Here is a 144,179-nt window from a genome sequence, read left to right as displayed (position 1 = left end):
TCATTGGTGAGTAGCTCGAGTACTCGATTTAACTCATCGATGTTTTTGGGATTGTAATTATACTCCTCGATTGGCCTTAATACATAACTCATTTTGAATTGTAGTTATATGTTAAGCCAACATCCCGAGTTCCTATAAAGAACACGCAATTATATAACATAATGTTGTATAATATAATAATAATAATAATAATATATACAGGTATAATATTTAAACAACATTTAATGCTTTATGTATAAGTAATACTAAGCATAATAATAAGCCAAAACCAACATAAAGTGCAACATGTATTATTTTTATACTATATACATATACATATCTGCATATATACATATGAATCATTTACATATTACACACAAGCATTTTTATAAAATTTTATTTAATTTTTAGCATATTTATTTTAATTTATTTTATTTTTAATTTATTTTATTTTATTTATTAAGTATATAGTATTATTATTATTATTTATTATTTATTTATGTATTTATTATATTTTTATATATTTTTATAGATACTATTTTATTTGATAAAACATATTGTATATAAGTTATATTTATTTATATAATTATTACTTACTTTTTAAAATTATTTTTAAAGCTTTAATCCCAACCGGATTCACACATAAAAGTGAATCGGATTCACTGTCGGGTCGAACCGGTCGACCGGTTCACTCGGCAGTGACCAAAGTCTATAAAAATCAAAATTTTGCTTGAGATTTCCTGCTCCAACACCCATTCGGTCTTCTTCTTCCCTTGTTTTTCTTCTAAGTCACAAGGCTCTAAAGGGAAGGTTCTAAGGGGCTTTTCAAGGCTAGGAAAGAGGTCCTAACTCAAGATTTCATACTCCTAACCTAATGTAAGTACTCTAATCCTATTTCTTCTCTTTCTTTTACTTCTTCTTTGGATTTAGGTTAGGTTTTTTATTGTTCTTGGCACATTCTTGAATGGATATGGTCCTATGGTTCTTCTTTTGTATTTTTCTCCTCTCTTGCTCATCTTAGTACAATGGATTCCTCTATTACATGTTTTTACTCATTTTTTTTCCATTTCTACATGTTCATTATGCAAACATTCACTGTGCACAGTAATGTGTACAACAAGTGTTTGTATAAATGCCCCTATGGTAGTTTTTGACTTTTTCCTGACTCTCTTTATTGTTTTTAAGAACCTTAGTGTATGTGTAACTATTCTAAGGTATTTTCCTCCTAAATGTCCTATTTTCCATTGGTATTTCACAACCATTAATTTTCCTATAAAAACTGAGTTTATGCCTATAAAGTGTTTATTTAAATGTTTGTATGAAATTTTTAACCTAAAATTGCTTGTTTATTTAGTCTAATCTATTCCATTATATTTGCTTAGGCTTATAATGAGTTTTTAACATATAAACATGCATACAATATACCATATATACATATATATTTTTATACTTGGTTGTACCACTCATTTTCGAATTTTGCCTATGCACTTTGTTGCATTTTATTAACAGTGTTCACATATAGGCTGTTGTCCTATACGTAAGCACACATTGAGTAAAATTTTCTTTTATTTTGTTACTTACCATCTATTATACATCGCTTGTAGCCTTTAATCACCAATGGCAGCAGCCCGAGGGAGAGGTAGAGGTGGTAGGGAAAGAGGAAGAGGGGCAATCAATCTAGATGAAGAGTTTGAGCTTCTCTTCTTCAGGAATGTCCAAGAAGAAATACGCTATGGGGAGCATTTTATGGAGAGAAACATTGAGATAGAGCGAGGAGTGGTCCTCGATGATCTATGGGCCTTCAAGGTCCGAGAGAGGTTTAAGGCAATAGGGTGGCTGCCTATGATTCAGCCAGAGCACTATTGTTACCCTAGGCTCATCCGGTTGTTCTACAATAACCTAACTTACAGGCACGAGGGTAATGATTTCTACATCACGAGCTATGTGAAGGGGAGGGAGATCTCCTTCAACACAGGGCAGCTGGCCCAGATTCTAGGGATTTCTAACAAGGGAGAGTGGAGGTACTGTCCTCCCAGGACCGAGACTACAGAGTTCTTGGCATGGACAGAGATTCGATAGTTATTCTCCATGCTCACCAACGGAGTATCTTATGATAGGGTGCTCTTCAAGTTACACTTCATCCCATCAGCACATGTATTGTCCAAGATCTGCGGCGACTGTGTAGCTCCTAAGTCAGGCCACCGCACCGAGTTGTTTTCGATGCAGATCATTACTACTTACAGCCTGTACTGTGCCTATGGGATCTGTCTACCCTACCTGATTATACGCACTATGGCCTATTTGCACGATCACCCGAGGTCGGGGAACCTCCTATACTGTCGACTCCTCACCAGGGTATTCAAGAGCTTCAGTGTGCCATTGCTCGATGAGGAACATGCAACAAAGAAGGTCTTGAACGTGAACAGGGTAACTTTAATAAAGATGCACATCCTGATGCCAGTCTTCTCTCCAGACCTAGGCCATCCAGACTGTACTGAGATGGGCCAGCCTGCAGTTGAGGAGGAGCTACCGGTGTTTGAGGAGGACTTAGGTGAGGATGATGATCAAGCAGAGATGCCTATTAATCACCCCACATTGCCACAGTCTACAGCACCATTTAGGCATCCAGGTGCTTCTTCTTCCTCTACAACTCCAGAGTACACTGGTGATGGCATCACCTGGGCACAGCTGTTTAGTAGATTGGATAGCTTAGAGAGAGCAGTGCACCAGGGCTTTTCTCAGTTGAGTCAGAGAGTGAGCGCAGTGGAGACCCAACTTACAGAGTGGAGGTCTCACTTTCATGGATAGGGTCCACCACCGCAGTGATCACCTGATGTTTCTAGTCCTTTTTAGTTAGTCTTTTACCATGTATTTTCTTTTCTTGTTTTTCCTTGTAAGGGCTATGACCCCCAACTTACAACAGCATGCTAACCTATGCAACCAAATCAGCCTTAGTGCTGAAATTTTGTAAAGACTTGAATATATATATATATAGAAATTCTTATCTTTACTTTTACAGTCTTCAATCAAGTTCTTTTTACTTAGTGTCTTTTAATTAAAGTTTTTATTTGACCCTAGACTGGACTCACCTTCAGATCAATGAGTCCAAGAGTTGTCGTATCATGAACTTGACTGCGAATAGAACTAGAGCATGAATGCTTTGATACCACTTAAATGTCACACCTCGGCCTGGTTTATGAGGGCCAAGTACGACTGGATGTGTCTCACATCCAACCAACCCACCAGTATCGCAAGTGTTGTACTCTATTCGTAATCTCAGTCACAAATATAGAATTTAAATGCAGCGGAAGCAATTAAATATAAGAATAAGGCAGTAAATAAAGAAGATCAAGTAATAATAGCAGTATATATATTAAGTGAAACTGAGTTACATGGTAAGTTCACTAAGGTAACCCAAAAATCCAAAAAGACTTATATACAATAGTCTATACAAAAGTGTTTATACAAAAAGAGAAAAGGAAAGAGGTAGCCTGTCAGCTAGGCGACTCAGGAGAAGGCACAGTCATCGTAAGAACACGAAGCATCGTGCTCCACCAAGAGAGGAGTATCAACCCCGAGAGCTGAAGGAGTGTCCTGAGTAGAGGAGACTCCCACAGAAGTACCAGAAGCAGTAATAGACATATCATCTGAAAAATAAAGTTAACCACGGGGGTGAGCTCTACTGAGCCCAGTAAGGAAAACACACAAGCAAGTGCAAATAGTCCATGATGAATGACCTCGATCTAAGAATGCATCTAACAGCAATACTAAGTCTCATGAGGTATAAGTGCTACTGTAGCAGCATACTAACCTCGATCCCAGAAACACATAACCAGACGTCGGTCACCCGATCAAAAGCATTCTACTACGGTGAAGACACGCCAGTTCTAGCATGAACCATCAGACCCTAGTAGACCCCCAAAGACTAACCCTACTGTTGTTCCCACAGCGAAGTAGATCGCTAACATGGGGACAGTGAATGGCATCCCGGTATTACCCTTCGGACCTACCATGGGTTGTCCAACACCTCAACCCCTGTTGGTAAGGGTCGTAGCACTAAGTTCATGATAATCCTAACCATATGCATACTAACATGATGGCATATGAATCAACATAAGATAATACAGTAATTCTATCCAACAACATCATCATCGTAATAACTTCTAAGAAATCAAGTAATAAATGCAAATGCAATATAGAAATGCAGCCTAATAACATGCACATCTAATGCAAAGAAGGAGAAAGCTATAAAACTACATGTTCAGAGTATTATTATGATGCATGGTATGGCAAGCTTTAACAAATAAAAATTAATAGAACAACACACCGAAATTAAGGTCAAAACCCCCTTACCTGAAGCTGTAGACTAGACTAAGTCAGTTACCCTCCAAAGATCCCAGCAACACAGACAAGATCCAGGGTATACAGCCCAAACACAGTCCTAAAACATTAGAAAACATCAAGTATTAGGGTCAGGAGGCAGTCAAGGGTCTAACCAAGGGTCCAGGGGCATTTTTGTCCAAAATCACTGAACCGGATTCAGAGGGTAGGTGAACTGGTCGACCGATTCAAACCCTAGTTCTGCATCCGATTCAAAATGTAGATTTGGGGGTTTTATTCCTAATGCATGGATCTTCACATGCATAGGTCCAATTTTATGATTCCAACCTATTCTAAGGTGGGTCATGTCAATTAGGGGTCCAATTTCATAATCTAAGTTCCAATTTGAGATTTTTAGCATATAGACCCAAATTGATTGCTTTAGGTTTTAACATTAGGTCAATAGAACCTGAAATTAGGTTCATTAGGGGGAACAGCCTATGGTTTCAGGTGTAATTGAACAGCAATTGACCCAAAATAGTCCCTAACATGCTGAATTTTCATTATCAAAGCTTGGTTTTAAGGCTTTAATGGCAGCCAATAGCTTAGGCTGAGTTAAGACTGAAATTAGAGAAGAAATTAGATGGGAGCAGCAAGGATTTGAGACCTACCTATGTACAACAGCAGGGATAGAAGATGCAGCCTTGCTTTTATGCTCCAAGGTCTCTAATGGAGGTTCCCAAGTTTCCAATTCAGATCCAAGGTAAGTTCCTCTTTTCCCTTCTTCTTCCTCTCTTTTCTCTATTTTCTTCTCCAAGCTCAAGTCTGAATTCGGTTCTCTTAGTTTAGGAATGAATGAATAGTGAAACTAGTTATATATATATAGTGGTTTAACTAGGGTATGTTTGGTTTAGTAAAACTAAAATCAGTTTTTAAAAACTACCTCTTAAATCTATTTTTTACTAGAATTTTGTACCTATTAGTTAATTCTAATTGTATAATGATGTCATTTGACATCAGGGGTAATCTTGGTTCAGGTAACTGTTAGAAATAGGATTCCCCACTGGAGATGTGGGTCCCACAGCTGTAAATTAACCAAAATACCCCTATAATTCTAATTGGTCGTACAATACTTTATAAAATACAAGTAACTCATACTTACAATGGGTTTTAGTTGATGGAGAGATTCTGCATACTATCCAGGCAGCAGATAAAAAACAGATAACTTAGGTGCGGGGTTCCATCAGGGTCCTCTGACTCCAGAAGGGCAAGGGGGAAGAATCCTTGGAATCCTCCATAAGCGTGTCGCGTGTCGCGTGATTCATTTGTATCCTCAACCGATGCAATCCATAGCATCGAAACCACCATAGACTCAGAGCTGGAACCTGAAATCACACAAGTTCCAAAAATTTAAATTTGTTGCAGTTTTCACATCGATTATGTAAATCAACTCACCTATACCGTATTTGCCAATCATAAGCTTTAGGTAGAGTTCCAATAAGGTGTGCCTACATAAGATTAGAGCACATACAATAAGTGTTTTATACAATTTGATGTGATTTATTAGATCATATACCATGTCCTTAGGGCAACAGCCCTTTTAAAAACTCAATTTAGGGGTCTACCGGTTGACCTCCAAGGTCTGTTGGTCAGCCTCTCAAGTCTGCCGTTCGACCTCCATATCAGTCGACAAAAATAAAATATATTTTTGTTCATCAGACCCTATTCTGTTGGGTTTCAGCTGGAGATTTTATTCCCTCTTATTCATGCATGAAAGTACACACACAAACATGTTTATTTTGCTCTTTACAGAACCTTGAAAATTTTTTTAAGAGTCTATACGAATATCCCTTCAAACCACTTACCTTAAGAATTCTAATTCTTTCAATTTCCTTTCTCTTTCTCTGTTTTCTTCTTTCAACTTCTGAACCAGCAATATCATTCCCTATTCAATTGAGTCAAAACACCCACTCAGTTACCTAATTAAGGAATTAACTAAACATATGCATGTACTTAGTATGATATGCCCCACCTCCCCGGGGGTAGCGGCACAACAGGGAGTACCCTCTTCGTTTGACTTCACTTCAAACATGATGCATGATGCAGTTAGTACACAAAAGGGGTTAGCCACATGTTATCAATCAATAATGCAGAAGGAAGAATATTCTTGCATTTAATCCCCAGTGCACCACTGTGAGGATCCGTTCCCAAAACTGCACTCGCGTTCCCTCTTGGGGGCTTGGTTCGGATGGGGTCGGGTTATGCTCCTCGGTTGGAGAGAGAAGGAATACCTCTTCTCGTAGGTTATGATTTATCGAGGGATGGGGGTCATATAATCTAGTGAAATGGAGTCACCACCTAGGATTAGAGCCTAGGACCCATTGGTGTAGCCCTGTGAAGGGCTATAGGACTTTGTTTGGCTTTGTTAGAGATTCGGAGTAAGTGGTCAGGTTATGAGAGTGGGAAGGTGTTAGGCACCCACCTCGCTCGGTAAAATCGATCTTTCTACTAGATGCTGGTTTTCGAATATTCTTCCTTCATAAAATGTCCTATTTCCACATGTACAGCTAAAATGATGCACAAACTGCTTAATTAAATTAACTATTATACACTACACGGGCATAATTTAAAAGTCTACATTGTTTCGAAATTGAAATGCGATGACAGGACTAAATACATGTATGCGTTAAACCAATGCAATTATATGGGACGAATCACGTCCCCCAACTCAGGTGGAGGCAAAAGACTAGCTATGCCTTTTTTCAGACAAAGTAACGGTGTCGAAAAGTAATTACTTGGATATCAGGCAGAATAACGGCGTCAAAAAATATTTGGAGAGTAATCACCCAGATATCGGGCAGCATAACGGCATACGGATGTTGGGTACTGAGACCTTAGATAGAATAACGACGTCAAAAGGCTTCAAAAACTAGGCTTCTTCAAATATTGGACAGAGTAATAGCGCACGGGTGTCAGGTACTGGGACCTCAGACAGAATAACGACGTCAAAAATTGCTTCAGAAACTATGAATTAGGACGTCGGGCAGGGTGACTAGGCCATGGGAGGCTTCGGGGTTTTGGGCAAAAATGGGTCAGGAAAGGCGGGTCTGGAAGACCTGGATTCCAGACAGAGGGGCGAGGCTCAAAAGCTCAAAATCGGATAGGGCAGGGCCCCGAAACAAAGAAAAAAGGGAAAAAACTGAAAACTGGAGCTCTAGGGGTCCCCCCTCTCCTTAACTTGAGACCTGTTGAAATGAGGGGGGTATTTATAGGCAAAATTTTTATATGGCAGCGCCGCGGTGAAATTGGCGGCACCGGCGGAAATTAAAATTTTTCACTTTGGGTACCCGACAGCGCCGTGGTTGGGCATTGTGCTGCCGCTGCCAGGCGTTGTGCTGTCGCTGCCACGCACGGTGCCATGATCGTGCGCGATGCCGCCAGGTCAGGGCTTCAGCCGAGGGCTTCGTGTAGGGTCATTCTGAGGATGCGAGGGGATCACGGATGGAAACGAGGTTGAACAGGGGGTCTGAGTCACTCCAAAGGGAAAAAGTATTTAAAGGGCATTGCCAATCTTTCGCATCCGGTGGTCATTGTTGGGGGGTGGCAAAATCCAGCATCTACAGCTTGCCCCTCTTTGGCCGAGAGCTGTGCCAATAGCCGAAGGGCAAAGACAAAAGACCGCTTAATTTTGTCACCAGGAGCATGCATCACCGCCACTTTGCTCATAGGTGGCAGAGTTGAACGATTAAAACCACGTCGAAGTAAACCATTTGACAAATCTTTTGAGCAATTACTACCATTGCTTTGCTCATAGGCGATAGTGTTCCCTCGGCAAACTTTTTAGTGAGTCTCCTAGGGTCGAGTAACTACTCCATTACTTTACTCAAAGGTAATAAAGGTCCCTTAGTAAACCTTTCGGTAAAGTTCCTCGGGTTGAGCAACTACTATCACCACTTTGCTCATAGGTGACGACGTTTCGAACGATAGAACCTAATTCGGCAAACTGTCCAATGAAATCTTTTATTTTGAACGATAAAACCTATCTCAGCAAACCGTTCAATGAAATCTTTTATTTTGAACGATAAAACCTATCTCGGCAGACCTTCCAATGAAATCTTTTGTTTTGAATGGTAAAACCTATCTCGACAAACCATCTGATGAAAACTCTTGTTTTGAATGATAAAACCTATCTCGGCAAACCTTTCGGAAGCAACTGGTGCTCAACCAGTAAATTCAGAGGATCGAGTGTCAATGAGAGATCGAAGATCTGATGGCAGCGGATGATCAACAGATCGCATGACAGCGGATAATCACAAATTCAAATGGCAACGGGCGATCCAGGGATCGGGTGGTAATAGGTGATCAACACATCAAATGGCAACGGGTGATCCGAGGATCGGATGACAATGGGTGATCGATAGATCAAATGACAATGGGCGTTCCAAGGATCGGATGACAATGGGTGATCGACAGATCAAGTGGCAATAGGCGATTCAAAGATCAAATGGTAGCAAACGATCAACAGATCAAATGGCAACAGGCAATTCAAAGATCAAATGGTAACAGACGATCAACAGATCAAACGACAACGGGCGATCTGAGGATCGGATGACAATGAGTGATCAATAGATCAAATGGTAATAGGTGACCAACAGATCAAATGGTAACAGGTGATAAAAAAGTCAAATGGCAATGGGCGATCCAGGGATCAGATGACAATAGGTGATCAAAAGATCAAATGGTAACACGTGATCAAAAAGTCAAATGGCAACAGGTGATCCAGGGATCGAATGACAATGGGTGATCAACAGATCAAATGGTAACAGGTGATCAAAGGATCGGATGATGATGGGTGATCAACAGATGAAATGGGGTAATGGTATTGATGACACTCCATTGAATTCTATTTTATGAGTAACGCTCAGTAGGAAACCTGACCTTGAGCAACACTAGGCTGGGATTTGACTGAATTCCCCTTGGAAATGTACAATGAGACGGTATCGTGACCGAATTTTAAAATGTGCAACGATGAGACGGCATCGCGACCGAATTTTGAAATGTGTAATGATGAGACGGCACCACGATCAATTTTTAAAATGTTTGATGATGAGACGGCATCGTGATCAAATTTTGAAATGTGTGACGATGAGACGGCATCGGAACCGAATTTTGAAATGTGTGACGATGAGATGGCATCCCGATCGAATTTTGAAATGTGTAACAATGAGACAGCATCGTGACCAAATTTTAAAATGTGTAACGATGAGATGACATCGTGGCCAAATTTTGAAATGTGTAACGACGAGACGGTATCGCAACCGGATTTTAAAATGGTGTAACGATGAGACGGCATCGCGATCGGATTTTGAAATGGTGTAATGATAAGACGGCATCGCGATTGAATTTTGAACTGGTGTAACGATGAGACGGCATCGCAACCAAAATTTAAATGTGTAACGATGAGACGGCATCATGACTGGATTATGAAATGGTGCAACGATGAGACGGCATCGCGACCGAATTTTGAAATGGTCTTACGATGAGACGGCATCGTGACCGAATTTTGAAATGGTGTAACGATGAGACGGCATCGCGACTCAATTTTAAAATGTGTAACGATGAGACGGCATTGCGACTGAATTTTAAAATGTGTGACGATGAGACGGCATCGCGATCAAATTTTAAAATGTGTAACGATGAGACGGCATCGCGACCGAATTTTGAAATGTGTAACAATGAGATAGCATCGCGACCGAATTTTAAAATGTGTGACGATGAGACAGCATCGCGATCGAATTTTAAAATGTGTAATGATGAGACGGCATCGCGACCAAATTTTAAAATGTGTGACGATGAGACAGCATCGCGATCGAACTTTAAAATGTGTAACAATGAGATGACATCGCGACCGAATTTTGAAATGTATAACGATGAGACGGCATTGTAATCGAATTTTGAGATGAAATGTAAGATGAGATGGCATCGCGACCAATTTTGGCAAAACACGCAATGAGATGGCACCGCGACAAGTTTTTTGAAAAACGTACGATGAGCTGGCATCGCTACCAGTTTTTTGAAAAACATACGAGGAGATGGCATCACGATCGAATTTTGAAATGGGTAACGATGAGACGACATCGTGACCGAATTTTGAAATGGTGTAACAATGAGACAGCATCGCTATTGAATTTTGAAATGGTGTAACGATGAGACGGCATCGCGACCAAATTTTGAAATGGGTAATGATGAGACGGCATCGCAACTGAATTTGAAATGTACGATGAGATGGCATCGTGATCATTTTTTGAAAATGTACGATGAGACAGCATCATGACCGATTTTTGGAAATGTGATTATGTGACGGCATCGTAACCGAAAAGATGGGGTCACTAAGCCATATGCAAGTATAGCAGGGATTGGAAAACCATAGGAGATTGGACTATACACAAGCATAACGATGATCGGAGGACTATACGTGAGTATAGCGGAGATAAAGAGACCACGGGAGGTCGATCTATACGCAAGTATAGAGGAAATGAAGAGACCACGGGAGGTTGGACTATACGTGAGCATAGCGGAGATCAGGAGACCACGGGAGGTCAGTCTATACACGAGTATAGCGGAAATTAGGAGACCACAGGAGGTCGGACTACACGCGAGTATAGCGAGGATCAGAAAAGTCAATGATTAACTTGTACACGAGTACAAGGCGATCAAATTTTTAGGGCAGTCAAATTATACACGAGTATAGTGGGTTTAATGAATGATCAGGCTATACATAGAGATTAATAGAATCAAGTAGCACAATCAATTTGTATGCGAGTACGGTTGAGACCAGAAGATTCACATGTGATTATACCATGCACGAGTAGTGGGATTGAAATGATCAAGTTATGCACAAGTATAGTAGGGATCAATAGGATCAAATTGCACAAGAGTGCAGAATTTTTAAAGATCATTGATGAATCCAGCAGTGGTCGAATAATCAAATTGCTCGCGAATGCATAAGAGATCGAAGGTTTGGTGAAGCCATACGTGTGTGTGGTAGGAGCCAAACGATATGAGATCAGGTTGTATGTGAGTGCAACAAAAATCAATGTTTAGACAACATGTGACAATGCAATCCTTATGCATGATGAAATTTATTTATTTATTTATTTATTTTTGGTAAATCATGATGAAATTTTTTATTTTTATGCAAAGAGATGAAATAATCAATTTTATGCAAATATTTATAATGCAAACATGGGCAAATGAAAAATCATACACAATCATAAATGCTTACCAAATATCCTTCATTTCTGTACTACACAACACATTTTCTTCACAAATGGTTAGTGTATAAATGTTATGGTAGCACCAAAAACCTAGGTAGAGACAAATATTTTCCATGGTTGTGATTCACCTCTTTTTTTTTTTTCTTTTTTAAAACATTTTATTTGCAAAAGTATTTCATTTTGAAATCCTATTGCACAATTCCACGTAGGCATATTATTCCCGTCCCTGTTACTCGCATAGGCTAGTCAAACATTGAGCGGCCAAGGTCGAATGGGTAGAATTTTGCCCCAGTGAGTCAAAATGGATATGACCATGATGGGTGGATAGGTCATTCTTCCCTTCCTCATAGGTAACATTGTCTTTCTTTTCCGTGTGGTCATCGAGGTTCTTCAATGATTAGGAATTGATCTCCATGGACAGGATGCCCCTATTATTTCGGATGCTCTTTCCTAGTAGACTGCCCAGGGAAATAAACTTTCTTCCTCATGCCCCATCATCTCGGATAGAGATTACCCGAGTGATAACTTGATTCCTCTTCTGGTATTCCCCTGGTCACCTTGCTGGTTAAAAGGATGAGTATACTGTTGTTGACGCTTCGATCTTTAGGATTTTATAAACCATAAATTCCCTTGATCTAGGTAGACAAGCTGTCTTTTTTTTTTCTTTTTTTCTTTTTTTTATCTATCATTGGGTCGCATCAAAGAGAGAGATACTGACGAATGAGGGAATAGAGTGGAAATATGGAGAGTAGAAGAGATAAGAAGCAAATGGATGAACGAAGGATTGTATATGTGGGAGGACCAAACTTGGTTGTTCTTTTTATCAAGTTGCCTACGTACCCTAAGTCGGGATCAGGTCGAATGTAGTTCAGGACAAAGATGTCCCAACATCAAAACCTTGATAATTAAGTTCCATCATAGCCGGGTGAGCTCCAAGCTGTGGATGAGAGTCTCATCATCATTTAGCCTGAGAGGACTTTACTAGGTTGTAATGGGGCTTAGGACTGGGTTCCAAAGGATGGTAAAGGCCCAAATGTGCCCCTAGGGTCCAACCATGACCTGACACTTCTGCTCCCAAAATTCTAACGGGAATCTGGTAATTGAATTCTTTTTTTTTTGGGGTGGGGGATTTTGACAATTTTTCTTTCCAGAAGTGTAATCGAGAAATTAGACAATCCTTCTCAATTTAACTGAGGGTTTTACCCTTGAAGATTGACTGACAATTTTGACAATATTGTCTCCGAAGGAAAAGTGGCAATTTTTGCCCCATGGTCTAATTGCTCCCAATTGTTTGCAAGATCTTGAGCCAATGCATCCCCTCTCTTTTTCTTTTGAACTCTCATTTTTTTTTAACTCTTTCATCATTTATTTATTTTTTATTTCCTTTTTTTTTGTTTAACTCTTTCATCATTTTTTTTTTTGCTCTCTTTTTTTTTGAATTCTCATTTTTTTTTAGATTGGCCCAACTTTGGTTGTGGAGATGGAGCTACTCTTTTTTTTTTTTTTTTTTCCTTCGGAAACGTATTGCCCTTGTGACATTTTTCTTCAACACGGAGACTCCTTCCGGTTGGACCCTAGAAGCTAGTGGAATATTTGATAAGCAGGAGGATATATGGATAATGGGGTGTAAGTGGGCCAAGAAGAGTTTTTTTTTTTTTTTTTTTAAGAAAAGGTTAAGGCACAACTGGGGGACTAGTGGGTTTTGCTGTCTTAGGATTTATCTGGGATAACTAGCGGCCATAGGGGACCTCCTTTAACAGGCTTTATGAGATGAAATATTCATCTAAGCTTTCGGCTCGTTTGAAGGAGATCAGATGTATGGAAAGCTCAAGACTTTTGACCAATCAAGACTTTGACATTGGGGAATAGGGTAATGATTTATTTTTTTTACTAATAGTTAGGAGATCATCCTAAATTGTCATTCGAATGAAAGTAAAAAGAAAGATATTGGATAGATGGATAGGAAAACATGTTCATTGACAGCTAATGGACAATACACCATGGATGAGATTATAGAAGGAAATTTGACTGAATGAAAAGACCTAAAGACCTAAGGGACGCGGACCCAATGATGTCTCCAATACGATCCTGTCTACACAAGAGAGAAGTACTGTCACTACTTTGTCACAGGACTGTGCAGTTTGTACCATCAAAAGTGTCCTTCTAACCAGGGCTAGGTACTGGATCCATTTTAAGTCGGCCAGCGAGACTGATGCTCATCAAGTTAATGACCGTAGTTTAACGCCTTTGGGCAACAGTGATATCCTCAATCAATGTCCCCCCTCCCTCGTTTAAACATTCTTGTTTCTAGTAGGTCTTGGATAGCATGCCCGAGTGCAATGCATTCATCAGTAGGGTGCCCCTTTTGGGTGTGATAGTCACAATAGTGACCCGGGTCATACCAAGAAGGTGGAGGACCTCTGACCTATCGTGGTCGGACCGTGCCCAAAAGCCCTAATTTCTTCAATGCGGTGTATGCCATAGACCTAGTCATGCCCAAATCAATGAACTCACGCTGACTTGAATTTACCATGTTCATCTCCGGGTTTTGGTTCTAATTTTGCATCATGTGATTGTCCTGGCTGTTTGCATCTCTGAACAATTTGTCTTCAATGCGCTTTCCTGTGGCTATGAGCGCTTCGAAAGCTATGAGGTGTTGACAGTAGATACAATCATGATATTCTCCATACAAATCCTCCAAGATCATCTCCACCTGTTCTGCTTCCTTCAGGCGGAACCATATCTTTGCGGCCTTCTTTCTAAACCTCATGATGAAATTGGCGAACCCTTCATTCGGCCCTTGCCTTAGTGTCTCCAACTCTCATCGTGCGATATCCAATTCAGTGTTGTAAGAATATTGCTTTGTAAATGCCTTCACAACTGCCGATCAAGTTTAAGTTTGAGTCTGGTCCAACTGGGTGAGCCACATCAGAGCTGATCCAGCTAATGAGTAAAGGAAGGCCTGACCCATCTGGTATTCTGTGAGTTTCCATGACTTGGCCACAGTGATGAAGACTTTTAAGTGGGCTTTGGGGTCTCCAGTTCCATCGAACTTATCTAGCTTCCATTTGAAATCTTCGGGTATTCTTCCTGTCGAAAAGAAGACCAAATCATCTTCTGGCTTCATAACTGTTTTACCTTTCACGGTGATCTCCAGTTTCTCGACCTTTTCCCTCATTTGCTTTTCCCTTTCAGTCTCAGGTGGATTATGTAGGGTGTTGACAACCACAACCTCCTCTTCTTCTATCATGACTTTAGGCTGCACCCTAGGTACCATCAGTATCACCCTAGGTTCTCCGAGGCTTTGTGCATTATCTCATCTGAATTGGCCATGCATCACCTGTACCATCTGCATGACCAACTGTTTCATCTCTATCATTTCTTTTTGCATGCTGACCATTTCCTGATTCAGTACTTCAATTGACGGGCCAACATTTGACGGATCCATGGTGCCCACACTGGGTGATGACCTTACTAGACTCTGCCTGAGTGGAGGAATGGAAGTACTTAAGACCTCTGGGGATCAAATTGGACCAACTCGGGTTAGCCCATTATCATGACGGGCCCACACGAGTAACAGGAATATTTCTTATCATGGATTGTGCTTGACAAAACTTATTTTAGGACTTGAGAAGATTTTTTTTATGATTTTATATTTTATATTATTTTTATTTGTACTAGAAGATATACACAAACAATTATATACAAACAAGGTTAGTCAGTGCAACAATTGGCCTTTGACCTCTTGGTTCCATCTTATTTAGGTAATTAATGGTGTAATTACGCTGACACCCAGGATTAATCAGGGAAGACCCTTATAATCTCAAAATTGATGTAGTGACACAAAAAATCCTTCGTTGTTCAATGGTTTAGGTCAAATTGGAATCATTACACAGCAGAAAACAAAACGGCCTAATTGAGAATCTCTCGACGGTTTATCCTTTGCTAATACGGGATGCCTCGTATCGTGGGACAATCAAAGCTCTATCATTGACATACCATACTGGATAACGTATCATTCTCCGAGGGACAATCGAGACAACATTTTTTTTTCCGATACACCAGTCCAGACGGATATGTCATTTTTTATGAGGGACTATAGAGGGACGGATAGAGCCCCTTCTTACGACAGGCAATCCATATTAAGAAAGGTAGAGCACTGAGAATCTCGCTTTTAGCTCCACTATGTTAGTTTGTGGGGTATCCTAATCATATATGGTCTAATTTTCTACATGATGCATGCAATGGGTAGACTGATAGGACAAAACAAGCTTACCCTTGACAGAATCGATATACCTATCGCTCGTGGTCACAAATTGTAGGTACATGGTTCTTTTAATATACTTGGGGAATAGGTCACGCGATCTCAGAGTAATCAAGCTAGTGCCCTTTTTGGGTAACGAAGTACCCCACGGCACACTAGTGAATACCCTCGCCGGTGATTCTAGACCCGTACAGTAAATATAAAGTGTTGTGGCTTCGCCACGAATTAACCATGACTATACATGGGGTCCAACAACTAACCACGAGGCTGTGTGTTTCCATGATGTGAGTGTGCATGATAGTGGTGCAGGAAGCCGCTATCATCCAATCTCAGAGTACTTAGTATGATATGCCCCACCTCCCCAGGGGTAGAGGCACAACAGGGAGTACCCTCGTCATTTGACTTCACTTCGAACACGATGCATGATGTAGTTAGTATACAAAAGGGGTTAGCCAAACATGTTATTAATCAATAATGCAGAAGGAAGAATATTCTTGCGTTCAATCCCCATTGGAGTCGCCACTATGAGGATCCGTTCCCTGAACTACGCCCGCGTTCCCTCTTAGGGGCTTGGTTCGGATGGGGTTAGGTTATGATCCTCGATTGGAGAGAAAAGGAATGCGTCTTCTCGAAGGTTATGATTTATCGGGGGATGGGGGTCATACAATCAAGTGAAATGGAGTTGCCACCTAGGATTAGGGCCTAGGACCCATTGGTGTAGCCCTATGAAGGGCTACAAGACTCCATTTGGTCTGGTCAGAGATTCGGACTAAGTGGGAAGGTGTTAGCCACCCACCTCGCCTGGTAAAACTGGTCTTTCTACTAGATGCTGGTTTTTGAATATTCTTCCTTCATAAAATGTCCTATTTCCACATGTATAGCTAAAATGATGCACAAACTACTTATTTAAATTAACTACTGTCACTACACGGGCATAATTTAAAAGTCTACATTGTTACGGAATTGAAATGCGATGAAAGGACTAATACCTGTATGCGTTAAACCAATGCAATTATACGGGACGAATCATGTCCCCCAGCTCAGGTGGAGACAAAAGACTAGCTTTGTCCTTCGTTGGACAAAGTAACGGTGTCGGAAAGTAAGTACCTGGATATCAGGCAGAATAACGGCGTCAGAAAATATTTGGAGAGTAATCACCCGGATGTCAGGCAGTGTAACGGCGTACGAATGTTGGGTACTAAGACCTTGGAAAGAATAATGGCGTTAAAAGGCTTCAGAAATTAGGCTTCTTCAAATATCGGGCAGAGTAACGGTGCACGGGTGTCGGGTACTGGGACCTCAGATAGAATAACGGCGTCGAAAAGTGCTTCAGAAACTAGGAATTAGGACGTCGGATAGGGTCACTAGGCCATGGGAGGCTTCGGGGGTTTGGGCGAAAACGGGTTAGGAAAGGCGGGTCCGGAGGAGCCGAACTCCAGACAGAGGGACGAGGCTCGAAAGCTCAAAATTAGACAGGGGCAAGGCCCTAAAACTAGGAAAAAAGGGGAAAAATTGAAAACTGGAGCTCTGTGGGTCCCCCCCTCCTCAACTTGAGATTTGTTGAAATGAGGGGTGGGGGTATTTATAGGCAAAATTTCCGTCGAGCGGTGCCGCATCGAAACCGGCGCCACTGTCGAAAATAAAAAAATTTCATTTTGGGTACCCGGCGGCGCTGCAGGTCGGGGTGAGGTGCCGCAGCCGTGCGATGCTGTCGGGTCAAGGCTTCAAGCGAGGGCGTCGTGTAGGGTCATTCCAGGGATGCGAGGGGACCACGGATTGAAACAAGGTGGAACAGGGGGTGTCCGAGTCACTCCGAAGGGAAAGAGTATTTATAGGTCATTGCCAGTCTTTCGCGTCCAGTTGTCGTCATCGCTCGGGGGTGGCAAAATCCAGCATCTACAGTATGTAATAACTCTAATCTCCCCTCTGTTCAAGGCAAATTGCCTCTTCTACTGCGCGAGATCTCACCGAGGATTGTCATCATTAGTTTTCTGATATCTCCCATTGTTGATACTGCAAATGACACATTCGGGTAAGCTCCTGAACAATTCTTTCATTTTATTTGCTATTAGCTTAATCCATGATCCCCACCCTCAATAGTTTTCCTGAAATGTCTCAGCAATTTGTGATTCCCATTCTTGGTAATATCTCTGATAGGTTTCCTATTTTGTTTCATGGCCTGCAATCCCTATCCCCTTGAATATCTTTGTTGTGTTCACTTTCTGGTGGTGATGTCATGAGATCTCCATTTTTAAGTCCTTGATTTTTGTTGTTACCTTCAAGAAGCATGATCCCAATCCCCTTTTGAAACCCCCATTAACTACTGTATTTGTTGAGTTATCTTCACTGAAGATCATCCTCAATATGAATGCTACGTTTAAAGGTTACTTACCGATCACCGATCACCGATCACCGATCATGAGAGATATGGGTAAGGTAGTCCAATTCAAATTTTAGGGATACCATTCACAATACAGTATTCCCATTCGGACGATTCAGACTTCTCAAACTTAATGTATATGATGTTTTACTTTTTCCAAAACTGAGGTCATAAGTATTTTGATCATCAAAACTTGATCACTATATTACAAATAATCCTTCATGGTTCTAATAAGAGAACTCCAAACATCCCACATGATGTAAATGTGATATCCCTAAACTTCACTTGGACTTTGGCACGTTCCCGGATTATCTAATAACCCTAGAACTGATGATTGGTTTCCACTGTGGATCTAATTCCCGATTGAATGATGTGAAATTTCATTATGAATTAAATGATAAGTGTTGTCTCCTTTAAAAATATACATGGATAAAAAAGGGATAAATATGTGCCTATTAGATAAATTCATACAACCCTATTCGGATCTCTATGGGCCTAATCCAACCATTTCGGACTCAACTTGGAAATTTGCACATTCTAGAACCTTCGTGGACCCATTATTCCTCATCCTATACCATGAGTCCATACAGTCTTTGTTCTCCTGCCATGGGCCCAAATTTATCTCATTCTGATCCGTTACAAACCATTGAAGTTCTCAACCTAGTTTTGGCCCATTCCATCGTTTAGTCCTAACATAGCTATTATACTTTGGAGGGTATATGACACCTAAGGTCTCTGATGTTTCAAGCAATTACAGCTAAGACTCCTAACGTGATATTATATTTGGGATACCTAAACCAAGATAACACTGACATGAATAATTAAGTTTTTTCATTTCCATTTTGACCTTTATATATTAAATCAAACCTACCTTCTCTTTTAACCTCTCACACACAAAATCTCCATCTGTCTCCCACGAGTCCGAATCAGGTTCGCGTGCGTGAACCTAAGTAAGAATTCTCGTACGCTCTTAATGTGACACGTGTATTCACTTTACAGAAGCTCCAACCACCCTTAACTCTTTTGTGAACCTTTTAATGAATAAAAAATGTTTAAACTTCTTACATTAAATGAGACTTCTCAAGTTAAATCAGAGGTAAAAGGCTCTTTTGTTTCAGTTTGTTTGCTGACTTTTGTTTTTTATTTGTTTTTTTATATTTCACTGACACATCTTCCTCACCAGTTGTTCTCTTCCATGGTTCTAAGTATCGGGGTGTATATGAGCGATACATATCGGTTTTGCTAATCATCGATACTGATACCGTATCGGTAGCATGGTACAAACACGTGCTACAAACAGGGGGTGAAATGGTCAAAAGACTCATTATTTATGAAGATTTAGGGGTAATTTTATCCTATCTAAGCCAATACTGTATCGATTTTGTAGGTTACAAATACGCGTTTCGATACCGTGTCCTAAAACCATGTCTCTTCTCTTCTCTGGTTCTATCCTTGCTCAATCTTAGAAGAATATGGGTTAAACATTTAGAGCTGATTCCGATCCAACCGGTTCTAAGCTATTTTATGGTGATAATTTAATCGGTTCAAGAATCAAGAATCGGTCCAATTTTAAGATGGATTCAAAGAAAATGACTAGGAATTGGCCGATTTTCGGATCCAATTCTGATTCACGTAATAATGATTAGGAAAGGTGGAAATCGAGATCAGTATCAATTGATTTCGATTCGAATCGATTGATTCACCGATCGATTTCCGATTTTGAAAACCATGCTCCTCGCCTCAAGACCCTACACAACATATGTTAACTGTTTCAGCATTAGTTAACTGAGTACTATTCTTGGAGGCATACAAGAATAATCGACTATTTCTCTCCCCCATATTAAATGTTTCAGCAATCACCATTTATCAACTTAAATCATTAGATTCCATGAGGAAAAAAGAACCATTATTCCATGGAAAAAAAAAACATTCATCATAGAGGTGTCAATTGCTAAAGAAGCATTGTAACATTAGTTATGTATTTTTGTGTAAATGAAAAAGATTACTCGTTACAAACTTAAAGATATTATCCTCCAGTCAATGTCAAAATAAAAATTACCACATCCTTCTCCTCTAGATTTGTATCAAGCTAACCACTTAACTCCTAATCACACTCATTAACAAGGATTAGAACACCATCAAACCCACTTCACTTTTTCAAACCTGAATCAACCTAAATTGAAGAATGTTGTTGTTCTTTATGATGATCCAACGGAATCTCCAAGGCCTACAAAGAATTTATAAATTATTTTGTTAATATCAACAATAACCCATAACCGGAGAATGAACGAGAGTGTGAGAGAATGTACCTAGTGAAATTGAAAATAAAGCTGGTCCATAACTCATCATTTGAGAAACATAACCTGTTGATTCCTATTAAAAACTTAATATCAACAATAATACATGCATCAAGACTAATATGATGTAAATCAATAAATTATATTAGGTCTTACCTTGGTAAGGTCAAAATAAGTGCCTTGAGGGGAACCAATAGATGAGGTTGAATGCTGAAATTGTATAGAAGCAATAGAAGGCAACTGATATGACACCGACTCCGAATGACTTGTCGCCTGAATAGATTCTTGTGTGCTCTCATCCAAATTTTTGTTATGTTGTCCTGTGATAAAATGAAAATGTGCATTTGTAAAATAACTACATTAAAACTTAAAAAAATTATAATTATGGTATATCTACTTTGAATACCTTTTTTAGCCCGAGTATTATGCAAACTTTGTGACATCTTTTTCCTTTTCTTCTCCACAATGCTCACCATTTTTCCACCTGGTTCACCATCATCTTTTTTTTGAATTCCACTTACTCGTTGAGACATTACATTACCTTGGACTAAGACACTTGTTTGAGGCTTTGGTTATGTTTATTCTTTCAAAACTTTTTCCACTTTCTCATGCAACTCTCTCAAACCTTCTATCACAATTAAGGTACCCTTCTCACTATTGGCAGCTTTGATTGCTAGGCTAACACTTTGGTGGCACATATTACCATAACGAGAACCTGTGATTGCCTTCTTATTATATTGTATCAACCTTCATAATTGTTGTTTACAAGTCCAATTTTAGCAGTTTTTGTTCATCTCTTCAAAATATATTGGGCAAGGAGTGTATGGATCTTCCTTTCATTAAGTACTTTTAGTGCATGTTGGCATAGAATGCTCATGAACTCAAATTTTTTACAACTGCATACGATTGTATTATTGGAGGAGTTATATAGAACTGATCTTTCACTTTTTTTTCCAAACTCCAGAAACTTTGTACATGCAAACTGATTCTACCTCCTCTGAAATGGTACAATCATAAGCAATCCACCTTTTATATTCTTCTTCAAAGTTAACATACATGTTCCTTGTATATTCTTTGTCTGCTTCCTTCAACATTGGCGCATCAGCCCATGATACAGGGAAAGTTTGATTGGAGTTGAAATCTTCAGTCAACTCATCTAAGCGTCGTTGTTCCAATGCTTTCTCATATCTCTTAAGAAGTCGTATAATAGTGTATTTTCTTTTCAAATATCTCTTATGAAAGCTATTGGTACTTTCACTTCGTAGAGTTGTTGCCATGTTTGCACAAAAGGATTCCCTTTAATATACTAGAGCCCATTTCTCTCGAATATTAATTAAATTCAATAACCATTTATTTTCTTCACGTTTGAACTCTTTGAGCGACTTATTCCAAGCTGAAACAAATTCCTCTTCAATTTCAAGGCCATATATGACATTCTTGAACCTTTTCTTGAAGTGCTTTATATAAGCAACAATAAGGTTTTACCAGCATTAAGGTATATATGCCACAAACAAAGGCGATGATATGTTGTGGCATTACAATAGCGATGACTTCCCCTATGGCAGCATGTTGGTCTGTAAAGATTGTCTTTGGTGGTCGCTCAGACATAGCTTTTAAAAACGTTTGAAATAACTAAATATACGATTCTGTTGTTTCATCTAAAAGCAATGCAACACCAAAAAAAAAAAAAAAACAGTTTGTTATGATGGTTTACACCGACAAATGGTGCAAATGGATGACCAAACTTATTTGTCTTATACGTTGTATCAAAACAAAAAACATCACTGAAGCAAATGTAATGTTGAACTGACCTTGCATCCACCCCAAAAAAAATTCATCATCTTAGCTTCTTGGTCAACTTTCATACTATGATAGAACATTGGATTTTCTAAATGCTTATTTTCCAAGTGCTCCAATGCAGCTTAAATATCTCCATCTTTAAGCTCCCTAGTACGCTTTGTACGTAAATGATTTTTGTAGTCAAACTTTTGTAAGCCCAAGATTTTCATACCCTCCAGCTTCTTCACATAAGCAATCGTATCCTTCTGTAGGTGGTATCCCTGAATTATCCATTGTGGCAATTTTAATACCTTGTGCAGGTTCTGCGACCCTTTGTGACCTAAGCAAAAATGCCTTTTCCTTTGGTACAAGAGGATGATTGTGCTCACATTCAAATTTAGTAACCAACCATGCATATCTCATCCTTTGTTAGTGTTACCACCATTAGCGCTTGACAACCAGTTCTTGTAATTGGATGACTCTTTCTCACATTATGGGTACGATTAACCACTTGTCGGTGACCTTCATTTGAGCATACAAATGTTTTTTGACGTACAATACCTTTCCGTGTCCTCTCAATTTTCTGTTTTTGGATGCTAAAGCCCATTTTCCTCGCATACAAATTATGAAAATCATATGCTTGGTTGGTAGAGTCAAACTCCTTGCCAATTGAAGGAATCTTATTTTTCTTTGCATCCTCATTTTCCCCTTTTCCCTTTGCATTTTGTTCAATGCTTTCTTAGATGTTTGTTTCCACTTCAAGACTCACATCAAAAAGTACTAATTGTTGCTCATTTAAATACATAGAATCACTAATATTGCACTCTTCATCTGAACTACTTTCACTACTAGTCTCCATAGTAATATCAAATGCCATTGTAAAGATTGTTAGAAATAGGGATTTATAAGCAATAGAAAATGCCATGATTATAATATATAGCCATATACAACTTCAATGATTACTCAATTCATCTTCCTATAATAAACAGTAGAAAATATTACCAATGAATGTAACATATGGCTATACTCAAAAAAGCAATCAATTGAAGTAATGCATTTCACAAATTTTACACAAATCTACTACCACTTTATTCTTGCAATATTATGGAAATGCCATTGTAAGATCCTATCATTACATTGCCCAATATCTGCACAATAATACATAACAACAATAATGTGAAGACTTGATTCAATGGTGTTCTGTCAATTATCCTAAGCACCCACCATTTTGTAATGAGCATCCCTCACCAGGAGGGACTCGACTACAAGTTCCAAAGATAGCACATTGGCCATGCCCTTTGAAAAAGGCAGCTTAAGAGCAGGGTTTTAAACCAAGGATCGGCAAGGGCCGAATCTGATTCAATTTTATCTCACCCCCATTACTCCCCTATTCCCAGCCCCATCTCTCTCCTCCATCATCCTCTGTTCCAACCCCCATCTCCCACCTCTCATCCCTTGTTCCCGCTTTATCTTAATTCCAGAATTTTTTTTTTTTGCAAAATGTTCATCTTAATAAGTGCTTACACCTGTTAAAGCACTAAAGAGCGGAGTTTTTTAGTGACAACTGCTTATGTAAGGTTATTAAGCTCTAGTAATGCCAAATACCACCTTGAAGATTGTTCAAGCCATCCATTTGAGATGACTTTTTAGATTATTTTTCTTTGAACAAAAGAAGAGAACATTCAAACAATCCTCTTTTTGTTTTCTTCTGCTCCTTTTCCGTTTTCTTCCCAAGTCTTGGTGACATGATATAACATAGACTTTCTACAGAACTTTGGTTTCAATAAAATTGAAACTTCCATCATGGTTTTAGTATGAAGCAACCATCTTCTCTTCCTTCATTTTTCTTGAGAAAATATCACACCAAAGACTGGAACAATGGGCATAAACAATGTATTAATGACATTGGCAAAGAGTGAAAGACACCTCAAAATTAAACCCATTGCCAACAACAAAAACTATCCATCCCACAACAGTCCAAACTAAGATTGAATACCAGATCGAACTGAGAGAGGGGTGAATCAGTTCCCTTAATTTTTATGTCTTCTGCAAACCACACAGTTGCTTACAGTCTCACCTCGCACCATCATAATGTGGCCAGGTCTACCAAGACTATAAACCCACTCTGCAAAGCAGGGATTAATCTCCAACAAATAACAGTAGACAAAGAGACACGATGTACATGGTTCACCTCACAGTATGTGAAGGCTACGTCCATGGAGCAATACCCCCCGGGGTTTTGTATATGCCCAATACTCAACACCAATACAATTAGCCGTCCCAACGGCCAGGATACCCCTTACCCTGCTTCAATCTCTCACCTCAGTGAGGGCAAGGACTTCAATCCCCAATACAAAATGGCCTCAACCTTACAATCAATCAACCCAATAATCAGATTTCAATTACAAACCCAACCCATAACAGATTACAATCTAGGTTCTGGCCAATACATTAAAAAACAAAGAGATAAACCTAGAACACAGAGACAATGGTTTGTGAACACGTTTACCTTCTCAAAGGCAAACTCCCAACTCTAAATGAATGTTGTGAGATCTTCAACAGGACATATCAAGCACTCAAATCCATCGCTAACAACCAAACCGATGTTTTCTGACAATTTCCTTTGTGCCTATGCTCTCGAATCACGCCGAAATGGTAGAAGACGACTTCTCCTTGATTTCCTTCTTCTCTAGGGCTCCAGAGATGCGTTTTCAGTCCTCCCAAGAGAATATATATATAATTCCAAGAGATACCCTTAGGACCAATAAGAAAGAAGTAAGAAAATGCAAGACCAAAAATTTACCTTGGGGGCTACCGCCCTCGAACCCCCACGCCTATAGCGAGGATACACCCTATTGACCAACTGAATACTGCCTCCACAACCATATGCTAATGGCCGCCACTGCCAAACCCTTGTTGCCAACAATGACAACACTTGTAAGAGCACTGACAAAGATCATCATATAAGATAACCCTCCTCCAATTTTCTTCATCTCTCCCTTTAGGCTCCACCATTCCCCACTAGCAACAAGTCCCAACACACATGTTTGCAGCTATTGTCGTGTATATTGCAGTTCCAGTGTCACAAAAAAAAAAAAATACTTCCTTTTTTCAGAATTTTCTCAAATGAAAGTTAATTTATAGTATTTGGGAGAATGGGGCAGATGAGGCGTATCAAAATCTGATCTTAGGAGGAAAGGCCCACAGCCTTGTCTAAATTAGCAGCTACTTCTTCTATTCAGGAAAATAGGGAGGTTGAGATGGATAATCATGGAGAGGGGTTAAAACCATGGTTGATGAAGAATCTAAGTATAGGTATCACTCCAAAGCTCCGACCGAGGACGCGGTCGAGGTGTTAGAAAAAATGAACTTGAATTGGGATGAATTGGACAAATCAGAGATGGGGAAAGATGGTGAAATTAAATTCCAAATTGCAAGTGCAAGCAGGCCTTTTCTCTTTTCCCTTTAATTTTCACTTCACCCTCCCTAATTGTGAAACTCTACCATCCCCTTTCCTCCTCATAGCAAGAGATATATCAGATTTCTTTTCCCTGATGGCGTTGACGGAGGAAGAAGATTTTGCAAGGAAGATGAAAGGTGGGAGATGGGGGCGGGACATGGAAGTGATGGGGATGAGAGGTGGGAGATGTAGAGGGAACAAGTGATGAGAGGTGGTAGATGGGGGCAGGAACAGGAGATGACAGAGGTGATATGAAAATAAGAGAATCTTTTTGGGTCTTAGGCCCTTCACCTAGGTGACAACTCCCCTCTTTTGTATTGATGGGCCCCCTTTTTGATATTAGGATGGTCTGTCAGTACGGTGTACCTATTGCTGCGTATGACCACGCATGCATCTATTCCCCAAAGGTAAATAGTGGCCCCTCTCCGGTCAGCCATGTCCCTTACAACTATAAGGGGGCAAATACTGACTTTAGGAGAGTGTCAAGTGGCATGTCTTAGCCTATACATATACATATTGGAAAATACAACATCAAGTTCGAAAGTACACTCTCCTACAAATGCAAGTTCATCTAAAAACTAGACAAGTTATTTTTCTCATTAAGTACATTGGTCTTATTTTTTATAACAACCTCTACATTGGAAATAGGAATTTAGAAAGAAAGTGGAGTGGAAGACAATAGATATGAAAAAACTTTGAAATGCATTCACTAATTTGACTCCCTATCTTTTCTCTTACGCCAATGGCTAAGGGAGACCCCTTCTTTATAGTGCCCGAAGGACGCTTATAGCTACAAGATATTTCTTAGATATTTGCACTCTTCTAAGATATTTCTACACCATTCTTTGAGATACTTCTACACACTTCTTCAAGACTCCCCTAGAATTTAGAGTTCTCCACAACTTTTGTAGACAGTTACAACCATTCACTAATCACAAACTAAATTGACGATATATCACACGCAAAAATTGGACGATCGAGCTGAAAATGGTGGCCACCAAAACATTCCCCCCTTTTTGTGGACCCACAGAGATTTCCGCAGATCCGCAAATCTTCATTTGCATCCGTGAATCATTGCTTTATCCCTACCTCCCATTTTGGTACCCTATAAATAAGATATCCCTCCCACTCCTCAAGACATCCCATGAGCACCCAAGAAACCCCTTCCCCAAGGTGAGATATCACTTCATCTCAGAGTTCTTTAATTTTTGGATTCTGATCCTTCTCACAGGCAGTCCTTTGGTGCCCTGAACCCCTGGAGAAGGTCTAAAATCCAAGGGAATCTCAGAAAAACCCAGTGAGACAGGAAATTCACCTAGGCGTTAGAGTCTTTTAGAGAGAGAAGTGATTAATCCCCTCCCCAGAGCCAGGAGCCAACCAAAACTTTGTGTTTGGAGTGAAGGGTCCCTCCTTTCAACCCTCATCAAGGATGGACCTCAGGTATAGCCTCCTTCCTCTAGTCAATCTAACACAATTTAGATCAACATAGTGGCATGGGGTAGTGTAAATTAGAATAATATAATTGATATTCATGTGTGGGGGTAACATGTAGTTATCTTTTGATGCAGTAGTGTAAACTATTCAATCAGATGTCGCCATGCACGTGGGTCTAGGACTTAAATAACCAGGGCAAATGTTCAAACTTTAACATCTAGTAGAAAAACCAGTTCTGTTGGACGGAGTGGTTGCCTATTACTTCCCCTCCTCCATAACCTGACTCTTATTTGAATCTCTTACCAGACCATTGAAATTGAATTCAACTTGGCTCCTTCCCCTGACCAGGGTTTGAGCCTCCTCTTTATGGGTCCTAGGTCCTTATCCTAGGTAGCGACACCTCCATCATGTATATCTCAATCCCTTCTCGTCGTCACATGCCATAATTTTTTTGATCAGGGTACTTACACTAATTTATAAGGGTAAAATTGAAAATAAACAACAAGTTGAATAACCAAGTTGAACTTAATCTAGTTTAAGTATCCCAAAAAACAATTTATGAAACATTAGATACCTAAGTTACAATTTATCAAAACGTTAGATACCCTAGATGTCATTTACCTTTTATTTAAATACAACACAATTTTTTTTTTGGTGAAACCAAATACAACACAATTGAATGCTATTAAAATGACATTTGATATGGTGCACCATCCTGTCAAACCAAACTAAAGTAGTGGATTTACATCTATTTTTGTTGGCCTTGGTCATTATTTGTACTTTTATTTAAGGGAAAATCTTGTTGTAACCAAGGTTGGTTACAACAAGATTGTAACCTAACTTTTTTGGCCCTTGTCTTATTCCCAAAATTTATTTAGTCATGATTAAAAAAAAAAAGGTTTTTAAAATAAATTGAAAGTGACTTATCATTATGTTATTTTTAAAACTTGTCATTATCCATGTGAAATGACAATATTATTCCTACATTAAATAACCTTTGAGAATAAGATAGGGGCCAAAAAAGTAAGATTATAATTTTATTTTTTTGGGTAGAATGGTTATAACCTTTTAGGGAAAAAGTTCTCTGGGAGTGTGGCCTATGCCAGCACTCCCATGAGTCTATCTCTCTCCTCCCCATGTGAAAAGACATCTCTACCCCCTTGTTTTGAGGAGGAGAGAGATAGACACAAGGAAGTGCTGGCGTAGGCCACACTCCCGGACAGAGAACTACTTCCCAACCTTTTAATTCACCTACTTGGTGACAACAAGATGCACCACCCTTTATTTAATATACATGTTCAATTAAAAAACATGGATGACTGTACTCTTAATATGTGCGTGAGGAAGTGGTGTATTAACCCATAGGTTAGCCAAAATAGATGATGAGAAGCTTACAAATAATTGTATAATTGACATTAATTTTTGGAATGACCACAATGTTTTGCATGAAGAAAAGTATACGGATTGGAATTAATAATGACATAAGAGTCTAGTCGAATGCCATCACTAGTAGAGAGGAGCTTCTTTTAGACTAAGGGACTTTAATCTTTAATTCTTTTCGAGTTTTAGTTTAATTTCAGTGTTATTTAAAAATAAAGTATAGAAAGTTTTCTTCCATCCGTAGAGTATTGTTCACCCACAATCCTAGGGTTCACATATCCTTATAGGGTTTTAGCATGTTCCCAAAAGACCCTCTCAATGCGCTTTCCTGTTCTCTCCCGCCCCATTGTGAATAGGGTCCCATTCAATGTGGGTGGAGAAAAATTGATCAAAAAAAATTTAGGAAAAAAGGACTCTATTTGGGAGTGTAGCTCCTGCACCTAGACACATTATGGTGTGAAATGATCACCCCACCTCATGAAAGGCAGAATCCCACCCTATTAATGCTTTCTCGCGCACTCCCATTGGCCCTCACGTTGGCGTAGATGCCATGCTCTCAGACATAAAACTCTTCCCAAAAAATTTAATATAAAAAAGGGTTCTCTGCTAGCACCTCTATGTCTATCTCTCCTGTTCACATGAAATGACCTGGCTGTCCTTTAATGTACGTTAGTATCTTGTTGCACTTCATTGGATTCCTTGTACCAGTTGCTCAAGAAACTTTCCATAAAAAAAATGTACAAGAGTTCTTTTTGGTAGAAGAAACAGAGAGTTGAAACTTGCATTTTTTGTGATTCTAAGGGAGAATGAATGGCACCTGGTCGCGCTTGCACCCCTGACATAGGGGTGCCAAAATGACCGCCGCACCCCTGGTCATTTTTGGGTTCCAGGGAGGTGCAGCGGTCATTTTGCGTGCACTGTGTCAGGCCGTAGAGGCGACATCCACTGGACGACCAGGTGGCGTTCTCTTTAACTCATTGTACATACGGGTGTTGTTCCTTATCCCCACCCCCAAAAAAAAAGAGGGTGTGGTTCCGTTTGGACGGTCTGGATCTGTGGCGTTTCCGGCGAAAGATGCCCGGGCAAGTGGCAACCGTCAAAGACTATATAGAATGCCGGACGGGGCATCTTAAATGAAGTCTCATTCAGAAAGAAGCGCTAAAATTTGACTTCTTTAGAATCAAATGCTTCTTCGGTGGTTCCGGGAAAAATTCGAACTTCCAAAGATAATGCGGTAGGAAAATATTCGATTGTGAAAACCTCAAATCTATTGTTTGGCAGCTCTCCATAATCAATACATTATCAATCAATCATCTCCTTTTTTTTTTGCTTTCTTCTCTCTGCGTAGTTGGAAGTGCCAGAAGACGAAGAACTCATGAGTTCCCAGTTTTCGAGACCTCCGATCTTCTCCAATAAATCTTCTTCAAATAAACTTCCATCTCTTCCTGCGCTTTTCCCTGCATCATTTTTGCATTGTTGGCGTTTTTCCTGCCGGATTTCGTGCCGAACTATGTCTTGTTCTTCTGAGGACATTCCTCCAGTACTACAAACAGTGAAAATCTCATATTCAGAGCTCAAAGTGCGTTTAGTTTTCCTCTATCTTCTTCCATCAATTTCTATTCTCTCTTTTGATCACCTGAACTTATGTGACTACTGTTTCTGTCCGAATTCGGTGGAAATAGGACAAGAATGCAGATTTGTCAACGAAGATTGAGGATGGCTTTGGACCCAATGGGTTGGGGATACTATCTGTTTCACAAGTATGAACTGAATTCTTCATGAACATCATGTGCTTCTTTGTTGAATATAGAAACCTGTAAATTATTAATTATGCCTCCTACAATTATAAGCCGACTAAATTTTGGATATTTTTAATATATAGTTTCGTGTCTTTGTTGGAATTTGAATTGAGTAAGTATTATCTAATGCAAGCCACCTCCCTTACATTTTCGAATTGAATTCATCATTGATGATCCAGATGTTTCTTGCTTCTTTTTCTCTAAAGCCGGCACCATTGGAAGCCTTGGGTGATTTTCTATTTTTATACTTGAAGGTGCTTGAATCAAAATCATAATTAGACTCTTGGAGGCGACATACAATTTTTTGGTGGCTGTCCACTGATCAATCCGTTCCATTGAAACTATTAAAATTCCTCATGGATAATGACAGAGTAGCCTGTGTATGGGAGAAAATATATGGAAGATGTGAACCCGTTTACTGGCCTAGCATGTAAAGAGAGAATACTAAATATGAATTGGTGTTGGATTTAAAAAAAATTATCTGGGTTTCTTGTGTCTCTCTCTCTCCCTTCCGATGTAAATGACAGATGTCAATGTATCAATGAGTAGCCTGATAAACATCTGCAACAATTTTTTCCTCTAGGATTTGTGCTGATATTGTCAGATATTATTTGATTGAGCTATGGCATGTAAAGATTTAATTGGGGTAGCTTGGATGTTTTTCTCTTCCAGCTAGGATTCCGTGCTTTATGATTGATGTATCCAGTTTTATTTTGTTGTTTTTTGATGCACAGCCTTTTGTATACCTTGTGTAGGTCATGGAAGTTATGATCTTATTTCAGTTATATTCAGTTCTCTGATACATATTGATTTAATGAAATCACAACCTTTGTCATTGCTGACTAAAAAAGAGAAAGTCTTTGATTCAAGCTTTAGAATTTTGGATGTTGTTTAGATGGTATACAATGCCTCATGGTTTAGTTATTCGCAAAGAATTCCTGGATATGCCTGTTTGCCATTTCTTCATTTATTTCACAGTGCTACTTTTCTTATTTAGGTTCCTGGCTTTACTTCATTGCGTAAAAATCTCCTGAATCTTTCACCAAGGTAACATGGAATGCTAGATTTGACACGTGTTTCTAAGGGTATGTTGATACAGAAGCACAAGGGAAAGAGGCTAACATCGTGGTCCTTCTCATTCACCAGGTTAGCAAGACTTACTGAAGAGGTGAAGAAGGAACTTGAAGATCCTGATAGCAGGTAATGCAAATGCTCTTCATTTATTTTCTACTTAAAACCATGATTATTTCAGCCTTGCTGTCTTATTTATTAATCTTTTTGATAAAAATAGAAACCAGCTTACTCAAACAACAGATCAGAAAATCCCAAAAAGGGTGACCTTAAAATAATGCAAAAGGCCTATTGCTGTACAAATACAGAGCCACCATTATTCAGAAAAAAAAAATATTTCCATCCCAATCATGTAACATAAAAGCCATACCTAACTCTTCACATTTATTGCTGAAACACAAAAAACAATCTTTAATTTTCGAGGCAACTTTATATGCAGGTTTGAAGTGGTTTTCAAAATATCTGCTGGTTCATTCCTTCTTATGACAATACCAGAAACAAAGAACCAGTACCTGCACAGAGAGAGAGAGAGAGAGAGAGAACAACCAAAGTAGCCCACAACTTGAGGGATTGTGAGCAGTACCCTAAACCGTGAACTACATCTATTATATATATTTAGATAAGATAAGAACAGGCCAGGTTTGTGTCTAATTACACATAAAATTCTCTAATAGAAAGCAACAGTACAAAAACATCCCTATAACCTTTGGTATAACTTCTTAACACTCGCCCTTAAGCTGAGGCATAAATATCACCCATGCCTAGCTTGACACATCCATGAAGAAAGACATTCTGGAACAAGGCTTTGGTAAACAAATCACCAAGCTGATCCGTAGACTTAACAAAGGGATTAGTGATAAACTTCCGCATCACAATGTCGTGCACAAAATGTCAGTCAACCTCAATATGTTTGGTTCACTCATGAAAGACCAGATTACTAGCAGTGCAGATAGCAACTTGATTATTACAAGACATATCCATAGGCTTGTTAACCGAAAAAACCAAGTTCTTGAACAAGAGATTTCAACCACATCGATTGAGCTGCAGTGTGTGCCATGGTCCTGTACTCAGCCTCTGGACTAGATTGAGACACTATAGTCTGTTTTTTACTCCCCCATGTAACAAGATTACCACAAACAAACGTATAGGACCCAATAATCCATCTCCGATCACCATCAGCACCAGCCTAGTCTGCATTAGAATAACCAACAATATCAATATGACTATGATGTCCATAAATATGTTCTTTCCATGGAGCACCCTTAAGATACTTCAGGATTCGTCATGCTGCCTCCCAATGAGCCTGTTTAGGCTTCTCCATAAACTAATAGATAACACCAACAACAAATAACATGTCTGGTCTGGTAACAATAAGTTATGTAAGTAATGCAGATTCATCACCAAATAGGGCTTGTTTGCTTAGGAATAAGTCTAGGGTTGAGTTATATACATGTTGGGCCTTTGATCCCATGGGTTTTCTATGTAAGAGGCCACTTTTATGGGCCTAAAATGTGGGTAATTAGGTTGCATAAGGGATTCTTTACATAGTTTTATTTTTATGTAATTAGTGGTCATGTGATCATAATTAGTGGACATGTGATCACTTAAGTGATCATGTAACTTGGTTAATTGGTCATGTGACTCTATAAGTTGGGATGGATTAGGACTCCATAAGTCCAGCCATGTTTTGAGTTTATTTCCTTTGTTATTTCACTTTCCTAGTCAGTTTAGGTTATCCAATAAGTTAAGGATTGGGTTAGCCTTTCCTTTTTAGTGTAGGAGTCTATTTTTGTGTCTTTTATATAAGGTTATAAGGGAGGAAGTATTGGATACGAATTTTGATTAATGAAAAGATTTTTGCTGCTCTTCTTCTCCATTGAGGATTTTTGTCTTGTGTTTGATCAAGGCTGGTGGGATTGGTGTTTTATCCAATCGACATCTTGCGGTGTGAAATCCGGGTGGTTCGTTCGAGCTCTCTTTGTTCTTTTGAAGTCCTACTTTCAAGTAGGCATGTAAACGGATCGGATTCGGCTTGGATACGGATCAGGTGTGATCGGATCCAGATATTCCCTGGCCAAATATGAATACCTCTAAACGGATTCGGATGTTGATCGAATTCGGATTTTCGATCATCCGTTTACATCTCTGCCTTGTGTAACCCGGACCTTCCTCTCCGTAGCGGATACAATTCACTCTCAATCCATATCTCTTAGATCATGATTCTCTTTTCCTTATATTCTAGAACCTGTTGAATCTTAAAAAACCCTCAAGATCATTATTTACTTAATTTTTTATTATTAAGTATTCGGATTTTTTTCCGGACGGTTTTGTATCGGAGTATTAGGATTTTTTTCCGGATATCTCTAAACGAATACGGATTTTCGGTTATCCATTTAAATCCCTACTTTCAAGTTTTGATTTTTATTCAAGTTTTACAATCAAGCAAGCTGCTGCCAAGGAAATTCTGCAACTATAGTAAGTTTGAATCATCCCCAACCCCTACCAATCTTCTTCTAACCTTCCACACACCCAAACCCTAAGATTCCCCCTTTTGTTTTCAATTTTCCCAATTCCTAAATTCTGCCAAAGACCAAACCAGCCAACCAAATCACACAAAACTTTGACCGAATTCTCCTCTCATACTAAAGAAAACTCGATCCAAGTTTGGTCCTCTTCTGACCATCCTAACCCTTGAAATCAGCAATTTCCCTCTTTTCAAAAACCCAGAACCTAACCCTAAAACTTGCTGCCGAATCTGGTTAGCTATCCTAGACCCATTAGAACTTAACAGGACCGACACTTATCGACTCTCCTACCTCAACTTGACATAACCCACACATCAAACCCTAACTTTAATTTGACACTTTTGCCTATTTTTTGATCTAGTCGAACTACCATTCAAGTCAGATCTTGGTTGTCTGGCTTCTAGTTGGTCTCTTACCAATCTAGAACTACATTAGTAAGTTTACCAACCAATCATCTGGACTGATGTTTGCCCATAAATTCCTTATCATCACAAGTTCCAAGTTTTTTATTAGGATCATAGAAGTATCAAAGGGCTTGCAACATAATATGCCAGTCTCAGACAAATATCAATTACAAACTTCTTCTAAGATAAAGTGACACATATCCTATACATATTGTAGTGTCAAAAAAAAAAAGGGGCGATTCTTTTCTTTAACATTGCCCAGAAGGAAGGAATTAACGATGTTGGTCTAGAATAGGAGCCCAATGTTAAGCATCATTCTGTAGCTATGTAACAGGTCGGGATGGCTGAAGAGAGGGTTGGTGTTTCTGTCGTTCAAGGTGTGCTAGGTGATGTTGATGAGGAGGTTGGTGATAACCGGGAAGCTGTGGATCGTGGACCACATCTTGGTAGGTTGCATGAGGAGGGATTGGTTCGTGAGGATGAGGTGATCGGAGAGGAGATTGATCTGAGGATTGCTGCTAGAGTTTCTTCTACGGCGGCTAAGGGGTCTAAAAAATCCTATGCTGGAGCGGTTGGAGTTCTTCGTGGCCTGATATCGATGATCTCCTTGAGCCGATTCAGGCAGGGAGTATTACAAGAATTGTTATTCCCCAGCAGGTTTATGAGGAGAATAGGCTAAAATTTCGTTTGGCCCTTGTCGGACGAGTTAATTTTTGCCTGGTGTCACTGGATATGTTGCGGAAGGAGGCGAGAGAGCTCTGGAATTTGAAACAAGGTGTGATCATGCACCCATTGGGCAAAGGGTACGTGATTTTCCAGTTTGCTATAGGGGGAGATATGGCGAAGGTGTGGAGGCGAAGTCCAATTCGTTTTAAGGGGCAGACCATCAGATTTTAGCGATGGAAACCTGACTTTAATATTCATGAGAAGCAAGCTGTGCCCAAGCTTGTATGGGTGAGGTTCGCAGATTTGCCACTGGAATATTGACATGAAAGCGTTTTACTTTCCATGGCCAAGGCTGTGGGCAGACCTGTCACTCTGGATCGGCATACTCAACAAGGCTTGCTTGGTCATTTTGCTCGTGTGTTAGTTGAGATTGATGCAAGTGAGACTATCTCTAGAGTAGATGAAATTCAGGTGGAGGGTCGTGAGCCTGGTTCTACAAAGGAGTTTTGTTTCAGACAGCCAGTCATCTACGAGGATGGTATGGCAAAGTGCGGCTATTGTGGTAGGGTTGGTCACCAAGTACTTCATTGCCGTCTGAAGAAGAAGGATGATCATCGTCAACAGGATGTAGACAATGCGGTGGAAGTCCCAGGAGCCAACTACGTTGAGGAAGATGGAGTTGACCAGGCCCGGTCTCGTTCTCGAGTGCATAAGTCGAGACTCAACTCGGATGGATTGGTTTCCAATTCCAGAAGCGAGGATCCAAAAAATCTTTTAAATATGCCAGCTAGACGTGAGTTGGTTGGTTTTTCCAATTCTTTAGGCACTATTAGGGGAAAGGAGAGTGATGAGGGCATTTTAGAAGGGAGAAGTAATCGTGCTCAATCTCTATCCTCTCCTATTGTGCCAGCTGGTCATGAGGAGGAGGTAGTTTCCTTAAATCAAGGTGTTCAGAGAAATCTTGTCTCTTCTGGTGGTGTTATTGATGGAAGGAGGAGCAGTGATCCATCTCAATCTTTTCCTATTGAGCAATTTGCGCATGAAGAGGGGCTTTGTTTGGCTGATGCTTTACTTAGCGTAGCAGGAAACTTTATTGAAGGTGGGTCGGTTTCTAATGATGGAGAGGATCTTGTTGCTGGTTCCAATCAGGTTACGGGTGAGGAGAAGTCGGGTTCTTTTGTTGCTGGATCGGGTATGGAATTGGACCATTCAGGATCTGGAGCGTTGGATGATGATGAATTGAATGTGCATAATTCCCACTTTTAAGATGGGGCTATCGTTTTAAATATGCCTAATGAGGTGGAATCAATTCAAAGATTGTGTTCTCATGGGTCGGGTTATGACCAATCTAATCAAGATGAGGTGCAAGGCGGGTGGACTCAGGTGTTGGGTTGTAAAAATCGTGATGGACGTAGGAATGCTCTTCGAGGTGGTCGTGTGGGTTCCCATATGGCAACTTCAATTATTGGCAGAATTCGAAGTCAAAGGAATGCAAATCTTGGTGTTAAGGCGGTGGACGCGACGGTAGAAAAACATCAGGTTGAAAGGGAGTTAGGAGTAGGATTGCAAAATATTTCATCTCCCTTTTCGCCAGAGGAGGAGGCTCTTTTGGCCCGTGTTGCTCTTGATCGACTGGGTTTTTATGCTGAGCTCCCCTGACGATCGAATAGGATGAGGACCCCCTCAGTGCGCCTCACAGATCCCCCATAGCCTTGTTTTATTATTTCTTTTGAGTGAACGAGTGGCTTGTTGCCCTTGCCAATATGTTTTAGGACTAAGTCCCCCTTTAGTCTGTCTTTAGGCTTGTTTGCCTCCTTTTTAATTTTCAATAAATTTTAATTTAAAAAAAAAAAAAAAAGTGACACATATCCTGTTATGAATAACCTCAATTCTAAGAAAATACTGGAGAACCCCTAAGTCTTTCATCTAAAAATGTTGCTGTAAATAGGCTTTGACCCCTTCCTGACTACAAAAAAGTAGAGAGTGATCATACTAGCACTACATGAACCCATAACTTCTTGAAAAATCTCATTGAAATTAGGGTTTTTCAAGAAACTGCAGAAAATCGATCTTGTTGAAGTACTGTTCATGTGAACAGTGATTTGGTTGATATGTGTATCTTATATTTTCCTAGTCCTAGTTGGAGTCCTAGTTTCTAATTATGTCAAGTCCTAATTCTACTGTGATTTGTTAGTCTTAGTTTCAGTTTGAGTTGTTAGTTCTAGTTCTAGTTTTATTTCATGGTTCTTTTCCTATTGTAACTTGGAATCCTATCATGATAAGGAATTCCTAATCTGATTAGGAGTTCCCCTTTCTATTGTAATTTGAGATTATAAATACAAGCATTATGAGGGAGACTGAAAAATTTAATAGTTCTCTCCTCTTCCTCATCTTCTTCTCTTTCTCTCTTCTTCCTCCATTCTCGGTTCTGGTTTTCTTAATCTATACTCTGTTACATGGTATCAGAGCATCACCTTTAGACTGGAAGTGATCTGCGATTCTGGTTTGTGGGTCTTCTAAAGCCTTTTCTTTTCAAGGGGTGCAGCACCCACTGCTGCATATTGCTATGGATTAAACCCTAGATGGAGTTTTCAAGTGAAAACTAGGGTTTCTACTAATACTATCTACCTGAGTTCTTAGATCGATTGGAGATCCTTAAGTTGAAGCTGCCTTTGTTGAAGACTTCTTCTACATATAATACTGACCCAAATCTGTGGATCCTCTCTACTATTGAAGACTGCAGATTCAACTTAATTTTTTCTCTCTACTACTTCCTGCAGTAACCCATTGAGGGTTTTCATATCGGGTGCTATTTTATCTCCAATTGATCCATTAATCTGGGAAATCTGATTTCTCTTACAGATTCACCCTGCAGTTCATCTTCTCTATTGTTTCCTTTTGGGTTTTCAAACCCTATTTAGTGCTGCTACTTCTGGGTTTTCAAACCCTAATCAGAACTTAAGTAAGAGCTGTTTGTGTTTACTGCTACTGCTACTACTGGTTGGAATATTACTGTTGTTTTTTTTTGGGTTTCTCTGTTAAACCTAATCAGGTTCTGTTCAAGAGCCGATTACTTTGCTGCTGCTATTACTTTTTGGACTTGATGGCTGATCCTAAACCACCAATGGACAATGTCCAAGTACAGATTACCACCATTAAACTATCTGGAGTTTCAAATTATTTATTATGGGCCCAGGTAGTACAAGCTTACATACATGCCAAGGGCAAACTGAAATATATTACAGATGATCCTCCTAATCGTGATCCGAAGGATCCTACCACATTTACAGCTCATTAGGAGTGGATGCGTGAAAATTCTATTATAAAGATATGGCTTTGGAATAGTATTGAACCTGCTATTGCTTCCAATGTGATGTTTCACACTCTTGCTAAGGATGTCTGGAATGACTTGCGTGAAAGCTTCTGTCATGAAAGGAATATCTCCCATATGTATGATCTATATGAGAAACTTTTTACCTTCCAACAAGGAGATAAAACCTTGAATGAGTATTTTGCCAGTTATAAGGACATGGTTGAAAAACTGCAGATACACCAACCCTTGACTACTAATTTGGATTAGTTAAAGCAACAAAGAGCTGTGTTCCATGTTGCAAAATTCTTGTTGGGCTACATCCTGACTACCAGTCTATGAAGAGTCAGTTACTTACAGGAAAGAAGGTTCTTTCTCTCAATGAAGTTTTTTCTCGTCTCAACCGTCTGGCTAATTCCTCCAAGCCTGACAATATTCCCAAGGACAAAAGCATTTGTTGCTAATCGTGGACTGGGACGTGGTCGTTGCCAATTTAGAGGCCGTGGCCGTGGCTCTGGCTCCGGTGGACGAGGTACAGGACCTCAATATATTGACAAATCTGCCCCGCCACTGCACTCACTGTGGCAAACCAAATCATACTATGGATACTTGTTGGGCCAAGCATGGAAAACCTGAGTGGGCGAATGAACTAGCCAATGCTGCCACCACTGACACTGCTAATGAGAAACCACTAGTGACATGAACTAGAGTCCAACTACTTCATCTGTGTCTCGTGATGATTACAACCAACTAGTCAAACGCCTCCAACACCTTGAAGCTGCATCTGCCTCCACCTCTACTGCCACTCTAGCTTATAAAGGTAATGCTGCATTTTTCCCTTCTTCTACTTCATGGCTTATCGATTCAGGTGCTTCATGTCACATGACTGGTAAGTCAAGTTTATTTTCTACCATAAATTCCGTTCAACCAATTCCAATGTTATCCTTGCTGATGGATCCTCTACTAAGATAACTGGCCATAGAACTATTGCTCCAACATCTTCTATGACCTTCTCTCTTGTTCTTCATGTTCCTAAATTACCTTTAAACCTTGTATCTGTTAGTCAACTTACTAAGTCCCTTAACTGTTCTGTAACTTTCGATCCTTCTTATCGTGTTTTTCAAGACCTTCAGACAAGGAAGAAGATTGGTGGAGGGCTTGAGCGTGATAGACTGTATTACTTGGATGGCACCGGACCTCCCACTGCTGCGACATCTACTACCATACCATCCCCCATGCAATGGCATCTCCGGCTTGGTCATCCATCCTTACCTAAACTCCAATTAATGGTCCCTAGTTGCAAGTCCACATCTCACCTTGAATGTGAGACTTGTGAACTAGGCAAACATCATCGTGCCTCTTTTCCTTGCCACACTTTACCTAGAAGTTCTTCATTATTTTCTGTAGTTCATTCTGATATTTGGGGTCCGTGTAGAGTTTGTAATAGGTTAGAGTTTTCTTATTTTGTTAGTTTCGTGGATGATTATTCTCGCTCCACTTGGGTTTATTTGTTAAAAGACCGGACTCAATTTCTTACTGTATTTAAAAATTTTTATCACGAAATAAAGACTCAATTTGCTACATCCATTCGAGTTTTTCGTTCAGATAATGCTTTGGAGTACACTCAAACTGAGATTTCTGATTTTTGCGTCACCCATGGTATTATTTACCAAACTAGTTGCTCGTACACTCCACAACAAAATGGGGTGGTCGAACGCAAAAATCGGCACTTACTCGACGTTGCCCGATCTATTATGATTCACATGAATGTCCCCAAACGTTTTTGGTGTGATGCCATTCTTAATGCCTGTTATCTTATTAATCGTATGCCATCCTCTTTTTTACAAAATAAAATTCAGTTTTCTATTCTTCATCCTGATAGTCCTTTGTTTTCTTCTCCACCACGTGTTTTTGATTGTGTGTTTTGTTCACGTTCTTCATCCCGCCATTGATAAACTATCTCCTCGTTCTATTAAATGTCTTTTTCTTGGTTATTCTCGTACCCAAAAAGGGTATAAATGTTTTGATCCCATTTCCAACAAATAGTTTATTAGTGCAAATGTCACATTTTTTGAAAATACTCCCTATTTTTCTTCTACTGTATCATCCACTATGAACAATGAAGATTCTCCAGGTCCACCCATACCCTTTATTGGGTCGTGTAGTATATTGAACTTGTTCCTCGCTACACGGCTGGCCTAGAAGAGGTAAGCCTAGTCCTATAGCCTATGCTAAGGTGGGGCGAGCTAGCAACACCAATAGCAGCGTATACGCAGGCGAAAGGGCAGCACCATGAAACCATCCATATAGCGGCATCTAGGCACCGTCAGCAGCCGGGCAGCACTAGCACCAGAAACTCACTCGCTTTCTTTCTTGATTACCAAGCGCTTTCTAACTTAGCCTTTATTAGATTAGTTACTAAGACCACCGTTGATCGTAGACCCTTAAGAGTTTTGGTTTGATTGTTGGATGCTTCTGATCAATAGAACAAGAAGAGGAGTCAGCCAAAAAGAAACACCACCAAAAGTAACGACCACCAAGATACGCATAGTGATTCGATCTTTTGATCACCCATTTTTGGAAATCCTTTTTTGGGGGCTTCTGCCTTACACACGGAAGATTGGATTGCCTGAATCACGAGTCTTATATACTGTGTTACGATCACCTCACTATTCATTCACCAATTCAGGTCTATCACCGTCGTCGACGTTGACCACCGCCCTTACCTTCCACCACTACATCTATACCAGCCACCACTATTCCGCAACCTGTACCGCTCCTGCTCCATTACCCACAACACCTACTATTCCGGTCTTGCCAAGTGATACAGGGGACGCCGATCAACCAGAAATTCAATCTGATTCTGGTGCTGAAGGCTCCATCGACTTACCTATTGCTGTTCGTAAAGGTACTCGCTTTTGCACCCAAAAATCCTTAACTGTTTATCCTGTTGAGCACTATGTTTCTATTTCTCATCTTCCTTCCCATTATTACCCACTTGCTTCTGCATTGTCTACTAAATATATCCCTCACACCCACCATGAGGCATTCTCTTACCCTGGTTGGGAAGCTGCCATGGACACAGTGATGGATGCATTGTTATCTCGTAATACCTGGACTCTGGTTTCATTACTTGCTGGGAATGATCTTGTTAAGTGTCGGTGGGTGTATACTATTAAATACAACCCAGATGGGTCTGTTGAGCGGCTGAAGGCCCGCTTAGTTGCTAAAGGCTATACTTAAACATATGGTGTGGATTACTTTGAGACTTTTTCTCTTGTTGCTCGTCTGAACTCTGTTCAGATCCTTATTTCTTTGGCTGTTAATTTTGATTGGCCCTTATATTAAATGGATATAAAAAATGCTTTTCTCTATGGTGATCTTCAAGAGGAGGTTTATATGGAGTAACCTCCCGGGTATGTTGCTCAGGGGGAGTCTACCAAAGTCTGCAAGCTTTGTAAGGCAATTTATAGGTTGAAACAATCTCCAAGAGCATGGTTTGATAAGTTCAGCTCCATTGTTACTCAGGTAGGATTCTCACAGTGTTATTCTGACCACTCTGTTTTTTTGCGCCTTCAAAATTCAAAAGTGGTGGTGATGGTAGTTTATGTGGATGACATTATTATATCTGGTAATGATGCTTCTGGTATTGCCCAAATTAAAGCATAGCTTCATCAACACTTTCAGATGAAGGACTTGGGAATTCTCAAGTATTTTCTTGGTATTGAGGTTTTGCGAAGCAATAAAGGTATTAGCCTATCTCAAAGGAAATATGTTCTTGACCTTCTGACTGACACTGGAATGCTTGCTTCCAAACCAGCAGATACTCCCATGGATCCCCATCAGAAACTTGGGTCCGTTGAGGGTGGGGATTTTTCAAATGTTCATCGATATAGAAGATTAGTTGGCAAACTCATTTACCTTATAGTCACTCGTCCGGATATATCCTTTGCTGTTGGGGTTATTAGTCAATTTATGCAGTGTCCAAAGAAAATTCATTGGGATGCTACTTGCCGTGTATTGCGCTATCTGAAGAGTGCTCCTGATAAAGGTCTTATTTATCGACCTAATCGGAATGCTAATCTGGCTGGGTTTTCTGATGCTGATTGGGCAGATGCTGATGGTGATATGCGTTCTACTACTGGCTTTTGTACCTTCGTGGGTGGTAATTTGGTCACATGGAAAAGCAAGAAACAAACAACTGTTGCTCGATCAAGTGCTGGAGCTGAATATCGAGCAATGGCACATACTACAACTGAATTGATGTGGGTAAAATCCTTGCTCCAAGAATTAGGATTTCCCATCACTCAGCTTATGCAAATGTTTTGTGATAATCAAGCCGCCATCTATATTGTAAGTAATCTTGTATTTTATGAAAGGACCAAGCACATTGAGGTTGATTATTACTTTGTTCGGGATGCTGTTATGAAGAAGTTAATTGCTACTCCGTTTGTCTCTACTACCAAGAAAAACTTGGTGATATGTTTACAAAGGCTCTATTTGGACCTGCTTTTCGTCGAAGTTGTACCAAGCTGGGTCTAGGTGATTTGTACACTCCAGCTTGAGGGGGAGTATTGAAGTACTGTTCACGTGACACTGTTCACGTGAACAGTGATTTAGTTGATATGTGTATCTTCTATTTTCCTAGTCCTAGTTGGAGTCCTGTTTCTAATTATGTCAAGTCCTAATTCTACTGTGAGTTGTTAGTCTTAGTTTCAGTTTGAGTTGTTAGTTCTAGTTCTAGTTTTATTTCATGGTTCTTTTCCTATTGTAACTTGGCATCCAATCATGATTAGGAATTCCTAATCTGATTAGGAGTTCCCCTTTCTATTGTAATTTGAGATTATAAATACAAGCCTTATGAGGGAGACTGAAAATTTAGCAGTTCTCTCCTCTTCCTCATCTTCTTCTCTTTCTCTCTTCTTCCTCCATTGTCGGTTCTGGTTTTCTTCATCTATACTCTGTTACAGATCTAAAGATCAAGAACACATTATTCAATCTTCCATATAGATATCAAAGCAACATATGCAGGGTGTAGGAGTAGATCAGACCAGCATCAAAATTGAAGAACCAACAGCCGCAAGAGAGATCTTCCATGCACAAATATAATCCAAACGCCTCTTGCACAGAGAAGAGAAAAAAGGGCCTATATCCAAACACCTCTTGCGCAAAGGGAAAAAAAGGGGCCACAGGGTAAGAGGTAATCAACAACAAAATTTCAGAATCAGGCCATGCAAGTTTGGGATCTTATGAAGTTCTTACTCGTCTTTCTTGTGCATTTGACATCATCAAGACGAGTAGCGTCTAGAGCTTAAGTGAGGATCATCCTTCTTGGAGGAAACAAAAAAGAAAAAGAGATTCTTAGGACTATCTGACTTCATCAAACAAATGAGGAGTTGTTTGTTGGGAGCTTAATCTCCATTGCAAGAAAGTCGGTAAACCATGGGTCTTATTCCTATCCTCAATATATTATTCGATTTGTTTGCCTTGAAGATCAAATTTTCACCTTCTATTTGTTGGATTGTATGGGCCAGAATATCGTGGGGGTATTCTGGACTTTTTACTTCTTTTATTTTGTGTACAGCCATGTCGGCTATGTTAGGGACAATTATGTCCATGTATTTTTTACTCTTTATTATAAATACATAGCTTGGGGTCTGTCTTAGACTATCCAAGCATTCAGCTCTAATTCTGATCCTGTTAACATGGCATCAGAGCAGGTTTCGAATTAGAGTCTTTCCTCTCTTCTATTCTTAGCTTCTTCTTTCTCTTCTCTCTCTCGATCTTCCTCTCCTCTCCTCTCTTTTCTTCTTTGGCTCTCTATTCTCACAATAGGGCAGCACTGATGAGGTGATCAATAGATTCAGCTGCTGCCCTCCATCACCTCATTCAATGCTACATAATTCTGCTCGATAGGACCCAACACCCTGGCTGTGATATTTGAAGCTTCAATTTTTTGGATTGATTCCATCTCAACTACAAGGAACCAATCTCCCTTATTGAAGATCAAGAACTGCAGCAGGATTTTTTTGGGAATCACTTCCTATCTCAAACCATATTGAAGACCTCCTTAGATCGATTTTTTTTCCAAAAACAGGATTTTTTTCAAAACCCTGACAAATAGCGATCTTGGAGATGCTGATTTCTTTTGTTGCTGATATTTGGAGGAATGATCCAGCCCTTCAGGAACCACACTCGAGCCAAGTTTCAGCCCCCATCCAGTGTTTTTTTTTGAGACTTTTCTTCCTACATTGATCTCACCACAATCAGGTTTTCTCAAAACCTTGACAAAAATCGATCTCTGGGATTTACATGTTTGTTGCTGCTGATTTTTGGAGACACATTTGATTATCTTTCAAAGAGTCTCTCCTCTTTCTGGAGATTATATTGGAGTATTTAGTGGGTTTCTCATCACCACAGCCCCTCTCTACGATTTGGGCTTCTCTGCTGCAATTATGGGTGACTCTGCTACTTCCACTGCTACTTCTAATCACGATGGCCAAGGCAAAACAGAATGTCCCAATTTTCCTCCTAATCCCATCAAACTGGATGGCTCAAACTACTTGCTGTGGTCTCGGTCTACCTCCTTTGCCATTGCTGGCCGTGGCCTTATTGGCCATATTGATGGCACCAGTGTTATGCCGACTAAACCTGGTCCTCTTCAAACTAGGTGGCTTGCCAACAATGGGGTTCTCATGTCATACCTGATTAGTTCTATGACTTCAGGCCTTGCCAATGGGTTCTTCTCCTTGATACAACTTTTCAGATTTGGTCGGCTTGCAAGGAAACATACGGGCAGCTTGGCAATGATGCCCAAATTTCTAAACTCAGGAAGAAGGTCCTTCATACTACTCAGGGAGAATTATCAGTCTCTAAATACTATACTACTCTGCGCAGCCTCTGGCAACAATTGGACCACTTTTCTGATTTCCACCCTACTACAGCTGCTGACATTGCTGCCTATAAGAAACATGTGGACAAGATCAGGGTCTATGACTTCTTGGCAGGGTTGAATGTGGAGTATGACCAGATTTGTGTTCGAGTGTTGGGCCATTCTCCTTTTCCCACACTTGAACAGTCCTATGCCTTGGTCTCCTCTGAAGAAAACCGTAGGGCTGCTATGTTACACCCTCCTATTACTGAAAGATCAGCCCTACAGACTGCTGCCCTGACTCCTACTGCACCTATTGGAAATCTCTCTCTTGGTAATTCTACTACAAGAACTGTGCACTGTCACAAACCTTACCACACCAAAGACAAATGTTGGAAACTTTTTGGGAAACCAGCTGACTTTGAAGCAAAACGGGCTGCCAAGAAGAAGACAAAAAACAAGGCCAATCACTCTGAATCTGTTGCTACAGCCCCAGCTACTGACATTGGTCTATCTCAGGATGATCTACAGGCATTCCTACGTGTGCGAAGGTCTTCCGCTGCTGCTGCCTCTACTACATCCGCTACTGCCAATTTTTCTGCTCCTTCAGGTTCAAACTTTGCCCGATCAGGTATTTCATTCGGTGGTCATTGTGTTTCAGTAGCTTCCCATCCTTGGATCATAGATTCTGGAGCTACAGATCACATGGCTGGTTCCTGTAGCCTTTTCCATCACTATTCTCCCACTTTTGGGAAAGACAAAGTCAAGGTAGCTGATGGTTCCCTTTGCTCCATCTCTGGAAAAGGAATCATCAACTGCACTTCCTCTTTTACTCTGTCTTCCGTTCTGCACATTCCTAATTTTTTTACTAACCTCCTTTCCATTAGTAGTCTTACTCATGATCTTAATTGCAAAGTAATTTTTTTTTCCTTCCCACTGTGTTTTTCAGGATCTGGTGATAGAGAAGACGATTGGATGTGGTAAATTGCAAGGTGGATTGTACTTGCTTGATGATGGTCGTCTTTCTCCACCAATGGCACCTCCTCCACTCCACCAGAACTCCTTTGTCTCTTCGGAACTTTACTAATGGTACTCTAGATTAGGTCACCCCCCATTAGGCACGTTATCTTCTTTATTTCTTGATTTAGTCAAAGGTTGTGATAAACCTGATTTCTTTTGTGAGGCTTGTTTTCTAGCCAAACAGACACGGTCAACTTATTCTTTATCAAATAAAAGGAGTTCTTCTTGTTTTCAATTGGTGCATTCTGATGTTTGGGGCCCTAGTCGTAAAACTTCTGTTTCTGGTCATCGTTGGTTTGTTTCTTTTATTGACTGTCACTCTAGGAACATGTGGGGTATATTTTTTGCGCACAAAAAATAAGGTTTTTTCATGTTTTCAACATTTTCATAAAATGGTCCAAACTCAGTTCCAGACTACTCTCAAAATTTTGAGAAGTGATAATGGAACCGAGTATACAGAATCTCAATTTCAAAAATACTTGGATGATCATGGCATTATTCACCAAACTAGTTGTGTCGATACCCCAGCCTAGAATGGTGTGGCTGAAAGGAAAAACCGCCACTAATTAGAAGTGGCCAGAGCTTTGATGTTTGCTCGACATGTTCCCTCTCGATATTGGGGGGATGCTGTTCTCACTGCAGCCTATCTCATTAATAGGTTGCCTTCTCGGGTTCTTGAATCCTGTAGTCCGGCTGAAGTTTTAATTGGGAGTTCCTCCTTTGTGGTTCCCCCCAAAGTGTTTGGCTGTGTGTGTTATGCTAGAGATACAAAATCTCTGGGCAAACTTGAACCTTGAGGGTTAAGATGTATATTTTTGGGTTATTCTCCAACCCAGAAAGGTTATAAGTGTTACCATCCCCTTTCCCGTCGTACTTTGGTCAGTATGGATGTTATTTTTCATGAAACCCTTTCAAATTATTCTTCACCACCTTTTCAGGGGGAGAGTTCTAGTGAAGATGTGTTGTCCTTTGAGGTTCCTCCTCTTTTATCTCCTGTGGGTGCTGTCCAACCCCCTTTGACTGCTGTCCAGCCTACCTTGGCTTCTGCCCAGCCTCCCGTGGCTGCTGTCCAGCCCCCTTTGACTGCTGCCCAGCCTCCCTTAGCTGCTGCCCAGCCTCCTTTGGCTGCTGTCCCTTAATCCGAGGGGAATCCTTTACAGGGGGAGACCATGGAAATTAGTAGTGGTGATGTACCCAAGGTTTAAAGTATTGGTATCGGGTATCGTATCAGTCGGGCGATTTTAAGAGACGTATCGTATCATATTGTCACACCTTGACCCGGTTTACAAGGGCCAAGTGTGACTGGATGTGTCTCACATCCAACCAACCCACCAGGATCGCAAGTGCTGTACTCTATTCACAATCTCATTCACAAATACAGAATTTAAATGCAGCGGAAGCAATTAAATATAAGAATAAGGCAGTAAATAAAGAAGATCTAGTGATAACAACAGTATATATATATTAAGTGAAACTGAGTTACATGGTAAGTTCTCAAAGGTAACTCAAGAACCCAAAAGACTTATATACAATAGTCTATACAAAAGTGTTTATACAAAAAGAGAAAGGAAAGAGGTTGCTTGCCAGCCAGGCGGCTCAGGAGAAGGCACAATCGTCGCAAGAGCACGAAGCATCGTGCTCCACCAAGAGAGGAGTATCAACCCCGAGAGTTGAAGGAGCTTCCTGAGTAGAGGAGACTCCCACAGAAACACCAGAAGCAGTAGTAGATATATCATCTAAAAAATAAGGTTAACCATGGGGGTGAGCTCCACTGAGCCCAGTAAGGGAAACATACAAGCAAATGTAAATAGTCCATGATGAATGACCTAGGTCTAAGAATGCATCTAACAGCAATACTAAGTCTCATGAGGTATAAGTGCTACTGTAGTAGCATACTAGCCTCGGTCCCAGAATATCATAACCAGCCGTCGGTCACCCGAGCGAAAATATTCTACTACAGTGAAGACCCGCCAGTTCCGGCATGAACCATCGGACCCTAGCAGACCCCCAAAGACTGACCCTACTGTTGTTCCCACAGCGGAGCGGATCGCTAACATGGGGACAGTGAATGGCATCCTGGTATTACCCTTCGGACCTACCACTGGTTATCCAACACCTCAACCTCTGTTGGTAAGGGTCGTAGCACTGGGTTCATGATAAATCCTAACCATATGCATACTAACATGATGGCATATGAATCAACATAAGATAATACAGTAATTCTGTCCAACAACATCATCATCGTAATAACTTTCAAGAAATCAAGTAATAAATGCAAATGCAATATGGAAATGCAGCCTAATAACATGCACATCTAATGCAAAGAAGAAGAAAGCTATAAAACTACATGTTCAGAACATTATTATGATGCATGGTATGACAGGATTTAACAAATAGAAATTAATAGAATAAACTTACCGAAATTAAGGTCAAAATCCCTTACCTGGCGATGACAGACTAGTCTAGGGTGGTGTAACTTCAGTAACTAGGCAAGAACAGTGAAGAATAGGCCAAAAGTAGTCCTAAAACAATGACAAACATCAAGTAATAGGGTCAGGAGGCAGTCTGAGGTCTAATCAAGGGTTAAGGGGCATTTCTGTCAAAAAATATTGGATCGGATTCATCAGTGCTGCCCTATTGTGCTCTGATCTTCACATGCAGGCCACCAATTTCAATTTTTACACTGTTCTAAGGTGGGTCAACCTGGGATTGTGATTTAATTATAAACATTGCAATTAATTTGAGGGTTTAAAGAGATTAACCCCAAATTTCTAACTTAGGGTTCAGCTGCAATTTGATGGACAACAAGAAATTAGCAGCCAATTTCAGGTTTTAGACCCATTCTAAGGTGGGTCATGCCTCTTTGATGATTTAATTTCAAAAGTCAAGTCCAATTTGGGGGTTTAACCAATAAACCCCAAATTGGCAATTCTAGGGTTGATAAATTGGTCAATTAAAACCAGAAGTTGGATTCCTATGGGGCAGGTTCAGGTCACAGCCATATCTGAACCGAAATTTGGTTCAAAACAGGGTTTGCATATGCTGAAATTGGTTTAATAAACCTAAATTTCTAAGCTTTGATGGCTGATTAGGGCTTAGGGCATAATTAAAGCTGAGAATTGGAGGAAAAGAAGATGGGAAGAGTTCAGATTAGGGCTAACCTGTGTATAATCTTTGAATTCAGTTATAGACAGCACAATTGTGTGCAGCAAGATGACTAAACTGCAGCCAAAATCCCAAATTCAGGTGGAGAACAAAGCCTTACAGTAAGGCCTCTTTCTTCCTTCTTCTATTTTCTTCTCCAAAGTTCTAAGGCTGGAACGATTTTCCTCTTATGTCTTTCTTATTTGTGAATTGTGAATAGTGTAATGACTTAGTTATATATAGATAGTGGTTTAGTTAAGTGTTGTTTGTTTTTAAAAAGTAAAATCTGTTTTGTAAATTGGTTTCTTAAAACTAATTATGGTATATATGTAGGTAGTGGTTAAGTTAGGGGCTGTTTGTTTTAAAAAGTAAAAATCTGTTTTTTAGAAATTAATTCCTAAATCTGATTTTTAATAGAATTTCATACCTAATAGCTTATTCTAATTATATAATGATGTCATATGACATTAGGGGTAATCCGGGTACGAGTAATTGTTGGAAATAGGATTCCCCATTGGGGATGTGGGTCCCACAGAGGCAAATTACTAAACTACCCCTATTAACTCTAATTGGTCAGTACGATACACTAAAAAATACAAATAAATCACACTTACAATGGTTTTAATTGAGGGAGAGGTTCTGCATGCTATCCAGGTAGCAGATCAGGCACAGGTAGCTCAGATGCGGGGTTCCATCAAGGTCCTCTGACTCCAGAAGTGCAAGTTGGGAAGAATCCTTGGAATCCTCCATAGGTGTGTCGAGTGATTCATCTGTATCCTCGACCGATGCAGCCCATAGCATCGAAGCAACCATAGACTCAGAGCTGGAACTTGAAATCACACAAGTTCCCAAAAAAAATTTAAATTTTTTGCGGTTTTCACACTCCACCGTGCTTATTAGAATTTTGTCCTCGAAATTGACGTACCTGGGAGACCGAAGAGATAAGGGTATCTCTCTTTCATCAAGTCTTCTCTTTCCCAAGATGCTTCAGTAGCAGAGTGGTTACTCCACCTGACTTTAACAAAAGAGATGGTTCAATTCCTCAGGTTATGCTCCTTCACATCAACAATCTCTTCTGGCACCTCTTCATAGGTCAGATCAGCAATAAGCTCAGCTGGTTACTGAGGTAGCAGATGTGATGAGTTAGGGATGTATTGTCTCAACATAGAGACATGGAATACATCGTGTACACCGGTAAGATATGGGGGTAGTGCCAGCTGATAGGCCATTGCACCAACTCTGGCTACAATCTCATATGGGCCGATGTATCGAGGACTCAACTTCCCTCTCTTTCCAAATCTCACAACACCTTTGATTGGAGACACCTTCAGGAATGCCTTCTCACTAACTCTGAACTGAATGTGCTGCCTTCTTCTATCTGCATAGTTCTTCTGTCTGGACTGTGCAGCCTTGATCTTCTCTCTTATCAAATCAACCTTCTCACAAGTCCTCTGGATCAATTCAGGGCCCAATGTACGTCGCTCTCCAACTTCATCCCAATACAATGGAGTACGACATGTCTTGCCATACAGGGCCTTGAATGGAGTCATATCAATAGATGCATGGTAGCTATTATTATAAGCAAACTCAATCAGGGATAAATGTTCATCCCAGTTGCCAGTCATCTCAAGCACACAAGCCCTGAGCATATCTTTTAAAGCCTGGATTGTCCTTTTTGTCTGTCCATCCGTCTCAGGATGATGTGTTGTACTATGGTTCAACTCAGTACCCATAGCTCGCTGTGGACTCTTCCAGAACCTAGAAGTAAATCTGGGATCTCTGTCAGACACAATGTTCACTGGTATTCCATGTACCTGATAAATTGGTCAATTAAAACCAGACATTGGATTCCTATGGGGCAGGTTCAGGTCACAGCCATATCTGAACCGAAATTTGGTTCAAAACAGGGTTTGCATATGCTGAAATTGGTTTAATAAACCTAAATTTCTAAGCTTTAATGTCTGATTAGGGCTTTGGGCATAATTAGAGCTGAGAATTGGAGGAAAAGAAGATGGGAAGAGTTCAGGTTAGGGCTTACCGGTGTATAATCTCTGAATTCAGTTATAGACAGCACAATTGTGTGCAGCAAGATGACTAAACTGCAGCCAAAATCCCAAATTCAGGTGGAGAACAAAGCCTTTCGGTAAGGCCTCTTTCTTCCCTTGTTCTTCTTCTCTTTTCTTCCTTCTATTTTCTTCTCCAAAGTTCTAAGGCTGGAACGATTTTCCTCTTATGTCTTCCTTATTTGTGAATTGTGAATAGTGTAATGACTTAGTTACATATAGATAGTGGTTTAGTTAAGTGTTGTTTGTTTTTAAAAAGTAAAATCTGTTTTGTAAATTGGTTTCTTAAAACTAATTATGGTATATATGTCGGTAGTGGTTAAGTTAGGGGCTGTTTGTTTAAAAATAAAAAATCTGTTTTTTAGAGATTAATTCCTAAATCTGATTTTTAATAGAATTTTGTACCTAATAGCTTATTCTAATTATATAATGATGTCATATGACATCAGGGGTAATCCGGGTATAGGCAATTGTTGAAAATAGGATTCCCCATTGGGGATGTGGGTCCCACAGAGGTAAATTACTAAACTACCCCTATTAACTCTAATTGGTCAGTACGATACACTAAAAAATACAAATAAATCATACTTGCAATGGTTTTAATTGAGGGAGAGGTTCTGCATGCTATCCGGGTAGCAGATCTGGCACAGCTAGCTCAGGTGCGGGGTTCCATCAGGGTCCTTTGATTCCAGAAGGGCAAGTTGGGAAGAATCCCTGGAATCCTCCATAGGTGTGTCAAGTGATTCATCTGTATCCTCGACCGATGCAGCCCATAGCATCGAAGCAACCATAGACTCAGAGCTGGAACCTGAAATCACACAAGTTCTAAAAAAAAATTTAAATTTGTTGCGGTTTTCACACATATCGTATCAGAGATAAGTATCGATCGGTGCAGAAACGCATGAAAATGATCAAAATATACATGGAAATACATTTTTGGACACAAAAAACAATATAAACAAGTAATATATGTCATATATCATGCATATACACTAAGAATTGTGAATAATGTATAACCAGACAAGTGCGTCACTTCTAAATTGTTATAAGAGATGAGATTTTTTACATGTAGTCACTCTATTGCCATGAAGAATGTCGGGGTGGATCAAACTCATGTCTATAAGGGTCTTCAAGAATAAGAGCAACTAGGATGATGTTGTGTACTGACCGAACATAAGCACAATACTGACCCTTAAGGAAGCCATTTTCAGTTTTGGGTGAAAAATGGTGGATTTGAGTTCAAATCTTTGCAAATGTATACAAAGCATGCATCTAATAGTTAGTTGAACCTATTCTCCTTGAATCATAGCAAAAAAAAAAAAAAAAAGAGCTAAAATGCAAGATTTGAAGCAAAAGGTCAAGTTTTTTGAAAAAAACCTACCTTTTCCCTTTCAAGTGTTAAGTATGTCTTGTATTCCGAGGATTCAAGTATGATGTGGATCCAACCCGACCCGACATATTTTGTAGCGTGACTCGAAGGGAGAAAAAGTTGAGATTTAGTTCGTGACGCGGACGTAGCAAGCGAACAAAGTTATTACTGGTTCGTGTTTGGTGTAAAATATGAAAAAAGGCATGTGTACCGATACATACCGATACATACTGATACATTTAAAAAAATAAAAAAAAATTGAAAACAATACATATCGGCTGTATCGATCCGTATCGACCGTATCGTATCGTATCGACATGTATCGGTCGATACATATCGATATAGTCGATACATTGTTTTTAAAAAAAAATAGATACGTATCGGTATGTATCGTATCGACACCGACCGATACCGAGACGTATCGACCGATACGGTACGATACGTACTGATACTTTAAACCCTGGTTGTACTTATTCAGGGGGAGTTGACTCCAGTCCAAAGAACCAATGGTGAATTCCAGAAGAGAATAGACAACTCCAAAATTATCATCTATCAAAAAGGATGTTCCAAAAAAGGGCAGCTTCAATCCACTGTAGCACCAATACCCATCCAGTTGCCGACTCAAGATCTAGATCCTTCTCCTCCTGGTAAGACCTCTTCTTTCGACCTACCTATTGCTCATCGCAAAGGTACTAGGATTTGTACTCAGCATCCCATATCTCGGTTTGTTTCTTATAGTTCTCTTTCTCTTTCCTTTCGTGCTTTTGTATCCTCTCTTTCTTCTGTTTCCATTCCTAAAAATTGGCAGGAAGCATCTACAGATGGAAAGTGGAAGGCAGCAATGTTGGAAGAAATGAGAGCATTGATACAAAATAATACGTGGGATCTTGTGGGTCTTCCTTTAGGGATAAAGCCAGTAGGATGTAAATGGGTGTTTGTGGTCAAACAGAAGGCAAATTGAACAGTGGATCGATACATGACACGTCTGGTTGCAAAGGGCTTTACTTAGACATATGGAGTTGACTACCAGGAGACCTTCGCACCAGTAGCAAAACTCAGAGTATTGTTGTCTTGTGCAGTGAATCTTGGATGGGATCTTCAGCCGTTGGATGTGAAGAATGCCTTCCTCCATAGAGAACTAGAGGAAGAGGTGTTTGTGGACATTCCACTGGGTTTCTCTGATGGTACTACCAAGGGCAAGGTTTGTAAATTGAAGCGTGCTCTCTATGGGTTGAAGCAGTCACCTAGAGCTTGGTTCGGTAGATTTCACAAGGCTATGGTTTCTGTGGGATACAAACAAAGCAATGCTGATCATTCCTTGTTCATCAAACGAGTTGGTGATAAGGTAACCATCCTCATAGTCTATGCTGATGATATTGTAGTGACTGGAAATGATGGTGATGAGATCAACAAATTGAAGCTCTTCCTTGGCCGTGAGTTTGAAATAAAGGATCTGGGAACTCTAAATATTTTCTAGGGATAGAGGTTGCTCGATCTTCAAAGGGCATCTTTCTTTCTCAAACAAAATATATCTTAGATCTATTATCTGAGACTAGGCTGTTAGGGTGTCATCCTTCAGATACTCCCATGGAGGCTACTACAAGACTCAAGGAGAAAGAGGGTGAACCTGTTGACAAAGGTCGTTATCAACGATTGGTGGGCAAACTTATCTACCTCTCTCATACACGACCAGACATAGCCATTGTCGTGAGTTTGGTAAGCCAGTTTATGCATGATCCTTATTCCTTTCATAAGGAGGCAGTTCTTCGCATCTTGCGATATTTGAAGTTTGCTCCAGGAAAAGGAATACTTTTATCTCCCAATGGTCATCTAAAAGTTGAAGCTTATACTGATGCCGATTGGGTTGGCTCTACTAATAGAAAATCCATTTCTGGATATTGTTCTTTTGTGGGTGGAAACCTTGTCACATGGCGTAGCAAGAAGTAGAATGTTTTGGCAAGATCCAGTGCTAAATCAGAGTTCCGTGCGATGGCACAAGGAATCTGTGAACTTTTGTGGCTTAGAGGATTGTTACAGGATATTGGTGTTGCTGTCCATCTTCCCATGATGCTATATTGTGATAATAAAGTGGCCATTAGCATTGCTCATAACCCTGTCCAGCATGATCGTTCTAAGCATGTGGAGGTTGACTGACATTTCATCAAGGAGAAGCTTGAAGCCGGACTCATCTGTGTTCCCTTTGTGAGTCTGCTGATTAGTTAGTCGATGTGTTCACTAAGGGGCTAAGTGGTAAAGTGTTTCATCCTATTTTAGTCAAATTGGGCATGTATGATATATATGCATCAACTTGAGGGGGAGTGTTGGATTGTATGGGCCAGAATACCGTGGGGGTATTCTGGACTTCTTTTATTTTGTGTACGGCCATGTCGGCTATGTTAGGGGCAATTCTGTCCATGTATTTTTGACTCTTTATTATAAATACATAGCTTGGCCGCTTGGGGTCTGTCTTAGACTATCCAAGCATTCAGCTCTAATTTTGATCCTGTTAACACTATTGATTTGCTTGGGTACTCCTATTTGGAAACCTGTTGTCAAATAACCTGTAGAGAGAAAAGAGAAGATAAAGAAAGAATTTTTTTTTTTGATAAGTAATAAAGAAGAAAGAAGAAGATAGAATTGATAGAGACGAGGATAGTGCTCTACTCTACTCACGATACTTCTACTTAGTAGGCTTTATTAATAAGGATTGATTACATAAATACCCCTATAAAAGGATTAAGATAAGACGGAGGATATGTCAACACAGTTAATCTTATCTAATCAGTCTAACACCCCAACAGAACATCACCATCATTATTTACTTTCACCCTCTTTTCCTTCTCGATTTTCTCAACACTCCTAATCAAGTTGGAGCATTTATTTCATGCATACCCAGCTTGTTACAATTATCATGAAATTTTAATCACTCTCACACTCTCTCCTCCTTGACTATGTGGGCTTATACAAATTGTGAGGCATTCCCTTCCGTGCGCCCATTGACTTGGTGTGGGAGATGCCATTACATGCGAGTGGCGTGCAGGTCCTCTACTCAATTTTAATTTACTCAAAGGTTTAGTGAAGATATCTGCTAGCTGATCGTCAACTTGCCATATGCGGTCACTACCCTTTTGTTCAAAACCAAGTCTTTGATAAAACGACAGTTCACCTTGATATGTCTTGTTCTTTCATGGAATACTGGATTACTTGCTATGTTGATTGCTTCTTGATTTTCACAAAACATAGTCATATTCTTTTTGATCTTCATTTTCATTTCTTGAAGAAGAGATTTAACCCCAATATTTTTGCAACCTGTATAAGCCATAACCTTACTAACTTTGCACTTGACTTGGCTACAACAACTTGTTTCTTACTTTTCCAAGTGACGAGATGTACACCAATAAAGGAAAAATATTCTGAAATAGTACATCTATCATTTAGTTTCCTGCCTAATCTGCATCTAATGCAAAAGTCGACCTCGAACCATGGAAACCAGCGAGAGATCGATTGCAGCCAGGATCAACACAATAAGGAAGAACAAATTGGATAATTGAAACTTTTATTGTTTTTTTCTTCCCCTGTTTACATATGAAGGAAGAAACATAAAAGGATAAGAAGAAGAATAAAAGGATATAGAAGGAGTGATTGTTGGATATATGTGTCCATCAAACCCAATTTAGTTTGTGTTGAGCCGTTTATACATTTTGATTTAATATTATCACATGCGATATAAACTTTTTGAGCATTATGCGTTCTTAAGTTTACACTTAAAATGGTAGTCACGACTAGGGTTTGGGCTAGACACCCTTATCATATGGTTGTCGCGTTGGGTATGCCTAGACATATTGTGTTAGGGCATGAATGCGAGTACAGATATGGATGGGTATTGCAAAGAATCTTTTTGTGTCGATTCCCTCATGTGTTACTGCCAAATGTAAGTATGGGATAGACATGAGTCACCGAGACCCAGTACCTGAGAGGGCCTTATCATTGCGAATTGAGAACACATACTTTGGTTTGTCAATAACTGAGGTTCTATGAACCAAAGCTGATGTTCTGGGAATGTGTGATCATTTTGTGAGTGAAAGAGTCACTCAACATGGTCTCCATTGCCCGATTGGGGAACTTCAAGAGAGAGATTGTCTATGGATGGTCGGATCAGAATCTGAATCCAATATACTTTTAGAAATGGTTTGCAAACATATTTTCACATAAAATGATATTTATATGTATGTTTTAAATTAAAGTGTTTAATCGGTTTTGCAGATCCGATCACATACACAGACACTCTAATATGGACATGTACTATGGAATGGGGTTGGACAATATTTTAATACATTCCCTAGATTCCATAACGACGATGTTGATTAGTGGAGGGTTGGTACATAATAAGATGTTATTATGTAAGGGTAATTTTGGGATTTGCTAATTAAATAATTGATTTATTTAATTTAATGGATTGATGCAATTATTTTTATTGTCCATTAAACTTAATTAATTAATTATTTACTTTCCCTTTTAGATTTTGCTTCTTCACTATTAGAAGCACACCAGGATAGAATGTTGGAATTCAAGTCAACTTGGTGGAGAGAGAGAGAGAGAGAGAGAGAGAGAGAGAGAGAGAGAGAGAGAGTAAGGAATACAAGAGGGTCTCTAGCCCCACCTATTTAAACCAAAGGGGGGGGGGGGGGAGAGAGTAGGCCAAGCATGCTTGGCCGAAATTCTCTCTCTCTCTCTCTCTCTCTCTCCTCTCTTCTCTTGATTCTCTTGCTTAGTTTTTGGGGTTTTGAGATTTAGGGTTTTGTGAAACCCTGGTTCTTGGAAAGATTGGATCTTTTCTTGGAGAAGATTTTTGCATTGGCTTGAGGAACTTTGGTTGCATCAAGGAGGTTCAAGAATATCTTTCTTGGAGTTCTCATTGGAGGAAGAACCATTATCTGGAGGAGAAGCAACACATGAGGCTCTCCCGAGGTTTTAATTAATTTGATATTTATGGGATGCGAAAGAAACCTGAATCAATCTCTTTGTACTGCGCATTCGGGTATGGGATGGTTTTCTCTTCCCATTGGATGATGGGAAGAGATGTTTTTCTCTTTTCTTGTTTTTACTGTAATTCTTATGGGATGAGAAACAGATAGTTTTTGATGATTTCAAGAATCAAAATTTCCTATGATTGATTTCCCATGGGATTCAATTATGATGATCCCACGGCTACCAACAATGATAGAATTAGCGCTCTCAGCCCATCATCCTCTCACCCAGGGCCTCTAACGCACGGTCTTTCTGATGTTGATAGAAGCATGAAGAAGAGAAGAGTCAGCAATTACTGTTTATGTGCACAGTGTCACAACTCATATTGCCTTGATGGGAATCCTTCTAGAAGACCCAAGTTGAAGACTAAAACACTGTTCACATGAACAATGTCAAAGCCAAAATTTGCCTTGTTTGGGATTGATTTTTAGAAGATCTTGTGGGCCCATCAAGTGGAGGAAGATTCTATCCTAATGCTGCCATAGTTTAGTTTCTATTTTCAGTTTATATTAGGTAGTTTCTAATTTTGCATGTGTAGAGGGCTGAGTTATAAACACTGTGAGTGGGGTTTGTGATTGAATCTGTTTATTTGGGTTGATTGATTGTAAGGCTGAGGCCATTATTGTATTGGGATTGAGGTCCTTGCCCTCACTGAGGTGAGATGTTGAAGCAGGGTAAGGGGTATCTTGGTTGTAGGGGCGGCTTATTGTATTTGAGTTGAGTATTGGGCATATACGAAACCCCGAGGGGTATTGCTCCTTGGACGTAGCCTTCACATACTGTGAGGTGAACCACGTATATCTTGTCTCGTTGCCTGCTGTTTTTGTTGGAGACTAATCCCTGTTTTGCAGAGTGGGTTTACAGTCTTGGTAGACCTGGCCACATTCTGGTGGTGCAAGGTGGGACTGTAAGCGACCGTGTTGTTTACAGAAAACGTCAAAAAAAAAAGGGGAAGCTGATTCACCCCCCCTCTCAGTTTGATCCAGTGTTTACACATTACTTTCATCGTTGGTGCATCTCACAGCTTCAACCATAACACTTTTCTCTTCAATCTCTGTCCTCTTCTGCTCAGCCACATACATTTATTTATAATAAACCCAATTACAAGTCAACCCACTCCCAATCTAATTAAGAAACTAAAGAGTCCTAAAAAGGGAAGCTACTAATTCATAAAACCCATAAAATAGAAACTTCTAAATAAAAGCTAAGCAACTAAAATAAAAACTCTAACTTTGACAAGGTTCCTAAAGTAGAAACTCTAAATTAGAAATAAATAATCTCAAAATAGAAACTAGATCCTTGTCAATCTTCTAGAAGCTGTCCCGTCCATCCTGGAGTGTCTTGCTGTCCAAGGCTTTTGGAATAGAAACACAGATGATCTAAACTGAGACCCACAACACTATTCATATGTGAACAGTAACTTTGTTTTTGAAATCTTTTTTTGTCCTGTTTTTCATACTTTGATCTACATCAGCATCTGAGCATCTTGTAATTTCAATAGATTCAGCAGAAAATTGTTATTAGAATAAGTTATTCCTTTGCGGCTTTGCCTGGTGCCCCTTTCAAGTAACTGATATTATTTTACTTGTTATTAGTGTTTGTTTGATGCATGTCCTTTATTTTAAGTTTATAACTTGTACATCAAGTTAACTACCATTAGTCTTAATCATTGTCATCCTCTTTCTTCTGTTCCATAGGTACAACTTTGGATGGAGTCATGGGAAGGAGAAACTAGAATCTGGCAAACCTGGTAATATTTTTTGCATAATCCAAGTTTTAAGACCTTCATCAACAAATGCACATGTCCTATGATAAAGTTGCAAGCTTTTGCTGGAATCTCTAAAAACATGATAGTAGCTGGAAATCCGTACAATATATGGAGAGTAGTCATAAAACAAAATAAAAGGCAAAATTTCATAAATTTAAAAATAAAAGAAATAGCATACATAATGTTGATACTAGGATTAATAAACAGTTGCAAAGTAGAAAAGAAGAGGGAAAGTTTTTTTTTTGGGGAAAGAGTTCTTGTACGCCCTTTAATTTGGTGCCACATGGTAGTTTGGTTAGGGCCCAAAATTTATGGATAAATTGTCCAGATCATCATCTATATATGGTTAAAATTTCAGGCTAATGTGACATCCCCATATTTCATTACATAGGGGATGCAATGCATGGACATACATGGAAAGGTATATGATTAGATTTGAGATTGAAATCCAAGAGGAAAAACTGATAGATGGTGGGCCATATGGTTGAGATAGCCCACCAAATTTGATAGGTGGCGTATTAGAGAGGTCCTAAAGCTATCAAATTGTTAGCCCATCAACTTGTCGGTCCATGTAACCAAAAAAGTGGCATGTGTGCAGGAAAACATTCCTAGTCCAAGTGAGCAGGAATATTTTGCCTTTTTCCCTCCTGGGGGACAGCATGAGGGAAAAAGAAAAAAAAGAAAAAAAAAAAAACTTAAAGAGAGAACAAAACATTGACAAGATGCCGTGCTTTTTCTATAGGAATGTAGACCAAAAATTAGAAATTGTGATTTAAAATCTGTTGGAGTATAGTCAACAATGTTGGAGTGATTCAACAGCATATATGTTCCAAAACTGTGGGGATTGCAGTTTGCAGTGAAAACCCTGTTATGTTTCGACGGTTTTGGCCAAAAACATGGACACCCCAGCACACTGAATTTTGGATCTGCCCCATTACATTGTCCTTGGGACAATATTTAACTGAAAGATTTTGTGGTACCTCTTCTCTCAAGTAAATCAAGGGAAATCATCTAAGCATGAAGCAATGATTCATCGTCTGGCTAGAGTTGTTTAATAAGACCCACTTTCAGATGAATGATATCAAATGAAAGAGAGGGAAATTGTTTTTGTTCAAAGAAATGAGAAGGCCTTTCCTAACCTGCAGTGCTTCTTCAGCTATCACCAATCTCAGAACTTCTGTTTTAACTTATAGTCTAAATCAGAATAAACAACATGGATCAATGAATTAAAAAAATGTGGATAAACTGGTACAAAGACTTAAAGCCCTCAATCTCACCCATCTGGCTTTTGCTGATCATCTCATGATCTTCTCTAAGGCCTCCCCCTCCTCTATATCTTCCATTATGTCCTCCCTCCATCTCTTCGAGTCCCTCTTGGGTCTCCGCATCAATCTTCTCAAATCCCATATCTTCCTCTCAGGAGTCTCTGATGTGGAGAAGGATACTCTCCTCCGCTTAACTGGTTTCTCCCTTGGATCCGTCCTTGTCAAGTACCTAGGCCTGCCATTGATCCCTGCTAGGCTGACTGGTCATCACTGTTACCCCCATGCTCGATCTCATCCGTAAAAGACTCCAACTCTGGAAGGGTAAGCTTCTTTCCTATGCTGGGAGGGTTGAGTTGATAAGATCAGTTCTCCAATCCTCCTATATCTACTGGTGTAGCATCTATGGGCTCCCCAAATCCACCATCCAAGCCCTGGAATCCCTCTTCTACGCTTTCCTCTGGAAAGGTAAGGAATCTCCTAAATTCCTTCACCCCCTTAGCTGGACTGCCACCTGTCTCCCCAAAGTTGAAGTAGGCTTGGGTTTGCGTAGAATCCATGTCTCAAACTTGGCTGGTATTCTCAAATTGCTTTGGAAAATATCCTGTAAGCTGGACTCCATTTGGGTCAACTGGGTATATTCCTACCACCTCAAAAAAGACTCCATTTGGACTGTCCATCAACCTTCACTCTTCCTGGGTTTGGCGCAAAATCCTCCTCCTCCGCCCTTTAGCCCTAAGAGCTACCATTTCCAAGATTGCTAATGGGACTTTAATCTCCCTCTGGCTTGACCACTGGCATCCTTTAGGAGTCATCTTTTCCACTGTAGGTGCCCGTTCGGTGTACTCCTCGGGTATTCCTAAACATGCCTCTGTTTCTGCCATCATTTCCTATGGGTCCTGGTACCCCCATCCCCCTCCCCCTCCCCCCCCCCCCCCCCCCCCAAACCCTTCATCTTTAGATCGAGTAACCTGAGTCCCCTCCCCCTCGGCCCTTTTTAGCTCCCGCTCGGCTTGGGATTATGTTAGACTTCAAGCTCCCATAGTCCCTTGGCGTAATCTTGTGTGGTTTGAAGGTCAAATTCCCCGCCATACCTTTACTGTTTGGAGAGCCTTCACCCAATGCCTCCCCACCCAATCTTTTCTCCTTCACCGACAAGGAGACAACTGCCTGTTTCCCCATCTTGCATCATATGTTGGAATGGTCTTGAGGACATCGATCACTTTTTCTTCTCTTGCTATTTTTGATACTGCAGGCAAGCTTGTGTTTAGTGCCGTTATCTCCCACATTTGGATGGAGAGGAATCTTCATAGATGGACCTCCAACTCCCGCTCTCTTGAGATGATTTGGAAAGCCATCTATTTTGATGTCAGCTCCAAGACATGTTACCCCATAGTTCTCTTTTTGATCTCCTGAGGCTTACCTGTCTCTCTTATTCAGACTCCTGTCCCTTCTCTCTAGGGCTTCAGTCTTTTTATCTCCCCCCTTCTTTTCCCGTGTATTCCCCTCTCCTTTTTCTCTCCCCGGTTTCGGGTTTTGGTAATGAATATATTATTAAAAAAAAAGACTTAACATTGTTCAGACTTGAGATCAAGGGAGATGCAGGTGATGAAGAGGATCCATCCAGTAAATGCTTTTATCTTATCCTGGACATTGGTAGGTGGTAGGTCATATCTTTTTGGTTGCAGTCTTACCCAAGATTCATCAATCTGTAACTACACATAAATTTGGTTCCTAGTTTTCTTTTTCCCATTTTGATCCTGATTTTAGTTCTTTACAAAACTGAAATATTGTGTGGTGATTTCATACTACAATCACTGAAATGGTTGCTACAGATCATCACATTGGGGCTTTGGTTGTTAATGGACCTATTGAAAGGAGTGGCTTGTAATGAATTGGTAGGAAAAGCGTTATATAACTGTTCAGAAGATGTTTCAAAATGTTGAATTAAAGTATCGAATGAAGTCTGAAAATTGTGATAAAAACAGATGGAATGGCAAAAACACGTACTCCATTCCTGTAAAGTAACAAGGAAGTTGGCTACTGATTGTTTGTTTTAAGTTTTATGGAGGAAATGTTATGAGGAGATTTTATTTATTAAATCATTATATTAGTCAAGTTTGGGATCTTATGAAGTTCTTTTGCTTCTGGGGCAGATATGTTGAAAGGCTCATTTTATGCAAATCCAGTGTTAGATACACCTACAGCTGAGGCTTCCCTCATCCAACGGTAAAGTGGATGTTTTCCTTTCATCCTTTGTACGTTGTGATTTGTCCTTCAAGTACTGCTGGGTTATAAATGGTCTCCTGTACAAACTTCTTATAAACGGTTCCCATGTGTTGAATTCTCAACACATCCAAGATATATTACTCTGGATGTTTTATGGACTAGAAAAGTAGTGATTTATAAAGAAATATGATTCTCACTTTTAAGCTGAAAATGCCTTTTTTTTAAGTAGTACACATTTCATGAACTGAAGCTACACAATCAGATCCTCCCATACCTTCTAATTGATTGTTAAATAACTGTGCTTTAAAGTTAGTTGACAGAATCATCACTTGTTCTTGATCATATGAATGTAATCAGTGTCAAGGGTCTTAATTTCTTTAACACCATTTAGAGATCTTGAAAAGGTAATGTCTTTGTGGTTGATAAGTATATTGTTCCGGTGGATTATCTGAAAAAAATAAATACAAAAACCTGTTATTATAATCCTGATTCTTAAATTATTCTTCATGGTTTACAGACTAGGTATAAGAAAAAGGTCAAAGACAAATGCAAAAACAAAATCCAAATGTCGGCTGGATCAGCCATGTTGTGCTTCCACATTGCTAAAGAGGGTGTAGTGTCCAGACAACCTACCTGTATTTATCTGCTAGGAAACTCGAGAGTAGGTAGCATAATCATGCAAAGCCAAATTAATGCAAAAGATAAATGTTCATTGGGCAAGGTCAATCTCAACCAACAGGTAGCCCAAAGTTCTATTCATGTAAATGCACAAAGTTGTGGTGTCATTTCTAGCAACAATTCTAAATGAAAGAGCAATAACCCCATTGAATTTCATTGAATTTCTCTAAATCAAATCAAGAAAGAAGACCACAATTTGTTAAAACAATTTGGCTTAAAAGAGAAGACTCAAGAAAAATAAAAAATAACAAAGCATGGTAAAAGTGAAAGTTAAATACAGAGAAACAGTAAATTTTACTCGTCTTTAGACCCATGCTTATTTTAAAAAATGGAAACATATGTGTCCTTAGAGAAAACACAAAGACGAAAGGACAAAAATGGAGATTGCAAAATAGGCTGAATCTAGATATTTTTATTTTTGCATGCAATTAAAGCACTCTTTGTTGTGGGAGATTTTGCTGCAAGTCCTTGTGATCTGCCATAAACATAATCATGAAGGAGCAAGCCTATGACATGGCTTCTGGAGCCAAGCTGACACCCAAAAAAAAAAAATAAAAAATCTTACCCTCCAATCCCTTCTGTTTTCCCTGTGCTTGCTTAGTCCATCTCCATCGCTCATAGGCAGTAAAAGTTAGAGGAAAACAAAATAAAATCTGCATTACTACTTTTGAAATTCTTGCATACAACTTGTATCAAGGCAAAACATACAGAAAGAAAAAGAGGAAGTCAAAGGAGGTGAAGAAAAATAACAAATTGCTTTCCCTTATAATCATAACCCCTTTCACAAGGAAATTTCCCTGCTGATAACCCCTTAGAAACTAACTCCGAAACACAAGGCCCCTCACCCTTATTTATAGCGTAAGAATAATGCATAAATCTCCTGAAGTCTCTTTAGAATTACAAAGAAGTGCCAACCCTCATTGTTAAAACGGAGTATCCTAAACTCACAAAATTGCTTATAATAACAATCAGCATCAATGATGAAAGTATAGTAGCAACACCAGTTGCCAGTGCTTCAAGCTCAATATTCAAACTTGGAATGCCAATTTCACCCTCTCTTATAGTATGAGACCAACTGTGCACACACTAAGAATTCCTTTTCATTTCTGCATCTTGTTATGCATTTCTTGTGAAAAATATGTAAATTATATTCCTACTTGCTACAAATAATGGTCTCTCTATATGATTATATTCCTAATATAGGCACACAATCCTCTTCATTGTGTAGTCTTTACATCATTGCTATCTTATGTAGTTATGCATCATATTGTCGACCAAATATATGGCCTGGAAATGCTTTGCCAGAACTTGAAGTGGGTATGTGAACGTCTCATTCTCATAGAGATCTTTAATTGCAACTTGTGATATTCCTTGTTTAGAATATGTCAAGGATGTGTTTTTTTTTTTTTATTACTTTTTGATATAGGCGGAAATATAATAGCCATTCAAGGAACCCAGGTGGTTATATCAGCGATAGGTTTGTGGAACTACCATGGAATGGTCAAAACATGAAAATCCCTCATAGTTGTCATGGTGTCGCCTAGACATCGAGGCTCTTTCTTGGGTCCAAGGCGACAACACATCTTGTTGACACTTCACGAGTTTAAGTTGATTTCTATTTATTGTTTTGTTTTTTGATGAATATACTTATATCCTATGCTTTTTTTATTATATGTTGGTTCTCTCATATTAGGTCATTAATAGTATAATTATATTACGATATAATACCAGAAACTGAGCAACCAGATTAGAGAGAAGAGAAGAGAAGAGAAGAAGAGGAAGAGAAGAAGAAGAGATAGCAAATCCCTAGAGAGGGGAGATCTGCGGTAGAACTAGATGTTCTATCGCAGGCACTTAATGTATTATTTATATTAAAGAGAGATGGACAAAACTGCCCTTACATCCACTAAATACAATAAAGCAGAAATAAAAATAAGGAAAAGCTACAAAGACCTATTTGCCCTTAAACTATCGACTTCAACACTCCCCCTCAAGTTGGAGCATATATATCACCCATGCTCAGCTTGTTACAACAAGATCGAAAACTAGGAGCAAATAAGGACTCTGTGAACACATTAGCAATTTGATCAGAAGAAGAAACAAACGGTGTCTCAACGAGCTTCTTCAAAACTGCGCTGCGAACAAAGTGACAATCCACCTCTATATGCTTAGTTCTTCCATGAAAGACAGGATTACTAGCAATATAGATGGCTGCCTGGTTGTTACAAAATATCTTCATTGGGGTTGGGACTGAAAAACCCATCTCAAGTAGGAGAGACCTAACCCACATCAACTCAACAGTGGTATGGGCCATGGCTCTATACTCTGTTTCAGCACTGGACCTGGCAATCGTGGTCTGTATCTTGCTTCGCCACGTAACTAGATTTCCCCCAACAAACGTGCAATACCCAATAGTAGATCGACGATCACTAGCTGAACCTGCCCAATCAGAATCAGAGTAGGCAACAAGCTCCATATTCTTATTGGGTCGATAAATCAGCCCTTTCCCATGGGCCCCCTTCAAGTACCGAAGAATCCGAATGGCTGCATCCCAATGAGACTTACAAGGAGACTGCATAAATTGGCTGAGAACTCCAACAACATAAGAAATATCTGGCCTAGTGATTGTCAAATACAGCAACTTCCCAATCAAGCTTTTGTAAGAATGAACATCCTTCAGGCCCTCACCATCATCAGAGCCAAACTTATGATTAGGATCCATAGGAATATCTATTGGTTTTGCAGCAAGCATACCAGTTTCGGTAAAGAGATCTAACACATATTTCCTTTGGGACAGGCTGATTCCCTTTTTACTTCGAATAACCTCAATCCCAAGGAAGTAGTGAAGCTGGCCCAAATCTTTAGTTTGAAAGTGCTGCTGTAAATAATTTTTTACTTCTTTGATTCCACTCTCATCATTCCCTAACACAATAATGTCATCAACATAAACAACAAGAACCACCAATTTCTCTCCTTGGCGACGAACAAACATAGAATGGTCAGAGAAGCATTGGGTAAAACCAAAATGAGTCACAACAGAACTAAACTTCTCGAACCATGCACATGGAGACTGTTTCAACTCATAAATGGCCTTGTGCAGCCTACACACACAACCACTATTCTCCCCCTAAGCAACATAGCCTGGAGGTTGCTCCATATTGACCTCTTCAAGTAGATCACCATAAAGGAAGGCATTCTTGATGTCTGACTGTTAACAAAACAGGAAATAGGAGAATGCTTGAATGATCAAACTGATCAACCAAGCCATATATTTATAATATGGAAGATTACATCATAGAGACAAAAATACCCCTAGCTATAGCCGACTTAACTAGGCAGCATAAACACTTAAATATAAAGCAGTAAAAAGACCAGAATACCCCCATGGTATTCTGGTGTACATTATTCAACACTCCCCCTAAAGTTGGAGCAAATATGTCAATCATGCCCAACTTTACTAAATTAGGATGAAATAGCTTTCCAGATAATCCCTTAGTGAAAATATCAGCAAGCTGATCAGTAGACTTCACAAAGGGAACACAAATCAGCCCTTCTTCCAATTTCTCCTTGATGAAATGCCTATCCACCTCAACATGTTTGGTGTGATCATGTTGTACCGGGTTATGTGCAATGTGATTGTAGCCTTGTTGTCACAGTACAACATTATAGGAAGATGAATAGGTATATCAAGGTCTTGTAGCAAGCCTTTGAGCCAAAGTAACTCACAAATGCCTTGTGCCATAGGACAAAATTCTGCTTCGGCACTAGAACGAGCAACTACATTCTGCTTCTTGCTACGCCAAGTGACAAGATTGCCACCTTAAAAAGAACAATACCCATAGATAGACTTGCGATCTGTAGAACCAGCCCAATTAGCATCAGTGTATGCCTCCATCCGTAGGTGACCATGAGAAGACAGGAGAATTCCCTTTCCAGGAGCTAACTTCAAGTAGTGAAGGATACGAAAAACAGCCTCCATATGAGAAGAGTAGGGATCATGCATAAATTGACTCACAGTACTCACAACAACAGCAATATTAGGACGTGTGTATGAGAGATAAATCAACTTCCCCACTAATCTTTGGTACTGGCCTTTATCAACAGGTTCACCCTCTTTTTCCTTGAGATGAGCAATAGCATCCATAGGAGTATCTGAAGGGTGACATCCTAACAAACTAGTTTCAGCCAATAAATCTAGGACATACTTCCTTTGGGAGAGAAAAATACCTTTAGAAGATCTGGCAAGCTCAATCCCAAGAAAGTACTATAGCTTTCCAAGATCTATAATCTCAAACTCCTGCCCAAGAAAGGACTTCAACCAGCTGATCTCATCACCATCATTGCCAGTGACCACTATGTCATCAACGTAGACTATAAGAACAGTGAGTTTTCCACCAACCCTCTTTATAAAGAGAGTGTGATCAGCATTACTCTGCTTATAGCCCACAGAAATCATGGCCTTGTGAAACCGGCCAAACCATGCTCGAGGTGACTGCTTCAGCCCATAAAGTACACGCTTCAATTTACACACCTTACCTTGGTTTTTGTCACAAGAGAACCCTGGTGGAATGTCCTTATATACCTCCTCATCCAGTTCTCCATTAAGGAAAGCATTCTTCACATCCAACTGTTGCAATTCTTACCCAAGATTGACTGCACAGGATAGCGAAACCCGAACAATATTCAGCTTTGCAACAAGGGCAAAGGTCTCCTGGTAATTAATGTCGTATGTCTGGGTGAACCCCTTTGCCACGAGTTGTGCCTTATACCTATCCACAGTGCCATCCACCTTCTGTTACGCTACAAACACCCACTTGCATCCAACAGTTCTCTTCTCAGGTGGAAGAACCACAAGCTCCCATGTGCTATTTTTTTTTCAGGGCTTCCATTTCTTCTATCACTGCTGCCTTCCACTTTCCATTTGATAGAGCTTTCTGCCAATTGTTAGGAATACAAACAGAAGAAAGAGAAGAAACAAAAGCATGAAAAGATGGAGAAAGGGAGTCATAAGAAACAACGTGGGATATAGGATGCTAAGTGCAAGCCCTGATACCCTTGCGAATAGTAATAGGTAAATCAGGAAAAGAAGTATTACCAGGTGGAGAGGCAAGTTTTGGAACCAGGTTCGACAATTGGATCGGTACTGGTGCTATAGTTGGTTGAAGCTACTTATGTTTCCTTATATAAGTCTGCATATTATGTTCATTAATCCTCCTCTGAAATTCACTAATGGTTTTCAGGACTGGAGTTTGAACTGGAGTTTGCTCCCCTTGAATAGGAATGTCAACAACATCATTTGGGATGGTCTCCTCCTGTATAGGAACCTCTCCCCTTGAGGCAGAGGGAGGACTAGGAGTAGGAGGAACAGGAATAGACTTATTGTATACAAACTGTAGGGGAGGTTCTATGGTCAGCACATCTTCACTGACACTCTCCCCCAGAAGAGGTGTGGACAAATAATAAGACATAGTCTCATGAAAAACAATAAGACAGTCTCATGAAAAACAATATCCATACTGACCAATGTACGTCTGGTAGGAGGATAATAGCACTTGTACCCCTTTTGGGTGGCAGAGTACCCTAAAAAATGTAGCGGAGACTACAGGCTTCAAGTTTACCAGGGGACCTAGTATCCCTGGCATAACAAACGCAGCCAAACACCCTAGAGGGAACAATAAAAGAAGAAGAGCCAAGTAATAGCTCGACAGGGGACTTGGAGTCAAGAACCCGACTAGGCAGCCTATTAATCAAGTAGGCCACAGTGAGGACAACATCTCCCCAATAAAAAGAAGGAACATGTCGAGCAAACATAAATGCTCTAGCCACCTCCAAGAGATGGCAGTTTTTCCTTTCAGCCACACCATTCTGGGCTGGAGTATCTACACAGCTGGTTTGATGTAAAATCCCATGTGTGGCAAGGTATCTTTGGAACTGACCTTCCATATACTCTGTCCCATTGTCACTTGTCAAGACTTTGAGAGTGCCACTAAATTGGGTCTGGACCATCTTGTGAAAATGTTGAAAATAGGAAAAAACTTCATTTTTTGGGTGCATCAGGTAGACCTAAGTGAATCGGGAATAACAATCTCTAAAAGTGACATACCACCTATGGCCATGTTGAAATCCTTGAATAATGGCTTATGAACAATGTGCCCACAACCTCTTTATTTATAATCAGAGATCATTACAATAAAGGAAATAAAATCTTAGTCAAATCACATGTGCAACATATGCATAATGAACCTGGACACTTTAATGTATTTGGGTCCGGGTCACGGATCAACGGGTAATCCATGAACATTCAACACTCCCCCTCAAGTTGGTGCATACTTGTCAAACATGCCCAACTTGCTAATAATAGAACAAAATAATTTACTACTAATTCCCTTAATAAGAATATCAGCCACTTGATCACTAGACTGAACAAACAGAACACAGATGACCCCTTGCTCCAGCTTTTCCTTGATAAAGTGCCGATGAGCCGATCAATCTCAACATGTTTGGTGCGATCATGTTGGACTAGATTATGGGTAATGCTGATTGCGGACTTACTGTTGCAATAGAGTCTCATTGGAAGGTCAACTGACAATCCAAGATCTTGGAGAAGTCCTTTGAGCCGAAGAAGTTCGCAACTGCCTTGTGCCATGGCTCTAAACTCAGCTTCAGCACTTGACCGAGCAACCACTGTCTACTTCTTGCTTCTCCAAGTAGTCAAATTTCCTCCAACATAGGTGCAATATCCAGAGGTGAACCTTCTATCATCAGGGTTGCCTGCCCAATCCGCATCAGTATAAGCTTCTACCCAGAGATGACTATATGAGGAATATAGGACTCCTTTACCAGGAGAGGACTTTAGGTACCTTAGGATTCGGAATGCTGCCTCCAAGTGAGAAGAGTGAGGATCATGCATAAACTGGCTGACTACACTTACTGCAAATGCAATATCTGGTCGGGTATGAGACAAGTATATCAATCTCCCAACCAACCTCTGATAACTTCCCTTATCAATAGGGTCACCATCCTTACTCTTCAAGTGTGTGTAAGGTTCCAGAGGTGTATTGGCAGGTTTACACCCAAGCATCCCAGTGTCCTTTAATAAATCGAGAGTATACTTTCTCTGAGAAAGAGATATACCTTTAGCAGAGTAGGCAACCTCTATTCCCAAGAAATACCGCAACCTGCCCAGGTCCTTGACCTCAAACTCGGTACCCAAATAGGTCTTCAACCGCTGAATTTCTTGTTTATCACTTCCGGTGATCACTATATCATCTACATAGACAATCAAAATAGTGATATGTTGTCCCACCCTTTTAACAAATAGCGTGTGTTCAGCATTGCTTTGCTGATATCCATTAGCAAACATAGCTCTATGGAAACGACCGAACCAGGCCCGGGGAGACTGTTTTAAGCCATACAAGGCTTTTTGAATTTGTACACCTTTCCTTGAGTGTTTGGTGAGGCAAAACCCGGAGGTATCTCCATGTAGACATCTTCTTCCAACTCTCCATGTAAGAAGGCATTTTTCACATCAAGTTGTTGAAGATCCCAACCTTGATTCACCGCATAGGAAATGATGACTCTCACTATATTCATCTTTACCACAGGAGCAAAGGTTTCTTGATAGTCGATTCCTTGGGTTTGAGTGAACCCTTTGGCAACCAACCTTGCTTTATACCTTTCAACTGAACCATCAGATTTATGCTTCACAACAAATACCCATTTACAACCAACGGGTCTCTTTCCTGATGGAGGATTTACCAAATCCCAGGTCTGATTTTTCTCTAAGGCACACATTTCTTCATTTATCACATCCTTCCATTTTTGCTCTGCTATTGCTTCCTGCCAATTGTTAGGAGTAATAACAGAAGATAATGAAGACATAAAGGCATGGAAAGGAGTAAGGGAGTTGTAAGATACAAAATTAGAAATTGGATGTTGAGTACAACTCCGCTTTGGCTTCCGAATGGCAATAGGTAAATCCAGACTGGGATCATAAGGAAGTTTACCAAGAGAATGAGTGGGAGAACTTAGGAACAGGTGCTGATTGAGTAGGTAGTGTGGTAGTGGTCTCTTTGTACAATGGTCCATGTGGAGGAAAAAATGTCCCCTGAGAATAATTCTTCAAATCTTTCTCCCCCTGAACTAGTTGCTACTCAATCTGTCCCATTTCTTGTTCTTGACTTGTAATCCCATCCTCCAATTCCATAGAAGAATCCTCTATAACAGGTACATGAACATCCAGAGGAACAATCAGTGGGACCTCTGAATCTGCACTTATGATCTCCCCCTGCAGAGGTTCTGGCGATGAAAAGTAGGCCTCGGATTCATGAAACACAACATCCATGGTAACAAATATTTTTCTGGTTGGAGGATGGTAGCATTTGTAGCCCTTCTGAGTAGCCGAGTAGCCAAGAAAAATGCACCGAAGTCACTTTGGGTCGAACTTGCCATGAACATGGTGGTTTCGGGCAAACACCACACAACCAAAAATTTTTGGTGGCACAACAAAAGTCGAGGAGCCCAATAAAACATCCAATGGGCAGCGTCCTCCTAAGACTCTTGAGGGAAGCCGATTAATAAGATAAGTGGCTGTGAGGACCGCATCACCCTAGAAACGAGGGGGAACAACCATATCAAACATCAGAGATCGAGCCATCTCAAGTAAATGCCTGTTCTTGCGTTCAATGACCCCATTCTGAGCAGGTGTATCCACATAAGAGGTCTGATGGATAATCCCATGAGTTTCCAAGTATGACCGAAAGGCACCATCCATGTATTCTTTGCCATTATCAGACCGAAGAATTCTTACCTTGGCATCGAACTGGGTCTGAACCATCGTATGAAATAGGGTAAAACAGCGAAAAACATCACTCTTATTGTGTATCAAGTAGACCCAAGTGGTCCGACTACAACAATCAATGAAGGTGACAAACTACCAAAAGCCAGAAGTAGAAACACACTGGGTAGGGCCCCAAACATCAGAATGAATCAATTTAAAAGGTGATAAACTTCTACTATCAGAAATAGGATAAACCGTCCGAGTTTGCTTGGCTAAAATGCAAGCATCACAAGAAAGATTAAATTTATTACATCGTTTAATCAAACTGGGAAAAAGATCAGATAAAACCCTTATAGGGGGATGGCCCAAAAGTTTATGCCAATTATTCAACTCCAAAGTTGCCGAATCAGATTCAGTAGAGGAAGACTGAGATGTCAAGGCTGCCGGTGTACTATCAAGTACATAAAGACCACCAACCACTTTACCACATGCAATCATACGATCCGTCTCCAAGTCCTGAAACAAGCAATGGTTGGGAAAAAAAGTCACTTTGCAATTTAAATCTCTGGTTATACTACTAATTGAAAGTAAATTAGTAGAGAATTTCGGAACATGTAAGACAGAGGAAAGGTAAAGAGAAGATGTGCACTATACAGATCCCTTTCCCGAGATAGAAGAAAGAGATCCGTCAGCAACACGGGCTTTAGTATGACCAGATAAAGGAGAATACTTGAAAAAAAGAGATGAAGAACTTGTTATATGGTTGGTTGCTCGAGTGTCAATCACCCAAGAATTGGGAATGACAGAGGAGTAGTTCCTACCAAATGAAATACCTGGAGAAGGAGTGGTAGGAGTAGTAGAAGGCACAAAAACAGTAGAGGCAGCCAATGAAGAGGATGTAGATGCCGAAGAAGACGTGTCCATACAAGTCACCATATCCCTGAAATGATTGAGTTCAGCCATAACTTGAGAAAGAGACTGCGCAGGTTGTTCTTCAGTGGATGTCTGATTTGCAGGTGTGCCAATAGACCGATTGGGACCACCCCTGCCCCGCCCCTGAGTATCTGCAGGGCGACTATGTAGCTTCCAACAACGATCCTTTGTGTGCCACTCCTTTCCATAATGATCACATTTAATAGGAGGACGATCCCCAGATGGCCAATTACTAGGAACAGAACGGGAAGTATTGTCACGGGCAGAAGATTGTAAACCAAAAATAAGAGTCGATCGTTCCTGAGGGACAAGATTAACCATGGCTATACGTCGACTGTCCTCGGCAGAAAGAATTGCATATGCCTACTTAAGAGTAGGTAGAGGATCACGATTCATAATATTAGACCGGATCGGATCAAATTCAATATTGAGCCCGGCCAAAAAATAAAAAACACGAACAGCGTCTTCCCATTTTCTGTAAGTCGTTGCATCAGCAGCACTAGGTGCAGTAAAGGTGCCCAAAAAATCCAACTGTTGCCATATAGTACACTTAGTGTTATAATATTGTGAAAGGGACAACTCTAACTTCTTGGTAGAGTGAATCTTTTGACGAAGTTCATAGGACTGAGCGGCATTCCCAACTTGAGAATACGTGTCCTTGGCTGTTTTCCATATCTTGGCTGCCGAATCGAGAAGAAGATAACGTCCGGTAATCTCTTACTCCATGGAATTCACCAAATAGGACATAACCAGAAAATTAAAATTCTCCCACCGATCTTGGGCAGAACCAGTTTCAGCAGGCCTGACAGAGGTTCTAGTGATGTAGCCAGAGAGACCACGGGAACCGATTGCAAACAAGCATGAACGAGACCACGGGAGGTAGTTGGCCCCATTTAACTTTATAGGACTGGCTGGAAAAGGAACAAAGTCACGCTGCGATGTGCCGTCAGAGTTGTCAGGCATGGTGACTGGTCAGAAAAAAATAATAATGGAAAAAAATTTCAGATTTGTTTACTGCATAGGGGAAAAAATTTTAGGGGAAAAAAGAGCCCTTGGTGGGAGACAACTCACCACCAAGGGAAGGTCTAAAAGGATCGCAAGGAGGCGGGAAGTCCTCTCGGGAGAAAAAAGGAGAGAGAGAGAGTCGCAGGAGGGAGGCGGTGGTGTGAAAAAAAAAGATGGGGAAAGACTACAGGAGGGCTGGCGGGAGGGGCTGGCGGAAGGCTGGCGGTGGTGTGGAGTGCTGGCGGAGGTGTTGCTGGCAGTGGTGCTGCTGCTAGGGTGACTTCACGATGGAGAGAAGAGAGAAAAAAACAAAAGGAAAGAAATTTAGATCCCATATTCTCGGATTGGCTCTGATGCCATGTTGAAATCCATGAATAATGGCTTATGAACAATGTGCCCACATCCTCTTTATTTATAATCAGAGATCATTACAATAAAGGAAATAAAATCCTAGTCAAATCACATGTGTAACATGTGCATAATGAACCTGGACACTTTATTGTATCCGGGTCCGGGTCACGGATCAACGGGTAATCCGTGAACATTCAACAGACTAGAAAGAGAAGCTTTTCGACTAGGACCCACACATCAGTATGAACCAATTGAAATAAGGAAGAAGACCTTTTATTAGAGATAGGATATGTTGAACGTGTCTATTTGGCCAAGACACAAGGCTCACAAAATTTTTTTTCCTTATTACAATTTTTTATTAATGCTGGAAATAAATGTAATAAAGTTCCTAAAGGAGGGTGTCCTAGTCTAGAATGCCGTTGGTGTACTTCAGAGGAGAAGGATGCAAGCTGACATAGCTGAGAAGGTAAAGCCTGTGTAACAAGAGGGTCACCATCAAGCAGGTACAATCCACTATGCACTTTACCCGATCCAATCGTCTTCCCTGAGTCCAGATCCAGAAAGACACAATGAGATGGAAAAAAAATCACTTTACAATTCAGATTTTTTGTAATACTACTAATAGATAGAAGGTTAGTAGTGAAATTGGGAATGTGCAACGCAGAAGACAAGGTAAGAGAAGGGGAACAACTAATGGATCCTTTCCCGGAAATAGATGAGAGGGACCCATTAGCTATTTTAACCTTATCCTTGCCAGAAGTAGGGAAATAGGTATGAAAAAGGCTAGGAGAACCTGTCATGTGATCAGTGGCACTTGAGTCGATGATCTATGGAGTGGAGACAACCGATGCACAGTGACCAACAAAGGAAATACCTGAACGGGCAAAATGAGAACCTGATGGTGTGGAATAACTGGCAGTAGATGTAGTAGAGGCAGCGGAAGTCTGTAACATACGCCTGAGAGCCTGAAATTCTTCCTGGGAGAAAACTGGTTCAACAGTGGGGGCTGTAGTTACACTTTCAGTGTGATTAACCTTGCCTTTAGGTTTACCACAACCACGTTTGATCTCAAAATCAGCGGGCTTCCCATGTAATTTCCAGCACTGAGCCTTAGTGTGATATGGTTTGTTGCAATGGTCACATTTGATTGGCTCTCTTGCAGGAGCAGCAGCAGCAGAAGCACTACTCTCAGAAGTAGTAGAAGAGTTAGAACCAGCAGCTTGTAGGGCTGATCTCTCAACTGTAGGAGTCAACATCATAGCAGCCCGACGTGTCTCTTCAGTGTGAACATAAGAAAAGGCCTACTCCAACGTTGGAAAAAGAATCCTACCAAGAACTTGCACTCGAATTGGATCATATTCAGCATTAAGACCAGCCAAAAAATCATAAACTCGAAACTGGTCCAGATACTTGGAATAGGCAGTAAGGGTCGGCAGGTGTAGAGGGCTGAAATGGAGCATAGTGATCCAATTGTTGCCATAAGCTCTTGAGGACAGCATAGTATTTGGTAACTGACAACTCCTTCTGAGTAGTGGCCCAATTGTCCATAAGTTTCCTTAGCAACAGCCCATATCTGTGCGGCTGTTTCAAGGAGAAGGTACTAACTGGAGAGTTCTTAAGGCATGGAGTTCAGAACAAAGGACATAACCATAGCATCATTGGCATTCCATCGAGCTTGAGAGGGGCCCTCTTCCATGGGCTGTTTAGAGGTGCCATTAAGATGGCCACTGAGTCTTCTTCAAGCCACAGTCAAAGAGAGAGATCTGGCCCACATTAGATAATTGGTGCCATCAAGTTTAATGGAAGCAACATAAGGGAGGAATTCAGTGCTGGACTGACCATCTCCTCCAGAAGTAGCCGTGGTCACATCAGAGTCTGGCATGATGAAGATAATCCTTGGCAGAAAATCAGAAGTAAAAGGCCTTGAAAATAAGGTCGAGTGATCCTCTTGGCAGCAAAAAAACCTTGAAAGTAATAGCAGCAACAAGCAGCCCTAACCCCCTAAAATCGATAAGGATCAAGGTTTTGAAAAACCCTAAAAGAGGAGATCTATTGGGGTTAGGGGTCTTCAAAAAAACTCGAAAGGGGCTGATAGTAATGTCGAGTCCTCCTTGAAGTAGTGTGAATGAGATCTCCAAAGATCAGCCCAAGCAAAGAACAGAAAACCCAAAAATCAATAAGAGTTGGGGTTTTTTCAAAACCCTGAAGTGAGATCGATAATGGGTATAAGCTGCAAATAGGTTGAGATTTTTGTAATATTTACTGTCCAATACTGCTATGATCGATCTCCAATAAGGAAAAAACAGCTTCCAAGGCATAAGAGAAGCTGATCTTCAAGAAGGGGAGATCTCCAAAAAATCGCAGGGACAAGGGCAGCAGCTATCGAGCTTGATATGTGATTAAACCATCTATTGAAGAGGTTGGATTGAGGGGAGCATCCAGATTGTATGATCACCTCATTAGATCTGCCCTAGCAAGAGAAGAAAACCAAAAGAAAAGAAAGGAAAGGAGAAAGAGAAGATCGAGTGGAAGAAGGTGGAAGAGAGGAACAATGGAAGGTAGTGGGGTTTTGAAAACCTAGATCAGAGAAAGTGGCTCTGATACCATGTTAACAAAACAGGAAATAGGAGAATGCTTGAATGATCAAACTGATCAACCAAGCCATATATTTATAATATGGAAGATTACATCATAGAGACATTAATACCCCTAGCTGTAGCCGACATAACTAGGCAGCACAAACACTTAAATATAAAGCAGTAAAAAGACCAGAATACCCCCACGGCATTCAGGTGTACATTATTCAACACTAACTGATACAAGGGCCAATCAAATTCATAGCTAGAGAAATAATGAGACGAACAGAATTCAGCCTAGCCATAGGGGAAAAGGGTTCAAAATAGTCAACACCATAAGTTTGGGTGTACCCTTTAGCTACCAGGCGGGCTTTAAGCCGCTCAACAGATCCATCAGAATGATACTTAATAGTGTACACCCATCGACAATTGACTAGGTCTTTACCAGGAGGTAAATCTACCAACTTCCATGTATGTCGAGTCAGTAAAGCATTCATTTCCACATCCATGGCCTTTTTCCAGGCAGGATTACTAAGAGCCTCAGTGTGAGTGCGGGGAATAGTATAGGAAGACAAGGAGGTAGCAAAACTATGATGACAAGGCGGAAGATGGGATAAAGAAACAAACTGCTCAATAGGATAAGTAACTAAAGACTTGTGAGTACACGAACGTTTACATTTCCAAGTGGCAATGGGTAAGTCATCAGGATCCGGATCAGCTGGTAATGCAGGAAGAACAGGTAAGACTGGATCTCCACCAGAAGTTGAAAAAGGTATAGGAAGCGATGCAAAAGGGCCAGCCTGATCTGTATGGAGTTGCCCAAAGTACCTCTTGTGCCGATACACCTATAGTGGAGAGGTAGGCAAGGGAACAATGGCAGGAATAGGAGGAGAATCAGACACAGCTAATGGATCACTGGACACAGTGGGCTGATCAGAAAAATAGGATGTACCTTCAAAAAAGGTGACATCCGCACTGACAAATTGCCTTCTAGTAAGAGGGTCATAACTCCCATTCCCAAAGTCATTCCAATCCTCCGCGGGCTATCTATTGGTGCCCTCCTTTCAATGCAATAAAGCTCAATGTGGACTGTGCATGTAAAGGTAATCCTGGGATAGGTGGAGGGGGTATTGTTAGGGATGGAAGAGGTCAGGTGTTGGCCGCATTTGCAAATTACTATGGAGAGTGTACTAACTCAATAGCTGAATTTAGAGCAATTCGGGGTGGTGTTCAGATCTGCGCCGAGATGGGACTCTTGGAATTCCATGTAAATTCTGATTCTACAATGGCAGTACACTGCATCACTAAGAAGAAGTGCAAGGTTTGGAGGGGGTGGTACTGGTTCCGCGAAATTCTTTGCCTGATTCAATCTCTCCGTCCTATGATTTCTTTCACCTTCAGAGAGGGTAACAGAGCTGCTGATTTGTTGGCGAATTACGCTTGTGACTCGTCATCCAACATAGTGTTTCACGACCATAGTTGTCACGGCGTCACGGCGATCCAAGTTGGTGGAGGGGTATCACGTCGATATATCGACATGTCGCCCACCATGGCGTTGCCATGGCAAGCATGTCGACCATGTTTTATTTTTTATTTTCTCTATTTTTAATGTTTTAATAGATGTATACTCAAACCATGTTTTATTTTTTCTCTATTGTTTCTCAAGTTTTAAGAAGAAAATTCAGAAATCGAAGAAGAAATCGAAGAGGGAAAGAAGAAATCGAAAGATATCGAAGAGGGAAAGAAGAAATCGAAGAGGGAAGAAGAAATCGAAGACAGGAAGAAGAAATCGAAGAGGGACGCCATGGCGTAGGTTGCCATACAACCTTCTCCAGGGTCAGGACGCCATGGCGACGCCATGACAACTATGTTCACGACTGGGACGAACTTCCTCTGGCTTTGAAAAAAATCACGTGGGAAGACGTGGCTGGCCTTCTAGTTATTCGCAGATGATTCTCTTTTTTGTCCGGTTTTTTTTTGTTTGGGTAGTTTGGTTCAGTCCTCAAGGCCTTTGGTGGTGGTGAGTAATTGTGCTTTTGTATCCTCGGGATGGGGTAAGGGGGCATTCTTTTGATTTAGTTTGGTTATTAATAAAATGGTAGGGACCAGCCCGGGTCCAGGTAATATTCGGGATTAAAAAAAAAAGAGGGTTATAACTCATAACATCTATATCCCTTCTGGGTTCTAGAGTAACCCACGAAAACATATTTGGTAGACCTAGGGTCCAATTTATAACCATGGAGATGGAGATTATGAACAAAGCAAACACACCCAAAAACTTTGGGAGGCAGACTAAAACTTGAAATACTAGGAAACAAAATAGAAAAAGGTGACTTGTCACGAAGAACAGAAGATGGCATACGGTTAATAAAAAAATAGGCAGTAAGAACTGCATCACACCAAAAATGTTTGGGCACCTGCATATGCAACATGAGGGCCCTGGCAACTTCAAGTAAGTGCCTATTTTTCCATTCCGCTACCCCATTCTGTTGAGGAGTATAGGAACAACTAGTTTGATGAATCATCCCATTAGCAACCCAAAAAGAGATCTCAGATTGAACAAACTCCAAAGCATTATCAAACCGAAAATTTTTAACAGAAGCATTAAACTAGGTCTTTATTTCATTGCAAAAGTTTTGAAACACAGATAAAAATTCAGATTTATCCTCTAAAAGGTACAGCCAAGTAGTCTGGGAATAATCATCTACGAAAGTGACAAAATAACGAAACCATGTCTAATGCTTGCACGACAAGGACCCCACACATTTGAATGCACTAAGGAAAATAAAGACGCACTATGGGGCATAGAACGAGAGGGAAAAGTCGCACGATGATGCTTACCCAACTCGCAGCCCTCACACTCTAATTTATTTAAAGACTTAAACTAAGGAAAAACAACTTGTAACCTAGACAAATACAAATGTCCTAGCCTACAATGCCATTGAAACGGAGACTCTCCACCAACAGTTGTAGCTGCAGCTGAAGTAGATGGGGCAGCACCATGCAAATTGTATAGTCCATCTTTCTCACACCCTCCACCAATCTTCTTCCTCGTGTGAAGATCCTGAAAAATACAATAAGAAAGAAAGAAGGTTATGGAACAATTCAAACTTTTAGTAAGTTGACTAATAGAAAGAAGACTTAAAGGGAATTGGGGAACATGTAAGACGGAAGAAAGAGAAATATTAGAATTAAGAGAAATTGTACCATGTCCGGTAACAGGAGTAGAGGAACCATTGGCCACAATAACAGGTGGGTATGAGAACTAAGAGAAATAGAGCTAAAAACAGATGACTTACCAGTCATGTGAGCGGAAGCCCCCGAATCAATGATCCAGGGTGTGGAAGTAGTGGAAAGGAGAGCAGCAGGTGTACCTACATGGGCTAAAGTGGCAGTAGTGGTGGATGCCCCAGAAGTGGAAGTGGATGACTACAGACTCTTGATGCGACGTAGGAGTTGTTGCATCTCATCACGGTAGTTGGAAGAAGAATCTCCTATAGTCGAACCAGCCTTAGTATCACTAGGTGTAACAAAATCAGTACCATCTTCAGAAGCTGCATGATTGGCCAAGTTTTGAGCCCATTCGGGTTTCCCATGCTTGGACCAGCAAGTATCAACAGTGTGATTTGTCTTCCCACAATAAGAACACAATCGGGCTGCTTCATCAATATGCTGCCCACCAGAAGTACGACCACCAAAGCCATGTCCTCTCCTTGAACTACGGCCTCTACCACGGCCTCTAGTAGTAGTGAAAGCCGAATTTTCCTTGGGTTAGTTTCAGGCTTGGAGCTAGGAGAAACAATACGCTGCAGCCGAGCAAAAGTGTCATTTAAGGTAGGGACAGATTCACCGGCCAACAGATGTCCTTTGACAGCCTTAAGACTAGGACTGAAACCAGCCAGAAACTTAGAAACAAAAAACTCATTCCTTTGAGCCTTCAAATTTTCAATGTCAGTAGTAAGGGGCTGGAAAACATTCAATTCTTCAACCATGCCCTTAAATACACTGTAATAGTCTTGGAGGGGCTTGTCTCCGTGCCAAAACTGATACAGTTTCTCATAAAGTTCAAAGATCCGTGTCATACTCTTCTCTTGAGAGTATGTCTCCTTGAGGTCATCCCAAACTCCCTTTGCCATGGTGTGAAACATAACATTCGCAGCGATATCCGGCTCCATGCTGTTTCATAACCAAATTAAAATAATTGCATTCTCCTTATTCCAAGTGCTGTATTCCTTAGAATCAGGTTCTGGAGGAGGAGAAGTAATGTAGCTAAGCTTGTCCTTAGCTATAATGTAAACCCGGACACCCTGTGCCCACAATAGGTAGTTGGAATTCCCCTTCAATTTTATGGATGTAATCTGAACATTGACATTGTCGTGAGGGGTCTTTGAATCAGCCATAGTAGATAAACTTCAAGCAATCAATAACAAGCACACAGAGAATCGATTCTGAAGTAATAGAGGTAGAGGAGCAGCAACCAATAACAGCAGCTGATAATAAGAGACAACTACTGCAGCATGAAAAAGAAAATAATGGGCAGCAGCAACACCACACTCGATAGAGGCAGCCCAGGCAGGGAACAAAGCAGAATCGATGTCAGAGTTATTGGGAAGAAGAAGAAACCCTTCAAACAAGCAGCACCATAACTCGAACTAGGTTACAATAGCCCCCAGAAGCACTAAGCATTATGTAGAAGCAGGCCTGAACCATAGGACATCAAACCACACCTTCCCAGAGACAATCGATTGTTGTCAGGGTTTTGTCCTGACATCGATTTCAGCAGCCTTCAAAAATAGTTGAGGGGGAACTCTATTCAGTCATCACATAAAGTAAATAGCAGTAGAAATCACTCCATTAGTTCTTCAAAGGAGTGGAATTACATCATAGAAGGGGCAGCTATAGGTGGCTGAACACCACAAGCAAAAGTCGATTGAAGGGAACCAAAAGAGGATCGAGAAAAGGTACTCCAATCTGATTTTACTGCTCTGATACCATGATATAATACCAGAAACTGAGCACCAGATTAGAGAGAAGAGAGGAGAAGAGAAGAAGTGGAAGAGAAGAAGAAGAGATCGCAAATCCCTAGAGAGGGGAGACCTGCGGTAGAACTAGATGTTCTATCACAGGCACTTAATGTATTATTTATATTAAAGAGAGATGGACAAAACTGCCCTTACATCCACTAAATCCAATAAAGCAGAAATAGAAATAAGGCAAAGTTACAAAGACCTATATTCCCTTAAACTATCGACTTCAACATATTATATTGCATTGATATGACTTCTATGTTGTATATAAGAATAATTATTTAAATTTATCAGTGCTATACTACATTTAGTCATACACTGCATGCCTAGGGCACCTAGATGGACGCCTTGTTGCCTAGGGCCCCTCCAACGCCTTGGGTCGCCTAGTTGCTGTGACAACTATGAATTATGAAATCCCTAGTCATGCTTTCTTGGCACATCTAATTATGTCATCATCTTTATTAGCACTGGTTATTCTCATGGAGACTTCCCACTATCAAAATCTTTCTCTATTGATTTCAGCAGGAACTTCTTTTTGTCAGGATGCCTGTTAAATAAATAAACCTCAAGGCACTTTTGGGTCTCCAACACATGGTTGAAGGGCTGGCACAGCCTAGTGTACTTGAAGATTGTTGTGGGTGGTTTAAGTTATCATCCATCAACAAACTTAACAAAACTCTGTTAAGTGTCTAGGTTAGACTTTTATGTACTTTTCCTTGGACCATTGGATTAGTCGCCAATCATCTACCAAATGTTACTGGTCATTGCTTAACTTAGGCTCCCTGTGGCATCCTATGCGAGAAAACATAAAACATGTACCCAAAGTTAAAACATTGTTATTGTAGTAGTTGTATTTGCTATTATTATAAGAATTATCATCATGACTATTATAAATTCATATGCTCTATGCATCAGAAAATGCATAGGACTACTCCGTCAACATGCTGCTGATCATATGCCTATGGTTTAATGCAGCTAATTTAGAACAGCCAATGCTCGCATATGGGATAAACCAAAACATTGTTGATTAATATGAGAACTTCTTTGGGCGAAGGAAAAATACCTGAGCTTCAAGCAAAGAAGGTGTGTACTGCAGGCCCTCGCAAAGTCAACAGTCTAACCAGGAACTGGACGGTCACCTAGATGTACACTCTTAGGCCTAGCCCGGAATTCTTAATTAATTATTCACATTTCCAAACCCGTAGGAATGGCTTTCTCCTTCTCCAATTGTCGGGAGAGCTTGTCACTTTGTCAATTTTATAGAGAAGCATGATAGTTGCACGTTGCGATCAACTAGGCAACCTTTGCGATGTACTATCTTCTCTGTGTTCCATATTTTATATACAGAAAATGTTATACTGTGAAATAGAGGGTTTTCCATTTTTCTAGCTATATATTGGTTATTCAATTTTTGATAATGATGCAGCTTTCAAATCTCTGGGGAAGCTGATGCTGGATGTAGGATTGATGCTGGCATATCATTGTGATCAATATGGTATTAACGATTTTGTAACTTCTGTAGTCATATCTTCTCATTATTCCCAGTTTTGAAACTCCTTATTGAGTAGTTCGGTATATGTCTCTGGAATAATGAGCAATTGAGCATTCTTAAGTAGGTTTTTAATTAAAGCTACTTTGACTTTCAGTTAGCTCTGTGAGTATGTGTTTAATCTTGATTCTGTTTCTTTTCATTCAAAATGGTATACTGACCAGAAGTTTCAATTGGCAGTATCCAGAAGGATGACAATGTATGATAGCAAAGGCCTTGAGCAGATACTTCTGCGTTCTCGGTGTCATAAAGGTCGTCTGCTGTATTATTTTCCTGCAGAGAAGAGGTGATTGTTACCTTGCTTCATACTAATTTTCATAACTTGATCCATAATTCACCAATGGGTTAGACAGTTAGAATATGTGGGAGGTCTGATTATAGTTAGAGAACAATGGTTTGTAGCTGAAAAATGAGGAAGAGAGGGAAGAAGAGAACAGAGGAGAAGAGAGGAAGAAGGAGAAGAGAGATGAGAGAATCGTGAGTTAGAGAGGAAGCTCTCCTAACTCCTATATTTACTTCACTAATAACTCTTACGAATTACATAGGACTCCCTAAGGAGGTAAAAGATAAAAAGAGAATAAAATGCAAACTTACAACCCTATGGCTTATAATAGAAACAGTGACAAATATACCCCTAACACATAAAACTCTAACACTCCCTCTCAAGCTGGAGAATAAATGTCATACATTCCCAGCTTGCATAGAAGAGTACTGAACAAGTTAGGGATAAGGCCCTTAGTGAAAATGTCTGCCAGTTGATCACCGGTTTGCACAAATGGAGTACAAATGCAACCTGAATCCAGCTTCTCTATGATGAAGTGCCTATCAACTTCAATGTGCTTTGTTCGATCATGTTGAACAGGGTTATGGGCAATACTTATAGCAGCCTTGTTATCACAGTAGAGCCTCATAGGTCCCTCACAATCGAACCCCAATTCTTGAACCAATCGCCTCAGCCATATAAGTTCACACACCCCATGAGCCATGGCTCTAAATTCAGCCTCTGCACTGGATCTAGCTACAACTGGTTGTTTCTTATTCCTCCATGTAACAAGGTTACCACCCATGAGGGTACAGTAACCTGAAGTAGATCGTCTATCAGAAATAGAACCAGCCCAATCTGCATCAGTGTAGCCCTCTATCCTCAAGTGACTATGCCTAGCATATAGAAGGCTTTTTCCTAGAGAGGATTTTAAGCACCTGATGATGCGATATACAGCATCAAGGTGTCCACTTTTATGAGCATGCATGAACTGACTCACCACTCCAACTGCATAACTGATGTCTGGCCGATTGAAGGAGAGGTAAATCAATTTCCCAACCAACCTCTGATATTTCCCTGCATCTACAAGAGGAGAACCACCATCTTCACTAAGTTTGTGATTCTGATCAATTGGGGAGTTGGCTGGTTTACATCCCAACATTCCTTTCTCTTTCAGTAGGTCCAGAACAAACTTCCGCTGGCAAATGTTGATGCCCTTCCTTGATCTTGATACTTCAATCCCAAGAAATACTTCAAAAGTCCAAGATCCTTAATTTCAAACTGTTAGGCCATGTAAGATTTTAACCTCTTTACCTCATCTTCATCATTCTCAGTCACAACAATATCATCAACATAAACAATAAGAGCAATAACTGTACCGTTACCTCTTCGGATAAACAAGATGTAGTCACCTTGACTCTGGAAATATCCATTCCTTAGAATGGCCTGTTGAAACCTCTCAAACCAAGCTTTGGGTGACTGTTTGCGACCATAAAGTGCCTTCTTGAGGAGACACACTTTCCCTTCTGCTGAAGGAGACTTGAAACCAGGTGGAGGTTGCATATACACCTCCTCTTCTAGATCACCATGAAGAAAAGTATTCTTCACATCTAACTGATACAATGGCCATTCTTTGTTGGTTGCCACTGATAGTAGGACTCTGATTGAGTTGTGCTTGGCCACAGGAGCAAAAGTCTCTTGGTAGTCAATACATTAAACTTGACTGTACCCTTTGGCTACCAATCGAGCCTTGTATCTGTCTACTATACCATCTGATCGGTACTTGATTGTATAGACCTACTTGCATCCAACTGGAACTCTCCCCCTGGGGAGATCAACAAGAGTCCATGTACCATTCTTCTCAAGAGCACTCATTTCCTCAAACATAGCCGCCTTCCATTTTGGGTCAGATATAGCCTCAGTGAAATTCTTAGGAATGGTTGCAGAGGAGAGAGCAGTGGTAAAAGCAAGACCTGTGGGGGAAAGATAGCATCATAGGAAACAAGCTGGGCAATAGGATTAGTGCAAGCTCTTTTGGAGGATCACCTGACTGAGGAGGATGAAGCTCAGGATCCAGATCCAAAGAGGGCTCTTGGCAGGTCTTCTTTCCTTTACTCTTCAAGCATTCACCTTTTTTGTAGTGAATGTGGTAATCATTCTCATGACCAGAACCACTTGCAACAACAGCCCCTTGATCACAAGTATCAACAACAGCCCCTTCTTTAGGTTTACCAATGTCAAATAGAAATGGGGAAGTAGGCAAAGGTGGGAGGAAAGGGATATCAACATCCTCTTCATTCCTTTTATTCTCCCCCTTAAACGGATGCTGATGAGAAGGAGTGAAGAAGGGTATAGACTCAAAGAAAGTGACATCTTTGGAGAGGAAGCGCTTTTGGGAAGCGGGATGATAGCACTTATACCCCTTGGTAGAAGAGGAATAACCAAGGAAGAGGCACTTGAGGGCCTTGGGATCAAGCTTAGTCCTAGCCGATTTATTGATATGGACATAGCAGACACACCCAAATACCTTGGGAGGAAGAGGAAAGGCAGATGTTTGAGGAAGCAGAGTTCTCAGAGAGGATTTGGAGCCAAGTAGCAAAGTTGGCATCTGATTGATAAGAAAGGCAGCAATAAGAAGAGCATCAGCCCCAAAAGTCTTAGGAACATGCATGCTAAAAAGAAGACTTCGAGTTACCTCCAACAGATGGCGGCTTTCCTTTCAGCCACTCCATTCTGTTGAGTTGTATCAACACATGCAATTTGGTGGATAATACCATGATCAATAAAAAACTGTTGGAGTCCCCTATACATGTACTCCCCCCCTTTATCGGAGCGGACTATTTGGATGTGGGTACCAAATTGAGTAAAAATTAAGTGATAGAAATTCTTGAAAGCATTATAAACATCACTCTTTTTGTTTCATTAAAAAAGTCCAAGTGGTCCGGGAGTAGTCATCAACAAATGAAACAAAATAACGGTATCCAGACAAAGAGGTAATGGGAGCGGGTCCCCAAACATCAGAATGCACAATATGAAAAGGAACATTGGATCTATTACCATGATAGGGATAAAAAGTGCAACAGTGTTTAGCAAAAATATATAGTTCACACTGAAAAAGATGAGAAGAAGAAAAAGAAGTAAACAAGTGAGGCAACTGTTTCCTCGTTACAACAAAAGATGGGTGGCCTAAACGTTGATGCCAAAGCATCACAGAATCCACAATACTCCAATCAGTCTGGCCACAAACATAGGACTGAGCAGCAGGCAAAATAGGCAAAATAGATGGCTGGGGCTCAAGAAGGTAGAGTCCTTTCTCCTCACGTCCACTGCCAATAACCCTCTTCGTCACCAAATCCTAAAAGACACAATGAGAAGGAAAGGAAATGACACAACAGGTTAAGGACTTGGTTAAATGACTGACAGATAACAGGTTAGTGGCAAAATTGGAAACATGAAGTACAAAATCAAGAGAAAGGGAAGAAGTGACTCGAACATTTCCCTTACCAGAGATAGAGGAAAGAGAACCATCGGCAAATCTAACCTTATCTTTACCGGAGCAAATAGAATAAGAGTCATAACACTGAGACATACTAGCCATATGATCTGTGGTACCAGAATCAACGACCCAAGTGGGAGCAGTGGAGGAGGCAGATGTAGAGGCCTGCAAGGTTGAGGCTGAGTTTGACGCTGCAGGAGCAGTAGAAGAACGGCCAAGTCGGGACATCATCTGACGTAGTGCTGTAATATCCTCTCTAGAGAGAGAATCAGGACCAGTCTGTGGTCCAGGTGACTCAGTATCAGCTGTCACAGAGTGGGCTCTAGCTCCCCCGGTCTTACCTCCTCAGGTACCAGATGATCCACCACGCCCACTAGGAGGCTGCCCATGAAGAGCCCAACACTTGTCCTTAGTATGCCCCAACTTTCCGCAATGGTCACATTTAAATCTGTCTCGACCTCTCCCTCCACCTCTCTGGTCGTGGTGGGAACTAGAAACGAGAGCTGATCTCTCCAGTGAGGGTGCAGTGTCCATGGATCATCTTCTTGTCTCCTCACTCTGCAAGTAGCTACACACTTCATTCAGTGATGGGACAGGAGACCTCCCTAAGATCTGCCAGCGAAGAGGTTCATACTCTGGTTTAAGACCACCAAGTAGGATAAGGATTCTTTCCTTTTCTTGTTTCTTGTAGATCTTGGCCTCATCTTCAAAATTGGACAGCTGGAGAATACTGTAGTGATCATATTCCTCCCACAAGCTAATATTCGTATTATAGTAGTTAGATATGCTCCGATCACCCTATTTCATATGGATGATTTTTTGGAGGATTTGATACACTTTGGCTGAAACACCAACTCTATCATAAACTTTGGAAACACTATCCCAAATACCCTTCGCAGTTTCCTTGCTCATAAATCTCCTACCTATCTCAGGTTTCATGGAGAATATCAGCCAGGTCATAACAGTGGAGTTCTCAGTCTCCCACTTTAGATAGTCTGAGGCAGTAGGTTCAGGTGCGTTGATGGAGCTAGTAATATATCCCAACTTTCCTCTATTGCGCAGGGACAACTTCACAGAGCGAGACCAATCCAAATAGTTTGTATTGTCAACCTTCACAATAGAAAGCTGGGTGTTGGGGTTATCAAGGAAGTTCATTGTGGGGGGAGCACCACTTACGCTGCCACTAGTAGCTCCCAAAGATCCACTAACCACTGAATCAGTCCCAGACATGGTGGACATAATGTCAAACACTTCAAAGAAACTCATTGTAGAGTCTTTTACTTTTCTTGGGTTCCAAAGCGAGGTAAAGAAGCAAGAGGAGCTAGGTCGACTCTCAAACCATGCTCTGATACCAAGTTTGAATATGTGGGAGGTCTGATTATAGTTAGAGAACAATGGTTTGTAGCTGAACAATGAGGAAGAGAAAGAGAAGAGAAGATAGGAGAGGAGAGGAGAGGAAGAAGGAGAAGAGAGATGAGAGAATCGTGAGTTAGAGAGGAAGCTCTCCTAACTCCTATATTTTCTTCACTAATAACTCTTAGGAATTACATAGGACTCCCTAAGGAGGTAAAAGATAAAAAGAGCATAAAATGCAAAATTACAACTCTATGGCCTATAATAGAAACAGTGACAAATATACCCCTAACACATAAACTCTAACACAGACTTGGTTCAGATTAGACAAGATTGAATCACCCATGATCTGATCTAAATCCAACAATGAAATATGCAGATCCAATCCGATAACCGGACGGATCCCTAAATAAATGATAATTGAATCCAATATGGATTTGATATCCGATTCGAGTCTGTTCCAATCCGATTATGTATTACCTTCCTATTGGTTATTTGTCAAAATTTTATAGGATTATTAGAATATATATATATATATATATATATATATATATATATATATATTTACAGAAACAAAAAAAAAAATATTAAAAAGGATTGCACCCCTAGTAAAATATAAAAGTCTCCAAAAAATTCTAAAATGTATTGTTAATATAGATGTCACACACAATTGGATTGGATTAAGGCATTACCAGATTTGATCCGATTGCTACGAAGATCGCTCTTAATCAGATTGAATCTTGATCGGATCATATCAGAACCTTATTGGAAGGCTATAATCAGGTCAGATTCAGGTCAGAATCTGATGCATTGACAGCCCCATTAAATATTTTTTTGTAGAATTCAAATTCTGTTTTCAGTCTAAGTGATCCTGCGGACTTGTGTAATACTTTGATCTGCAGTGTAGACATTTTATTTGGCTTTGTCTTTCCTGGTTGCCATTGTTATTGCTTAAAGATTTAAGGCATGCAGTTGGTCTATTCAATATTGTGTAACTAGAACAGTTTGTGGGGCCTTATAGTTTGATCACATCATTAAGAATTGAATCTGTAGTTTCATGGTAAGTTGCTCCACGTTCTTGTTAGATGTGTATAGAGTTGTAATAAGGGTAGTTCTGGTACTAGTCTTGTTACTAGTTACCTTATTATGTAATTCTGTATTTTCTTCTTTGTTACCTTTTACCTCCCTAGGGAGTGAGTTGTAATACTTTCATTTATGACTTTGAAGTAATATAGATGTGTGGAGATCTCTCTCACACATACAACTATTACAACCGAAATATTACTCTTCCATTCTCCTGCTCTCTTCTTCTTCTCTTCCTCTCCACCATCTTCCTCCTCTTCTCTTACCTACATCCTTAAACTAAAATCCAACTTGGTATCAGAGCCAAAGGTTTGAGAGTCGTATCATCTCTATTTTCCTCATTTTTTCCCTCTCTTTGAGATCCTAGAACTCAAGGGATTTCAAAGAAGAGGTTCCTATGTAAATCCTTTGCAAAAGAGGTATGAAGTAGGTTCTCTATAACCTATTTAGGTGATTGAGGATGATTCTTGAGCTACTTTGGAGCTCCATTGAAGCTGTTTTGAAGTGAACCAAGCAGCAGTTAGGGTTTCCGCCAGCTCAAGAGTGAAGGCCATGTTTCTCTCATTCTCGGCATGTTTTTGGAGCTTGGAATAGCTCAACAGAATCGTATAAGGGTCCTCTATATGCTCCAAGTGTGCCTCCTTGATGAATGAAGGTACTGTCCAAGCATAGCTCAGTTTTGTGGATCTGCTCTTCTGCCCAGATTTCCGCCAGTTGCAGGTTGAATCCATGAATCAGATCCATTTCAGCATGGGTTTGGCTGTTGGACCAGCCCACTAGGATCGTATAAGGACCCTGGTTATAGTCTTCGTGTTCTCCTTTGATGGATGAGACTCCTCTTTGAGTTCTACTCAGTTTCGTGGGGTTTTTCTCTGCCCAGGAAAACCCGATAATGCTGCATTTTCCTTGTTCTTGCATTTAGGGTATATTGGACTTCTTGTTTGATTGAGAAGTGATGATGAATATCTGCATTTGATAAATTGGGGCTTGTTTAAGCTGTTTTATCTCTTGAAGAGTGTGGGAGTGAAGTTTTGTTGTGCTGGAATCTTTGTCTTTAAGCTGGCAGCTCTGTTTTTGTGTGTTGGGATAATTTCTTTGGGTTGAGTGTGCACTCCCCTTGCTGGTTGTTACCTGTTTATGGCCAAGTGCTCTTTTCCATACACTATGGGTGATACATCTGCATCTGAACTTGGTTCGGCTACTTCACAGCCTCTCCCCACTACACCTCCAGTTGTTTATGAGAGTGTGCCTACACAGATCTCCTTTGTAAAACTTGATGGCACCAAATTTGGATTGGTCACACTCCGTGTGGCTGTCACTAAGAAGCAAACGGAAACTTGGGTACATTACAGGTACCATTAAGGCTCCAGAGCCTAGTTCACCTGGTTTTGACCAATGGGAGGCCGACAATTCTACAGTCATGACATGGCTGATCTTCTCTATGACACCTGAGATTGGGCGAAGGTTTATAAGAAAGGAGACTGCCAAGGCCATCTGGGACAGTATTGCACAAACTTTTGATCGAGTGGGTGACTCTGCCAAGGTCTACCAGCTTCACCAAAAGATTAACTCCATGAGGTAGGGTGATAGGAACATTTCTGAGTACTACAATGCCTTCCTTAGCCTTTTGGAAGAATATGACCACTACAGGGATCTCCACTTGAAGGACCCAGAGGATGAGGCCAAGGTATATCAGACTCTTGAAAAAGAGCGTGTCTTTACCTTACTTGGTGGCTTGAACCCTGACTATGAGCCCATCAGGCTTCAGATCTTAGGCCGGTCTCCCTTTCCATCTCTTAGTGAGGTCTGTAGTTACTTACAAAGTGAGGAGACTCGGCGGGTTGCTATGGAGCCAGCTTCTGTATCTTTTATTGAGAGGTCAGCCCTCAACTCCAGTTCTTCCCGAAACACTCGTGGAGGTAGTAGAGGCTAAGGGCCTAACCGAGAGGTAGCCAATACAGTGGAGACAGTAGGTGCTAGTGGAGTTGGTCGTGACCGGTTTAAATGTGATCATTGTGGGAGAACTGGCCACACCAAGGATAGGTGTTGGTCTCTTCATGGCCGTCCTCCTGGCACACGTGGTCGTGGTGGCCATAGAGGGGGAGCTCAAGCTCACACTGTGATGACTGAGGCAGATACTACACAGGATGACTCTGCCTTTATGGATATAGTGGTTCGCCGGGTCATATCACAGCTTAGCACATTTTTTACACCTTTTGTAGCCAGTTCCTCATCATCCTCTGCTTTACAGGTCTCTACTTCAGCCTCTACTGCAGCCCAGTCTTGGGTCATTGACTCTGGTGCCACTGACCATATGACTGGTACGTTCCATAATTATGATTCCTATACCATTTGCTCTGGTAAGGATAAGGTTAGAATAGCTGATGGCTCCCTATCCTCCATATCTGGTAAGGGTAGCATTCCTGTCACTACATCTATTTCTCTTACTTCAGTTCTTCATGTTCCAAACCTCACAGTTAATCTTTTATCTGTGAATCACTTGACAAAATCTTTGAATTGTTGCGTCACCTTTTTCCCTTCTCACTGTCTTTTTCAGGATTTGGTGGCGAAGAGGATTATTGGTAGTGGACGTGAAGAGCAAGGCCTTTATCTTTTTTATCCTTTTATGTCTACAGCTCAGTCTTATGTGTGTGGCCGTAATGATAGTAGTTCTGTGGCGACTGTTATGTTATGGCATCATCGTCTTGGCCACCCATCTTTTGTTGTAATGAGGAAACACTTGTCTCACTTATTTTCTTCTGTTGCTTCTTCTCATGTTTTTCAATGTGAATCATGTATGTTAGCCAAACATTGTCGTTCCTCTTATCCATATCATGGTAATAGAACTGCAGCTCCTTTTCACATTATGCATACTGATGTTTGGGGACCTTCCCCTACTACTTCTTTATTTGGCTTTCGTTATTTCGTGTCATTTGTTGATGATTTTTCTCGTGCTACATGGACTGTTCTTCTGAAACATAAAAGTGATGTTTGTGATGCATTTCAACGTTTTTATCAGATGATCCTTACCCAGTTTGAAACTCGGATCAAAATTGTTCGGTCTGATAAAGGGGGAGAATACATGTTTGGTGGCCTTCAAACCTTCTTTACTAATCATGGCATTATCCATCAGCTTACGTGTGTTGACACCCCCCCAACAAAATGGGGTTGCTGAAAGGAAAAATCGCCATCTATTGGAGGTCACCCGTAGTCTCTTGTTTGGCATGCATGTCCCCAAGACCTTTTGGTCTGCGGCTCTTCTTACAGCCTCCTTCCTCATCAATCGCATGCCTACTAAACTTCTTGACTACAAATCTCCCTTGGACATTCTATCTCCTACAGTCTCTGCTTTCTCTCTTCCTCCTAAAGTCTTTGGATGTGTTTGTTATGTGCATGTTAATAAATCACATCGCACTAAACTTGATCCCAAAGCTCTCAAGTGTCTCTTTCTTGGGTACTCCTCTACTACCAAAGGTTACAAGTGCTATCATCCCTCTTCTCGCAAGTGTTTCATCTCCAAAGATGTGACCTTCCTTGAGTCTGTCCCTTTCTTTGCACCCTCTTAGCATCCTCTTCAGGGGGAGAATTGTGGTAGTGAACAGGCTACTAATCTCCTTCATTCCTCCCTACCTATCTCTCCCTTTATACTTGATATTGGTAAGCACAGGGCTGTGGGTGTAGATGTGAATACAGATCCGGATGTTGACAATGATACTGGTAAGGAGAAGGATTACCATATTACCTACAAGAGAGGTGAAGGCTTGCATAATGAAAGAAAGAAGACCTACCAAGAGTCCTCTTTGGATCCGGATCCACATCCTGAGCCTCCTCAATCAAGTGATATTCCTTCCCTTCCATCTGACTTAGACCTTCCCATTGCTGCTAGAAAAGGGAAAAGAGCCTGTACTAATCCTATAGCCCAGTTTGTTTCCTATGATGCTCTTTCTCTTATAGGTATTGCCTTTGTTACTGCTCTCTCTACTGCTTCTATTCCCAGGAATGTTGTTGATGCTATGTCTGACCCAAAGTGGAGACAAGCCATGTCCGAGGAGATGATGGCCCTTGAAAAGAATGGTACTTGGCAATTGGTGGACCTTCCTAGGGGACGTGTCCCAGTTGGATGCAGATGGGTCTACACAATCAAGTATAAGTCAGATGGGACAGTTGAGAAATACAAAGCAAGGTTAGTAGCCAAGGGGTACAGTCAAGTTTATGGGATTGACTATCAGGAGACATTTGCTCCTGTGGCTAAGCACAACTCTATACGAGTCCTATTATCCTTGGCTGCCAATAAAGATTGGCCACTATATCAGTTAGATGTGAAGAATGCCTTCCTTCATGGGGACTTGGAAGAGGAAGTGTACATGCAAACTCCACCAGGTTTCAAAATGCCTTCAGCTGAAGGGAAAGTGTGTCTCCTCAAAAAGGCTCTATATGGTCTCAAACAGTCACCAAAGGCATGGTTTGAGCGTTTTCGACATGCTATTCTAAAGGATGGGTATTTCCAGAGTCAAGCTGATCACACTCTCTTTACCAAGCGGGGAGATGGTACCATTACAGCCCTCATAGTGTATGTTAATGATATTGTAGTCACTGGAGATGATCTGGCTGAGATTAAAAGATTGAAAATCTACTTGGCTCAACAGTTTGAAATCAAAGATCTAGTTCCCTTGAAGTACTTCTTAGGCATTGAGGTATCAAGGACCAAGAGAGGAATCAACATACGTCAGCGGAAATTTGTTCTTGATTTGTTGACAGAGACAGGGATGTTAGGATGCAAACCGGCAAATTCTCCTATTGAACAGAATCACAAACTAGGAGAAGATTGTGGTCCTTCTCTGGTTGATGCGGGAAAATACCAAAGACTTGTGGGGAAACTTATCTATCTTTCTATGACACGCCCAGATATCTCTTACGCAGTGGGAGTTGTGGGCCAATTCATGCATGCCCCCAAGAGTGGCTACTTGGATGTAGTGTATCGCATTCTCAGATATTTGAAGTCTTATCCAGGGAAAGGACTGTTGTATGCAAAGCACAGTCACTTAAGAATGGAAGGTTTTACTGATGCCGACTGGGCTGGATCCATTACAGATAGGAGATCTACCTCGGGTTATTGTACCTTTGTAGGAGGTAACTTAGTTACATGGAGAAGCAAAAAGCAACATGTTGTGGCCAGATCTAGTGCAGAGGCAGAATTTAGAGCTATGGCTCATGGAGTGTGTGAGCTCATTTGGTTGAAGAGACTAGTTCAAGAATTGGGATTTGGCACTGAAGGGCCTATGAGATTATACTGCGACAACAAGGCTGCCATCAGTATTGCTCACAATCCTGTCCAACATGACCGAACTAAGCACATTGAGGTTGATAGACACTTCATCAAGGAGAAGATAGACTTTGGCTGTATTTGTACTCCTTTTGTGAAGACCGGTGATCAGGTGGCAGACATCTTCACCAAGGCTCTCGCCTCTCCTCAGTTTAGTACTCTCCTAAGCAAGCTGGGAATGCATGATATATATTCTCCAACTTGAGGGGGAGTGTTAGATGTGTATAGAGTTGTAATAAGGGTAGTTTTGGTACTAGTCTTGTTACTAGTTACCTTATTATGTAATTCTGTATTTTCTTCTTTTTTACCTTTTACCTCCTTAGGGAGTGAGTTGTAATACTTTCATTTATGACTTTGAAGTAATATAGATGTGTGGAGATCTCTCTCACACATACAACTATTACAACCGAAATATTACTCTTCCATTCTCTTGCTCTCTTCTTCTTCGCTTCCTCTCCACCATCTTCCTCCTCTTCTCTTACCTACATCCTTAAACTAAAATCCAACTGTTCTTGCCTCAAATGTTAGCCAGCTATTTTTCAGTTAGATAAACTGTAATAAGGTTTCACTATTCTTTCTATGTAGGCAGGCCTCTAAGTCTGTAGATGTTCTCATAATCAGGACCCTTTCTTCAGTTTTGCCATTTGTCCATCATTAATTAGTAATTACCTAGAGCTCTACTTCCTCTTTGATATAACTTCTTTTGTGCTTTCCATACTCCACAAGCTGGCTGGTGATGAAATTAACTCTGGCTCTCATGATAGGACCTGGAAACTCACAGAAAACGGTCAGTTTGCTAATAAATCATTGTAAACAGCCTTGGGAATGAATGCTTGGATGATCTAAACCGATCACCAAGGCCCTTTATTTATATTGAATTGAAGTACAATTAATCAAAGTACAAATAGGAATGTTGCCTCAGTCCTAATCCTATTAGGAATTCCTAATACAACTAGGAATGCCAGAATAGGACTCGGTAGAGGGAAAAACAATAAAACAAAGGGAAAAATAAAAGAAGAGAATCATAATCTGACTAGTACTACTCCTAACTTGACTAAGACTAATCCTAATCTGCTAGGACTAGTAGGACTAATCTTAATCTAACTAGGACTACTTACCCCAATCGGGTAAGCAGCCTATTTCAACACTCCCCCTCAAGTTGGAGCAAAGATGTCGATCATGCCCAACTTGACTAGATTGGGATGAAACAATTTTCCAGACAATCCCTTGGTGAAGATATCAGCAAGTTGATCCGCAGATGTCACAAAGGGAATACAAATCAGCCCATCTTCTAACTTCCCTTTGATGAAATGCCTATCCACCTCAACATGCTTAGTACGATCATGCTGTACAGGATTGTGTGCTATGCTGATTGCAGCCTTGTTGCCACAGTACAACATCATAGGAAGACGAATAGGAACACCAAGATCTTGTAGCAACCCTTAAGCCAGAGTAACTCACAAATACCTTGTGCCATAGCTCGAAACTCAGCTTCGGCACTAGAACGAGCAACGACATTTTGCTTCTTGCTACGCCACGTGACAAGATTTCCACCTATAAAGGAGTAATACCCAGAAATAGACTTGCGATCTGCAGAACCAGCCCAATCAGCATCAGTGTATGCTTCTATTCGTAGATGACCATGCGTAGACAAAAGAATTCCTTTTCCAGGAGCTGACTTCAAATAGTGTAAGATAAGAAGAACAGCCTCCATATGAGAAGAGTAGGGATCATGCATAAACTGGCTTACAGTACTCACGGCGATAGCAATGTCAGGACGAGTATGTGAAAGATAAATCAGCTTCCCTACAAGTCTTTGCTACCGGTCTTTATCAACAGGCTCACCCTCTTTCTCCTTGAGTCGAACAGTAGGGTCCATAGGAGTATCTGAAGGACGACAGCCTAGCAACCCGGTCTCAGGCAATAAGTCTAGGACATACATCCTCTAGGAGAGAAAAATACCTTTAGAAGATCTGGCTACTTCAATCTCAAGAAAGTATCGTAGTTTTCCTAGATCTTTAATCTTAAATTCTTGTCCAAGGAAGGACTTCAGCTGTCTAATCTCATCACCATCATTGCCAGTAACCACTATATCATCAACGTAGACTATAAGAACAGTGAGTTTTTCACCAGCCCTCTTTATAAAGAATGTGTGATCAGCATTACTCTGCTTATAGCCCACAGAAATCATGGCCTTATGGAACCGGCCAAACCATGCTCGAGGTAACTGCTTCAACCCATAAAGTACACGCTTCAGTCTACACACTTTTCCTCGGTTTCTATCACTAGAGAACCCTGGTGGAATGTCCATATACACCTCCTCATCTAGTGTTCCATTTAGGAATGCATTTTTTACATCTAGCTGCTGCAAATCCCATCCAAGGTTGACTGCACAAGATAATAACACACGAACAGTATTTAACTTTGCAATAGGTGCAAAGGTTTCCTGGTAATCAATGCCGTATGTCTGAGTGAACCCTTTGGCTACAAGTTGTGCCTTATACCTATCCACGGTGCCATCCACCTTTTGTTTCACCACAAACACCCATTTACATCCAACGGTTTTCTTCCCAGGTGGAAGAACCACAAACTCCTATGTTTTATTTTTCTTCAAAGCTTTCATTTCTTCCATCATAGCTGCCTTCCACTTTCCGTCTGATAAAGCTTCCTGCCAATTGTTAGGAATACGAACAGAAGAAAGAGAGGAAACAAAGGCACGAAAGGATGGGGAAAGGGAATCATAAGAAACAACATGAGATATGGGATGCTGAGTGCAAGTTCTGACACCTTTGCGAAGAGCAATCGGTAAGTCAGGAATATTACCAGGTGGAGAGATAGGTTCTGGATCTGGGTTCGGCAATTGGATGGGTATTGGGGCAACAGTTGATTGAACCTTCTTATGTTTCCTTGCATAGGTCTTTATATTATTATGTTATCAATCCTCCTCAGAAATTCACTAATAGTCCTCTGGATAGGAGTCTGGACCGGGGTAGGTTGCTCCCCCTGAATAGAAATGGTCTCCCCCTGTATAGGAACCTCTCCCCCTGACTCAGGGGGAGTACTAGGGGCAGGCCGAACTGGTTCAGACTCGTGGTAAACAGACTGAAGTGGAGGTGGAGAGTCACTAGTCAGCACCTCTTCACTAACACTCTCCCCCTGAAGAGGTGGGGACACATAATAGGGAACATTTTCATGAAAGACAACATCCATGCTGACGAAAGTCCTGCGGGATGGGGGGTAATAACATTTGTACCCCTTCTGCGTAGCAGAGTAACCCAAGAAAATGCAACGGAGACTACGTGGGTTAAGTTTACCAGGGGACCTTGTATCCCTGGCATAACAAACACAGCCAAACACCTTAGGTGGGACTATAAAGGAAGAAGAGCCAAGTAATAGGTCAATAGGGGCTTTGGAAAGAAGAACCCGACTGGGCAGCCTATTAATTAAATAGGCCGCAGTAAGGTCAACATCCCCCCAATAAAGGGAAGGGACATTGCGAGCAAACATAAGAGCCCTAGGAGGTGGCGGTTTTTTCGCTCTGCCATACCATTTTGGGCTGGGGTGTTGACACAGCTGGTCTGATGGAGGATTCCATGGGCAGCAAGGTATGTTTGGAACTGACCTTCCATATACTCTTTCCCATTGTCACTCCTCAAAATTTTAAGAGTGGCAGTAAATTGGGTCTTAATCAATTGATGAAAGTGCTGAAAACATGAAAAAACTTCAGTTTTTGTGTGCATAAGGTATACCCAAGTGAACCTAGAATAGCAGTCAATGACAGTGACATACCACCGATGGCCATTCAGGGAAAGCTCTCCTGCTAGGCCCCCATACATCAGTATGAACAGTATGAAATAAGGAAGAGGATCTTTTATTAGAAATAGGATAAGTTGAGCGTGTCTGTTTAGCTAAGACACAAGGCTCACAAAAAAAGTCTTCCTTATTACAGTTTTTAACTAATGCTGGAAATAATTTTGATAAAGTACCTAAGGGGGGATGGCCTAGTCTAGAGTGCCATTTATGTATTTCAGAGGAGAAAGATGCCGAAGAAAAAGCCTGAGTAGGTGAAGGATCGCCATCAAGCAGGTACAATCCGCCATGCACTTTACCCGATCCAATCGTCTTCCCCGAGTCCAGTTCCTGAAAAACACAGTGAGTGGGAAAAAATGTCACTTTACAATTCAGGGATTTAGTGATACTGCTAATGGAAAGAAGGTTAGTTGTAAATTTGGGAATATGCAACACAGATGACAGTGTAAGGGAAGGAGAACAACCAATAGATCCTTTCCCTGAAATGGGGGAGAGGGACCCATCAGCAATTTTGACTTTATCCTTACCAGAAGCAGGAGAGTATGTATTAAAAAGGCTAGAAGAACCTGTCATGTGATCAGTAGCACCGGAGTCTATGATCCATGCAGTGGATACTACTGATGCACAATGACCAGCAAAAGAAATACCTGTACGGGCAAAGAAGGAACCTGAATTGGCAGCAGACGTAGTAGAGGCAGCAGATGTGTTCAACATACGACGCAAAGCCTGGAGTTCTTCCTGGGAGAAACCAATGTCAGCAGTGGGAGTTGGAGCTACACTTTCAGTATGATTGGCTTTGTTTTAGACTTAGCACGACCACGTTTGGCCTCAAAATCAGCTGGCTTCCCATGTAATTTCCAACACTAAGCCTTAGTGTGATATGGTTTGTGACAATGCTCACACTTAACAGGCTCTTTGGTAGTAGTAGTAGAAGCAGCAACACTGTCAGGAGTGGGCCCAGCAGTCTGTAAGGCTGATCTCTCAACTTTGGTAGTAATCATCATGGCAGCCCTTCGTGTCTCTTCACTGTGAACATAAGAAAAGGTCTCCTCTAGAGTGTGGAAAGGAATCCGTCCAAGGACTTGCACCCGAATAGGGTCATAGTCATCATTGAGGCCAGCCAGGAAATCATAGACACGGAATTGGTCTACATAGGTGTGGTAGGCAGTAATATCAGCAGTAGTAGTAGGCTGAAACCGAGCATAGTGATCCAATTGCTGCCATAAACACTTGAGGGCAGCATAGTATTTGGTGACAGACATCTCCTTCTGAGTAGTGGTTTGGAGTGTCTTCCTGATTTCATAAACCTGAGCACCACTACCTGAACGACCATAAGTGCCCTTGACAGCTGTCCATATTAGTGTAGCAGTGTCAAGGAGAAGATACTGACTAGAGAGGTCAGTGGTCATAGAGTTCAGAACAAAGGACATTACCATTGCATCATTGGCAGCCCATTTAGTACGAGCAGCACCTTCTTCAGTAGGCTGTTTGGTGGTGCTAGTAAGATGGCCAGTGAGTCCCCTACCAGCCACTGTTAGGGATAATGATCTGGCCCAAATTAAGTAGTTTGTACCATCAAGCTTAATGGCAGCTGCATAGGGAAGAAAATCAGACCTAGTTTGATCTCCTCTAGAAGTAGCAGTAGTCATCTCTGAGTCACCCATGATTCAGCCAGACTGAAAAAATAAGATCTACAAAAAGAACCTAATTCGAATGTGAATGATGGGTTTTGAATTTGCAGAATTTTCAGCCGTCAGAATGGGCTGAAACCTTGGTCGAGTTTCCTTCTAATACCAGGGAAGATATCCTCCAAAAATTAGCTCTTTCTGATGAGCCAATAAAAAACCCTAAATTTTGACAAATTTAGGAAGAAAGCTTGATTGCAGAAAATTGCAGAAAAGTGCAGCACTGGATCTAAATCACTTCTGCAGTCTTCATCTAAGGACTGGTGTAGACCAATAGAAGCAGGAAACAATCTCCATAAAAGTAGAAATCAAACTTCAGGTGTAAGAAAAGCTCGATCTCCAAGGATGGAAATAACCTGCCGGCAGATGTAGGTCACACCACTGTTCTTCGATCTTCAATGAGGTGACATTGAGGGCAGCAACTAAATTTGCATTAGATCACCTCATAGTTGCTGCCCTGATGGAGAGAAAGAGGCCGAGAGTGGTGGAGAGAAAAGAAAAAAGAAAAAAACTGAGAAAGAAGAGAGAGGAGAGAACCAGAAATCGAGAAAAGCTGTTCCTAGATCAGATTTGGCTTTGATACCATGTAAACAGCCTTGGGAATGAATGCTTGGATGATCTAAACCGATCACCAAGGCCCTTTATTTATATTGAATTGAAGTACAATTAATCAAAGTACAAATAGGAATGTTGCCTCAGTCCTAATCCTATTAGGAATGCCTAATACAACTAGGAAGCCAGAATAGGACTCGGCTGAGGGAAAAACAATAAAACAAAGGGAAAAATAAAAGAAGAGAATCATAATCTGACTAGTACTACTCCTAACTTGACTAGGACTAATCCTAATCTGCTAGGACTAGTAGGACTAATCCTAATCCAACTAGGACTACTTACCCCAATCGGGTAAACAGCCTATTTCAACAATCATTTTCTGTGTTGTTCTTACCTTCAGGAGAGTCAGAATTCCCCTTTAGAGTATCTGGAATGTTATGGTGTCACTGAAAGTTGCATTCTTCTCATGCACTGTGGAACTGTGGCTTGAAACATATCCAAGCTACTGATTTTTTTTTAAATATTTTAAGGCTTCTCTTTAGCCAGTATATGCCCTTTTTCTTTTTCATACCGAAGACTCTGTACACTTAACTCATCGCTTTCGGTTCTCTTCTGAACTATAGATGCTTTTCATAAAGATTTTCAATATGGAGTTCTATCTTCCCGGAGAGCCTGTGGCTTAAACCGTGAAAGGAAGTCCATTGTAAAATTACTTCCTCATGCAATGGCATGGGTCTTATGGGTGGAGCTCTACACTTGCATTTCTGAGGGCAGTATAAGGATCTTCTTGACTTGTCAGATATCTGGGATCTATTGGTTTACTGTCTCAGTTCAAGAGGGATTCGATGGAGTTTCAGCTTGCTATATTATTTGTACCTCTGAAACTAGCAGTTTGTTTCTGTTGTTGTGGTTGCAATAAGTGTTGTTCAGGCAATTTGCCTATTGATTGTATCCTTTTGAGGCTTCTTGGCTTTGGCCTTTTCTTTCCCTATCCCTCTAATGAAATTCCCTTCAAGAGAGTTTTTTTTTTTGTGGGGGGGGTGGGGCACTTCTTAGTTTACCTCAAACTGTATGTCCTGCCATGCTGTTTTTCAGGAGATCATCAAAGGCACTTATTATTTTTCAATGCAATATGGTGATTTGGATAAGCTCCTTTCAGTTGAAAGATTTGAAATCAGTTTTTTGATAATATTATCCAGTCAGATATCTTTTGTTTAGACCTCTAGAATTATTGGTTTTAGCTTTCTATGGAAGCAATTTAACAAGTAGAAACCATCTTACAGAAACTGTACCCAAGATGGTGGCTCCATGTCGTCGTGGTGTGGATGGCATACAGACCATGGCTCGCTCACAGGTGATCAATTTCTTTTTCCTACATTGGTTTTTATTGTTTCTTCTCTGCTATAATATAATATGGTTATCTTGCTAACTTCTTTAGCTTATGGGTGTGGACTGTCCCATTAATGTCGTTGGTGTACAATATATTCTTCCCATTTATTCCATGTATTTCAGTAAAGTGGGTAGAGGGCGGTCCTTGGTGCAATGGTAAGGTTGCTCCATTGTGACCAACTGGTCATAGGTTCGAGTCTGGAAACAGCCTCTCTGTGAAAGCAGGGGTAAGGCTGCATACATTATGACCCTCCCCAGACCCCGCAGTGGCGGGAGCCTCGTGCACTGGGTACACCCTTTATTTCAGTAAAGTGGGAATCTTTTAGAAAACTTAGAAAATTTTTAATTTAGGTTAGTAAAGTGGGTATCTTGTCAGAAAACTTATAAAATTTACTTCTAAATTACATAATGAGTCCAAATTTATTCATATTAATGATAAGGCCCAGCATCTAGTCAGTCTTGGAATATATATTTTTTGAGTTGCTAATTGATTATATCAATGAATGGAAACTTCTACCTATTTACCAGCACGTGCAAGTTACATGTCCGTGGAACTTATGTTTTTAAAATTTTTTTTTTTGGTGGGTGGGTGGTTGAATGAAGTAAATATGCTTTGTCTAGGAATTGTAAAGTATTCTTCATTATTTCACTTCAAGTGGCCACCTACTATGGCTTAATAATACTTTTTTTTCTTCTTTCAATTGTATGTTTATTAATTTCAGAAGATTGCATTCCAGAGTTGCAGCTTTAAGTATGAGCTCACTTTATGTGGAGTATAGGAACTCTAATGTATATACTCCCTCGTTAGAACTTTGGATCCTCTGTGGTCTGCATACAGTGAACTGTGGTAATGTGCCACTCAATTGAAAGAAATCATTTTGTTTTGGAATAACACCTGATGAGCTATCTCATGTGTCATTAGCACAAAATGCTTCGATATATATTTCGGGTTCATGTGATTGGAATAACTTGGATGTTCTTTGTGTATCAGCCATATAGGATCTTCTCTCCTTCATTAGTTTGCTTGGTTATTCCAGTTGAATGCCTGCGAGGAGTGATGTCTGAACTATATCCACAATAACTTCTTGGCATTCATATATTACTGAGGAAAAATGCTAATGAATACTAAACTCGAACAGGGGAAATCCGGTTGGAATTTAGTTCAAACAGGATCACAAGGTGTGTTAGGAACTATAGGAACAGAAACAGAAATAACTTAATAGATTTAGCAGATCATAACAGAACAGAACAACATAAAATTACAGCTGAAGGGCTAACTTAGAAGGTATAATAGGGGTATGCAAAGCTTGATTAAATACTGATATCAAAATAGTAGTATTCCCAAGTAATCCTACTGTCACTAAGAAAACTGGAAAGCAACAGAATTCAGTAATCGATTAGCAAAACCAGAAATCAAAACTGAACATTAAAGGATAGAATCAGTAGATAAATCTTGAATTAGTGAAGTAACCTGAAATCAGAACCAGAAGCATATAGCAGAAACCAGTAAACAAAACAGAACTGAAAGCTTGTAACAGAATCAGTATAGCACTATAGCCACAGGGGATGTAAGTGTTCAGATCTGACATGTAGTTGGATAGATAGATAGAGGAAGAGATAGAAAGATAAAATAGGTTAGTAATCCTCTTAAACCCCAAGCTAGGAATCTACCAAAGAAAATCCACTTCCACTAGGGAATCCACCCATTACACACAGAATCCACTTGGAAAACACCACTGAATCAACAGAGGTAGTGGTGAAACCATAACACAAAATTCAGAAAAACCAAAAGCTTTATTTATTCAAATTGATGGGGTGGCCTGTAGGCCTTACACTTATTTGTAGCTTTTCTTGAAACCCGTGAGTATCTGATTAGAGCTCTTACATCATCCGACCAATAGAAAAACTCTAAAGTCTAAACTTACTTAAAGACTTAACAACCAAGAAAACTAGTCAACTCACACTGGAATAACATAATCCTAATTCAGTATAAGCTTTACAATCAAAAAAAGAAAGAAAACAGACTTCTAGAAGAATATAGTACATGAATAAAATAATCCTAATTCAAGATTAGCTTCAATAGTTTTTAATTTTATTTTTTTGTGGGGGGGGGGGGGATAAGTAACCAATAAGTATTATTAGAATAAAAATATAGTACCAGGATATATGCAACGACTACATGCAGAATGTCCAAGAACCCAAAAGGGACCAAACAGTGGGATAAGTAGAAATATAAGGTTTTTTAGACCCCATCATAGCAACTCATCTGCTAATGAGTTGGCAAACCACATCGTCTGAATAAAAAGTAATTTCTTGGTGACTTCACACACTACATGAACATTATATCATCCCTGTAGTTTCCAAACATCTCACACTAAAATCCATTATTGCTGAATTACAATCATTGATACCATCATATGGTGGTAGACAATTTTCTAGTTTTGCCTCCATGAACATAACTTTCATATTCCTGCTGGAAGCTTACATATATATTGTCCATCCAAGCCTAAGTTTCTTGAGTGGCAGTTGCATGCTTTATGAACATGAGGTAAAATTATTTTTCTTTCCTTAGTAGAATCTCTGAACTTATGATAACTTATATGATCATTTTTTGTGCTTCTAATACCAAGTTGAATTCCATTTGTAGGTCTTACCTGTGGCATGTTTATGAGAGATGCCATAGAAATACCTTGCCCTGATAGTGCTGCTGGCCTTTACATTAAAACAAGGACTGACCAAATTGTCAAAGTATAACTTCTTGTTCTTAAGAGTCTTGTATGCCCGGATTTGCTGATGAACTAGGTTTTCCCATAGTGTATTTTGTGGATCTTTAGTTGTGCATTGGAAGATCTTTTCTGATTATTGATAACAAAATGTGAAAATTTGTCTACTTCTAATAATTGGCTGAGAAATTTAAGTATCACATATTTTTTCATTGTACTTTAGAAGTTCAACTAGGGTAGTCAGTATTCTTTGAAAATATGAAAAGGAAAAGCAGTTAGCGACCTAAATTTATATGTAATTTTTAGTATTATGATATACTAACTATCTATGATAGATCTGCGCAGATAATGCAGTTCAGCTGGCCTTGTAGCTTTTCTAGACAGTCCAGAGTTTAAATCTTATAAACGAAAACTAGAATCTCAGATGTGGCCCGAAGTAAATTTTCTCGATAATAATTGAAACCTCCAAAGTCCAGGATGTTATTATGGTGGATGATTGTCTGACTGAGCAGATAAAGGGAGCTCCTACCAGCGTGACTTCATAAAAAAATTATTAATTATAATAATAATTATTTTGACAGTTTTTTTTTTTGGATGGATGAAATTTTGACAGTTGAAATATGGAGTAGATGTTATAAGGGGATCCCCAGCTGTCATAAACACTAATGACCTTGGTTTGAATCAAGTACGGTTTTGATGGGGTGCACATAAATTCCTTGATTTAGTGTCCTACTTAGAACTTCTCTCCAAGGTAAGGAATTTGCAGTTATATCTCCGTCCATAGGGTTCCTTGTTTTTACTTGAACAAGAAATCTTTGGCCGTATCGTGGATGCTTATCTTTCGATTATTGAAGGATTGAAAGAGAAGGTATATTGGGTTATTGCCTTTCTTCGTCAGGCAATTTTTATGAAATTATTCGCTGAAAGAAATTTAATACATCCTTGCTCTCTTGATCTTATGATTTGTTGAAAATAAGAAGTTATCCATGGCTTTTGGTCTTTATGATCCTCTCTTTTAATGTCATATCAATTTTTTTTTCCCGTTACAGTCTGGAAGCTTCTTTTGGACTTGCTAGCACTGTTGCAATAACTTAGTATCCAATGTTCAGACCAAATCACACATGTATGGATATGTTTTAGGTTATTTTTTAGTTCCCTAGTTTTCTTGTACCTTATTCCCTTTACCTCTCATAGTTTTTTTAAGTTTCTTAACAAATTTAGGTCCCTATTCACTTTCCTGTATGTAGATGACATGAATGATAAAACCTCCATCATCCCTATAAATATTTCTCAAAATGGCAAATTAGCTGCTTCTGAAGGTTCTAACCTGACATGTAGAAATGTGAACTTTGTGTTGCCAAGTAGCTCAGACTATTTTTTGATGCCTCAGGTTGTCTTTGGAGAAGATGAAATAGCATACCAAATTGGTGAAACCACCGAAATACTCTCAAGCGGTTGTCTTTGTGCAACTCCACATTGTGTTAGGGTATGCACTTTCATGCATTTTGATTATCTATCAGCAATATGTGTAGTATAAACAAGAGCATGCCTTGTCTTTCATCAGGCGACTCGTGAGAACTCAACTTAGTTATCGAGATAACCTTTTTAATTCAATAAATCGTTGCATTTTTTACTTTGTGAAGATATTTGTTTACTCCCATATTTGATGATGTTGGCTTGTGGTTTGGATATTCTTGTGTAGCCATAACTAGGTGCAGGAAATTTTATCTTGAGGCATCATTGTTTATCCTATTTTTTAAGAAATTTCTAAATCTTATCTGTGCTTATCCATCTTTCCATCTAGATGGTGAAATGATTCATTGATTGACACAAAGTCATTGAAGCGCTGATTTGTGGTTTAATAAAATCTTTCTTCATAATACCATAACATGTTTAAAGTCATCCTTACAGATTTAACTTTGCTGGTTTAAATCTCTTATCCAGAGCATTTCTTTTTTTGCAGAAGAATAAATGAAAGAAAAAAAAAAAAAGATAATAAGCTTTGCACTATTTTTTCTTTTTCCCCTCTATGCATTGCATTGGGCCATAGACTGTCTACTGGTGCCAGATAATATCAATTAGAATTTCTTTTCCTGTTATTGGTCTTTATGGCCATATTGAAACACACTTGCGAAAAGAGACCACTATTTTGGAGAACCAAATTGGTTTTATACTAGGAAGATCCACTACAGAAAATATCTATTTACTTAGGAGACTCATGGAAAGGTTTAGAGAGAATAAGAGGGATCTCCATATGGTTTTTACTGACCTTGAAAAAAAGCTTATGACAGAGCTCCTAGAGATTTAATCTGACAGGTGCTAGGGAGGAGAAATGTTTTAAGTTAGTATGTGGACATAATTAAGATTGTATGATGGTGTGGTGACTAGTATAAGAACCGCGGGGAGTCAAGGTAGTGAATTTCCTATTACAGTTGGGTTACATCAAGGATCAGCTTTAAGCCCTTATCTGTTTGCGCTTATTATGGATGAGTTAACCAGAGACATCCAAGATGAGGTTCCTTGGTGCATGATTTTTGCTGATGACATTGTTTTGGTGGATGAGGCAAAGGCTGGGATTAATGCCAAACTGGAGTTATGGAGATCAACCTTGGAATCAAAAGGTCTTATGATAAGTAGAACGAAGACTGAATATATGGTATGTAACTTTAGCAACTCCGGGACGGAGAATGAGGGGGTGAAAGTTGATGAGACGGAGATTCTGCAAAGTAGCCAATTAGGTATCTAGGGGTCAATCATCAGTATAGAACATAGTTGTCACGGCGTCTAGGCAACCCAAGGCGTTGGAGAGGGCCCAAAATCAAGGCGACCCCAAATAGGCGGCCAAGGTGCCCAAGTTGACCAAGGCAACTGGACGCCTAGGCGACGCCTTGACAACTATGGTATGGAAGATAATATAGAGGATGATGTCTCACAAAGGATCAAAGTAGGGTAGATGAAGTGGAGAGGAGCATTCAGAGTGTTATGTGATCGGCGGATCCCTTTAAAGCTTAAAGGAAAGTTTTACAGGACAGTCATAAGACCGGCTATGATGTATGGTGCAGAGTGTTGGGCAGTCATGAAGTGTCATATAGATAAGCTAAGCATAGCGTAGATGAAGATGTTGAGATGGATGAGTGGCAAAACTAGGAAGGATAAAGTAAGGACTGACCATATTAGAGCTGGTTTGGGAGTAGCCCCGATCAAGATAAGCTACGACAAAGCCATTTGAGGTGGCATGGCCATGTTCAACGGAGGCCTTCGGATGCTCCAGTTTGGAAGAGTGATCTGATTCAGATTGAAGGTGCTAAAAGATCTAGGGGAAGGCCTAAAATGACCCTATGAGAAATGGTGAGGAAAAACACGCATAGTTTTGTTAAGAATAGGAGTTTAAGGGTATTCTTGTACATAACCACATGTATTTTATGTTTCTTTTGTTATTTGTATAAGGCCAGGGGCCCCTGTGTAATTAGTTATTCTTTTTCAATATAAGGAAGTTTGTCTCTAGTTTGAGACACATGGGATTAAACACAACCGTATGTGCTCTTCTCTTTCCCTCTCTTTTCCTTCTTCTCCTTCCTCTCTAAAACTGAACATGGTATCAGAGCCTACTCTTCCTGGAGTTTGAAGGTGTTAGAAGGGTGTTTAGTGGGCCAAGAGGTGGTTTCCTCTCTTGGTTGTTGCTGGAGTTTGAGCTCCAACCTGCGGTTCTTCACAGATCTGTTTTCTCTCTCGGTTCTCATTCAAATGGAGAGCAACCAAGTGCTCTAGTTTCGTTTGGAGGTTACCTTTCTTCCCATTTTGTCATCTCAAGCCAGTTAGGAGCATCCAGGGACGGAGTGAATCTCGGCCAGGACTGTTCGCCTGCTTTTCCGCCGACCGAGTGTGGGATTGGCAATAGCTCTTGAATAGAGCTTTGTTTGGGAGCTTTTTGGACTACCCAGTGTCGTTTCTTGGTAAGGAAGACTTTTTTTTCTACTCCGCTGCTTTTGCTGTTTGTGTGAGGCTCTACAAGCTTTTTCAAGCTTTTTGGTCTAGGTTATCTCTATTTTTTGCTGCTGTTACTTGGGAATCTATTGTTCTTGCTTGAAGTGCTGTTGATTGCTCCTCTCAAGTATTTGTTTTGAAACCACAATGGGTGAAAAAACTGTTGAGACATCTGAACTTCCCACTGTTACAGTAGCCTTGCCAATCCCTCCATCATATGAGAATCCAAATGTTCAGCTCCCCATTGTTAAACTTGATAGTAACAATTACTTGAATTGGTCACGGTCAATGAAGCTTATCCTTCGAAGTAGGGGAAAGTTGGGATATATATCTGGGAGCTTTAAGGCCCCTTCCTCTGATGATCCAGGTTACTCTAAATGGGAACCGAGAATTCCCTTGTGATGACTTGGCTCATTTTTTCAATGAAGCCGGAGATTGGAAGAAGGTTTATGAGCAAGGAGACAGCCAAAGATATTTGGGATAGTGTTGCTCATATTTTTGATAGAGTGGGGGACTCTCCAAAGGTATATCAACTTCTTCAACAGATTGTTAGCTGCGCTGGGACAAAAGTATCTCTGAGTACTATAGCCTTGTTGTGGGACTTTGGGAGGAGTTTGATCACTACAGAGATCTCCAGCTGTGTCCTGTTGATGAGCCTAAAGTGCATCAGTTGTTTGAGAAGGAGAGGGTCCTGTTCCTTCTTGGAGGTCTTAACTCTGAGTTTGAACCCATAGGGGTACAGATACTTGGCCGACCAAGTCTTCCCTCCCTGGAGGAGGTGTGTGGTTATTTACAGAGTGAGGAGACGCGTAGAAGTGCTATGGAGACCACTCCCACTGTTGAGCGCTCTGCTCTTGTTTCATCCACTCCACAGGACCGTCCTCCCTTCACTAAGGGGGCTGGTAGAGGCCGATTCTCCTGTGACTATTATGGCAAGTCTGGGCATAAGGAGTTTTGTTGGGATCTTGCGGAAACCACCTCTCTGCATCGGAGGACAGAAAGGACCGAAGAAGAATGGGCCTAAAGCCCATGTTGGGGTTCATGAGTCTGATTCATCCTCCCTCTCCAAAGAAGACATAGCAGCTTTTCGTCGGATTGTAGCACACTTGGATAGATCCTCCTCTACTGCACCCACTACTTCCACTACTGTATAGGTCTCTACTTCATCTGCCACCACACCCTGGGTCATTGACTCAAGGGCCATGGATCACATGACTGGTAGGTCTCAGCTTTTTAACTCCTACTCAGTTTGTTCTGGAAAAGATAAGGTAAAAATTGCTGATGGTTCCCTTTCTTCCATCTCGGGTAAGGGAGATGTCCAAGTTACTCCACTTATCACTTTGAAGTCTGTCTTTCATGTTCCCAACTTTGCCACTAATCTTCTTTCCATTAGCCAATTGACTAAATCTTTGAACTGCTTTGTCACCTTTTTTCCTACCCATTGTCTTTTTCAGGATTTGGTGACGAAGAGGGTGATTGGCAGTGGCCGTGAGACTGATGGATTATATGTTCTGGACACTTGTGCTTCCCCTGTGCCTACAGCTCAATCTTATTTGTGTGGGCAACATGGCGGACGCACACAGGAGGACATTTTGCTTTGGCACCAGCGTTTGGGACATCCTTCCTTTTCTGTTATGAGAAAAATGTTGCCACATTTATTTACCTCTTTTCCTGTCAATCATGTTTTTCATTGTGAACCTTGTCTTTTTGCAAAAAGTTGTAAGACAGTTTATCCATCTTCTAGCAATAGATCTATTTCACCTTTTCACATTGTTCATACTGATGTTTGGGGCCCTTCCCCTGTTACTTCTTTACATGGCTTCCGCTACTTTGTCTCCTTTATTGATGACTTCTCTCGAGTTACTTGGGTTTATCTCTTGAAACAAAAGAGTGATGTCTATATTGCGTTTAAAAACTTTTATGAGTTGGTTTACACTCAGTTTCAAACTCGTATTCAAATTGTCCGTTCTGATAAAGGTGGAGAGTATATGTATGGTGGTTTGGAGTCCTTTTTTTCTGACCATGGCATTATCCACCAGGTGGCTTGTGCTGATACCCCTCAACAAAATGGGGTTGTTGAAAGAAAAAACCGCCACCTGCTGGAAGTAGCCCGGTCTCCTTGGTTTACAATGCATGTTCCAAAAACCTTTTGGTCTGATGCTTTACTCACTGTAGTCTTTCTTATCAATCATATGCCCTCCAATGTCTTGAACTTCAAAGTACCTCTTGAGGTCTTACCCTCACTTTATTCTTCTTTTTCACTTCCCCCATGGGTCTTTGGTTGCATCTGCTATGTCCATCTTAACAAATCTGCCCGCACTAAATTGGATCCTAAGTCCTTGAAGTGCATCTTTCATGGGTATTCCTCTACCTCCAAAGGCTACACATGTTATCACCCTCCTACCTGTCGGTGGCTTCTCTCCAAAGATGTTTCTTTCTTTGAACATCTCTCGTATTTTCAGTCACCTCTTTAGGGGGAGTGTCGTGGTAGACTGGTAGTGAGGTTAAAGAGGCTCCTGAGTTTCTATCATTTCCTTCCCCCTCTCTCGTCCCTATTTCCCCATTTCAGATTGACAAGGGAAAGAAAAGGTCCGAGGATACTGTTGTTGAGGGGGAGTCTCCGAGTGCAGAGGTGAACAGAGAACAGGGGGAGCTACTTGAGAAGAACCACACTTGGGATCTTGTTGAACTCCCAAAGCCAAAGGGGAGAGTTCCTGTTGGATGCAGATGGGTATTCACAGTCATGTTCAAGTTTGATGGTACTGTAGAGAGATATAAGGCAAGACTGGTTGCTAAGGGCTATACCCAGGTGTATGGCATTGATTATCAGGAAACCTTTGCTCCAATGGCCAAGCATAACTCCATTCGGGTACTCCTCTCAATGGCTGCAAACCTTGATTGGCCATTATACCAGCTTGATGTAAAGAATGCTTTCTTACATGGTGACTTAGAAGAAGAAGTCTACATGTACTCTCCCCCTGGGTTCAAGCATCCTAGTGGCAATGGAAAAGTGTGTCGTCTCAGGAAAGCTCTTTATGGCCTTAAACAATCTCCTAAGGCTTGGTTTGAGAGGTTTAGGCAAGCTATTCTACAGAATGGATACACCCAAAGTCAAGCTGATCACACTTTATTTATACAAAGGAAGGGCAACACTATTACAACTCTTATTGTATATGTTGATGACATTGTGGTCACGGGGAACAGTGAGGCTGAAATCACAAAGCTTAAACTTTACTTGGCTCGGCAGTTTGAGATCAAAGATCTTGGTCCATTGAAATATTTTCTGGGGATTGAAGTTTCAAGATCCAAGCAAGGGATCAGTGTTTGTCAGAGGAAGTTTGTCCTTGATCTACTTACAGAGACAGGGTACTTAGGGTGTAAACCAGCCTTCTCTCCTATTGATCAGAATCACAAACTAGGAGAAGATTGTGGTGAGCCCCTTGTAGATGCTGAAAAATATCAGAGATTAGTAGGCAAGCTAATCTATCTTTCCTTTACCCGACCGGACATAGCCTATGCTGTTGGCGTGGTAAGTCAGTTTATGCATGCACCCAAAATGGGACATCTTGATGCAGTGTATAGGATCCTCAGATACTTAAAGTCATGCCCTGGAAAAGGTCTTCTCTTCTCTAGAAATGGTCACTTGAGGATTGAAGCATACACTGATGCTGACTGGCCTGGATCTATTTCTGATCGAAGATCCACTTCGGGATACTGTACTTTTGTTGGTAGGAATTTGGTTACTTGGAGAAGTAAGAAGCAACCTATGGTGGCTAGGTCAAGTGCTGAGGCAGAATTTAGAGTTATGGCTCATAGAGTGTGTGAAGTCTTGTGGCTGAAGAGACTTGTTCAGGAATTGGGATTTGAGACTGTCAAACCTATGAGTTTATATTGTGACAACAAGGCAGCCATAAGTATTGCCCACAACCCAGTGCAACATGATAGGACCAAGCATGTTGAGGTTGATAGACATTTTATCAAGGAAAAGATTGAGTCAAAGACCATCTGCACCCCTTTTGTGAAGACGAATGAACAAGTGGCTGCTATCTTCACCAAAGGACTTAGCACTCATCACTTTGACTGTTTATTGAACAAGCTGGGTATGTATGACATATACCACCCAGCTTGAGGGGGAGTGTTAAGAATAGGAGTTTAAGGGTATTCTTGTACATAACCACATGTATTTTATGTTTCTTCTGTTATTTGTATAAGGCCAGGGGCCCCTATGTAATTAGTTATTCTTTTTCAATATAAGGAAGTTTGTCTCTAGTTTGAGACACATGAGATTAAACACAACCGTATGTGCTCTTCTCTTTCCCTCTCTTTTCCTCCTTCTCCTTCCTCTCTAAAACTGAACAAGTTTAGGTCGTCTCTAGTATGACGTCAAATAGAGCTGATTAGAGGGCAAGGATCTGTGGAGCCGATCCGAGCTAGTTTGTATAAGACAGATTTGTAGTTGTGGTCGTGTTTCTTTCCTTTTACTTTTTTTCTTTAATATTTTGTCTTTGCAAGGATCCATGTAGCCGACCCCATTTAGTTGGGATATGGCTGAGTTTGTTGTTGTTGGTCTTTATAGCCATACTTTCCTAGAAAATCTATCTTGACATTGCTGTGCTTTTAATTAGGCACCGAAAGGAGAGAAGGCTTTTGGTGTGGATCGTTCAACTTTTGCATTATTCATGCAACCTGACTGGTATGCTTTTTCTTTTAATGTTCCTCTCTTTTTTGTTTTTTATGTAAGCAGATTCTTTGCAAGGACATACTTTGTTAGAATTGTCCATTTTTCTAGCAGCATTGCCATGGATTCTTTTAAGCTTTGCATGAATGCATACGAAATGTTTTGATGCATTAGATAGTATAGAAACAAAAGATCAATTAAATCAGCATCTACCCAAGACCGGAATGATTCCTTGTAATATCCCACATTGGTTCAATTGATGGTTATTTAGAATTTTGGAAAGTGAATGCCTAGTATAATAGTTGACATACGTTTAAAACTTCAGAAGAAACGATGTAACAGTACTTACCTTCTCTTTGGTGAGTCGAAGTGGGGTTCCATCCTCCCTTGCCTTGCGACTGTCGTATTCTGTTTCTATTTGAAAATTTTGATTTGTATGGCTGGGTTGTAGTTATCGAAGTGTCAATTCTGCCACACAATATTTCAGTTTTTTTTTTCTCTTTGTTGCTAAAAGTCAGCAATGATTGTATTAAAGAATAAAAGGATGTACAAAGTATAATCCTGGCCTCCTGTGAAAACCCACATCAGATCTAACCAAGTGTAATTGCTCCCCCCCACCTTCGGCATTGCCATCAGCAGAGAACAAAGAACACCAAAAGTTTGCTTAGGAATCCACCTTCGGCATTGCCGTCAGCAGATTACCCAAGCCAACCAACATAAAAATAAAATCAGCTAGATACAAATCTATATCGCGGACAGTCCATTACATCCCATACGATCTCAATACAAACAAAGGGAGGAGAAATGATCCATGTAGTAGACACTTGGCTGGCCTCTCCTTTATTTGCTATAATATCAGCAATTACATTTGATTCTCTGAAAACATGAGTGATCTTCCATGATATTGAGGATAAATAAAGTTTAGCTGCTGCCCATTGTTGAAGAAACATCCAAGGAATCCTTTGATTATGAATACAAGTAACTATAGCTGCAGAATCATTTTCAATCCAGAGATGACTAACTGCTCTACTTTTTGCAAGATCCAATAGTTAGAATATCTAGGAGGTTTGATAATAGTTGGACAGCAAGGAACAAAGAAAGGAAGAAGAGAAGAGAAGAGGAGAAGAAGAAGAGAGATGAGAGAATCGTGAGTTAGGGAGAGAAGTCTCCTAACTCCTATTTACTTCACTAACAATTCTTAGGAATTACATAGGACTCCCTAAGGAGGTAACAGATAAGAAAGAGAATAAAAATGTAAAATTACAACTCTATGACTTATAATAGAAACAGAGACAATTATACCCTTAACACATAAACTCTAACACTCCCCCTCAAGCTGGAGAATAAATGTCATGCATTCCCAGCTTGCATAGAAGAGTACTGAACTGGTTAGGGATAAGACCCTTAGAGAAAATGTCTGCCAGTTACCGGTCTGTACAAGTGGAGTACAAATACAATCTGAATCCAGCTTCTCTATGATGAAGGGCCTATCAACTTCAATGTGCTTTGTTCGATCATGTTGAACGGCTTATGAGTAATACTTATAGCAGCCTTGTTATCACAGTAGATCCGCATAGGTCCCTTACAATCAAACCCCAATTCTTGAACCAATCTCCTCAGCCATATAAGTTCACACACCCCATGATCCATGGCTCTAAATTCAGCCTCTGCACTGGATCTAGCTACAACTGGTTGTTTCTTACTCTTCCATGTAACAAGGTTACCACCCACAAGGGTACAATAATCGGAAGTAGATCGTCTATCAGAAATAGAACTAGTCCAATCTGCATTAGTGTAGCCCTCTATCCTCAAGTGACTATGTCTAGCATATAGAAAGCCTTTTCTTGGAGAGGATTTTAAGCACCTGATGATGCGATAGACAGCATCAAGGTGTCTACTTTTGGGAGCATGGATGAACTGACTCACCACTCCAACTGCATAACTGATGTCTGGCCGAGTCAAGGAGAGGTAGATCAATTTCCCAACCAACCTCTGGTATTTCCCTGCATCTACAAGAGGAGAACCACAATCTTCACTAAGTTTGTGATTCTGATCAATTGGGGAGTTAGCTGGTTTACATATCAACATTCCTGTCTCTTTCAATAGGTCCAGAACAAACTTCCGTTGGCAAATATTGATGCCCTTCCTTGATCTTGATATTTCAATCCCCAAGAAATACTTCAAAAGTCCAAGATCCTTAATTTCAAACTATTCGGCTAGGTAAGATTTTAACCTCTTTATCTCATCTTCGTCATTCCCAGTCATAATAATATCATCAACATAAACATTAAGAGCAGTGACTGTACCATTACCTCTCCCGATAAATAAGGTGTGGTCAACCTTACTCTGGGAATATCCATTCCTTAGAATGGCCTGTTGAAACTTCTCAAACCAAGCTTTGGGTGACTGTTTGAGACCATAAAATGCCTCCTTGAGGAGACACACTTTCCCTTCTGCTGAAGGAGGCTTGAAACCAGGTGGAGGTTGCATATACACCTCCTCTTCTAGATCACCATGAAGAAAAACATTCTTCACATGTAACTGATACAATGGCCATTCTTTGTTGGTTGTCACTGATAGAAGGACTCTGATTGAGTTGTGCTTGGCCACAGGAGCAAAAGTCTCTTAGTAATCAATACCATAAACTTAACTGTACCCTTTGGCTACCAACTGAGCCTTGTATCTGTCCACTGTACCATCTGATCGGTACTTGATTGTATAGACCCACCTGCATTCAATTAGAACTCTCCCTCTAAGGAGACATGTACCATTCTTCTCAAGAGCACTCATTTCCTCAAACATAGCCTTCTTCCATTTTGGGTTAGATATAGCCTCAGTGAGATTCTTGGGAATAGTTGCAGAGGAGAGAGCAGTGGTAAAAGCAAGACGCATGGGGGAGATAGCATCATAGGAAACAAATTGGGCAATAGGATTAGTGCAAGCTCTTTTTCCCTTCTTAGTAGCAATTGGGAGGTCTAAATCAGAAGGAGGATCACCTGACTGAGGAGGATGAAGCTCAGGATCCGGATCCAAAGAGGGCTCTTGGCAGTTCTTCTTTCCTTTACTCTTCAAGCATTCACCTTTTTTGTAGTGAATGTGGTAATCCTTCTCATGACCAGAACCACTTGCAACAACAGCCCCATGATCACAAGTATCAACAACAGCCCCTTCTTTAGGTTTACCATTGTCAAACAGAAATGGGGAAGTAGGCAATGGTGGGAGGAAAGGGATATCAGCATCCTCTTCATTCCTTCTATTCTCCCCCTGAAGAGGATGTTGATGAGAAGGAGTGAAGAAGGGTATAGACTCAAAGAGAGTGACATCTTTGGAGAGGAAGTGCTTTCGGGAAGCGGGATGATAACACTTATACCCCTTGGTAGAAGAGGAATAACCAAGGAAGAGGCATTTGAGGGCCTTGGGATCAAACTTAGTCCTAGCCGATTTATTGACATGGACATAGCAGACACACCCAAATACCTTGGGAGGAACAGGAAAGGCAGATGTCTGAAGAAGTAGAGTTCCCAGAGGGGATTTGGAGCCAAGTAGCAGAGTTTGCAACTGATTGATGAGAAAGGCAGCAACAAGGAGAGCATCAGCCCAAAAAGTCTTGGGAACATGCATGCTAAAAAGAAGACTTCTAGTGACCTCCAACATATGGTGGTTTTTCCTTTCAGCCACTCCATTCAGTTGAGGTGTATCAACACATGCAATTTGGTGGATAATACCATGATCAATAAAAAACTGTTGGAGCCCCCCATATAGGTACTCCCCTCCTTTATCGGAGCGGCTTATCTGGATGTAGGTACCAAATTGAGTAAAAATTAACTGATAGAAATTCTTGAAAGCATTATAAACATTACTCTTTTGTTTCATTAAAAAGGTCCAAGTGGTCTGGGAGTAGTCATCAACAAATGAAACAAAATAACGATATCCAGACAAAGAGGTAGTGGGAGCGGGTCCCCAAACATCAGAATGCACAATATGAAAAGGAATAGTGGATCTATTACCATGATAGGGATAAAAAGTGCGACAATGTTTAGCAAAAATACATGGTTCACACTGAAAAACATGAGAAGAAAAAAAAGTAAACAAGTGAGGCAACTGTTTCCTCATAACAACAAAAGATGGGTGGCCTAAACATTGGTGCCAAAGCATCACAAAATCCATAATACTTCTCTCAGTGTGGCCACAAACGTAGGACTGAGCAGTAGGAAAAACAGGCAAAACAGATGGCTAGGGCTCAAGAAGGTAGAGTCCTTTCTCCTCACGTTCATTGCCAATAACCCTCTTCGTCACCAAATCCTGAAAGACACAATGAGAAGGAAAGGAAGTGACACAATAGTTCAAGGACTTGGTTAAATGACTCACAGATAACAGGTTAGTGGCAAAATTGGGAACATAAAGTACAGAATCAAGAGAAAGGGAAGAAGTGACTCGAGCATTCCCCTTACCAATGATAGAGGAAAGAGAACCATTGGCAGCTCTAATCTTATCTTTACCGGAGCAAACAGAATAAGAGTCATAACACTGAGGCATACCAGTCATATGATTTGTGGCACCAAAGTCAACGACCCATGTGGGAGCAGTGGAGGGGGCAGATGTAGAGGCCTGCAAGGCTGAGGCAGAGTCTGACGCTGCAAGAGTAGTAGAAGAATGGCCATGTCGGGACATCATCCGATGTAGTGCTGCAATATCCTCTCTGGAGAGAGAATCAGGATCAGTCTGTGGTCCAGGTGACTCAGTATCAGCTGTCTTAGAGTGGGTTCTAGCTCCCCGGTCTGACCACCTCGGGTACCAGATGATTCACCACTTCCACTAGGAGGCTGCCATGAAGAGCCCAATCCACAATAGTCACATTTAAATCTGTCTCGACCATAGTTGTCACGTTGTCACGGCGATCCAAGTCGGTGGAGGGGTGTCAGGTCGATATATCGACATGTCGCCTGTTATGGCATTGCCATGGCGATCATATCGACCATGTTTTACTTTTTATTTTCTCTGTTTTTAATGTCATTTAGTATGCTATATTATATACCCTATAACATAAAAAATTAATATGAAAGTGTACTACTAATCTACTATAGTTTAATTCATGAAAGTGTAATATCCATTAGTGTATATGAAATCATGGATTATCAAATAATTGATAGCAATAGTCTTGCTGATAATAAAGTTGAAAAATCATGAAAGTTGAGATATGATTCATATGAAAGTGACTACAAAAGTAACAAAACAAAAAACAATTACAAAAACGTAATTTATATTGAGTGAATAAAGCTAATAAACAACCCATCTAAATAAAAAACAAAAATTGCTGATGTGAATATGTGATTGTGTATTAGTGTTTTCTGTTTGATGTTTTTTTTAATTTGTTTTATGTTAAGGAAAAAGCATTAAAATAAAAAATGGTTAAAAAAAATTATTGTTAAAAAATTAAGTTTTATAATTTGAAATAACCATGTCGCCCGATATGGCCATATGTCATGGTATGGCGTCCATGGCGGCGCCATGGCGACGACATAGAGGCCATATCGGTCGATATTCCTACATCATCCATATCGGTGGTCGATATGCCCACTTCTCCAGCGATATGACGCCATGGCATCGATATGGCAGCGCCATGACAACTATGGTCTCGACCTCTCCCTCCACCTCTCTGGTCGCAGTGGGAACTAGAAATGAGAGCAGATCTCTCTAGTAAGGGTGCAGTGTCCATGGATCCTCTTCTAGTCTCCTCACTCTGCAAGTAGCTACACACTTCATCTAGTGATGGGAGAGGAGACCTCCCTAAGATCTGCAAGCGAAGAAGTTCATACTCTGGGTTAAGACCACCAAGTAGAATAAGGATTTTTTCCTTTTCTTGTTTCCAGTAGACCTCGGCCTCATCTTCAGAATTGGACAGCTGAAGATTACTGTAGTGATCATATTCCTCCCACAAGCTAATAATTGTATTATTGTAGTCAGATATGCACCGATCACCCTGTTTCATATGGATGATTTTTTGGAGGATTTGATACACTTTGGCTGAATCACCAACTCTATCATAAACTCTGGAAACACTGTCCCAAATATCCTTCACAGTTTCCTTGCTCATAAATCTCCTACCTATCTCAGGTTTCATGGAGAATATCAACCTGGTCATAACAGTGGAGTTCTCAGTCTCCCACTTTAGATAGTCTGAGGCAGTAGGTTCAGGTGCCTTGATGGAGCCAGTAATATATCCCAACTTTTCTCTACTGCGCAGGGACAACTTCACGGAGCGAGACCAATCCAAGTAGTTTGTATTGTCAAGCTTCACAATAGAAAGTTGGGTGTTGGGGTTATCAAGGAAGTTCATGGTGGGGAGAGCACCACTTAGGCTGCCACTAGTAGCTCCCAAAGATCCACTAACCACTGAATCAGTCCTAGACATGGAAGATATACTGCCAAACAACTCAAGGAAATGCAAGATAGAGCCTTGCACAAGTGGGGAGACACCTCAACCCAACCACAATAAGGAAAGCAGCAAGCAGCAGGTAAACTGAGAGCATACACTTGATGAAAACAGCAAACTAAATGCTTACAAAATCCAAACAACAGCAGCACATATCATCCAAGGCCATAAAACTAAGTAAATCTGCCACTCACAGTAGCTAAGAACCACACAAGATAGCACAGCCTCAACAAAGATCTTCAACAGAAAAAAAGAGGAAAAAAGTACCCTGCTGGCAGTAACAGTGCAGCATCAAAGATGAGAGTAAAGCTCTCAAAGCTGCTTCATGTGCCAATCGAGCCCTTAGGGGCCTTAAAGGGGACCTCAAGGCAATTCAAAAGGGCCCAGCCCCAAAGCAAACCAAGCTGCCAATAGGCAGAATCGAAGCAGAGAAGTAGAAAGCTGGCAGAAATCTGGGCAGCACTCTGGTTCAAGTTTTCAGGCTTCAATCCATCTGGCCAAGCAAGAAGCTCCACCCATTCATCAATACTTTGAAGATTAGATCACAACAAACCATTCTTTTGTGGAATGCTTTACATGGTATGGCTCTATGGAACCCTCTACTGGTCTAGGGTTCCAAAGAGGAGTAAAGAAGCACGGAGAGCTAGATCGACCCTCAAACCCGCTTTGATACAAAGTTAGAATATCTAGGAGGTTTGATAATAGTTGGACAGCAAGGGTTTACAGCTGAACAAGAACAAAGAAAGGAAGAAGAGAAGAGAAGAAGCAGAAGAGAGATGAGTTAATCGTGAGTTAGGGAGAGAAGTCTCCTAACTCCTATTTACTTCATTAACAATTCTTAGGAATTACATAGGACTCCCTAAGGAGGTAAAAGATATGAAAGAGAATAAAAATGTAAAATTACAACACTATGACTTAAATAGAAACAGAGACAATTATACCCTTAACACATAAACTCTAACACCAATCCCAAAAAGAATGCTGCAACCTTGGCATAGAAATCTGAATGCACACCCAAAAAGGTTGTGAAAGCACCTGAAGGAGTACTAAAGTCATTCCTTAGGATACCAGCTGCACTAGCATTCCCTGGATTTCCATTGGAGCAGCCATCAATGTTCAACTTGTGCCAACCCATATCTGGTTTTATCCATAACGTTTCCACCGGTCTTAAAGTAGGAGACTTGATGGATGCATTAAAAAATCTGGAAATAAGAAGATCATCATAGGATTTAATCCTATTACTCATCCCTAGAGAAACTGTCTCAGTCCCTCTTAATTACTTCAAGGATGAATCTTATGTGATGGCAGGAACCTTCGAATCGCCTCCTATTTCTTTCCAACCAGATTTGCATCGGAATTAAAATAAAACAAGACCTCCAGATACCTTTCATTGCAACCGTCGATGCTTTTTGCTTCCACCAAATCAGCAACTCGTAAACTGAGGAAGGATTTGGCCAAATCAGCTTGAAAATATCCAAGAGGTATTTCCACAGAGAGGTAGAAACCGAATATGCAATGAAGATATGGTCGAATGATTCCGAAGCTTGATAACAGAGAGAACAATGGGAGGGAAGCTGAATTCCTTTTCTAATTACCAAGTCATCAGTTGGAAGCCTATTATCCAAGAATTGCCAACCAAAAATTGAATGACGAGGAAGGAAAGTCTTTAATCTTAACGTTTCCCAAGCTGTTTTGAGAGATAAAATACCCTCAATAGAAGGCTTCCAAATGCAACGGTCTGGCTCAGGAACAGGAGGAAGCTGAATAGCCAAGGCAGAATCGAAGATATTCTGCAAAAAAAGAAGAGGATACGTTTGTGTTAGAATATATAGGCCAGAATACCGTAGGGGTATTCTGGTCCTTTGCTGCTTTTGTTTTATTCTCTTATGTTTTATTCTTTCTTTTCCTTGGTTTAAGGGCATATATGTCCATGTAATTCTGTTTTATTAGTATAAATAAAGGGCTTAGGGAATCATATTGATTCACTTAAGCATTAATCTCTAATATGTTTTGTTAACATGGCATCAGAGACACGATTTCTGTGACTTGTTTTCAAAACCTCCCCCCCTCCCATCGTTTTTTTCTTCTCTTTCCCTTCTCTCGATTTTTTTTCTCCCCCTTCTCCTTGCTTCTTCTCCCTCTCTAAGGGCAGCACTGCAGAGGTGATCCAATGATCTAGTTGCTACCCTATTCCCACCTCTTTTTTCCTTTTTCAATGACCTAATAATCCTGCTCAATGGCTGCTGCTGGTTCTCTCTTGCGTTAATTGGAGTTTCCAAGTTTTGAAGATCAGGCCCTGATATTTATTGGGACTGTTTCTCCCCATATTGGAGCCCTTCTGCGACACTGGCCTGCTGCTATCAAGCCTCATACAGGTGCTGAAGACCCCTTCTCCCATTCGATCTCTTACTTTCAGGGTTTTTTTCCAACAAAACCCTGTGCATTATCGATATTGGGATAAGGGCTGCTTGCGGCTGCTGCTTCTTCTGGATTTTTTTTCTTCATCAAGACCATTCTCTGCAGGCTCTTGGACAGATTCAAACAGGCCTCATATGCAGCAAAGTTTTTTGGGTTTCCCTCCCCACATCGATTTCTCTTTTTTGGGTTTTTTCCAAAACCCTAACACCATCGATCTTGGGGAGGGCTCCGCTATTGCTGCTGCCTTTTTTGGAGGTGTGTTTCCCATCACAGAGGGGCACTCGGCTCTGCTCTCAGCCCTTGGCTTAGCCTTTTTTGGGACTTCTCTATACAACAGCCCTTCTCGGCACTATGGGTGACTCCACTGCTACTTTGACTGCCACCTCTGATCAGGTTAGCCATGATAAATCAGATTATCGTGATCTTCATCCTAACCCTATCAAGTTAGATGGCAGCAACTATCTGCTGTGGTCTAGATCTGCTTCTTTTGCTATTGCTGGACGTGGCCTCACTGGCCATATTGATGGCTCTATACCTATGTCGACTGCTCCTGGTGCTGCCCAGACTAGATGGCTTGCCAACAATGGTCTTCTTATGTCCTATTTGGTTGGCTCTATGAATTCAGACCTTGCACAGGGATTTCTCCTCCTTGATACAGCTTCTCAGATTTTGTCTGGCTGTAAGGAGACATATGGGCAGCTTGGTAATGATGCTCAGGTTTATGAACTTCACAAGAAAGTCCTTCATACTACACAAGGGGAATTAACTGTCTCTAAGTATTATGCCACTCTCCGCAGCCTTTGGCAGCAATTGGACCATTTTTCGGATTATTACCCTGACACACCTGCCAACATAGCTGCCTATAAGAAACATGTTGACAAAATCAGGGTTTATGACTTCTTGGCCGGGTTGAATGTTGAGTATGATCAGATTCGTGTTCAGGTGTTGGGCCATTCTCCTTTTCCCACACTTTAACAGTCTTATGCCCTGGTCTCTTCAGAAGAAAACCGCTGGGCTGCTATGTTACATCCTCTTGTTTCTGACAGATCGGCTCTCCAGACTGCTGCCCAGGCTCTTGCTGCCCCTGTTGGTCCTTTATCTGTTGGTGGTTCTACTCCAGGCCCTGTTACTTGTGACCATTGTCACAAGCCTTATCACACCAAGGACAAGTGTTGGAAGCTTCATGGAAAACCAGCTGACTTTGAAGCCAAGTGGGCTGCTAAGAAGAAACCGAAAGGCAAGGCAAATCAATCTGAAACTGTTCCTACAGCCCCGGCTACAGACATTGGTCTATCCCAGGACGATCTACAGGCCTTCCTACGTGTGCTAAGGTCTTCCGCTGCTGTTGCCTCTACTACTTCCGCTGCTACTGCCATTCCTCTGCTCCTTTAGGTTCAAATTTTGCCTGGTCAGGTATCCCATTTGGTGTTCATTGTGCTTCTGTGGCTTCCCATCCTTGGATCATTGATTCCGGGGCTACAAATCACATGACTGGTTCATCTAGCTTATTTCATAGATATTCTCCCACTTCTGGGAAAGACAAGGTCAAAGTGGTTGATGGTTCCCTTTCTTCCATATCTGGAAAAGGAATCATCAACTGTACTTCCACCCTTCCTTTGTCTTCTGTTTTACATATTCCTAATTTTACTACTAACCTGCTTTCCATTAGTAGTCTTACTCGTGATCTTAACTGCAAGGTAACTTTTTTTCCTTCCCATTGTGTTTTTCAGGATCTGGCATCTGGGAAGACGATTGGATTGGGTAAAGTACACGGTGGTCTGTATCTGCTTAATGATGGCCGTCTCTCTCCACCAGTACCTTCTCCACTACATCAGAACTCCTTGGTCTCTTCTAAACTTTACCAATGGCACTCTAGATTACGTTACCCTCCATTAGGAATTTTAGCCCATTTATTTCCATCTTTGGTCACCAAATGTAATAAGGATGACTTTTTTTGTGAAGCTTGTGTTTTGGCCAAATAGACACGTACATCTTATTCTTTATCAAATAAAAGGAGTTCTTCTTATTTTCATTTGGTGCATTCGGATGTTTGGGGACTTAGTCGTAAAACCTCTATTTCTGGCCATCGTTGGTTTGTCTCCTTTATTGATTGTCATTCTTGAAATACTTGGGTTTATCTTCTTTAAACTAAAAATCAGGTTTTTTCTTATTTTCAACATTTTCATAAAATGATCCAGACCCAGTTCTAGGCCACTCTCAAGGTTTTACGGAGTGATAATGGAACTGAATATAAGGAATCCCAATTTCAAAAGTACCTTGCTGATAATGGGATTATACATCAAACTAGTTGTGTTGATACCTCGGCCCAAAATGGTGTGGCTGAAAGAAAGAGCCGTCACTTATTGGAAGTGGTAAGAGCATTAATGTTTGCTCGACATGTTCCATCCCAATATTGGGGTGATGCTGTTCTTACTGCAGCTTACCTTATTAATAGGTTACCTTCACGGGTTCTGGATTCCCGTAGCCCATCTGACATTTTACTTAGAGATGCCTCCTTTGTGGTACCTCCAAAGGTGTTTGGCTGTGTCTGTTATGCTAGGGATACTAAGTCCCCTGGCAAGCTTTAGCCCCGTGGGTTAAGGTGTATTTTTTTGGGTTATTCTCCAACCCAGAAAGGTTACAAGTGTTACCACCCGCCTACCCGTCGTACTATGGTCAGTATGGATGTGGTTTTTCATGAAACCCTTTCCTATTATTCTTCCCCACCTCTTCAGGGGGAGAGTTCTAGTGAAGATGTGGTTCATACTCTTGGGTTTCCCCTCCCTTCATCACCTATAGTTACTGACCAACCCTCCCCGGCTGCTGTCCAGCCTCCCGTGGCTGCTGTCCAGTCTCCCATGACAGCTGCCCAGCCTCCCGCGGCGGCTGTCCCTTCACCTGAGGGGAATCCAATATAGGGGGAGATCATGGAAACAAATGGTAGTAATATTCCTATTCAGGGGGAGCTGACTCCAGTACAGAGGACCATTCGTCACTTTCAGAGGACCATTGACAATTCCGCCATTCTCACTTATAACCGGAGATGTTCTAACAAAGGGCAGAATCAGTCCACTGCAGCATCGATACCCATCCAGTTGCCGGCTCAGGATCCAGATCCTCCTCCTGGTGAGCCTTCCTCTTCTGATCTACCCATTACTCATCGCAAAGGTACCAGGACCTGCACTTTACATCCTGTTTCCCGTTTAGTTTCTTATAGTTCTCTTTCTCCTTCTTTTCATACCTTTGTTTCCTCCCTTTCTTCTGTTTCCATTCCTAAAAATTGGTAGGAAGCATTTACAGATGGTAAGTGGCAGGCAGCAGTGTTGGAAGAAATGAGAGCATTGAACAAAAAGAATGCGTGGGATCTTGTAGCTCTTCCTCCAGGGAAAAAACCAGTGGGTTGTAAATGGGTGTTTGTGGTCAAGCAGAAGGTAGATGGTACAGTGGATCGGTACAAGGCACGTCTAGTTGCTAAAGGCTTCACTCAGACATATGGCATTGACTACCTAGAGACTTTCGCACCGGTAGCAAAACTCAATACTGTAAGGGTATTGGTATCCTGTGCAGTGAACCTTGGATGGGATCTTCAGCAGTTGGATGTGAAGAATGCCTTCCTCCATGGTGAACTACAGGAAGAAGTATATATGGACATTCCTCCAGGTTTTTCAACTCCTGCTACCAAGGGTAAGGTGTGTCAACTGAAGCGTGCACTCTGTGGCTTGAAGCAGTCACCTAGAGCTTGGTTCAGTAGATTTCACAAGGTTATGCTTTCAGTGGGCTACCAGCAAAGCAATGCTGATCATACCTTGTTCATCAAACGTGTGGGTGATAGGGTTACTCTCCTCATAGTCTATGTTGATGATATTGTAGTGACTGGCAATGATGGTGATGAGATCAAAAGTTGAAGCTGTTTCTTGGCTGTGAGTTTGAAATTAAGGATCTGGGGATTCTGAAATATTTTTTAGGGATAGAGGTTGCTCGCTCTTCAAAGGGCATATTTCTGTCTCAAAGAAAGTATGTCCTGGATCTACTGTCTGAAACGGGGCTGCTAGGGTGTCATCCTTCGGACACTCCCATAGAAGCTACAACAAGACTCAAGGAGAAAGAAGGCACACCAGTTGACAAAGGTCGTTATCAGCGGTTGGTGGGTAAACTTATCTACCTCTCTCACACTTGACCAGACATTGCCATTGCAGTTAGTATGGTCAGCCAGTTTATGCATGACCCTTATTCTTCTCATATGGATGTAGTCCTTCGCATCTTATGATACTTGAAGTCTGCTCCAGGACAAGGAATACTTTTATCTCCCAATGGTCATCTGAAGGTTGAAGCATACACTGATGCAGATTAGGCTGGTTCAAGTGATAGGAAATCCATCTCTTGATATTGCTCTTTTGTAGGTGGGAACCTTGTCACCTGGCGTAGTAAAAAACAGAATGTGGTGGCACGGTCCAGTGCTGAGGCTGAATTCCGTGCGATGGCTCATGGTATCTGTGAATTGTTGTGGCTTAAGGAGCTGTTGCAAGATATCGGGGTTGCTGTCCAACTTCCAATGTTGTTATATTGTGACAATAAGGCTGCCATTAGCATCGCTTATAATCCTGTCCAACATGACCGTACTAAACATGTGGAGGTGGACAGACATTTCATCAAGGAGAAACTTGAAGCTGGACTCATCTGTGTTCCCTATGTGAAGTCTACTGATCAGCTGGCTGATGTGTTCACGAAGGGGCTGAGTGGCAAAGTGTTTCATCCTTTTCTAGCCAAGTTGGGCATGTGTGACATTTTTGCACCAACTTGAGAGGGAGTGTTAGAATATATAGGCCAGAATACCGTAGGGGTATTCTGGTCCTTTCTTGCTTATGTTTTATTCTCTTATGTTTTAGTCTTTCTTTTCCTTGGTTTAAGGGCATATATGTCCATGTAATTCTGTTTTATTAGTATAAATAAAGGGCTTAGGGAATCATATTGATTCACTTAAGCATTAATCTCTAATATGTTTTGTTAACAGTTTGGGAAATTCCAAACCGAATTGAAATAAAATCTGAGACCTTGGTGTCAAAGGATTTGAACAGTAGAGGATCCATGATAGATGCTTCCACTATAGTATTGTTCCCTACCCAACGGTCATGCCAGAAATTTATGGAAGCTCCATCGCCCACTACCCATTTTTCACAAAATGAGACTAGGTCCCAGACCTTTCTTATGCCAGAAATAATTGAAGAAGACAGAGTTGCTGAGTTTAGAGAACCATCTGCTGCCATGTAGCGTGATCTCATATACTTTGCAAAACTCGAAGTATCAAATTTAATGGACCAGCATAGTTTACAAAGAAGGGCTTTGTTGTATCCCGTAGTCGGCGGACACCTAGGCCACCTTCCTCCTTCGGTTTACAAACAGCATCCCATTTGACTGTTATACTTTTACTTTGAAGAGGATCACTTGTCCAGATAATGTTTCTCATTCAAGACTCCATAAGTTTAAGCTGCGAAGAAGGTCACCAGTAGATAGCGAAATTCTGCACATGAATGCTTGATATGACAGATTTCATAAGTTGAATTCTACCCGCTTCAGATATAATCCTCCCTTTCCAACCAAGTAATTTTGCTTTAAATTTATCAACCAAAGGATATATATGCTGCTTCCTCACCCTCCCCTTGAAAATATCAATACCAAGATATTTAGATGGGAAAGAGCACTCAGAAAATCGCAAAATATCAAGGATTTGAGATTTCCTCTCATTATTAATATTAACAAAGAAAACCTTGCTCTTTCCCAAATGAATTTTTTGGCCTGAATAATCTTGATATTTTATTGCCTTACCTGTATTGTGTAGGCATCCTTTACATATTGAGAATTTGTCTCAAAGATCATAGAAGCACCTCTTGGTGCTTCTCACTTTTTTTCATTTTTTTATCATAGAAGTTAATATAATCAGAAGATAAGAAACAATGTCTTTCTTTAGACCTTTCACTTTCCCTGTTTATTGTTACTTGAGTTTTTCACTGTTGTTTAGCAAATTTTTAATTGGTCCAGTTTATGTTATAATTGTCACAGTTTGCTCCACATTCCGCTTGGCACCTATACTATACACATATTAGCATTCTATCCAGTTTATCTGTTAGTCATTACCAACTTTTTTTTTTACAATCTAGCTTGCAGAGGATGTTTTTTAGGTAATATTTACTCCCCTATAAATGTAGAGTTCAACATAGTGATGAAACTGCTAGATTTTAATTGCAAATCCAATCCTAACAGGGCCAGACCATCCTTAGAAACTCTTTATACATTGTTAGAAATTTCTAGAAAGGCATCACTTGAATTAAATTTCCAACATTGCCTTTAAAGTTAAAGAGAGGAAGATGCCCAGCCTAATTATACCTAGCCACCTAGCACTAGAAGAGATTACTATTCAAGATCCTTTTTTTTTTTTCTGAATAAAATGTGTGAGAATCGTGACTTTGTGAGAAAGAACAAAATGTATGGGAGAGGCTTTGGTGCTCCTTGAGAGTTCCAATCATTACCACATTGGTCAAAGATCTCGGCATTGGAAGCCCAAGCTATCTCATTCCATTTTCACTCATGAGGTTTCTTTGTTCTTCACCTTGTATTTTTAGCCAAAGATAATTGGTTAAGGACAGATTTTTTATAATATTCAGCACTCCATCAAGTTATTATCTTTTATGTGTGCTTATTGTAGAATAATCTCAATTTGTTCTATATGTGTCAGAAAATAAGTGTGTTCTACTTTTCATAGCCCTTAATAAATTTCTAAATCTTCATAATGGCAGCAGAATTCAAATTTCATTACAGGCTGGAATTGAATGTCTTAACAATGAGATAATGAAACATGAAAATGCGTATCTTCTATTTTCATTTTTAAAAAAAACTAATTAATTGGAAAATCTTCATCCACTTGGCATTGATTTTAACTTTTCTTCCATATCAAGGGACCATATTCGTGAACTTGCTTGGTTGTACCCATATAAAAGCTTGAATTTAGAGACTTAGAAAACATCATTTAGTGCATCTTCGTACTTAATTCTTATCAATGAACCAGAACCACTGCAACAGTGGAGGTAGGATTTTATTTTGATTGATACTTGTTCATTCAACTTTCAGGGATGAAAATCTCAAGTTTCCCAGGGACGTGCATCTACATCAGGAGGTATCTTTACTCAACCATAAATATCATTCACTGGTATGCACTACAAATGACACTTGAATTTGTGTGATGTCACTTTGCATCTCACATCCAACTGCAACTTGAGAAGTATCAGAAGATACGTTATGAGTATTCTTGAGTTGCAACAGTTTTGCAGAACAGAAAACATGTAATGGTTATAATCCAGTGGACTAGTGGCCAGAGTCTAAATGAGTTTCTTGGGTTTCAATATCCCGTTGGTAATAATGATAATGTATTAATGCTTATAATACTCAGATTAAAGCTTGGACCTATATTGTTTTACAGGTAATCCCACCAAATGGAACTCTTACCTTTGGAGAGTATTCAGAGAAGCTACTTGACAAATATTACCATCTGAAAGCATGAGAAAGCTGTCATTTTCTTTGCCTACTGGGGTTAGTACTCTTAAAAGAACAAGGAAATCGTTCAACTGTATGTTATAAAAAGGGTGACATTTGAAATACTCTACTACATATTATTATCAGCTTTTCTTTGCTTGCATACATGTTCCGGCCTCACCTCCTTTCTTTATTTTAAATAGAATAACAAAATTTTATTGGCCACATGGCTAAGAAAACTGTATATACTTTTGAGATAAAGGTATCTAAGAATGTACAAAACCATTACAGATAATATATTTTCCACCTGAATACAGCTTACATCCTTTAGAATTTCATTCTTTTCTCTAGTGAGTTCTAATGGTCAACAGAAACCTCCCTGGTGCCCAGTTGGGAGAGTGCCTTCCCTTAACATTTTTCTTGATACTAAAGCAGTATTAACCACAATCTAAGATATTCTAGTTGATGAGCCTGCTATATATTGTATTAATTATGGGAGTTTGATTCAAATCCTCTGAAGTAAATAAATAAGAAAAAATTTCTACACTGGCCTAGAATTGCCATTGGAAATGCCAAGAAAAATTATGAAGGGAAGAGATTCGGAAAGGGATTAATTAAGCTGTAAACATGGATAGAAACCCAACCAAATATTCCCCCCTTGAGCCACAGCTCTCTGGATCACTCTCGAGGCCCTCAGGTTGAGGCCTGATGATCTGAAACAGATGCTTGTCAATGCCTCTTTTAGTTCTTGATGCATCACCAATAACATTTTCTTCTTGTGAAGGCCATACATGGAAGTGACTGCTATTTATTTTTAAAGAGGAATGAAGGTAAAAGATAGTGTTAGAGCAAAACACCAACCAAAACATGAAAAGAAACAAAAACAGATCAAGATGACACAGAGATTTAACATGGTTCACACACCGGTATGGTGTGCTACATCTACGGGCAAAGGCGAAGCTGTTTCACTATGTAAATTGGAGAAAGTTACAATGGAGATCCCTCAAGAACACCCAAAACGGCGCTATTGCTCTCTCCCAGAAACCCTAAATCGAAAACCCCAAAATTCACACACTTTACAACAAAGCGGGTAAATAACATGAATACTCCTCCATCGGGTTGGGTCGAACCATACCGCGGGGGTTACCAAAAATGTCGGAGCGGATCATTCTTCGAAACGGGTCCAAGAATTCGAGATACACATAACAGATAGAGAATCTATAATTGGTAGTGAATTAACTACCCCCTTGAAATAACTGTCAAATTTTCCTATCATGCTATAATTTTCACTCTTGTACTTGTCAATGGTTACTCCAAAGCTGCCTGGAAGATTGTCAGCCGATTTTAACCTTCAGATATCCTTATGGGAGGATTGGATCAGGCTGAAACTTCCAAACTGATAGATGATGCTGTGGATAAAATGTTCACAAGAATGTGAACACACCCCCCATAGAGAGATTTCTGGGATGGTGGGTTTGGGGAGGGCGGGTTTGGTTTAGAAAATCAGTGGGGTGGGCAGAAGATGGTTCATCAATAGGGAGCGAGAGGAGAGAGACCGCTTGGTCAGAGACCTTTCCCTTAGTTTTTTTATAGGAGAGGGTTCTCAATTGCAAGCGGCATAGAAGAGCAAACCAATGAGGGGCGACGGAACAGTTTCTTAAATAGAGTTAGAGAGATCATTTCATGAGAGAGAGAGGGGCACGGTTCAAAGTGTAGCAGGAGGGTTGAAGTAGGAACCTATTCAGTTGGACATTAAACTACTAAGGGCCAATTACAGTTATAGATAGAGGAAGGCTAAGACAAACCAATAGAACTACAACTACAAAGGGGGGAGGGGGAGGGGGAGGGGAAAAGGTGCCCTTTTAATGGCACGAATGTGACCTGGAGAGGGCAAGCCTCCAACCAACCGCAAGCGTCTGTTCGCGTGAAAAGGTTGACGTCCCCAATTATTAATCTGGAATTGATAAGCACGGTTAGTAGTAATTGTCATGGGTCCCTAATCCCATCATGGTTACAAGTAGGGGTGTAAATTAAGGGTGTCAATTTGGGATCGGAACCGGAACCGTCCCAATACCGTCCCCCTAAAATCCGGTACCGGACCATTGATTTTGGTACCGAATGATAAATGGGACGGGACGGTTCTGGGACGGGATTCCCAACAGTACCAGTACCAAAATACCAATTAAATACCAGATGGTACCGAAACTACTAGTACCGTTTAAAAAGAAAGAGTATATAAGATCTTTTTTTTCTAAAAAAAAAGAAAGGATATAAGAATTACGACTCATTAAGGTTTCACTAATTGCCTTCTGAAATCAAAGAGGAACAACAAGTCAACAGCCGTAGCTTGAAGTCTCTCCTCACAGAGCCTACTACAGTGCTACTCCCTCCTCCCTCCTCCTTCGACCAACTACATCTACCAGGTTCTTCCTTTTTGCACTTCGTACTTCGTACCATACTACCATGTGACATATGTGATAAATAGAGTTTTGTTTGGGAAAATCAAAGAGGAAACACAATGGGATTCTTCCATTTTGTAGGACTTCTCTAAATTTAAAAAAATGAGAAGCTTATTACATATGATCTTAGGTAGGGGTGTCAATGGGTCGGGTTGGGCCGGGCCTGCCTAAACCCTGACCCTGACCCTGACCCAACCCTGGCAGGGCCAAGAAACCCTCAACCCTGACCCGACCCTGCCAAGGTTTTCCCTAACCCGACCCTGATAGCGTCAAACTATGAAGAAGACATAGCCCTATCCGTTACCTTGGGCGGCACTCGGCCGTACACGCTTGAGCTCCGCGATACATAAATATGGGGAGTGTGAATTCCACTGATCCACAACACCATCTTCGTTTTCAATATTTTCTCAAATCTCAAATTTCCATCTTTAGTGGACGAAGAAAGAAAGATCAATCGAAATGGGTGCTCTAAATCATATCTCTGAAATCTTTGATTTCTCTCGCAGGAGTAGTAATAGCAAGAAGCTCAAGAAGAACAAGCAATTGCTGGTATAAACTACTTAATTAGCTACTCGGCTCTCTTCTTCTTCTTCTTCTTCTTCTTCTTCTTCTTCTTCTTTGGTCTCTATAAGTTGGTTGTTAATTAAAAGGGAACTACTCTGTTTTGTAACAGACGGTGGAGATAAAGGTGAGGATAGACTGTGAAGGGTGTGAGAGGAGAGTGAAGAAATCAGTGGAAAGGATGAAAGGAGTGATGCAAGTGGATGTGGATCCCAAGAAGAATAAGCTGACGGTGATTGGGTACGTGGATCCAAAGAAGGTATTGCATCGGGTACAACATTGAAAGGGAAAGATGGCGAAGTTCTAGCCTTACGTTCCATACGAAATGGTAGCCCTATCAGGGTCAGGTCAGGGCCGGGCCGGGCCTGGCGAAACCTAGGGTCTTATCCCGAACCCGACCCAACCCTGCCAAGGCCAGCCAAAATATCAACCCTGACCAGCCCTTCGGGCTGGCAGATCAGGGTCGGGTCCGGGCCGGGCTCAGGGCGGGTTCGGGCCAGCCGGCATTATTGACACCCCTAATCTTAGGGAGTTTGAAGAAGTAAAACTATGATTTTATAATTTAAGTTGCTTTATAAAAAGCAGTAGACAACTTAGATTTCATGATAGTGAAAAAATTCCACAACACTAATAAACCCGCCTTGTTAGAAACAATTAAACTTCTTCTCCCTTTTTCTACAGTGCCTAGAACCATTTAAGAACCGGTACCGTCCGGTCCCTCTAGTAATCGGGACTGGGATCTTGGTTTGGTCCCGTTAACTAAATGGGACGGTACTGGGATTGGCACTTTTAGTACCGGTACCGGTACCGTCCCGTCCCAATTGACACCCTTAGTGTAAATGAATAGCCAAAATCCGTTTCTGTATCTGTTTAGCACTATCCGAATCCATCCGAAAGCTAAACGGATGTGGATACGGATAGGCTATAGCTATCCGCAAAGCTATATTTACATGTAAACAGATAAAATATTCGATCTGTATCTGTGTCCGTATCTGTTTAGCACTATCTGAATCCGTCTGATAGCTAATCGGATGCGGATGCGGATATAGCACTATCCGAGCCGAATCCGATCCGTTTACAACCCTAGTTACAAGAGTCGGTATCGGATCGGCCGATGCATACAGGTATTGGTGGGGGGTTGATATCGATTCCTGGTCGATCTTGGATTAGAGATCGGGATCAATCCCTAGATCAACCAATCCGATCTGATCTGGATCACTCAAACTCGAAAAAAGCAGTTTGTCTTAAAAACAGCACTGCTCGTTCTAGTGATGAATCTCTTTCTCCCCAATTCAAATCTTATAAAAAAAAAAAATCGTCTCCCTTATCTTTTTTTACTAAGGAACACATCAAACGGATCATTTTTGGGTTTTGACGGCTAGATTAAGAGATCAGCATCAACCGCAAGTGATTTGTTCTCCAAAATTGTTTTGAAGGTATTTTTCACTCTTGTTCTTTGTTTTTTCTCCTTGATACATCATAGCTTTTAAGCCTTCAATGTCGATTTGTAATTTGGAGTTAATCTATGCATTGTTTAATATATCTGCATGAATATTTTGTTTTTAAGATTTTATATGAAGAAAACAACGTTCTCTTTGAATCATCTAATACCAAGACTTGAACCTTTGACCTCATGATAAAATATATAATCACTAAACCATTGAGGGAATGGAAAAGCTGGTGATGAGTTTAATATCTGTTGCATATTCGATTATAAAGAAAAAATTAAAAAAATATTTAATAGCTGATGATGAGTTTAATATATGTTGTAGATCCTCTACAATATTAATGTGGTCAAGGTTGGAATTTGGTGTTTAAAATCCACAAAAGAAAAAAAATCCTTAAAACATATTCGAGTGATAATGTATATCAAATATATTAATATTCTTTGTAATTTTTCTTTGTAATTTTCACAAAGATATATTAATGTTTATTTTTATTTTAATTATAAATGTCAAAATTATGATTTTTAACTATTTTTTTTTTATTCTAACAAAAAAAAACTATTTTTTTTATTAACATAATCTTTTTCTTTTATTCTTGAAAGTACTAGAAAAAAAAAATGTTTCAAGTAAATATGTTAACATAATTAAAGATATGTATGATGGTGTGGTGACTAGTGTATGTGGGGTATCAAAGTAGTGAACTTCCAATTCAATTGGGTTACATCAAGGATCAACTTTAAGTTCTAATTTATTTGTGCTTGTCATGTGTGATTTAATTTAGAAACATTCAAAGATGAGGGATCTTGGTGTATGTTTTTTGCTGATGATATTTGTTGCATCAAGAAACCGTCGAGGGGATCTTTTTGCAAAGTAGCCTACACAGAAGAACAGAATAAGCACAAGAGAGCCGGTTTGCTCCGGCGAGGACTCTCCGATGCTTAAGTCAGGCCTCTCTAGCAACAGATGAAATAATAATAATGAAGATGTCCCTCTTATGGGTTATACCTGAGTATATAGTGTGGACTGTAGGTAAAGGCAGTGGTGGAGAGCCCCATTTACAGAATCTTCTATTCATGGTGTGAGATTCTCTAGAAGAATCTGTTAGAGCAAACACCAACCAAAACACGAAAAGAAACAAAAACAGAGCAAGATGACACAGTGATTTAACGTGGTTCACACACTAATATGGTGTGCTACGTCCACAGGCGAAGGCAAAGCTGTTTCACTATGTAAATCGGAGAACGTTACAATGGAGAATCCTCAAGAACAACCAAAATGGCGATGCTGCTCTCTCCCTAAAACCCTAAAACGAAAACCCCAAAATTCACACACTTTACAACAAAGTGGGTAAATAACATGAATACTCCTCCATCGGATTAGGTCGATCCATTGGGTCTGGTCGAATGGCCCAAGCCCTCCGCTACCATCACAGATCTCAGAAAAAGTTCCATTCGGGTTGCCACAAAAAATATCGGAGCGGGTTATTCTTCCAAACGGGTCCAAGAATTCGAGACATACATAACAGAATCCTATTGGGAAAGTGTTCCTTAGTTAGTAGGAATCGTGAGTGTTCATATCACCACTCCTTGTGGGGATATGGTTTCTTTATTAGACTGTACTACTAACTAACAACGGTATATCAAGAGTAGGATAAGCCATCTCCTACGTGATGGATAATATCCTCACATGATTGAATCTCTCTTGATTGATGCGTATATGAGTGTGACCCGATGGGCTTTATCCATCGGATTGTTCATGACCATGATGATGTGGTGCAACATCATTGGATGGCCATATTTAGATATATCAATATTTTTTTGGCGGATGAGACATTGAGACAAAAGCAGGGATTAATGTCAAGTTGAAATTATAGAGATCAATGTGAAACCTGCAAAAAAAAATTAAACTTTTGGAACCCGAGTGATTTTAGATTTTGGTTCAATATTTCTCATGCTAACCTCAAGCTATGGGCAGCATCACAGCTTTTTTCTGTACTTGGCATGCTGGTTTGATGACCTGCGAAGCCTCTCTCTGTCTTAGGCCAAATCCCAGGTAAGAATCCCATTTTATATGTATATATGTTGTATTTTTAATTAATTAGTGTATTAGGGGCAGAATAGTAATTTTTACCTAGTGGGACCCCGCACTAGAGCTACCTGTGTCGGGTCTGCTGGCTGAACAGGCTGTAGGACCTCCCCCTTAATTAAACTCAATGTAAGTATAATTTAAAATATATTTATATAACGTTTTGTACGACCAAATAGGGTTAAAAGGGTATTTTAATAAAATTGACTTTGTGGGACCCAGTTCCCCAGTGGAAAATGTAATTCCGGATAGTTATCCGTATTCGGATCATCCCTAATGTCGCATGACATCATTCTGTAGCTGGAATAAGGTAATAAATACAAAAGAATCAATTTTAGAAATAATTTATAACCAAATGACCATTCTACCCCTTAGTGCTTAAGTTTCTATAAATATAACCCTCTTTACACTATTCATTATTCACCAACAAAGAGAAGAGGAACCAGAATCGTTCCAGCCTAGGAGAACAAGAAAGAAAGAAGAAAAAGAGAAGAAGAAGGGAAATGAGAAGCATACCTTGGAAATTCATCTTAGATTTGAGTTGGAAGCTTAGAGACCTTGGAGCATAAAGACAAGGCTGTCATTGTCCCTTCTTGCTGCTGATTTCAGGTAAGCTCTGAGAATCCCTGCTGTTTCCATCTCCTCCTCTAAATTTGATCTAATTTCAGCCTAGACTATGCCTAAATAGATTTCTGCCATTAAAGCTTTTAATCCAGGCTTAAACAATGGAAGTTCCACCTAATTTCTTACTGTTTAGTGCTGTTTAGGTTCAATTATGCCTGAATTTCCATGGCAGTACCTCTAACAAGCCCAATTTCTATCCCCAATGACTAGTCCATGAACCCTAGATAAGAAATTTAGGTTTAATTAAAGAAATTCCTAAATTAACTAACTAATTATGAAATTGGAACCTAAAACAGATTGACCCACCTTGAATTAATGTTAAAAATCCTAATTTGGGCCATGCATGCAAAGATCTGGTCAATTGAAGCAAAAACCCCAAATTCGGAGATTGACCCGGATACTGTTGCAGGCTTAGAGGCGGTTGACCGACTCACTGGAAGTCTACATCCAGCTGCCCCTTTTTGTGTGATTGTTGGACTGATTCCTTAGGGCTTGACCTAGACTATTACCCTCACTGATATATGATGTTTTGATGTTTATTTAGGACTATTTTACTCCATTTTTTGTGACGATTACCTGGCCTTTTGGGTTTCTAATGGACTAGGTTTATGACTATCTCAGGTAAGGGGATTCGACCTTAATTTCTTGCATGTTTATCACATTAATTTCAATTTTATGTTGAATGTCATGCTCATGCATCATTATCTCTATACCTGGAGCATGTAATTTTTTAGCTTTTATTTAATGCATTAGACTACATGTAAAATAGGTTGCACAAAGACGTACTGCATTGCATTTGCATTGAATATTTATATGATGTGAATTTATGATGATGGAATTCGATAATTTATAACTCAGATCATGCTTGCCTCATCATGTTTAGACTGCACTGGGCTAGATTGATATTCATTACCCAGTACTGCGCCCCTTATCAACAGGAGAAAAGATGTTGGACAACCCGTGGCAGAGACCAATGTGTTAGTTCCGGGATGCCATCTTCTGTCCCATGTTAGCAGGTCCCTAATTCCACTGTGGGAATAAACAGGCACGGTTGGTCATTTGGGGGTCTGTCAGGGTCCGATGTGTTAATTCCAGAACTAGTGGGTCCTCACCGTGGTAGAATGGTTTCGCTCGGGTGACCGAAGGGTTAGTTCCGAGATCGAGGTTAGCATCTATCACTAGTAATAGTACTTATACCCCATAAGACTTAGTATCTGTGCTAGGAACATGTTAGTTTAACACATGCATTATGGATTTATTGTGTTTGTATGCTCATACCCCCCTTACTGGGCTCAGTTGAGAGCTCACCCCTGTAGATATCCTTATTTTTCAGGTGATTTAGTTACTTTTAATGTTGGATTTACGGTGCTGGAGTTTGAAGTACACGATACTTCGTGCGTACGTGATGATTGCGTAACCTCCTGATCTTGGCCTGATAGTCCAGGCTACCTCCCCACTCTTTTATGCTTTATAAATGCTTTATATAGTTATAGTATAGTTTCTTGTATACTTTTACTCTGTGGTACCTTTGAGAACTATATAGTTGTATCATAAGCCTTATCCTTTATATAAATGAAATATCACTTAGACTTTTCTTACTAATGATGTTATCTCTATTAATTAAATTATCTCCGCTGCCTCTGATTACTGTGTCTGTGAGTAATGATTGTAAATAGGGTACTACACTTGTGATCCTTGGGGACTGGTTGGATGTCAGAGACATACCGCCACATTTGACCCTTAATAATAGAGCCGGGGTGTGACATTTAAGTGGTATCAGAGCCTTTGTGCTCTACTCCTATTTACAATCAAGATCACAGTATAGCAGCTCTTAGACTTATTGATCGGAAGGTGAGTCTACTTAGGATAAATAAAAGCTTGAACAAAAAAAAAATTTGATTGTACAATACAAGAGATATTAAATAAAAAATTAAAAACTTCATAAATAAGCTGAGTCTTTAGTACAATGGTTACAACTTTTTACAGACCTTAAGTACAAGGTTCAACAAAGAACAACTGAAGAAAGTAAAGTAAAAGCTAGACTAGGATGCATAAGTCATCACTGCCGTGGTGGTGGTGGTGGGCTCATAACCCAAAGGTCCTAGGATCTCCACTGGCCTAGTCTCCACTACCTAGACACGGCTGCTAACATGAGTGAAGTCTCTCCTCATGCCATCAAATCTCTATGCCATGGATCTCTGTAAGCCCTCAAATCGGCTAAAGAGCTGTCCCCAGGGAGTACCATCTGTAGGAACAGCTGCAACTAACGAGGACGAAGCACCCGCATGACCATGTGAAAGGTGTCGAGGAGGAGGAAGTGGATCTCTGCGTGCCTCTGTATGTCCTCTCTCTGTAGCATCCTCAGCATTAGTAGTCTATACCATATCGGTGCAGTCAGGATGGCCAAGCTCTGGAGAAAAAGGTGGAAGTTCTATACCCATCTTCACTCGGGTAATCCGATTGATATTCGGAGACTTCACCCCCGAAGCCTCCTCATTCAATAGGTTTACACCAAATCTGGAAAATATCTTAGTGAGTAACCTCCCCAGTAACAGATTTCCATGCCCAGGGTTATCATGTAGGTATGCCATGGTACGTATGATGGCATTAAGAAGGCAGATCTGGTGTCCTGTATAGAGACAGTATGTGGCAAGGATTTGTATTGTGGATAACTCAGTCTGGTGACCACTGTTCTGGACTACGTCATGTCCACAAATCCTAGATAAGACACAGGCTGATGGAAGCAAGTCCAACTCAGATTTCATCCTCTCATAGAGCTTGCCATTACTGAATATAACCATTCCTGTTCTTCATCAGGCAGAAACTCAGATGCATCAGCACTTAGAGGGCAGTACCTCCACTCCCCTTCATAAGATATCTTCTGAATATTAGCTAATCGGGCTGTGCTGAAAGAGATGGGCATGTCTTTCACATAAGAGTTGATGATGAACTCTTTTTCTTCATACCGGTAAGATTGATTGCTCAAAAAGAATAGCACCAATCGAGGGTAGTAATGTGTCTCCGGTTGTAGCATGGATAACTACCCTAGTTTCTCAAATCTTTCCTGGACCTTGAATGGGATAAGGTCAGCCAAGACTACATTCCTTTCTTCTTCCACTTTCAGGAAGATCCTTGGGTTGATTTCAACTGGAACCGTAGCTGCACCTCGACCTCTCCCTCCATGGCCTTGGGCTGCAGTCATTTATGATAATTGCTGCAAATTTAAGAAGAAAATTATTTAGGCAAAGACTAGGACAGTAACAAAACTTGAGGTAAGATTGTTAAACCTACAAGGTACTAAGGTAGGAAGCCTATCAATATGTCTAGGTAAACTAATTATATAGGAACACATTAGGAAGAAATCAAATCTGTTTAGATTCCAATATAAGTATAAATAGATGCAAACAAAAAAAAAATAGGGTAGCATAAGGAGAGAAGGTAATTATATAAGAATCATAGTACATTAATATAGCATTAGATAGAACACGTGCAAAACATAGAGTAAACTTTAAAAACTTAATAAAAAAATATTAAGAACTAGGTAATCTTATGATTAACACTGTACTATATTTAAAATGAACAAAAATAATACCTAATATTAAGACCTAACACATTCACAATGATAGATAAGAATCAACAATGTACCTTAGCTAAAACCTAAGATGAAAGGAAGAAAATATTAGAAATGCATAAAATCCAACAAAGAATAAAAGAAATACGTGTTAATGGAGTAAAAGAGTAAATATTTACCTAAAATCTAGGAAAAATGCTGAGCCATAGTTAGGTTTTGAAAAGAAGAACAAATCTAAGTTTAGAACACTTACTTTGGATGTAGAGGAGTGGATCTTATGATTTAAGCTCTTATTAGTGTTATAGGAACCCTAGAATAACCTTAGGAGAAGTTAGAAAGGGTTAGGGAAGAGAAAGAAATGAAGTTTAATGTGTTTTGAGTGGATTTTATAAAGCCTATTTTGCCTTGCAGACGATCCGGCTGGGTGGGTGTCTGAATCCGGCTCTTCCATCCGGCTAATCCAAAAATCTTATGAAGCTATTACTTCGATAGGCGGTCGTCCGGCCCATTAGATGCTTGAATCCGGCTATTGCATCCGGCTTGGTCAAAACAGAAAATTAAAATTAAAATAAAATATAGTAAATTACATACATATTATATACTATATATATATTAATTAAAATAGTAATAATAGGTATATAATACAATAAATAAATAGAACCTGTGTTTCATCAAAATAATAAAATATATAAAAAATAAAATAAGATTAAACATTCATATTGTATATAAATGTGTATATATATATGTATTAAAAGTATATATATTAATGTAGTAAGTGTGAATAGAGAAAGAAACTAAATACATTATGACATTAAGATGTGTATTCTTGTGTTATCATAATTATTAATAATGAATATAGTGTATGATTTGGTTGCTTATATAATTGTAATATATGTAAAGTACTATATGATGCTAATGTTTCTTTTTAGGAATTCGCCATGATAGCTTGTCATGCCTTTGCATCTTAATAACGGGTTATATATTGAGTACCTAGGGTAAGTAAGTAAAAGTAAAAGACTTGAAAGAAATATAAAAGACTTAAGAATGCTAGTTTAGGCATCCAGTCAAACACCTTGTAGGCATTAAAATAATAAGCCCTTCTTAAAATTTTTGAATTCCTTCACTTAAAACATAATGCAATAAAAATAATAATAATAACTGAGAACGGAGATAAGCTGGAACTGAAGGATGTGTCAACACTTTGTTCAATAATAGATATGAGTGGAGTAATGGATCACCGAATGTTCCCTCCGTTTGGGAGTGAACACCAGGAATTCCATCAATATTCCAAGTCATCCTACAGTTGAGTTAGGTATTGCATAACCAGAAGGGAAAATCTTCATAATAGAAAACCCTATAAGTAAAAAAAAATTGTACATACCTATACACTACAACCCAAACCTCGAAAATATAGATAAAAATATAATAATTGCATTATATGAAAAGACCATGAACATAATAGAATTTAGATAACAGAAGCAAAGAAATGAACACTAAAGAATAAGAAGAACAAAAATAACAACCACAATAATAATAATACGAAAAAGAATATTTTTCTTGAATTTTTAGGTTTAGATACTTTATCGATATGGTAAGTGAGCCTGGTAATGAATTGTTCCCAAGTTACCTTAGATACTCTAGGACCCCTCCTCTTGTATATTCTTGTGTATTTAGGGAAAGAATAGGAAAATTTTGAAAAAGAGGATAATGTCTTTGGTCGGTTTAAAATACTATCTGACCCGAAACAGGTCAACAAAAGCCATCGATCGATAGATTGTACGATACCCAAAACAGTAAACAACTTAAGGGAGTGTGAGTCATAATGCTGTTAAAGTAACCTCAACTGTTCGGATTACTAGGTGCATCAATTTCGAGGACGAAATTCTTATAAGGTTGGGCGAATGTGAACCCCGCAAAAAAAAAAAAAAATTGAACTTTTGAAACCCAAGTGATTTCAGATTTCGTTTCAATATTTTCCATGCTAACCTCAAGCTATAGGCAGCATCACATCTTTTTCCTGTGCTTGGCATGCTGATTTGATGGCCTGCGAAGCCTCCCTCTATCTTAGGCCGAATCCCAGGTAAGAATCCCATTTTATATGTATATATGTTATATTTTTAATTAATTAGTGTATTAGGGGCAGAATAGTAATTTTTACCTAGTGGGACCCGGCACCAGAGCTACCTGTGTCGGGTTTGTTGGCTGGACAGGCTGCAGGATCTCCCCCTTAATTAAACTCAATGTAAGTATAATTTAAAATATATTTATATAACATTTTGTACGACCAAATAGGGTTAGAAGGGTACTTTAGTAAAATTGACTCTGTGGGACCCAGTTCCCCAGTGGGATATGTAATTTCAGACAATTATCCGTATCCGGATCATCCCTAATGTCGTATGACATCATTCTGTAGTTGGAATAAGGTAATAAATACAAAAGAATCAATTTTAGAAATAATTTATAACCAAATGACCATTTTGCCCCTTAGTGCTTAAGTTTCTATAAATATAACTCTCTTTACACTATTCATTATTCACCAATAAAGAGAAGAGGAACCAGAATCGTTCCGGCCTTGGAGAACAAGAAAGAAAGAAGAAAAAGAGAAGAAGAAGAAGGGAAATGAGAAGTATACCTCAGAAATTCATCTTAGACTTGAGTTGGAAGCTTAGAGAACTTGGAGCATAAAGGCAAGGTTGCCATCATTCCCTTCTTACTGCTGATTTC

The 144,179-nt window shown here is 40.3% G+C and overlaps 1 protein-coding gene and 1 long non-coding RNA gene across 2 annotated transcripts; one reads left to right on the top strand and one right to left on the bottom strand.

Annotated features, from left to right (window-relative positions):
- Positions 1-29,878: 29,878 nt before the first annotated feature.
- Positions 29,879-131,048, top strand: LOC122672901. Its single transcript, XM_043870407.1, has 15 exons — positions 29,879-30,149; positions 30,253-30,330; positions 31,367-31,416; positions 31,516-31,569; positions 59,538-59,590; positions 63,027-63,099; positions 65,033-65,094; positions 83,875-83,943; positions 84,178-84,283; positions 102,845-102,915; positions 105,598-105,698; positions 107,064-107,159; positions 114,283-114,350; positions 130,309-130,354; positions 130,658-131,048. The coding sequence occupies exons 1-15, from the start codon at positions 29,946-29,948 to the stop codon at positions 130,736-130,738; spliced, it is 1,212 nt and encodes a 403-aa protein (XP_043726342.1). The 5' UTR covers positions 29,879-29,945; the 3' UTR covers positions 130,739-131,048.
- Positions 114,649-131,089, bottom strand: LOC122672902. Its single transcript, XR_006334507.1, has 3 exons — positions 131,080-131,089; positions 115,930-115,936; positions 114,649-114,726 (listed from the first exon to the last, which is right to left on the bottom strand). It is a non-coding gene; the product is annotated as an uncharacterized LOC122672902 (long non-coding RNA).
- Between the last annotated feature and the right edge of the window lie 13,090 nt (positions 131,090-144,179).

The sequence above is a fragment of the Telopea speciosissima genome, chromosome 8 (assembly GCF_018873765.1).
Source record: "Telopea speciosissima isolate NSW1024214 ecotype Mountain lineage chromosome 8, Tspe_v1, whole genome shotgun sequence".
Classification (NCBI taxonomy): domain Eukaryota; kingdom Viridiplantae; phylum Streptophyta; class Magnoliopsida; order Proteales; family Proteaceae; genus Telopea; species Telopea speciosissima.
This window is presented reverse-complemented; position numbering and strand designations above follow the sequence as displayed.

Excerpts from the sequence above, each read along its gene's own strand:
- LOC122672901 (XM_043870407.1), top strand. The coding sequence starts at position 29,946 with ATGAGTTCCCAGTTTTCGAGACCTCCGATCTTCTCCAATAAATCTTCT. Across the intron at positions 65,095-83,874 it reads TTTGCCAGAACTTGAAGTGG|CTTTCAAATCTCTGGGGAAG; the intron begins GTATGTGAACGT and ends ATAATGATGCAG. Across the intron at positions 83,944-84,177 it reads ATATCATTGTGATCAATATG|TATCCAGAAGGATGACAATG; the intron begins GTATTAACGATT and ends TTCAATTGGCAG.